The sequence below is a fragment of the Impatiens glandulifera genome, chromosome 5 (genome assembly GCF_907164915.1).
Source record: "Impatiens glandulifera chromosome 5, dImpGla2.1, whole genome shotgun sequence".
NCBI classification, from domain to species: Eukaryota; Viridiplantae; Streptophyta; class Magnoliopsida; order Ericales; family Balsaminaceae; genus Impatiens; species Impatiens glandulifera.
The window spans coordinates 11,606,473-11,750,187 of record NC_061866.1 but is presented as its reverse complement, the minus strand read 5'-3'; the positions used below and the strand labels follow the sequence as shown (position 1 = coordinate 11,750,187).

The following is a 143,715-nucleotide window of genomic DNA, read 5'->3' as shown; positions in this document are numbered from 1 at the left end:
TAACTCAGATAGATAGAGTTTATTTAAAACTAACTCATAAATAAATAAATTTATATTTTAGTTAATTCTTTTAGATATTATAATTGATAAATGTAAGATTGCATATTTTATAATAATATGAAATAATTTTTAAAAAATACCTTATATTATAATTGAGCACCAATACAAAGTTCTAAGGGCAAAAATAGATGATTTCTTCTCATTAAATAATTCCATTGATTAATAATATTATCATTTTTAACTAATTTCTATATGTATGAATTGATAATAAAATATTTCAAAATATATCAATATTTAACCAAAATGGTCCATGTTTATTAATTTTCCTTTAATTTAGGAATTATGGTCGTACCATTACATTTTCAACAGGGAATCATAGTAAGAACCAGAATGAGAGTGCTCGAATTAAATTTGATAATTACTAGTTTTTGTTACCTATTTTAAATAGCCAGATTTCTGTAAATAATTGTAATTTATTTCAAAATTATATTTTACTTTTGTACCTTTTTTTTATTACAAAGAATTTTATATTCAAATTATTTTAAAATCTTTTTAATGGTTGTGCGGAACTGATTAAATTGGAATTAAAATCATTTTTAGAATAATTATTTATTAAGAAAAAAAATATACTAAAATGGATTAAATGTGGGCCTACTAAACATAGTTACTTGTAAATGCCTTCTGCTGACTTTGCAATCCACTTAAGTTGACAAAGACAATAATTTCCCAGTTTTTAAATAATTTTGTTCGATTTAAATTATTAAAAAATATATTAGGGTATAAAGATACAGTGAGACTATTTTTTATATATATATATTTATTTGAATAATTAGAGGTAGAATTATAAGTAATTTGAAATTAATTTTTAATTATTTTTGTTAACGTTCTATACAAAATATATAGATAAGAGTCGTTTAAGCTCAACGATAAAAGTATTACAAAAATTAAAAGAAAACATTAAAAAAAAAAAGAACAACAAAAAATAGTTCATCAATGATCAAACAAAAAAGAACAAATTTTAACAAGAGCACGAAGATTTTCAAGAAGATCCGTGAATTTCACGGCTTCCTTAACTAATTTACCCAATGAAACCTCTCTGATTGTGAATTAAACGCATTGGTCAATATGAATCCTTTGTTTGACTAATGAGGAAGATGATTAAAATTATATAGGCATAATTTTTAATTTCTAATATGCATTATTTGATTTGTAAGAATGTTTATAATAGTTTGAGTAATTGTTTTAGATATTTTTATTAAAAATATTTAATTAATTATTATTTATTTAGTAAAATTTAATTTTATAATTGTGACGTAAAACTCTTATAATAAAATAAATATTTGCAAAGTTTTAAGTATTGTTAATTGAAAAATGAAAAGAGAGTAATAAATATTTTTTGAATAATAATATTAATATTGGAATAATCACATATCATATTTACTTGGTTTCACACTCTATTCTATATTTTGTTAATAAAAAAAACAAAATTAATAAGTTTTATTGCAGGGACCAACTAGTTCCTGTTCATTTGAATATTAAATAATAAAATATTAAATATGTCATCAATTATCTTTTCAACTATTTAATTACAAACAATTACTTATTGAAAATGTAATATTTTTCATAGATTTTGAAAAAAAAATTTAAGTTGAGGTTCAGTTTTTTTTTTTTCTCTCCTTTCATTTGTGATATTTTGTCACCATATTTATTGCAAACACATTACAAAATTTGTGAAATTAGAAAGTGTCATAAATGAGATGAAACTAGTACTTGGTAAGATATTTTGCTACGTTCTTATCCTTATATTATATTCAGGCTTCAAATTTGGGTTGAATTTTAAATTGTGGCATAGGCTTTAATTATTAAAATTTAAGTTATTTAAAATTTTTTCCCAAATGAACATTTGTCACTCTCATCTAACTTTAACGTAATATATTTATTTTCTGAAATAATTTGTCACATTTGTCATAAACAAAATAGCAAATTTCCTTTTTTTTCAAAATTTTCAATTATTCTCGCTCGTTACAAATTTTTTAAGGTATTCAAATCGATATATATATATATATATATATATATATATATATATATATATATATATATATATATATATATATATATATATATATATATATATATATATATATATATATATATATATATATATATATATATATATATAATGATGCTTAATTTTTAAAGTGTCATATTGTCGGTTCGAGAGTTTTGGTTAATTTGAATATATATGTGAGAGTAAATGGATACTTGAGTCGGATTGTGGGTTGACCCACTCATAAACTTAAAACGGTTAAAAAAAATGTTATATGTATGTTTCAAACTTGCAACCTAACAAAACACGTATAACACTTTAACCAAGTGTGATTGAGATGTGATTTGTCGAGGGATAATAAACCGGTATCAATTGAAAGTGGTTAAAAAAGTATGAATCAAATATTTGATGGATCAAAGTGTGAGGTCACAATGTTAAATATTAAAAAATATGAATCAAATATTTGATTGACCAAAATGAAAGTGTAAGGTCACGAGATGAATGTTTATTCGGAAAAAATATGTGATGAGATAGATATGTGATAAAATAAGTTGTTTTAACGAAGTGAATAAAATGTGAAATGAGAGCTTTCTATTTTTATTTTAATATATTATTCGTGATTTATTAAGAATTTTAAACATTAAATACATATTATTATTATTATTTTTTTATTAAATTATTTTACTTATATTTTTATACGTGTGCATCGCACGGAAATCTTCCTAGTTAAATAACCATAATTAAAAATAATAGTTTTATGATATTTCACCATATAGATTTTATTTATTTATTTATTTATATTTAAAAAATATTTCACCAAAAGAAGAGCAAAATAATTGATTTGTAATTCAAATTACCATTTATTGGATTCCTTGGATAAGTGTTTATACAAAATATGTATTTGTATTTTTAGCAAATTTACAAAATATCAAACCAAAACAATACCCTATATGAAGAATGAAATCAAATTTTACTTGAAGCCAAATTATATTCCAAATTATTGTGAGATTGTATAAATATTCTGTTCCATAAGAAAAATATAAAGTTAGATATTTAGTCATATGACAAATAGACTAGTCTTAATTTAAAATATTTTGGCTTATATATTGTAAATTTGAAAAAAATATTAACCAAATAGTCAAAATTAGTCTTTTTCTCTATCTTCCTAAAAACAAATGGTGAAAATTAATATAAGTAAAATTATCTAAAAATTTATAATCCTAACAAAGTCTACAAATTCAGAAATAAAAAGTAAAAATCTAAAAATCCAAATTCTAATTACGGCCTTTTAAATATGGATTAATGAAATGTTTATATCCTTTCAAAAATAAATTTCAACTATGTCCTTAATCTAGATTAATTAAAATTATTTTTAAATAACTCACTCTTTAAAATTTATTATCGAATCATTTACATAATTAATTCAAATATTAATTGTTCTTATTTTATTTTATAAAGTATAAAATAATAAAGATTTTTTTATTATTTTATAAAAATTACTCACTTGTAACATTTATTTAAAAAGAACTAAATAATTATTCAAATAATCCTATATCAAACAAGATCTAGAACAAAATCTCCAAACAAAGAATTATCTAACCATTCCATTACATTTCACATTCTTCCCTAAATGCATTTCATAATTTGTACTTTTCTAGGTGAGTCTATATTGATATTACTTATTAAAGTAGTAAATGTTGAGTAGAAGATATCGGTTATCACTTCATATAGCTATAGAAAAATTTGAAATCACTTTGAGACAACTTTGTAAAATTTAGCAACTTAAAATTTGAGATAGTGCGTTGTTAACTAATTGGATTTTTAATTTGAACTCCATATTATTATATTTTTTAATCTAAGAATTAATTTAAACAAAAAGAAAGAGCTAGATAGAATGCATGTAGAAGACTCAAACAATACAATCGTGGTTTAATAACATAACTAGGAGTCTTAGAGGGACTTTGAGCAATTCTAAAAAAATTGAATTGATTATCGAATCAAACTAAAACATAACTAGGAGTCTTAGAGGGACTTTGAGAGATTCTAACCAAATTGAATTAATTATCGAATCAAACTGAAATATATTAGAGAATATGAGAAAAAATCATAAACTCCAATAAGAATTTATGCAATTTATTCAACTATTTATAGTAGCACAAAAACTAATGAAATCAAGAACTCTCCCCTAATCTACTTTGGTTACGATACTCACATTTTTGTCATCGTTGCCATCATCATATCATCGTCTCCATCACTTTCATCATCTTTTCTGTCGTCAATATTTTTGGTCTGAAAACATAAGGGACTTCAGTGGTTGGGGCAACCTAGTGGTCGTCTTCTTCCTCTCATTCATCGTTGTCTTCATCATCATTAAGAATCAAGAGAGAAAGAAAATATAACAAATTTGATAAAGAGATTTTCATTCAATTTTTTTCTCAATAGCTCATTGATCTCTTCATTTTCGACTTCTTTTACCCTCATTTCGGGTAACCAACAATTTCATTTAACTATAAATATTCTTTCTTCCCTAATGAACCTCTCACTTCTGCATCCAACCATCTCAACATTATCAACATCTTTTAACCTCACTTTTGGCAAACTAACCATCTTTATCATCACCGACCTCTTTTACCCTAACTTTTTTTTGGTCAATCAACAATCTCATTCACATATCTAACTACTAGTATATTTTGTTCTCCAATGAACCTCTCATTACTAATTTTGCGACCTCACTTTAAACATTTTATACATCAACAATCTCATATCATTACCGCGACTTCTTACCCTCACTTCGGTAAACCAATCACCAATCCAATCAGACCTCTCATCTTGTGAACTCACTTTCACACTTCGGTCACTGAACCATCTCATTCATATATTTAACCATACTTATTATTTGTACCTAAATGAAATCTCATGACATCACTTTGAGTATTTTACACAACAACCATCTCATATAATATATTGATCTCTAACCCCCACTTCGACAAACGAACCACAATCCAAACGATATCTCATCTCGTGACCTCACTTTTACACTTTGGTCAATCAACATATCATATATATATATATATATATATATATATATATATATTTAACTACCAATATATCATTTTTTACCGACCTTTTATCCTAAGAAAACCAACCACCAATTCCAATAGACCTCTCATCTCGTGATCTCACTTTTATTTCGGTCAACCAACCATCTCATTCACAAATTTAACCATCAAAATATCATTTATTTCTTTAATGAATCTCTCATTTCTAATTTTATGACCACACTTCATACCCCCACTTTGACAAAATCAACCACAATCTAAATAATCTCTCATTTCGTGACATCACTTTCATACTTTGATTAATCAAAACATCTCATTCATATATTCTTACCACCAATATCTCATTTGTCACTGACCTCTTATCTCGTGACCTACTTTCACACTTCGATCAATCAATATATCATTTATATATTTTTAACCACCAACATCTCATATCATATTACCAACCTGGCCCCCACTCCGGAAAACCAGTCACAATCCAAACAACCTCATATCTTGTTACCTCACTTTCATATTTCGATCAATCAACTTCTCATTCATATAGTTTAACCACAAATATCTCATTTGTCAATGACGTCTTATCTCTTGGCAAACAAACCATCAATCTAATAATCCAATATCTCATTCATTACATAATTGCGTAACCTTACTTATTTTGTACCTCAATCATCACATATTATATAATATTACCTACATCTTACCCCACTTTAGCAAACTAACCACAATTCAAACAACCTCTCATTTTGTGACATCACTTTCACACTTTGATCAATCAAAACATTTCATTCATATATTTTTAACTACTAATATCTCATTTGTTATCGACTCTTATCTCGTGAGCTCACTTTCACACTTTGATCAATAAACATCTCATTCGTATATCCACCAACATTTTTTTTGGAAAATGATCCATTTAATAAAAATAGTTTAAGCACAACGATAAAAGCATGACATGAAAAAAATTATGTACAAATTTATTACATTAGAATAATTAATTGACTTGAAGATCTTTAAGAAGGGAAATAAGATCTCCACACGAATCCACGGATTTTCCGGATCTAATCTCCGACATCGCCATGATAATGACATTTTGAATAATCTTTAACGACCTACTTTCGTTGTTAAAAGTTCTCAAATTTCTTTCTAACCAGATAACCCACCAGAAAATTATAGGGATAGAGACCCATCTTCATAGTCTCGCATTTTTAGTCGCCCCAATTCATGCCTCCCAATAGACACTAACAGTTTCCGGCATAACCCTTTGTATTCCAGTCAAATTCCACAAAAGACTTCATTTACTTGCAACAACATGATAATGTAAAAGTAGATGAGAAACTATCTCAACCTCTTTATAACACATACGACAACGACTCACAATAATCATGCCTTTTTTCATACATCTATCGTTAGTGAGAATTCCGCCGTGAATAACACTCCAACCAAAAAATGAGATCTTAGTAGGCATCTTAGACTCCCATAAATTTTCCCAACAAAGATCAATCGGGCTAACCTTATTGAACAAAGTGTAACAATGTTTCACATAAAAGTTATTCAGATCACGCCACCGCATAGAATCCTGAGAAAACAGATTTAACCCTTTATTTCTAACCATTAACAAAAGTCTATCATTAGACATGTTTTCTTCACTATTCAATCTTCTTATATATCTGATACGATTAGCAAAACCATTAGACCAAATGTCAAACATATCTTTGACCAATGAATCTCTACAAATAGAAATAGAAGCAAGCTCGGGGAAAACCTTCGCCAAACATATATCTCCACTCCAAGTGTCGTCCTAAAAACTAATCAAACTTCCATCACCCACAATAAAAATCGAATGCTCCTGATTAACCTTCCACATGGCATAAATATCGCCCCAAATGTTGCAACCCACGGGTCTATAAGAATTTTTGGTGAACCAACCACACTTATCCTAATCATATTTACATTTAATCAATTTAGTCCAAATACTATCTTGCTCAGTTATAAATCTACTACACCATTTGGATAATAAAGCTTTATTAAAGGAAACAAGATCGCAGATTCACAGCCCCCTGGTCTTTTATTAATTTAACCTTATCCCAACTCACTAAATGAGAAAATAAAGAATTAGACGATCCCCATAAGAATTTACACATAATTCTCTCCATCTTCACGCCCACAGACTTAGGGATGACAAATAGAGACATCATATAAGTTGGCATTGAAGAAAGAGCGCTCTTAATAAGAATTAGTCGACCTCCCTTAGAAATCATCTTACTTTCCCATATGGGAAGCTTCCTCTCCATCTTACTTATGATCGGGTCCCAAAAAGCTTTAGATCTAGCTTTAACCCCTAAAGGGAGCCCGAGATACTTAGAAGGAAAAGTTCCAATTTTAAATCGCAGTATACAAGCCAATCGAATCTTTCTCCTAGACGAAACTGAATTAAATAAAAAGATATCAGACTTACCTAAATTAACACGCAGTCCCGAACACGCTCCAAATAAGTGCTTGACATTTCTCTTAGTAGCCCGAATCATGCAAAGAGTGTCATTTACAAATAATAAATGAGACACAGAGAACGAAGATCATCTCGCACCACACTCCACCCCTCGAAACAAACCCGCATCCTCAACAAACCACATCATTCTAGAAAGGCCTTCTGTTGGGAAAAATTAAGAGTTAATTAACTTAGAAGAAATTGTTTGGAAAACTAAGTAAAGAGTTAATTAATAGAAAAATATTAAATATTAATCAATTGAGTTTTGATGATGTATATGAACGAAGCTAAGTCGTCTAATTATTTCTATGTAGGTGCATCACATCTGGCTAACTTAGACGTGGTCTAAGTAGGCTAATTAGACGTGATACGTAGTTAGACGTGTCAATCTAACAAATACATAGTTAGACGTTCCAGTCTAATAGATACGTAGTTAGACGTACTAGTCTAACATACACGTAGTTAGACGTGCTAGTCTAACAAATACATAGTTAGACGTGGTAGTCTAATATATACGTATATATACATAGTTAGACGTGTCAGTCTAATAGATACGTAGTTAGACATGATAGTCTAACAGATACGTAGTTAGACGTATCAGTCTAACAAATACGTAGTTAGACGTGCTAGTCTAACAGATACGTAGTTAGGCGTGCCATTATAATATGTAGTTAGACGTGCTAGTCTAACAGATACGTAGTTAGAACATGTCAATCTAACCGATACGTAGTTAGACGTGGTAGTTTAACAGATACGTAGTTAGACGTGGTAGTCTAACAGATACGTAGTTAGACGTGTCAGTCTAACAAATACATAGTTAGACGTTGGCGTCTAACTCCTTCAGATTAGTCTGAAGTGATATGTAGTTAGACGTTGTAGTCTAACTCCATTAAACGTGGTAGTCTAATGGAACTCGTTGTTAGACGTTGGCGTCTAACTCCCTTAGACTTGAGAGTCTAATGGAGCACATCTAATGCCTCGCTTCAGCAGCCGTTTGAAGTTAGCATACGTCTACCCACGATCAACTTGTTGTACGCTATTCCTGCTCCACCTTCTCTTGCAGACCAATACGCCAGCTATTTGCATTAAATGAATGAACACCACGTACGCAAAATATCCCTCCCACTACTTGTTCAGTACATGACAGTTTCATAAGGATATACGACGCACTACCGTTCAATACGGCCACGTTCCATGAGCATAGAGTCTGCTGTACTCTGTTCTTTAGGCGACCATACTATGGGCGCGTGCCACGTTTCCATGAAGAAGATTCAACCGTTGGTGTCCTTCTACTACAAATAGATACTCAAGGACAACGGACGAATCTCTCTCTCTCTCTCTCTCTCTCTGAATCTCAATCTACCCGTTATTGAATTGAATTCTTCTTACTCATCTGCTCTTGCACTTATTGTTGTACATAATTTTTCCAAGTTCGAGAGAGAATCAAAAACTGTTTAGCTGAGAGATATTATTGATCATATTGTAAGTTGAATAGAGTTCAGTGAGCTGTATTTGATTTAAAGAAGTTTAGTGAAATCCTTTCGGTTGTTGGAAAAAAGGGTTACGTAGGAGAGTTAGCTCCGAACATTCATAAACAACTTGTTGTGTTCTTTACCTTTTGCCTGGTTCAAAGCTTCAAACTAAAACAAAAAGTTCCGCACTTGAAACTGTTTCAAGAGTTTGTGAAGGTTTGCGAAGAATAGAAAGTGATTTTAATCCCTAACAGGATTTCTATCAATCCGTTTATCCGAAGTTGTTATCAATAGCTAGACCCCGTCTCTATTGATTACATCGATCCTATCACCTTCCATGACAATTACAAATAAGAAAGGGGACAGAGGGTCCCCTTGTCATAAACCCTTGGACTTTCAAAGAAATCATGAGAACTCCCATTCACGATAACAGAGAACTTTGTCATCGATATGTAAAATCTAATCCATTTGATCCATTTCTCCCCCATACCCATTCTACCCATAATATCAAAAAGGAACTCCCAATTAACATAATCATATTCTTTCTCAATATCGAGTTTAACATAAACACATTTATCGTCTCTAGAATTAGCCAAATCAATACACTCATTTGCAATTAGTGCCACATCGAAAATCTGACGTCCTTTGATGAAAGTCTATGACTTATCACTACCACAATCCATTATTGTCGCCTCCACCCCCTCGATAGAGAAAGGAACTTCCAACATGCTCTCATTTGCATTAATAGATGTAAAACTTATGTTATTCAACTTTGGTCTAACCCGAAATGGTCCTGAAACAAATCTTTGTAAAATTGAATAATATTATTAGATATAGTTGGTTCGTTCTCATGCACGACACAAGCAATGGATATCGAGTTAATAACATTATTTCTCGCTTGTGCTTTAGAGATGCCATGAAAATACTTGATGTTTTTATCACTTTCCCGCAACCAAATCGCTCTACTGTGTTGTTTCGCCCCAGTTTCCTCCTCTTTACATAGTTCAAGAAACCACTCATTAGATGAATTCGTTTAGAAATTTCCGTACTAGAGAGATCACGAAATTTCTCTGCACTATCAAATGATAAAATTTCACGACTTAGAACCTCAACCTTGGAGCAAAACAATGCACGATCCCCCACAAACCAACTCTTTAGCATCTTCTGTAGATTTTTAAGCTTAATAAATAGTCTAGAGGATGGTGAACCAAACACGACCTCCCTTGCCCACCACCCTTCCACATTCGAGATAAAATCATCTATAATCAACCACTTGTTCTCGAATCTAAAAGTCCGACTAATTGGAACCACCTCCCTCTGCTCAATAAGGATAAGACGATGATTGGAACAACTCCACGGTAAGACCTTTTGAAATACATTAGATACACCATGGAAAATCGAGTTACTTGCAAGAAATCTATCTATGCGGGATTGCACACTCCCACTGTGTCCATTACCTTTTCTAAATGTGAATTGCCCTCCTTCCAAAGGCAAATCAACGAACTCCAAATTTTCGATTGTCTTAGAAAACTCACGCATATGCCTTATGAGTCTTTGTGCCCCTTTTTTCTCGCAAGGAACCCTAATTTCATTCATATCCCCCGCAAAAATAATTGGTAGATTCCAAATACTTGTCACCTCCACAAGCTCATTGAAAAAATCAGACTTAAGGTTAGAAAGCACAGGTCCGTACACCACCGAAAACACTCAACGAAAATTATCTTCACGGTTACGAAACTGAATACTAACAGAAAATCGACCTATATGAACGTCAATTTTCTCAAATAAATCATCATTCCATGTTTCCAAAATCTCACTTGATGCCTCGATAGAATTAAGAATCTCCCAACCATAAAATCTCCAATTACATAGGTCACGAATAATCTATTGATTCATATGCTGCATATTAGTCTTGCTGAAACAATAAATACCACAGTTCAAAGTGCCAACCAATGACTTTATCATTTTGCGTTTTGCACCATCGTTAATCCCATAGACATTCCACGCCACAATTTTTACAATCATTAAGATAATTAATTAGAATACGCCCTATTAGGCTTTGAAACACGTTTTCCATCAATAATATTACCATTAGGCGAAGTAGTCTTCTTCATTTCACTTCGAAGATAATAACATGGAAGTGGGTGAATCTCACGAATCTCTGGCCAAACCTCATTCTCACACCTCAAAACTTCTTGCACCGGAGATCTATTCTCATTCAAAATAATATTATGAGTCGAGAACTCTACGCAAACCTCCTCATCAACGTCATACTCAGGATCAGACTCAATGGATTCTTCCTCAGAAAACTCATGAATGACCACGATCGGCTCGCCAATGGGATAAAGCGATTTGCTTGTGGTGACATTAGACGTACTAGAAAAGGGGACCAAATATCATCCTCAACCCTTTCAACATGCTCTAAATTATCAATTAAATTTTAGATTGCATGTGAGACCAAATGTAAATCATTTATCATAGGGGAACTAAAGGGAGAAACATGGTTAATAGTCTCAAACACGTGTAAAAAAGGATAAAAATGCTCGATATTTGCCTCAACCGTGTGCATCTCAAACGAATACTCCATAACATTAAAATGACCCTTATATGAGGCAGGGCACTCATGAGAATGATGAGTCGAATATATTGGTGGATTGACCTCATATCCAACCTCATGACCGACCTCTTCGCCTATACACACTATGACATCCTCGATATATAAGGCATCAAGACTCAATACCCTTTTATTATCCTCCACAACAGTTAACCATTCAACATTAGCGAGCTCAACCAAACGAATCCGATCAACATAAAAAGGAGTCACCACTAATTTCTTAACACATGCTTCTAATGTCGTCGAAATCGTAGGATGAGTTGTCAATAAAGTTTTAATATTGGTATCATTGTTAGGAGCAGAACAAGAGCCAGTATTCGACGTTATTAAAATCTTAGTAGAGTGTTTTAGCCAAACCATAACCTTACAATCATGTGTTCCGTTATCCACAAAGAAGGACTTCCGGGTATCTGATGTTCGGTTCAAGAGGGGCCACAAGAATTCGGACTCATCCTTCATCGTTTATAGTTTGATAACTTTTATCACACTCAATAAACTCACCAAGATCATCCCCTGCTCCGCGGAGAAGATTAGAGTTCCATAATAATGTAGACATTCCAAACAAACAAATCTAAATACCATTATGAGTTGAACCTGGTTCAGACCTCCTAGTACCGTGTTTTGTTTCATACACTTGTCTATTCATATCCACGACATTAGAAATTTAACTCCTAACTTGTAATTTCTCAATGACGATCGGTTGACCATTAACAAGTCGAAGAAGACCATCCTCCACCAATTGAATTACAAAATTTGCAATCTGCATTATAAATATTGTTTTGAACTCACACCATAAAGCAATGTATCTTCCATGTGAATTATAGCCCGACCAAAATTCTCCATTATTAGGACCGGAACCAAGTCGTTCCTTCTTCCATAACGATAATCGAAGAGATTTACGGATCAACTTCCAGTGATGCTCATTCACTTCGATCGATCTTCTTTTGCCCATCTTATATTCTGAAATAACCACAACTCTAGGACAATCTTATAAGGTTTGAAATTCAAAACATGTTAGGATCGGTGTCGACAATAAAGACGAGGGTCTGACTATTGTTAACAGCTTATGACTTTCAATTCGATTTTAACTCTATTAGAAGTTAAAACATGTTTCTATTCTTCGCAAATCTTCACAAATCTTCACAAACTCTTGAACAAATTCAAGTGCGGAAGAGTTTGTTGGATTTGAAGCTTCAGACAGATAAATGCAATCAACAGAAAGTAAAGAACACAGGGAGTTTTATGGATGTTCAGAGATAAAACTCATACGTCACCCCTTCTTCCTCAATAAGAATGATATTCACTAGAAAACTTTGATTTGTATAGCGCCTATACAACCTAGTCAGAAACTCATGACTTAATTGACCGCATGTTCTGAACTTTTAGCACACACACTTTTGAACAGAACACCCTCTGTTCAACTTACAACACACTATTATTATCTCTCAATTTCATTTAGTGAATTATATAATACACTTGAGAATAAACTATCTAGAGAGAGAGTAAGTTGATTCAAGAAATCAAGAGTCTAGAAATCTCGTGATTCCAAGAGAGAGAAAGACCTTCATCTGTGTGATTTGTCGTTGTACTATGATTGCTGATTTGCTTCTTATACTGAATTGTAGCAACGGTCAAATCTTCTTTATGAACTCACGTGTTCTATTTCTGTTGGATGTATTGTCCATGATGTACTGGGTAGTACATCAAGAATATATTCTTAAGATCGTGGTAGTACAGTGTAGTACAATATAGGCAATTTGAATAACAGGTACGTGGTAGTCGTTCATTTTTTGAGCTCTGCTGCCAGCTGTCTAGACGTCATCTACCTAGACGCCCGCTCATCTTAGACGTCCATCTCCTTAGACATCTGCTCATCTTAGACATCCATCTGCTTAGACGTCTCATCTTAGACGTCCATCTACTTAGATACCTCATTTTAGACGTTCATCTGCTTAGACGACATCTGCTCAAGTTAAACGACGTTTATTTACGCTTAGACGCCATCAGCTCAAGTTAGACGACGTCTACTCACGCTCCTGGAAGTCGGACAACGTCTAATCGCGTGTGTTGACTTTAAGACGTCTGATCGCGCGTGTTGACTTTAAGACGTCTGATCGCACGCGTTGACTTGGAGTTGTGCCTGAAATAATAAAACTCCAATTATTAATTTGCACATGTTGAGATTAAAACTCAGGTCACCCGCGTGACATGCAGAAGTACTTACCACTACACCACTTAAGATGTTGATATATAAGTACATATTTATATTATTGATATGACTAACAATAAGTGAACTTAGTTTTATCCACTTATTATCAAAACCATTTCATCAATTATCGAAATCAAATATGATAAATTGTCATAAATCAATTAAAACCTTAATCTAACAATTTCTCTCTTTTTGATTATTTAAACTAAATTATCAAAACCTAGTGAGTTCATGATTTAAACACAATTCAACAAAACACTTACCATCGACCATTATCTTTTCTGTCTAGTCGAACCATATAATGCGCCTTCCTGAGCTAGCCTACATTGTATATGATGGTGCATTGATAGCGCGGGAATTTGGCTACGTGCAGCTAGCAACTGTGTTGGTGTGAACATGCATCTTCTCCACCTAAGTATTTTCGGATTGGATGAGTTGGACGACCCACCAAGTATTAACTCCTTCCACTCTTGCTAATAATATTTCTAAGTCTAGTCTTTGATTTCCGCATATTCGATCTAAAACCAGACCCGATAGGTTCCCTAAGAGGTGGACGAGAAAGTCGGCTGAAGACCGACGGTTTACGAGACCCTTCGACTTCTCTTGTCCCTACTAAGAGTGCATCCTTCCTTTGTTCGCTTAAGCGAACCTGAGGTTGGTCGTCCACAAGATGAACAACGCGCCCTTCCTTACCAACCAAATACAATTCATCCTCTTGAGTATGACTGTCGATGCGAACTCCACCAAAGAACGATGAATTGACAACGTCACAACTATTTCTCATAACCAATCTAGATTTATAAAACTATAGATAATATAATAGACCCAACTGAACACTGACCTTACACAAAAGGTTATAATCAACTCTTTGAACAGGATGATAACTAATATAATGAATCAAAGCAAAAACTGTAGAAGAATCACTAATTCACATCATTATAAGCCAAAAAGAAGAATATTTTACCAACCTGATAGAATCTGATCTTGTAGAGATTATACCAATAGATAATGAACTGAACTAGAACAATATGAATACCAAAGTTTACATCATGAAGAACCACAAGGAATAATCTGAAAAGAGATGGAAGAAACCAACATCTCATATCATATTACCAACCTCTTACCCCCACTTCGGTAAACCAACCACGATCCAAACAACCTCTCATCTCATGTCATCACTTTTAAATTTTAATTAATCAACATCTCATTCATATATTTTTAACTATTAATATCTCTTTTGTCACCAACTTCTTATTTCTCGTAAAACCAACCATAAATCTCAATAAACTAATATCTCATTCATTACCTAATTTCGTTACATTATTTCGAGCATTTTTTACCTCGACCATCTTATATTATATTATATTACCGGATCTCTTACCCCCATTTCGGTAAACCAACCACAATCCAAACAACCTCTTATCTCGTGATCTCACTTTTATATTTCGATCAATCAACATCTCATTTATATATTTTTAACTATCAATATGTCTTTTTTTACTAACATCTTATTTCTTGACAAACCAACATCCAATCTCAATAAACTAATATCTTATTCATTACCTAATCTCGTGACCTTAATACGAGCATTTTACACCTCAACTATCTCATATTATATCATATTATCGACCTTTTACCCCTATTTCGGCAAACCAACCTCAATCCAAACAACATCTCATCTCGTGACCTCACTTTCACAATTAGATCAATCAAACATCTCTCATTCATATATTTGTAATCACTAATATCTCATTTGTCACCGACTTGTTATCCCTTGAAAAACCAATCACCAATCTCAATAAACCAACATTTAATCTCATGAACTCACTTCAAATATTTTGCACATCAACCATCTCAAATATCATATTACTGAACTCTTACCCCCCACTTTAGAAAATCAACCACAATCCAAACAATGTCTTATCTTATGACCTCATTTTTACATTTTTATCAATCAACATCTCATTAATATATTTTTAATCATCAACATCTTCTTTGTCAATGACCTCTTATCTCTCGACAAATCAACCTCCAATCATAATAGACCTCTCTTCTCTTGATCACACTTTCTATTCGGTCAACCAACCTTCTCATTTACATATTTAACTATCAATTTGGTGACATCACTTTGAAAATTTTTTCACCCAACCATTTCATCATTATCGATATTTTACCCTCACTTCGACAAACCAACATTTTTATTTCATAAGAATTTTTATAATAGTTTAAAAGTTGCACATAGCAGGATCCAAATATTGGTCTTTATCATGTATTATGCATCTCCTTTGTCACTAATATCTTATCCATCGACAAACCAATTGTCAATCCCAATAGACCTCTCTCATCGTGATCTCACTTTCATTTCGGTCAACCAACCTTCTCATTCGCATATTTAACTATCAATCTTGTGACCTCACTTTGAGCATTTTGCACCTAACAATTTCATCATTATTAATTTTTTACCCTCACTTTGACAAACGTTCTTATTTAATAAGAATTTTTTATAATAGTTTAAAAGTTGCGTCTAACAGGATTCGAACATTGATTTGTATCATGGACACTTTAACTAGTAGACCATTTAAGATTATTTATTTATAATTTTGTGTATGAATATATAATTTATATAATTAACCATTCAAAATAAACCATGCAACTCACATTAAAAAAATTATTCTCTAACATTAAAAAAAATTTATAAGAATTAATAAAAAAAAATAGAAATATTAGTAAGTTAATTTACATGTATATATAAAAATGGGCTGATTTGAAAATATGAAAATTATGTTTGTTTTGTATGATAGGATAATTTCAACGAGCCTCCTTAACAGATACAGATTCAGAAAATTAAAGGAAAATTATTGATAAATAGAAGAATTAATGTGAATTTTATCAGTGTTTTAAGATATTAAAGAAACATATAATTAATTAAATTAAAAAATTAAAGGTAATCTCACCTTAGCCCTAACCTAGATTCGTAACTTATCCCTAGTTATATATACACATTATCGATAAAATTAACTGATATGAAATATTAACAAGTTTAATTATTTTAGTCATAGAGTGAATGATCTTCTAGAACCAATCAACACTATAACTGCAAATTTTGACGATTTTAGATATATGGCAGATCTAGCTCGGTGTAAAAAGTAATATATATAATAATTAATTTTACGAGTTTAGTATTCAACAACAATTTTAAGTACATAGTCATAGATATTTCAATTTATTGTTAGTGGAGATGCAAAACTTAATGGCATTACTTATAAAAAATATAATAATAAAATTATAACTTTTTTAATTTAGAGTTGGTTCTACACCAATTCTAGAATTAAATCCCCGAGACAAATACTCAAAATCACACTTGCTTTTTATTATTATTATTATTAATTTTGAATTAAAGAAAACTAGAATGACAAACTTAATTTACGCTTTCATACAAAAACAATTTCAATAAAAATCGAACTCGTAAATTTTTAATCTTTTAAAAAATGAATTTAATACTTTGGATTGAGTCGTAGTAAATGGCAATCCCAAAATTGGTTCAAAGATTCATTTTATTTTGGTTTAGGATGATTCGGATTGTAATTGTATGTTAAGGAATCGGTTAAGAATGAGAACATTTTGATTTAAAAAGCTCCTTGTACATTTAGGAAATTATTTAAAGATATAGTTAATTAAAATTAGCTTATTGCGGACGAGGTCGCCCCAACTGTTCGTAGATGCGGGTTAATAATCTCAAGAGTCCCGGTTCGGTCTCAAGTTCGGCTCAGGTTCCAGATCAATTCCTTGCGGGTAGGATGAGACTTGAATCGCTCATATGCGGATACTTGCAAGATGGAATGGCTAGGATCACACAGTTTGTGGCCAGGGACGAATCTATGTAGGGCTCGGATGGGCTGAAGCCCACCTCGAAAAAAAAAGAATTTTTTTTACGGTAGAAATATAATATTACCTTTAATTTTTTAAAAAAATTTAATATAATTTATTATTTTTTTTATCTAATTATTAAAAAAATGGTAAAATTTTAATTTTATATACTTGTTTTTTTCAAAATTTTCTCGTTATTATTTTAAGCCCATTTTAATTTTTTTTTAAACCACACCCTAATTTGAAATCTTGGATACGTTCCTGTTTGTGACATTTAGTTGGTCCATTCATTTGAAAATAATAATAAAAGTGAGGGAAAAGTAAGACTTATCTCCTTCTCATGTCATCACTTTTATCTTTCTCTCATTTCATTAAATTGTTATTATTATTTTGTTTAGATAGGAAGCTAATATATCTCGAGTAATTAAGTATAATCCAAGTCATTATTTCCCTTTCATTTTAGGCCTTATAAGAATCAAAATCGAACTCATTTCTTCAATTGAACTCATTTATTTAAATTTTATATCAATAATGAACTCATTTCTTCAATTGAACTCATTTCTTTAAATTATATATCAATGTTGTCTATTCTAATTTGAATTAACAATAATGGCATTGGGAATTGGTTCCTGGGAAAGAGAGTGCACACCATTAGTGCTCTCCATCAGCATTTGGTTCTCCAACTTTTGCACTTCTTTCCCTCTCAATTCATATAATATATATATATTTTTAAAATAAATTAAAAAATTGTTCCCATCATAATTAGAATTTGATTCCCTCTTTTTATCAAGAGATAGAATCCCATAAGTGGTGTCACAAGGTGGGTGTTAGATTTAGGGGCCAACAAACCAAATATTTCACCACTTTAAATATTTGGTGAATAGACTTGAAATCACTAGTGCTTAAGCTTTCCTTTAGTGTTCGATAAAAATAAATTTAAAGTCAAAGCATATTTGTGAGTGATGTTTTATAATAAATTTGTAATTGTGGTGGATCTGAATTTAATTTGAAAAACAAGTAATATATATTTAATTGTGATTTATCTAATTATTTATTTACTGAAAAGTCTAATCGTACTACAGGTTGTTTTAGTATTTGCAGTGGAATACATATTTTTTATAGAAGAATTATCGCAATTAATCTATATTCAATGTGGGGACATTATCTTCTGAAATGATGTCGGGTGCAGGATTAAGTGTCTCGTTGTGGCTTTTTTTAACTCGTCTTCATTCTCATTTGCAGGATTTAGGACCGGTCTTAGGATTAAACGTCCAATTCAAATTTAAATCTTGTGGCCTTTAAGAATGTTATAGTTTTGATTTTCCATTATTTCTACTTTGTTTATGATTCTATCTCTCAATGTTTCTTTTGTCAACTCCTACAACAAGTCCGTCATTAGGAATCCATGATTTGGAAAACATGAAAACCTCTATTCGATGTGAGGATCCGGATGAAGCAAGATGGGGATGAGGAGTACTTTCTTGAGAAGATAATTGAGGTCATTATTTTATTAAAATATGTTGTTGAGACGACACGTTTTGAGATTCTATCATCGGTAAAAATTTAAATAGAATGGCATCCAAAAATATTGATGTCCTTTGGCGTTACTATATATCTCTCGTGAAGTGCCCAAGCCTGTTATTGTGGAGAATACATGTGAGGACGAGATCGAGAAGTATTAAGAAGGGATTGGTTGGTCGGATAATCGAATAAGGGACGTTTCTTCTGAAAATTCGATGCAAATGACTTTGATCAATAAAATTGTGAAAACATAGAAAATTCTATGAGGAGTAATAAGAAGTTGAAGAAAAAAATGGGTGATGTGAATTATGCTATAAAGGAAATCAAATTTCAAGTATTAAAAATGGTAAGATTGTTGATGTTAATTTTATCACAGGTATATATTGATTCAATTTCTATTTTTCTTTGCAAACTTATTATATTTTATTTTTATTATTTTATGTTGAATTTATGACAAATAATGTCACAACTTAAGTTTGTATTTGTGAATATTTTCCCCCAGTTTTTAAGAAAATTAGGAGGCCGATAATTTTGATTAGAAGTCTGTCTTACTTTTTCAAAAACAATTAAATAAACATAATCTTCATATTAATAAAAAATTCTAATTTATTTAAAATTATTAAATAAAATATTACAATAATTTTATTTTATTTTATTTTTTATAATATATATTTTTAAAATAATACATTTTTATTAAAAATGATAAAAATAAATAAATAAATATAAAACGTTACACAATAGGTTAACGAGCTCATAAATTCTCGAAAAAAATGATAACTCCCCGACCGACTTCACCGACTTTACGGAACGAATATAAAAAATATTCATAATAATAGCACTATATATGATACGCATCGGACGACTACGATCATTGAAAATTCGATGATTTCTCTCCATCCAGATAGTCCATCAAAATTTAATTGGGATGGTAACCAAAATATTTAGGCCAATCATATCAGTCGCATCAATCCAAATTTCCCAATAGGAATGACAACTTTCGATCCGACACGAAAACACAACCCGAACCGAACACGAAAACATCAGGTTATGGTCATTTATTTTTTTGTTTGGGTCAAAATCAGGTCGAGATGTTTAACTTAATTAATAAACAGGTCAAAATTGTGTCGACCTGAAATTACCCAAAGTAGACACGATAATCCGTTTACATGTAGTTTCTTTTGTTGAGTTTTGTGTTTTTCTTTTTTACTCACTCATTCATTTTCTTTTGTAGGATTTTTTGTAAGCGAATTTGTAATTTAACTTCATTTTTTTGTGTTGATGTCATTTTTGAAGGAATTGTGTCCTTTAATTTAATGTGCAATGACTAAACTTGGATAGGACAAATTAACAGATATAATTTAATCCGATTATTTTAGGAGTCGTAGTGCTTTGCTAGAAGTCAACTACGATTAATGGGGTTAAACCTATAACTATTATAATCGGGTCCTATGAGGTCACACACTTAGAGTTGACAGACTAGATAAACGAGAAAGATGGTTAATTATTAATATATATTAGATATTATTAATAATAAGAAATATTATTTATTTGTGAAATAAAATAATATATAATTAATGGTTAATTATGGAGCTAAGACTAATTAATAAGAGAATACAAAAGGTAATAAAGCCATACGTTTTTGTTTTTTTGTTGCCTTTTGATTCGCTCTCCTTAATTAGGTAATGAATTTTATTTAAGAGATAAAGATTCACTGGTTTTGCAAGAGATACAACATACGCGATAATAGAGAGAATTGTTCCTCTTTCAAAAATGGCTTTTGCCATATTACGGTGGTAACTTGTAAGAAGAAAAGAAAGAAATCATCTTTTAAATATAGCAATTGGATTGCTTCCCCTTTGTCTTTTTCGTCCTAGCAGTCGAAAGTAAAGAGATCTAGTCGGGCTCGTGTGGACCAAGTAGAGGAGCAACACGTGGGGCTCTCGATTATTCATTACTACCAGATCTGATCCGGTTCACGCATCAAAGGTATATTACTATAATGTATATATCATGATTCTATCAATTAAGCATGGATCATATGATTAGATGTTTAGATTAGATCTATAAATTATTCCGCTGCGCACATCTAATTCACAACAGTGGTATCAGAGCGCCAGGTTGCATATATTGATAGGATCAATAAATTAACTGTTAATTTTGATGCGGATCTATATTGGTGATATAATTTTACATAGATTAAGATGTATAACTATCTTAAAACTTAAGTACCTAAAGAAAATTGGGGCAATGCCTTTCCGTGTCATGACCCATGAAGTTTATGGTTTTGGTTGGATAGGTTTCGCAAAAGCGAGGGTGTCTTTCCTCAACCTTAGGCTCCTAAGGATGAATCTATACGGGGATTCATAAACCTTGATACAGATGTACCCAACAAGAGACCAAAAGGCAAAGTTTTGGATCTTGAGGCATGGGGATGAATCCTACATTGGATGTGGATCATCAACCAAGAATTATAAGAAGTTATAATTAGTAATTGTTACTTACCTTGAATACACAAGACCTAAGGTAATGCAAAATTACATTGGGGATTGTCTATAATGGGATCTTGGAATCATTTTATTCATAAGGGACTATAAAAACTTGAATAAAATGTGCATTCACTTATTTTAAATTGTTTAATTATAAGTATTTTGCAATTTTCAAACATAAACTGATTTGTATGTCATTTATATTTTGAAGAATATGTCGAACGATAATTTGAAATTCTCTCTGCGCTCAATTGTTGAGAAAAATAAGCTAAATGAAACGAACTTCCTTGATTGGGAAAGGAATCTGAGAATTATTCTCAGGTCTAAGGGACGTGAGGACGTCCTAACTACCCCTATCCCTATTGTGACCGAAACCTCATCAAATGAGGAGAAGGCAACATCAACTCGGGTGAAAACTGAAGCATTACCTGTTACTTGCCTCATGATAGCTGCAATGGAGCCTGAATTGCAAAAGAGGTTTTTGCATTCTGATGCTTATACTATCATAACTGAACTGAATACGCTGTTTCAGGATCAGGCAAGGATAGAGCGATATGAGACTCACAAGGCTATACTTGATAGCAAGCTTGTGAAGGGAAAACTAGTGAGTCCTCATGTGATTAGCCTGACTGGGCTTTTCAAGAGGATGGAAAATCTGGGGACCCCATATGACCAAGAGTTGGCCACTGATATTGTTCTTAGATCCTTACATGATGGTTTTGCACCAATTAGAATGCAATACCATATGAATGGTCTAAAGCATGATCTGAATGAGCTCCATAACATGCTTAAAAATGCTGAAGGCAATATTATTGATGACAAGAAGAAGGAAGTTCTAAATGTCAACAATGGGAAGGAGTTTAAGAAGGTGGCTATGAAAAAAAACAATAACCAAGGGAAAGGCAAGCAAGTTGCCAAACCCAAGGGTTGTGAGAAGCCAAAGGTGGCTGCTGATCATGATTGTTTTTACTGCAAGGCCAAGGGACATTGGAAAAAAAATTGTCCCAAGTACCTAGAAGACAAGAAGAACGGGACTGTGAGTTCCACTTAATGGACTTAGAAATAAAAGACAAGTGAAGAAAGGGGAGATAGACCTGCGCGTTGGAAATGGAGCAAGTGTTGCTGCACTTACCGTATGAGATTTAAGTCTATCTTTACCTTCTGGTTTAGTATTAGAACTGAATAATTGTTATTATATTCCTTGCATTACTAAGAACCTTGTTTCGGTGGCTGTATTACATTCTGAAGGTTTTGAATTTAACATTAAAAATGGAAGTATTTCTGTTTTTAAGAATGATATTTTTTATGCGACTGTTCCAATGAGTAATGGACTCTTTGTATTGGATCTCAAATCAGAATTGTATAACATAAATAACAAAAGACAAAAATTAAATAGTTTAAGTGAGGCCTACCTATGGAATTGTCGATTGGGTCACATTAGTGCGAATCGCATGAAGAAGATCCACAAAGATGGGCTTCTAAAAGACATGGATTTTGAATCCATTGATACATGTGAATCATGTCTGATGGACAAGATGATAAGGTCACCTTTCAAAGGAACGTTTGAAAGGGCTACTGAACTACTGGGCGTAATACATACTGATGTATGTGGTCCAATGAGCACTGAAGCTAGAGGTGGCTATAGATACTTCATCACATTTACTGATGACATGAGTAGATATTGGTATATTTACCTTATGTCACATAAATCAGAGTCCTTTGAAAAGTTCAAGAAATTTCAAAACGAAGTAGAGACTCAAAGTGACAAGAAAATAAAAGCACTTCGATCTGATCGTGGTGGTGAGTACTTGAGCCACGAATTTGATCATTATTTGAAAAACTGTGGGATAGTAACACAGTTGTCTACCCCAGGAACACCTCAGCTAAATGGTGTGTCTAAAAGGAGAAACAAGACTTTGTTAGACATGGTCCGATCAATGATGAGTTTTGTTAATCTTCTGGTATCCTTCTGGGGATATGCCCTCACTACCGCTGTACTTACACTAAATAGGACTCCGTCAAGAACTGTAGACAAAACTCCATATGAGATATGGACTAGAAAGGTTCCAAAGTTGTCTTTTCTGAAAATATGGGGATGTGAAGCTTATGTAAAACGTTTACAAACAGAGAAGCTTGCCCCAAAATCAGATAAATGCATTTTTATAGGGTATCCAAAAGGAAGTTTTGGATATTACTTTTACAATCCAACTCAGCAAAAGGTGTTTGTTGCAAGGGATAGTGTCTTTTTGGAAAGAGAGTTCCTTTCCAACAAGTCAAGTGGGAGAGATATTCATCTTGAAACAGTTCAAGATGATGAAGAGCAACAAACTCAACAACAAAATGACATGGATGATGTCGATGCAGAGATGATTACTTTTGAAGGCTTAGGGCCTCAGATCATCCAAGAACCGGAACAAGAGGATCTACAAACAGTTGTAGATCATGTTCCGGATTTAGTTGTTGAACAAGTTGTACCCACTCGTAGATCGGAAAGGCCAAGGGTACAACCAAGACGTTATGATGATTTCATCTTAAATGTAAGCCTTGATGTTCTTATTCTAGAACATAGTGAGCCTTCGACCTATAAGCAAGCAGTGACGGGTTCAGACTCCAATAAATGGCTTGAGGCCATGAGGTCTGAAATGGATTCAATGTTTGAAAATCAAGTATAGGACTTGATAGATTTGCCAGATGGGGTAAAACCCATAGGAAGCAAATGGATTTTCAAACTAAAAAATGACAAGGATGGAAATGCATCTGTTTACAAGGCAAGACTAGTTGCCAAAGGTTTTAGACAGATTCATGGTATAGACTATGACGAGACATTTTCACCAATTGTCATGATTAGATCCATTAGGATAATCCTAACTATTGTTGCATATTATGACTATGAGATATGGCAAATGGATCTCAAAACCGCTTTTCTAAATAGTTTTTTGGAAGAGGATGTGTACATGACACAACCTAAAGGTTTTGAAGATCCAAATCATGTTGGAAGGTATGCAAGCTTAAGAAGTCCATTTATGGACATAAACAAGCATCCAGGAGTTGGAACTTTCGATTTGATGAAAAGATCAAAAGAGTTTGAATTCATTAGATGCGAAGAGGATCCTTGTGTTTACAAGAAGTTTAGTGGGAATAAGGCAGCCTTCTTAGTCTTGTATGTGGATGACATAGTACTCATTGGGAATGACATTCCGATGCTAGAGTCCGTAAAAGAATGGCTGAAGAAATGTTTCTCAATGAAAGACTTAGGAAAGGCCGAGTACATACTTGGAATTAAGATCTATGGAGATAGATCTAAGAGGCTTCTTGGATTAAGTCAAAGAACTTATATTGATAAGATTCTTAATAGATTCAAAATGCAAGATTCCAAAAAGGGATTTTTACCCATTCAACAAAGTGTATATCTCAGCAAGACGTTGTGTCCTAAAACATCTGCTGAGCTTGAGAAGATGAACAAGATCCCATATGCTTCTGTTATAGGATCTATCATGTATGCCATGGTATGTACACGTCCAGATGTTGCATATGCTTTGAGCATGTGTAGCAGATACCAATCAAGTCCTGGAGTGCAGCTAAGAATATCCTGAAGTACTTAAGAAGAACAAAGGATGATTTCTTAGTATATGGGGGAGATGAAAAAATTGATCGTACAAGGCTATACTGATGCGAGCTTTCAGACTGACCAAGATGGCTTTGAGTCTCAATCGGGTTATGTCTTTATCCTTAACGGAGGAGCTGTGAGCTGGAAGAGCTCCAAGCAAGGTACTATAGCAGATTCTACAATAGAGGCTGAGTACATTACTGCTAGTGAAACAGCAAAGGAGGCCGTTTGGATGAGGAAGTTCCTAGATGAACTCAGTGTTGTTCCTAGCATTTCAATGCCTATCGACATCTATTGTGACAACAATGGTGCTAAAGCTCAGGCAAAGGAACCGAGTTCGAGCTCTAAATCCAGACACGTTATGAGAAAGTATCACCTTATTCGACACATCATCACTATGGGTGACATTAGGATGTGTAAGGTGCATATTGATGACAACATTGCAGATCCATTGACCAAACCTATGCCTAGGCCCAAGCATGAGAGTCACACTAGGGCTAAGGGTCTCAAGCACATTGGAGAATGACTTTGAGTTTGCTTTTGTATTACATTATGTATTTATGAGTGTTAGACACCAGTTTTATGTTTGACTTGATGATTTTATGATATATGATATTTCATCCTTATTTATATTGTTTTATCGATATTGAATAATATGTCCAAATAATTCATTATTAACAAATGGGATCACCTTAAGTGTTCTGGTGAATGAAACCCCATTAAGTGAAATGAAGTTTTGAATTATTAAAAGTCTATAGTTTGAAATCATCAAATGGACATAGATGATTTTATAAGTTACTATATTGTAAGCTGACTGATAGCGTCAGGTTTCATGGGCTATAAGGACATGGAGATGTCTAGTCAATTACATATATGTGTATGGATGATACATGTAAGACTGACCCACCTTAAGACTCTCCAAAAGAGATTGTAGAGTTTTAAGTTAAACCATGTTTAGTAGATTCCTCAGACATGAGTATGTTGTGGCCTCACTTGATGATTGGTATTTCTTTGACACTGTTAAACGCTTTCCGTAAAAGGGAGTTATAAAGGCAGTAGTTGGGATTGCTAAAAATTGAGTGGGAGCCATAGTCCTACAAGAATGGAGAAGTCCTCCTACTTCATGTATATTGTGATACATTGAACAGGAATGGTGTCTCGGCCACTTGAAGAGCGAGAACTGAAAATGCATGGCCATGCTCGGATGGATTAATATGAATCATCCGTTTAATTGACAGTTCAAACTCAGAGTTCAAGAAACATATTTGATAAAAGGTATGAATGTCACCATATCATCAAATAAGACATTAAGAGACAAAGGTATCTTATATTGCACACTTGTTTAAGGACAAGTGGGAGATTGAAAGAATTGTGTCCTTTAATTTAATGTGCAATGACTAAACTTGGATAGGACAAATTAACAGATATAATTTAATCCGATTATTTTAGGAGTCGTAGTGCTTTGCTAGAAGTCAACTACGATTAATGGGGTTAAACCTATAACTATTATAATCGGGTCCTATGAGGTCACACACTTAGAGTTGACAGACTAGATAAACGAGAAAGATGGTTAATTATTAATACATATTAGATATTATTAATAATAAGAAATATTATTTATTTGTGAAATAAAATAATATATAATTAATGGTTAATTATGGAGCTAAGACTAATTAATAAGAGAATACAAAAGGTAATAAAGCCATACGTTTTTGTTTTTTTGTTGCCTTTTGATTCGCTCTCCTTAATTAGGTAATGAATTTTATTTAAGAGATAAAGATTCACTGGTTTTGCAAGAGATACAACATACGTGATAATAGAGAGAATTGTTCCTCTTTCAAAAATGGCTTTTGCCACATTACGGTGGTAACTTGTAAGAAGAAAAGAAAGAAATCATCTTTTAAATCTAGCAACTGGATTGCTTCCCCTTTGTCTTTTTTGTCCTAGTAGTCGAAAGTAAAGAGATCTAGTCGGGCTCGTGTGGACCAAGTAGAGGAGAAACACGTGGGGCTCTCGATTATTCATTACTACCAGATCTGATCCGGTTCACGCATCAAAGGTATATTACTATAATGTATATATCATGATTCTATCAATTATGCATGGATCATATGATTAGATGTTTAGATTAGATCTATAAATTATTCCGCTGTGCACATCTAATTCACAACAATTTTAATTTGAAACAGAGATATGTGAATTAATTACATCAGAATGGATTCGAATTGAGTTAGGTAAATCGGGTAAATCGGGTGAAGTTTGAGTCAATCACAAATAAACAGGTCATGTTCAGGTTAAAGTTTTTGACACGAATTACCAAACATGTCAAGTTCAGGTTAGTAGCGTTCAACACGTTAACCTGCCAACTCAAACTCGCCAACCTGAAATTTACTTGAATTGCCACTCCTACTTCCCAAAGACTCGGACATCACTCAATGAATCCAAGTAATATTATACAAAAGACTTTAAATACTATAATACAACATTTTTTCATGCATATATCATTCGTAAAAATTCTACCGTGAATAACACTTCATCCAAAGAATCAGATTTTTGAATGGAATATGTTACTCCCAAAATTCTTCCCAATAAAAATTATATTAAATAATCTTAACGAACAAATTGTAACAATGTCACACATGAAAGTTATTTATGTATTGTCAACAAATAACGTCTTGTTCAAACGGAAACACTTGTTTACATCCTATAAAAAATAAAACTTTATTATGGGACGAACTCTCCTTAATGTTTAATCTTCTTCTATATCTAATTCGGCTAGCGAAATTATTAGAACGATGATCAAACATGTCATTAATTGTGATATTTCTACATACAACAATATAAGCAAGTTCAAGATACGTCGTTGCTAGACATTTGACACTACACAAAATGTCGTCCTAAAAACTGATCGAAGAACCCTCTCACAATGAATCTAGACTGCTCACGAAATTTTTCCACATAAAATAATATTTTTAAATATTAAATACAAGAATTTGACATAAATAATACATTTCATTAAATATATTTTCTTCCAAGGAACAATCATTTTGAATTAAATCTAGATGAAACCACTCTCAAATTCATAGAAAATGGAATTTAAACTCTAATTTCTAATGTGAAAGTAAACATTTTAATCATTAAATCATTTATAATTTTTAATTCAATTATAATTTTGTGTATTATTATAATATTGATCAATATTATACATATACTTATTTACACTTGCATAATGATCCAAAGTAAAAATGAGTATTTAACATTATTACTAAAAACATATTAATTAAAGTATAATATTATGGAAGTGAAATAACGTGTTATTTACTTCATAAAACAAACTAAAGTATAGTTTTGAAACACGGTCCGACCCACCGGTCAGACCGGCAAACCTAGTGAACCAGTCATTAAACCGGGCTGGATTGATAAAAAAAATCAAAAATGCAATCAATCCGGCCAACCCACCGGTTGGACCGGAAATCCGGCAGCCCGGGTTTATCCTGTATTTTTTTAAATCACTTCTTTTATTTCTTACTAATCACTCTATCAGTTCTCCTTTCCACGTTTTTTTGGTTCCTATTAGGTTTACCTATTTCTAGTTCCATATGCATTAGTGGGAAAGGGTCATTAGCGATGGTAAAATCGTCGCTAATAACCATAACAACGTCGCTAAATAAAATTGTGGTCATTTGTTGTTGAAAATGTCGTCCATGATAGAAAATGACTTATAGCGACGACATAGTAAGTCAGACGGAAAGTAAATAACAAGACAGGTTTTTATGGATGTTCGGAGATAAAACTCCTACGTCACCCCTTCCTCTCGAAACCGCGAGAAGGATATTCACTAAGGAATACAAACACAATCCGATCGAGACTTATTTCCTGCTCGATAACACCCGTACAATTTACACCGAAATTGTAAATACACACTTCAACTTTAGCACTTAGGCCTTTTCTAGAGAGAGAACACAATCTTATCACTTGTAAATTAATTGTTCACTGTGTTCCCCTTAAAATCTCTTGTGTCCCGCATTTACTCTTCTTCAGCTGCTCCTTTTATAGGTGAAATATGTCAACGGTCATATTTCTCTTCCTTGAATTTGATTGGTTGAGCAGAGGTTTAGTGATTCAGACCTGATGGTCTAATCTTCCAGTGTGTAAGACAAACCTGCTAGGTTTGTCTTTTACTTAATATGGTGACTGTCGGTTAGACAATTGTCTGTACTTGGAAGATTGCCTTTCTGATTTATCCTGAAGTGGAAAGATCTTGTAGGACGGTCTTCTGCAGCCTGCAGACTGTCCTCAGACTTGTATGAATATGGAAATGTTCAGTCTGTTCCTTTGGTATCATTCTCAACAGATACCCGAAGTATCTTCTTATACTGGTTGGTCATTTGACTTAACCGAATGGCTTCCAGTTCTCAACCGGATGGCTTCCGGTTATTCCTTTGGCTTCTGGTCGGTTTATAACCGACTGTCTGATTTTTCCGGCCTTTGGTTTTGACCGATCTTGCCTTCTTTGTGCGGTCATGTTTCTGGTCGGTTTGATAACTTGACCGGTTGAGCTTCTTAACCGGTTCATTGGTTTGACCGGTCCGGTTATTTGTCTGTTCCTGCATAGGAGGTTTATTTGTGTTAAGTTCTGTTGACCGGTCTAATTTTATCTAACAAAAGATATAAGGAAAAACGTGTTATTTAACAGACTATCAAGTCGTGTGCCGTCGTTGATATTATAACTTATGAGCGACGGCGGTAGTATAATATTGTCGCTGATAAATGTTCCAAAAATGTGGTGGGAAAACCTGAATTATTATTAGGGACGGCGTTACTTTGTCGTCGTTGATATTATAACTTATTAGGGACAAAGTAAAGACGTTACTTTGTCGTCGCTGATAAAATTATCAAGGACGACGTTACTTTGTCGTCCTTGATACTATATATTATCAGCAACGACGATATCATAATGTTGTCGTTGATAATATATAGTATCAGAGACGACGTTACTTTGACGTCGCTGATAATAATTATCAGCGACGGCGATAACATAATTTCGTCGCTGATAATATATAGTATCAAGGATGGCGTTACTTTGTCATCGCTGATAATAATTATCAGGGATGACGTTACTTTTCCACCGCTGATAATAATTATCAGGGACGATGTTACTTTGTCGTCCCTAATAATTTTTATCAGCGACGGTTCTTTGGTCGCTGTCACTAATAAAAATTTCAGCGATAACGTTGTTTTGCCGTTGCTGATATTAGTCACTAATGACCATTTTCCACTAGTCGTAGGTAGATTACCAATTTCTAGTTCTTGACACTGAGAATGACAAACTCTTTCGTTCACCTCAAGCTCCACTTCCTACTTGAACCAGTTGATTCAGCTATTACCAGACTAAAAAATGACTTTATGTGGCATTGTAAATCATAACTTAAACCTAGTTTCTTCTCTAGATAAAAACATAGTTATCCAAAAATCGGAGATTGTAGTTTGATTTGAAGCCTTCTTCCTCGCATAATTCAGTTAAGTCTCTTTTATTTCAATTTCTTTTAAATTATTGTCATCATTTTCTTATCAAAAATTGGCTTATTTTAAAGTTTATACTTCATATAGTTCATGACAATAGTTTGATATTGGATTCTATTGGAAAAATACCAACAAATGCAATACCAAATTCTTCAAGTGTACAATCTCAAACTGCAAGGTCTCATTGTAGAGAAGACTTAGTAATAATTGCGAAACAATTTTTTGAATTTTGACTATTATTATAAACAATTTGATTAATTTTGTTATTTTTGAATTATTTTATTATTATATGAAATCCACTAGTTGAACCAGTAACTCAGTGACTCATTCCTTTCATCGGGTTCTTGATCGATCCGGGTTTCAAAACTATTAATTAAACGCAATGTCACAAATTTATTGACATATAGTTTTATAGTTTTTTTTTTGTTAAATGTAAATATAAAATTAACTTTATTAACTTAATTAGTTAAAGTCTTGTACTTATAATTAATAAATAAATGACTCGTGTCTTGACTTATAGTTAAACATTATTATAAATATAATTTTTAAATTTAACCGATTTAAATTTCTTGGATAGATGAACACGCAAATTAAAATTCCGACTGGTCGTTATCACAAAATGAATCGCCCTTTACAAAGCGAGAATATGATGATGGTTTGTATTTAAATCTTATTATATATTTATATATAGATTTGGAACAAAATTTTAAGAATGAAACCCAATGAAAACAAGCTAGATCGTGTGTAGTATTTTGGCCTGCTTTTGTCTTTAGTTATGTATTTTCATTCACAGTGATAAAGTCTAAATCATCATATAATTTATATTTTATTTAATTAATTTTATTTAACTTTATAAAATTTATCTTATACTTTGCACGTTGCATTCTTTCAATAAAAAAAAATACATTATGACCAAAAAAATAAAAAGTATTATAAATATTACACAATATATTTAAAAATATCATTTATAAACTAGCTTCACACACAAAAAAAAATCTTAAAAGTTAGGGACATATTATAGTAACAATAATACTCAATCTAATTAATATATATATATATATATATATTATTTTTTATATTATGTTTATAATTTCACTAAATTTGACTATAAAAACTTTAACCATCACACTACTTAAAATTATTAATTTATATTTATAATTATATATATATATATATTAATTGACATGTGAAGTGATTTTACACTATGTTGATTTACAAATTATATATACTCATTTATAGTCACATAACAAAAAAAAAGAAATTAAAAATTAAATATTATAATATATATACATTAGACAATGGTAGAACCTCACATAAAAATCTAACATGACAAATTTAATGAGATTTTTTTTTTTCATTTTTAGTAATTTGTGACAAATATTTGAATAAAGGATTGATAATTATTATTTTAATATCTGAAATTCAATTTTAAAATAAAGTGAAAGGTTAATTTTGTGTAAATATCCTATCATGGATTAATTGAATTGCTTGAAAAATTAATGATTGATAGAAGAGCATGAGACAATAAAATAAGACTTCATTAAGATTGACCTAAACATGTTAGCCATTGTGATTACAATGGATCAAAATTGCTGTTATTTAAATAAGCCCAATCAAACATGTTTCTCAAAAAGAAAATAATAATAAATAATAATAATAATAATAATAAAAAATAATAATAATAATAATAATAATTGTAATTGGACAGCAAATAAGGGCTGTGAAGTCAATGGCCTAATGTATAGAGAAATTGAAAGTGGCACTCCTTCTGCCCCCAACTTTATGATGAAGACAGTGATGATATTGATTAAGATAAATGCTCTTTATTTTCTTCTTTCATTTCCATTTTTACCCTCCAAAACATTTGATATGACATTTTCTTTGTTTGGATGTTAAAGTTATTTGAATTATAACTGAAGAATTTAATATTCTCATTTATAACTTTTAAATGGGAGTATATGAATACATAATTTATCATATATGAGAGTAAAAATTAAGGTATTAAGTATATTTATCAGAGTCAAGGTAGGGTATGACAGAATCACCTCTTTTGCACCCTCACAAAATTGTGTAATGATTAAAAGAAAAATATTATTTTACCCTTCCTTGTAAAACACACATTAGGCACGGTCACAAAGGACTTGAAGTTAGACATCATGTACATGAATTTATATGCTACATTTTTTCCAAAAATTAATAATTAACCAGAAAAATTAGTTAGTAATAGCGTTATAGACGGTTCAGTCAAATAGTTGAAGTCGGTTTGAAAAAATCTGAAACAGTCGATTTCGGTTTATTAGTCGCTTTGATTTGGTCGATTATAAAATATGTTCGGTCGGTTTAATCGACACGATCAGTTTTATCCTTCGAATAGTTAAAAACTTAATTATTAAAAAAATTATATATTAATTATAACTTTATCCAAAATATATTTATTTTTAAAATTTCAATTATGATTGGTCGGTCGACTTGTCTGTTTGACCACCATTAAACCCGACAAATCAAACCATTGGGTTGGATTGAGTTGGGTTGGGTCCGGGTTTCCATACTTGACCTAATATTATGTTTTGATTGAGTCTGGTTGTTTAGTTTAGATCGATTCGATTGATTTAGACGGTTAGATCGATTTTACTTATTTAAACCTCTTTCACATTATTTATAAAAACAAGAAAATGGTAAATATGTCATAATACAAAAAAAAAATTAAATTCAGTCCAAACAAGACCCCCACACCACCAACCCCTATCTATCTATATCTAGAGAGAAAGACAGATCAAGTCTTTTGTGGTTCAAGTGTGCAACAATACAAAAGCAACCTCAAACATAGCCTTGTTTTTCACTCATCTACTGCCAGTCTGCCACTACTACTTTTCTTTTTCTTTTCTCTCCTATACTCCTCCGCCATAACCACCCAAAAAGAGAAAAAGAGACGACCCATCTCTCTCTCTCTCTAGGTAGGGGAAGGACGGACAAACGAACGAAACCCAGCTTCGTTTTCCGTCAATGGAGATCCCCAGAAGACTAGAAGAGACTCAATCGGTCATTGATTCACCCAATAACAATGGACTAATCATGCAAATTCAAACCCCTCCTCTAACCCCAACAACTTTCGTTCAAGCCGATACTTCCTCATTCAAACAAGTCGTACAAATACTCACCGGATCTTCAGAAACCACATCTAAACAACAAGCCGCCGGACGTCCCAACAACTCAGATCCGCCTCCTTTCAGAAACTACAACATACCCCCAATCAAAAAAGACCAAAAGAAACAAGGGTTCAAGCTTTACGAGAGAAGGAACAGTCTTAAGATGATCAGTCCTCTAATTCCGAATCTGGGTCACAATTCCTCTGGATATTCACCTCGGAAACATCTTCCATTTCCGGAGATCCTTTCACCCAGTATGCTTGATTTCCCTTCGCTAGCTTTAAGCCCAGTGACGCCACTAATTGAAGATCCGTTTAATAAGTCTTCTCCTTCGTTGGGTAGTTCGTCGGAGGAAGATAGAGCTATTGCGGAAAAGGGTTTTTATCTGCACCCATCTCCGAGGACGATGACTCCAAGAGATTCTGAACCTCGACTATTGCCTCTGTTTCCGGTCACTTCTCCCCGTGTTTCTGGATCTACTTCTCGTTGATTCAGGGTTTTCATGCCCTGAGAAACAAACAGAGAAGAATCAATAGAGGGGTGTTTGATGGCTTTGAGAGATATTCGAAAGGTATCACCATTATCAATCTTTGCTTAAATCACTTCCCATGTATGTAATTGACTCAATTTGACCCATCTTCACAAATTATCAATTCAGAACCCTCTTTTTTCTTGTCTTTTTTTTGGGTTCTTGTCTGGTTTATTAGATGGGATCTGATGAAAATGAAACCATTTTCATCTCCCAGTTATATGAATTGTTGTTCTTTAGATTCTGTTTGCAAAACTTGACTAGACAATCAATCTGATTAACAAAGAATAAAAATAAAGGTCATTCAAAATCTGTGTTTATTTTTTCAAATCATAGGCATATGAACATATTAATCTGAAGATATGGTGTTGATCTAGTTTTCTATTTTTTGTTCTGATCTTTAATGGTGTCTTACACAATGTTCTCCAAATCATAAGATCCATTCATATCCCCTCAAAGAGTAGGGCAAATGAAGATACTGGTCAATAATGGAATTAGTTAAGTATTAATTTGGTCAAATTTCTTATGTTTATGCAAGTTACATTAATTGTAGGCCATCTACATTTACAACTGCCTTGATTATAAAAGGAAACAATTAATTATGCATGATTTAGCCACACCAATCTAATGATTTCTTTATTGAGTCTTACTATTTGTATTAACAAAACTGAATAGTCAATGAAATGAAGTGATTCATGTTCCTTTCTAGCCTGGATGAGCATTTCTCTTCTAATGATTTTGACTATCCATTCATTTCTTTCTATTTGATGAGTTTGGTGTAGTTTTGTGGTGCTATCATTGTCCTTTTTGTGTTCACTTTTGTGGGTATATGATTCTTTGTTTAACACAAGGATGATTCTTTGGCATGAATCATTTGTAAGTTGGTAATCAGGAGTGAGTATCTTGAACTCTTACTTCTCATAGAGGAGGTGAATCTTCAATATCGACTTACTGAGATATGGAGTATAACAATGTGAGATAGTGTTACATTACCATGTTAGAGGAAGTTTCAAGATTGAAATGTGAGACTTTGTGGAACAAAAACGCGTCCATCCAAAATGTCATTATTTGGATGGATTGTGTAGTGGGGTGGAATATTAACCGAGGATAGGCTTAGAAGAAGTATTGTGTCATATTTGTCATAGGTCTGAGATGACACCTACTTTAATGTTCTTTCGCGTTTAGAATTTATGGCTTACAATAAGTGTTCCAATCCCAATTATAGCTGTTTGGTGAACTATTTAACTTCGAGAGTAAATAACGAACTTTTGAAACGAGAAAATAAAGTTAATCTAAATCATTCTCGTTGAGATGTGAGTTGAAGTGACAAACGTGATTTTTAAGAGATCAAAATTTACGAGTTCAATTTTCATTTATACGTTTTTAAATTGGAGTTAAGGTTATTAATGCTTGTTTCATATTAAAATAAAATAGAAATAAGAAAGAATATTATTGATTTGTGATTTTCAAAGGATATGTTTCTAAAATATATTAAACCATTTTTATACTTATATGAGACAAATTAAAAAGTGGATAAAATTTGGGTGGTCAATTAAATAAAAAACATGGGACCAACTTTTTGAAAAATTAAAAGAAGATTGATCATGATTGGTTTTGGAAGCCAATGTGGTTATTTTAAAAAGAGGGGATGACCTTCCACTATCAGGTTACTGGTACTAGATTTTTTAAATATATACCCAATTGGGTGATATTTGAAATATCATTGCCAATATATATATATATATATATATTATTGATTTTATCTGAGTTTATTTTTGTGGGTAAAAACCATAGTTCTCTTTAAATTAGAGCATTTTTAGTTCAAATTGAATTCAAAAATTTTAATTTCTTACCTAACATCTTTTATTATTAGACTTACCTTGTGGGTTAAGTTGTTATGTTAATTCATATGCAATTGTAATTGAGTGACTTAAACAAATAAGGTAAATCAAATATATATATATATATATATATATATATATATATATATATATATATATATATATATATATATATTACAATTGTTTTCTTCCCTCAGATATTATCAGAATTATTAACTCAATAAATTTGTAACGAATGAAATGTGAATGTGGAATGGTATCTAACATACCAAATAAATTGAAATGAATAAATTTAATCAAACAAACACTATATGGGTCATTTTCAAGTTATAGTCGTCATGTTCTTATTTTTTAATGTTTTGGGTGGTTGTAAGTTGTAACTTTTTGACTTCCGAGCCTTGTTCAAGGGAATAAATAATTAAAATATATAAGAAAATGCAGTACCATAAATTGTATCTGCCTTGTTTGGTTTTGGAATATTTAATTAAACAAAAATTATCTCTACAATAAGTAGGGATGACAATGGGTACCTGATACCTAATGTTCGGGTTTGAGTATTTTTTATCGGGGTCAGGGTTGGGATGGAGAGCGAAAATAATTACCCGATCGGGTCAGGGATGAGAGTGTGCAAAACTCAAATCCGATCCTCGAAAAATTAATATTAGAGAAATTACTTAAGTGACCCTCAAATTACTTCGATTGCATACTTTTAACCTTTAAATTATTTTTTGAAACAAATCATCCTAAACTTTTAGAAAATGTCTCTAATGCCCTTCTGTCAATTGTTATGTTAAACCTATCTGCTTTACTTAAATATTATATATATTATCTTTATTCCTTAATTTTTATTTATATATATTTATTTAATCTCTTATATATATAATATATATTTATTTATTTATTATTATTTATTAAATGTCTTGTATATATAATATAATTATTTAATAAGTATGTAATTAGATCCAAATTTAAATGATAAATTATTAATATTTAAAAAAATAAATTATTTTGTCATATATAAATAATATGAACTTATGTTATGAAATATTATGTATTCTCCTACATAAATTTATAAATATATTACATTTTTACATTTATATTCTAATCTCTTGAGAGTAATTATATTAAGGTCATAAACAATACTGTGATCTCATTCCTATTTTCGATTATAGTTTTCCTTTGTCAGCTTTTTTATTTTTGTTTGCTATTTATTTTGTTGCTTTCGATGCTTATTTAAAAGAAAATCCATAAGCTTTTTCAATAAAATGAATTAGGTTTGTGACAAATTATTTTCAACACTAATTTCCAATGTAACTAAATCATCAAAGTCTTAATACTCATTTTATTACTTCTTTGATTAAAGATTGTAAACTCCAAAGAAAATGAAGTTGTTGTCAATTGTCAATCCGATTTATTAAATGTTTATTCTTTAACTACTTATTTTTACAAGTTGGATCTTGTTTAAGTATGAAACTAATAGAATGCAAATTTAACCCAAAATCAATTTGCAATCTAATTATGTTTAGGATATTCCTACAATTTTTATGCATCTTCTCTGAACCTTTTCTTCTTCTTTTTTTCAATAAAAAAACTCCTAATTAGCAAAAAAAAAAAAAAAAATCACAAACCTCTTGCATTCATGTCGGTTTGATTATTGATTAACATCTGTTTAAGAACGAGATCAGAGTACATGGAATTAACTAAACCGGGTTTATTTAAGATACTATTATCAAGAGGAGAATGATATTATATGATCATAGTATTCCTAATACTAGTAACATTGTGTTTGATGGCTTAAGAAACAATATTATTTAGGGTATCTAGCACAATTGGTGACGTGAATGCAAGGCCTATGGTAAGGATTGACGTGACTCCGAGTCCTCCTATCGCAACCATAGTAGGATTGGCCTGTAAAAGGGCATGGAACTTTATCCTTTGCCATTAACTTATAGCTTATGTACCTTATACGCCCACTTACAATATTCATCTCAATAGGTTCTGAACGCGTTGCTGATCCAATATCAATTATGGATTCCTCGTTATCATGCATCATTTCTTTTATCAAATCATTTGTCCCAACTCTCGATAGACTAGTCAAACCCCATCTAGCCGCGTTAAACATTAGGTCGGTTGTTGTTGCCTCCACTTTCACGACGCCTATTGCAATTGTCAAGGCCAATGATGCCATAACAAGTGTTGCATAAACATTCATGGCCATAGCTAAGAAAACAAAATGTGATAGAAAGTTGGTTGGAATATGAGGTGTGAATTATGTAGTGTGAATTTAAAGTGGCATTTAAGCCAACGTTACATTGCATATTTGAGAGTTTCTAGCAATTTATTTTTTTTTCTCTAAAAACAGTTACAGTTTGCTTAATGAACATTAATTCTTTAGTTTTATGTATTAAATGCTTTTAGGAATTTAAACTTTATTTTGGCAATTTAGACACTCAACTTGTTCAATTTGCAAGTTGGTTTGACATTAATGTGTATGACTGATTCTTAATAAAAAAAATATAAGTTTTCTATTAAATAAAAGAACTTGTAATTCATTAATTTGTTATATTGTTCTATTTTTTTTCCTACCCCTTAACTATTCTGCCAATGTTGTCAATTCCCATAATACTAATAATACTAATGTATATAGTTGACAATCTATTTCTATTTTTTCTCCGACTTCTTTAGTCGACCGTCTTTGGGGCATTCTCTCTCCCTTGGGAGATGTGATCTTTGGACAAAAAAGTCATATTGGCGGTTAGACTCGTTCTTCTTGAGTTAAAGTATTTCGGTCGTCTTCACTGAACCAACTTGAATCTGAACTACGATTAATATCTAGTCTTACCGAAATCAGATTTCTTTTTCGTGCCATATGCGCTTAAACTTGACTTTCCCCTATATTTTCCCAGTTTGTGATTCCCGATACAGGAGTAAAAGTAAGGACAAAGAGCCCTATGATTCCATAGGCCTCAGATTCTGATATAGAAAATATATTTTGAAATAACATAAATAATGAAATCGTTCATCTTGACCGTTGATATTTTTGATTGAGAAAGCGGCGCAAGTCCAAAGAGCTCCACAGTAAAAAGGTTAGTCCTCGAAAACGCCGCCGTTGGATTTTTTTTAACGAGAGTAGAGGACGTAACAAGGTAACGGGAGGGTGGAAGATTTGTGGCTGGATTGAATCCTTTCAATTTTGTTTATTTTTACTTTTCTATAAGATGGTTGAGTCATTGAGTGTGACATAAGACTTGTATAATTTGTTTTTATTGTCGAAGAGATGCCTAACTAACTGAAATGCTCAAATGATAATTTAAACAAGTCTAAGCTGATAATACAATGATGTGCAAATTGGTTTTTTAACATAAAATATGTATATCCTTCTTTGTCAAGATTACTGGAATTAAAAAATTGCTGAGGATTTTAGTAAAATAAATAAATTAGTTATGGTATACAATGTAATGATCAAGTTTCATAATATGACAAAATAAATAATTGAAACTAAAATATAAAAATATTTTAATTTATAATTTAACTTATGTGCATGTCATTGATTTTTTATTTTATTTTCTAAGATGTGGATAATTTTATTTTATTTTATTTTTTTTTGTTAATTATAAGGGAACATATTCTTCCAAACAAAATTGACACTTTCCGTTACATTTATATCTCTAGATAATTTTATTTAAATTTATATAACAAATGATATGACTAGATTAATTTATAAATTCACGAGCTTCTTAATATATTTTTAGAAAAATCACATTATCAAAAGACGATCATCCATATCAATAGACAATCCAAAAGGTGTATGATCACTTCAAACCGGAGATACCAACAAAAAAAATTCATTGAAATTGAAATCACACTAGATGGGCCTCTTCGTCTAAATTTGAATCGTTAATTGTCTCTATCCCCAATTTATCCTTTCATCTTTTTGTGATTTAAAATAAAAAGAAAATAAAAATGTTACATTCAAATAGTCAAATTATTGAAGTAGAGATTGTTTGCGAATGAACATACAAATATAGATTTCAACTATTACTGAGTATAATAACACCACCAATGGAACTTCATCCGTACTTTCACACAATTTTTTTTATGACTTTTATGAAAAAATTAAGTGTAACTCTTACACCGAAACTCTGTTTTTTAAGAATAATCCTCTAACCTAATCTTTTTTTCGATCTCAATTTGTTTCTTCTCTCACATTTTTTTTAAGACGGTAGACGAGAAGATGTTGGGCGATAATTGATTCATTAATTCTGAGATTGGTATTGTCATTCATAGTCTTTTTTTTATTTTTTATTTTTATTTTATCAATTCTGAGTCATCAATTTTGAACTATAATTGATTTTGAATTTCATAATCCATTTAAAATTCATATTTAATTGATAAAGAATTGTTATGATATTTGTGAGTAATCTAGAAATAGAGAGATCTAGAGATAGTGATAAATTTGTAAGTGAAAACCTTAAGGGATTGTAATTTTTTATTTAATATTTATAGTCAGTACTTAGTACCAAATCCAAAATTAGTACAAAATACTTCCCTCTACCTATATAAAACTATAAAACCCCCGGTGTAACTAAAACTTTAAACTTCACAATTAGAACAAATAGTTCCAAATTAACTAATCAATTTTTTTTTTGTACATGTAAATGAATTATACTAAATATGCATTGAGTTACTTAATTTTCAAATTATAGTAAACTTTTTAAAAATATTATAAAAATATGTAATCCATGAAAACATCTCACACTCTAACAAATTGACCAACAAAAACATAATTAAACACAACCCAATCTTTGCAAAACAAAATAAAGACAAGATCAAAAGAACCCAAATTTAATTCCCCCCATCAAGAACAAAACCAGCACTACCGACGAACATACTGCCGTTGCTTCAGATCTAGACGGCGGCGGCGGTGGCGGTGGCGGTGAAGTACTATTATCAACCGGAGAAGGCAATGAACCCTGAGAAGGACCCATCTCAGGGACGTTGGTTGCCGGAGCTAGAGCCGACGGAGGTGGAGCATGAACCAACGGCGAAGGCGCACTGCCGGGAAATGGAGCTGGCTGAGGGAACTTGTTTCTAACCGCCATAACAACGACTAATAATTTCTGTCCCTTTTCACAGTTATCAAAATGACCACTAATAAAATAGAAAGAACCCGACCGATCAAACATGAAGACAGAATCTCCGCCGTCTAATTTCTGTATTGGGTTCTGTTTTTTGCAATTATCGTAATCCCCTTTGTTCACAATCAAAACAGAGTCTTCTCCATTCTTATACTTAAACACTACAAAAACGAAAACCAATTACAAATCTTGAAAAAATCTTCTTTGAAATTGAAAATTGAAAACTTACAAAGAGTGTCATTGACTTGAAATCTCATTCTTTCAGCCCATTGGTTATAGTTCTCGGATGGTCTTAAAACCCATCCGTCTGTTCCTCCGACGTAAAATTTGTAGGCCGTTGAAGTTCCGATTAGAGCGGCGAATAATGAAGTAAGAACGCATAAGGAAATTGATGGTTTTGAAGCCATGGTTTTTGTAGCAATGAAATTAGAGATGTGGGTTTGTATCTATTTAGAGAAAAACAGAGATAGCTAGAGAACAAATAAGGGAAGCTTCAGAAGAAAGAGAGAAAAAGATAGGGCAATTTCATTTTGTAGATTAGATTAGGCGTTTGGAAGAGGAAGGAGCTTCTTAATTAAGTTAATGGAGGTGGCATTCCAAGTTCATACTCAAGACTGTTGGCAGTGTGATTCTGCTACACTCTATTGTCACATGGGGTCTCAACGGTATTTCTAACCTAATACGAAAACACGATCCGAATCGAATAACAAAAAAAACAGGTTATAGTCTTTCAGTTTAACTTCATTAATAAATAAGTCAAAATCGTTTAAAAGAGGCTCGTTAATTTGTTTATAGCATTTCGGGTCAAAATCAGTTAAAAAAATTCATTTATAAATTCTTTTTTGTAAGATTTTGTGTTCAATGTTATAATAAGAAAGACCAAACACAAAACTCTATCAATGTAATAATCAAAACACAACCCTACAAAACCTATTGAAGCACAAGTTTGGTAAAATTTATTTATTTTGTCGAAAGTAATATTTTATAGTTTATACTAATTTTATTTAATAATTAATTAAATATACATATAATATATATTTTAAAAAATATTTATTTAGTTAAGATTTAAAAAAATTATAAATGAAGAAATGAAGAGACCTGTCCACACTAACTATTTCTAACTTAGATATAGGTAAAACAATGTATATAATTAAAATTACTAATTAAAGAGTTTAGGCAATACAATCAAAAGAAAAAAAATATAAACAAAAAGCTACAAGAACCTAAATTGCCCTACTAGACACAAGTCACACAACTCTACTTAATAACATGACTGGGTTGGACCATCAAACGGGAAGAACAAGAACCATAAACTTGATATTCGAAAATGAAAATCTCAACCAAATTCATTCAAATCTTGAGTTGATTCTTACCATTATAATTTTACGATTTCAGATAAAATCAATGAATTTGATTTTAAATACCTCTTAAATAAGTTAAATTTGCGTTATTAATATTTTATAATTTTACAAGTTTATAAACAATTTCGATTTTACGATATTATATTATTTTACATTAAGAAAACAATTTTATAAATACATTGTTTCATAAACCAATATGTTGCTATTGAAGACAGCGATGCTCATGATTACTCGGGTGATGAAGACAACATTGGCTGTGAATTTGAAATGGTTGGGCAGCATGCTAGCCATGATGAAATCGAAGTGCAGAAATCTAACATGTATATTCATTCATGAATATAATGACGTGGAATATACGTGGGCTCAATGATTCCATCAAAAGCAAGAAAATCAGAAGGGTCATTGATAAACAAATGCCGACTGTTTTGGGAATTCTTGAGACTAAGGTGAAGAATCGAAACGTTGATAGAATCAAAAACCTTTGTATGGACAACTATTGAGATTTGGTGCACAATTCAAACAACAGAACTGGTAGAATTTGGGTTGCCTGGAATATGAAAGTGATTGATGTCAAAATTTTGCATTCTAATGATCAAGTCATTATGGTTGAAATTAAGAGCAAAATTGATGACAATATTCTTCGTTTAACAATCGTCTACGGTAGTAATTCGGGTTCGGATAGAAGACTGTTGTGGAGTTGTTTAAATGCCAGAATTGACGACAAGGACCCTTGGACTATTTTGGGCGACTTTAATGTTGCAAGGGCTGAGAATGAGAGGAACTCGGAATCTGATTTTACTCAAGACGTGCTTGATTTCAACGAATGTATTAGAGAGATTGAATGTGTTGAACTAACCAATTCCGACAACTTCTTTACATGGTCTTCGATGAGGGGTGATGCGCAAGATTGATAGGTGTCTTATTAACGTAAAGTGGGCAGCTAGGTATCCGAGAAGTCATATTCATGTCTTTTATCTGGGGATTTCCGACCATTGTCCGATCAAGCTCTTTTGGGAGAAAAAAATGAGACGTCCTTTCAAGTTCTTCAATTTCTGGATGGAGAATGAAAACTTCAAGAGTATTTTAATCGAGGTTTGGGAAAAGGAAGTTGATGGCACCAACATGTATCGGGTTTCGGAAAAATTGAGACTCCTAAAAAATCAGCTTGTTAAGTTTGATAGAAGAAAATTCGGCAACATCTCTAAAAGGGTGATGGCTGCGAGAGTTGATTTAGAGGAGGTTCAAGGTCGCTTACATGGAAATAATGTTGATGATCACCTTAGGGAAGAGGAAAAGTCTACCCTTAGTGTGAAACTCAGTTCAAGGGAAGAGAGCTTTGCGAAACAAAAGTTGAGGCAGAACTGGATCTCACTTGGTGACAAGAATACGACTTTCTTTTATCGTAAGTAGTCTTCTAGGAACCTTCAAAACAACGTCCATAGACTTAGGAATGATAAAGGGGAATTCGCATAAGGGCATGATCAGATTCAAGAGTTGGCTATCCAATTGTATCGGGGTCTTATGAGAACAAAATCGGGCAGCAGCATAGTCATCTCAACACGCTCTATCAGATCGTCGATAAGAGGACATCGACTGATGATAGTCAGGATCTTATTGAAGTGGTCACAAGGGAGGAAGTTAAGAGGGCTTTATTCAGTATTAAAGGAAACAAAAGTCCCGGTCCAGATGGCTTTAATGTAGAATTTTTTAAAGAGAACTGGGACGTTGTTGGACATGACATTACTGAGGGGTGTTAGAATTTTTTAGGAATAGGATTATGCTTAAACAATGGAATGTCATTGTCTTAAACCTTATTCCTAAAAGTTTCGTGCCAGAAAAATTCCAAGATTTTAGACCCATCTCTTGTTGTAATGTCGTTTATAAGATCATTTCAAAAATTCTTGATAAACGTTTTCAAAAAGTGATTTCTAAAATTGTGAGTCTAGTCCAATCAACTTTCATCCCCGTTAGGTCAATATCGCATAACATTCTCCTAATGCAGAATATTCTTAAGGGTTATGGGAGAAAAACATATCTCTGAGGGTTGCATTTAAAATTGATATCCGTAAGGATTTTTGACTCTGTTAAATGAGGAACTATCCACGATTTTCTTATTGTTTCTGGTTTACCTAAAACATATATTGACTGAATTATGCAATGTATCACTATCTCTCGTTTTGTAGTTTGCGTCAATGGCGTACATGGTGGCTACTTTAAGGGTGAAAATGGAGTGAGGCAGGAGAACCCTCTCTCTTACTTTATCTTCGTATTGATCATGGAGGTCTTTGAGAGTGTGTTAACGACATTCCGAAAGAATCGCCATTATAGATTTCACCCTTTCTGCGAGGAGGATAGAATTACACATCTATATTTCACGGATGACTTTCTTCTACTTACGCACGCTAATGTTTATACCATTAACACTATTAAAGATGTAATTCATTTCTTATATGATATTACAAGTTTAATGATTAACGAGGATAAGAGTTTGGCATTTTATGGTGGTGTTGATGATGATACAAATGCGCAAATTCAAAGCATTATGGGCATTATCGAGGGTTCATTTCCGATTCGGTATTTGGGGATTCTACTATCGGCTAGACAAATTCAGATTGTTTATTATAGAACGTTCATTGAGAACGTCAAGAACATTATCATGGGATGGGCAGTGAAGAAGCTTTCTAATGCGGGCATAATCGAATTGGTGGGGAACGTTTTTATGGGATTGATTGGCTATTGGTCTCAAAAGATTGTCCTCCCGAAGAAGGTTATGAAAGAGCTTGACACCTTGATACATAATTTTATTTGGGGCAGCCAAGGCCGCGGGGGTGAGAAGGTTAAGTGGACCGATGTGTGCAAGCCTAAAAGCGAAGGGGGAATCGGTTTGAGGAATTGCTTGGAGTGGAACAAAGATGTCACATATAAGTACTTATGGGCGATCCAAGGAAAGAAAGATTCGTTGTGGGTTAAGTGGGTTCACTCGAGGTTAATAAAAAACGAACCTAATATATGGACAAGCAAAGTGAATGATGACATGGCATAGTCTTTAAAGAAGATTCTGAAATTGAAAAATAATGTTGCTTCAATCTTTGACATTCGACTCGGGAATGGATGATGTACTCTCTTTTGGCATGATCCGTGGTTTGAGAGCCGACCATTTATTGATAGAGAGGAGTTCCGAGGGATGAGGATTAGGAGAGACTGTGTGTCTGCCATGGTTAAAGATATACACAATGGGATTTGGAATTCTATTATTAGGCGGCTCCGGAGGGAAGAAGAGTACTTGATCATTTGAGTGGTATCCAATTGAACGATAGGGCTTATGTTCATTTGTAGAATGCCGAAGAGGATGGAAAGTTAAAGTCTAATAAAATTTGGAATGTCATAAGGGAAAGAGGTCAAGTTGTTAATTGGGAAGCTCTTGTTTGGTCTTCTAAAGTCATATCCAGGCATCGTTTCATTATATGGTTGGCTTTCCGTAGAAGAATTAGCACAGGGATCAAATTCAAGCTTACATGGACATTTCGGATGCTAGTTTCTTACTTTGTGATGGAAATGTGGAGACGATTGACCACTTACTCGGGGACTGTCTGTTTACAAGACATGTGTGTAATAAGTTCACTTCGGTGATGTCTATTTCGAGCTTTCCGGAGGCATGGGAGGAGATTATAGATGCTGCCTAAGATAGAATTAAGACAAACAAATTTCCAACAAACGTTTTTAAGTGTGGTTTTGTCTCTATCGTGTATCATGTTTGGGTGAAAGAAACGCACGGGTATTCGGAAGAGTGCGTCGAAGTGTTAACATAAGTTATGAGAACATGGAGGAGGATCCCCAAAGGCGAACGCGAATGAAATCTTTGTCGGGATTGGAAGATATCATACGAGGAAGTCACTTCATTTAAAAAAAAATTAAAACAAGATAAGAGTTTAATGTGTTTGTTTTTATAATTCACTTGGATTGTATGTTTTTTTTTTTTGAACTTTGGTCCTATCTTTCTAGGTGGTTAGAAAGATAGACGAAACTATGTCTGTTTTTTTTTTCTTTTTTGAGGTTTTTTAATAAAATAACGATAAGTCGTTTTCCAAAACAAAATAAAAAACAAATTTATATTTATAATTAAAAAAATATATTATTTATTCATATAAATAAATTAATTAATTAATATAATTTTTTTAGTGTTATTACTTATTATTAATTTTTAATTAATTATATAAAATTTTAAAATTGACAAGGTATAAAATACTTAATTATATATATATATATAAATAATAATAATAATAATAATATATAACTAATATTTTTAATTAAACTCTTAACATTATAAATCAACATTAATTTTACGAGTTTACATTCTCGATTTTGACAGTATTAACCTTAACCATATTTGGGCCATGAACACCTTCACATTCTCTAGGGATCTTTTGACATGTTCAAATTGTTGATAGTTCATCTCCTCAATGGATTCCTCCCATTATCTTTGTTCATGTCCAGCGTGCAAAGCTTGATCCATCGCCTCTCTACGTCGTTTCTCAACCTCCAATGACTCTTAAACCTCCATAAACTGAGCATTCACTTCATTGGTGTTGCACAACTGGTGAGCCTCCACCAAACATTGGGTCTCATGGGAAAGGCCCATCGAGGAAGATGAGCCATGAATACCCAAGAATCGATCAACCGACTCATCCACACTCGATGACCGAAAGAGAACACCTTCTCTCACGGAGAGAAAACAAGTAGTAATTTCTCGGTCCCACAAAGTGTCGTAAGTTCATTGGATTTATTGTTCTGATCTCATTTTTTATTTTGGCCAAGGAGATTTTTTGACGCCCTTTACTTATCCTGCCCATGAGAGATTCAACGCATGAGATGGACTATACAATGGGGAGATAAAGAATTTGTTGTGTATGTAGATTGGAAATAGTCTATTTATATATTTAAGTATCGAGCATTGACGCGCTCTCTATTAGAGCTGAATATTGTCAAATTTCATTGGATTGAAAAAATATTTTTTGTCCAAATTTTGTTTATTTTTTACTAAATTGATGAACTAGATTTTTTACTATATATTACAAAATATTTAATTAGATGTCTATTTTTGTTATAAATCTAATGAAAATCTATATATGTATAATAATAATAATATTTTGTCTATTTATAACTTTACGATGCCACGTCAAGGATAGAGCGATAAAGAGAAGAGGGTAATTTTGTAATAATATTTTAAAATAATAGAACAATTTCATTAACCCATTTTTGAAAAGATATCATAATTATAAAGAAACACTAAAAAAATATATAGTTCAAATTATGATATTTTTTACATAAGTTAATAGAAAATACCAGTAAGTAAATCAAAACAACAATTTTCTTACAACTCTCTTTCTAAAAAATGATGATTGTTAGACATAATCAAAACAAATGATAGGTTGCATTTGTGGTTTATGGGCCATGTCTTCCTACATTATTGGCTGAGCCAAGATCAAACAAAATCGTTGTGGGTCATGACTCATTAGCCAAAGCTGTCTTCCTTTTCAATGTCCAAGATCAAAAGAAATTGTTTCCGCCTTGTACTATGAGATTTAACACTTTCTTTATTTTTATTTTCACTTCATTGGTTCAAATTTTTATTATTATATCAGGTTGACTTAGATCAATTTTATTCATTATCATCCCCACTTTGAGAGGAGTCTTTCTTCATGCGGTTGATCCATTATATATGTTTTTTTTTCAAATAAGTAAAGGAAGGTTCAACGTTGTTAATTGTGACCCTCCTCGCAATAGCACTAGTGTTAAATACATCATTAGTAACGACATAATTTGTCGCTAAAAGCCTTAATGTCGTCGTTAATAACTATTAGCGTCGACGGATAAAATCGTCAATCGTCGTTGCTAAAAAGTTGGTTGTTAAAAGATAATGGTTTTTATCGACGACGATATATTCCTAACACCGACATTGATAATCCTTGCTCTTGGGTTTTTTCAATATTTATGATCTATTATTAATGTCGGCTTCCCCCTAACGTCGATGTTAATATCGTTCTTTATCAATGTCAGTGCTCCCCTAACGTGACAATATTATCGTTCTTTAATAACGTCGGCGCTCCTTTAACGCCGACATTGATATTGATTGCTCTCGGGTTTTTGAAACATTTTTGGTTCTCTTATTAACATCGGCTTTCACCTAATGTCGGCGTTAATATTGTTTTTTTATCAACATCAGTGCTCTCCTAACGTCGATGTTGATAATGCTTACTCTCGAATTTTTGGTATTTTTTTGAATTTTATTAAACTTATTTCATATGTTGTTGTAATACTATTAGAAAAAAGACCATTCATAAATAAAAATCAATTACAAGTTTTCAATAAAAATCTTAAATCGTATTAATACAGAAATTGCAAATCGTAGGTCAATCACTACTAATTAGTGGGGAAGAGGGGCATCCTAGACATAAGTGTCGGTATAGGCTCATGTTGTGCACACATTATCGTGCTCATCTCTTCCGTTTCTCGTCCCTACTGTGCCATGTCACGTGCCTACTACGCCATACGTTCTTGCATGTTGTTGTTCTCCTCGACCAGCGCTTCCATCTGTTAACGTTGTGACATGTGTGAGTTGTTGACGCTCGAGGGAGAACTTCCCCGTTGATCGGGTCTAAAGTACGTTGGACGTATTCCCGATCCCATCCTGGTCACCCTCCTATGTCCCTATGGTCCCAAAGCAGCCTCATACATGTCAAACGTCGACATACCAAGGTTTGCTTCTAGCTGTTTGCGCATCATAGTCGATAATCATTTACAACATTTTTAGTAATTTGAATTTATACATGTAAACTAAAATGATATAAAGGATTACAACTTATGACGACCTTCTAAACATGCGGAGAAGGCACGGGAATCAGATCATCGACGATCGCTTTCCTAGTATGTGTATGTAGGAAGAAGTCTGCATAACTAGGAGCGTTTCCACGGAAATCTGCATATCCCATGCTTTCTTCACTTGTGGCATCAACCTATCTCTGTAGGAGTCAATGAGATTGACTGTTGTAGACTTGAAAGGATCTTGAAAAATAACAAAAAAAGGATTATGAAAGATTCAAATTCTAAGATAACACATTAACAAATATCAAACCCATAGAGATGGACTACCATATATGGTTTAATTGGGAATGTGACAGACCAGACTAATTTTTTAGACGATGTGGCACCACCCTAGGATTCCAGACAATGCTGCCAATATGCCGAGACTAGTAGCAAACATTATCGCATGTGGGCTTTCCATTGATCTCCATAAACTCCAAGTCCATCTTGTCTCTAGTTGCTAGTTTCTCGAGAATCATGTTTTTGTTCTTCTCCTGTCCCTTCCTCGATAAATACCCTACAAAATAACAGTAAAACACATTTGTTAAAAATTTTATAATCATTTGAATATCACGTATAAGTTGTAATTAACTACCTACAGTCTTGGGAAAGGAGGAATCATCCTCTAGGGTGATAAACACCGTGGGAATGGTGGAATTATCCAGTCCCTCAATGTCTGGAAGTGATTTCATATAGCTCATATTCTCTTCGGACTGTACATCATCTGTACGAGCTTGGAGATCGTCTAAATGTCTCGATAATACTCGTTTTGTAGCCCGTTTAGGTGACATTATATATGCAAAAAAAAGTTAAAATTTTAAAGAAGTTATCATATTTGACACACACAAATAAAACATGTCTAGATGTTCGAATAACGGAGATTTATCTTTGTGACAATTTTCCATCCATGTCTAGATGTCATATCTGTAGCATAAAAAACCTTGTGTGCTTGATTTTCCATTACAAACGGATCATGACTCTGAGTTCTCAATATCCTATTCACATTAACACTTACAAACTCATATTTATCTACTTTTATACAATGGTCTTTGGATTGTACATCAAACCATCAACACTTGAAAAGAATTACTCGGTTGCCACCAAAATATTAAACTTTTATGATATTTGTGAGTACTTTGTAGTAATTTATCGTTTTCCCATTGTTGTCAATTACATAGACACCACTATTTTGCATGGCTAACCCTCATGTTTCTCGGTGTTGAACTTGTACCTGTTTATTTTACAAGAGTTATACATCTTAGCATAAATTGTCGGGTCACTCCCAAGAATTATTAGACTCAAAGTTCGATCTGATTCATCATTCAGTTGCCCCACTTCCGTCTTGAAAAAACTTATGTAAAATTTATCGCGTTCAAGATTAGAAACATTAAGTTGTCCAGTATCGGTCAACTCTTGCATGAATTCGTTACATATAATAAAATTTAATTGTAATTAATTAATTACAAAATTCACACTTAGTTACTATTCTATTTATGAACTCTAATTGTAATATTGTTCGACTTCGATACAATTTCTCAAAATGTATACGTGAGCACGCTCTTGATCACCTAGTTCGTATATATAAAGTGTTGTAATCGATAAATCTTCAATGACCAAGAATATAGAAAGTGTTGAAGTTGGTTGTATCGATGTCTTTATTGACTCGTGATATTATAAATATCGAGCACATAAACTCATACTCTTGTGCATAAGCTAACTCAAACTAATTGACCCTTCAGGAAAGTTATTGTTCCGAATGTACTTTTTGAAGGTACCCATATATTGTTCAATTGGATACATCCATCGATACTAGACATCCCCCCTAGAAAAGCCTAAAAGGCCAGGTGTACAGGAAAATGTACCATTATATTAAAGAATGAAGGTGTAAATATATTTTTCAATTTACAAAGGGTCAAAACAATTTCATCTTGCAACTCTTCCAATTCATCTCGATTTAAGGATTTTTTACACAACAATCGAAAGAACCTATACAAGTGCACTAGAGCATCGTACACATCAACCGGAAGTAAAACATGTGTGGCAAGTGAAATCAAATACTGTAATAGGATGTGACTATCGTGACACTTCAATCTGAATATTTTCTTATCAATTATGTTTATACACCCTCCAATATTGGTGTAGAACCCTTCTGGCATTACATATTTAAGAAACATACATAATCGTTTCTTCTGATTTGAGGAAAGTGAGTATGTGACTGTCAGACATTGAAGAACATCATTGACCTCAATGGGATGCAATGAATGCTTTATGTTCAATAATTCCAAATCTTTATGAGCTCTGAGTCCATACTTTATTTTTCTTTAAAATCCATTATAGTGCCCAATACGCTATCACAAATGTTTTTCTCAATATGCATCACATCCAATTTATGCCTCAATAACAACGTTTTCCAGTATGGTAGTTCAAAAAATATGTTGAGTTTATTCCAATTATCACCCCGAGATTCATGGAAAAACTTTCTCTTTTTGGACGGTATTTAGTCAAACATATGTCTTTCAAATCTCTTGCCCTCATTAATAATTCGGTTCCAGAAAAAAGATTATGTGTCGGTCTTAACTTTGTATTGTCGTCAAAATAATCTCTTTCCTCGTGCCAACGAAGAGTAAGTGGAAGAAATTTTCGATGACTCATGTAACACTCTTTCTAGCAATGTACCAATCTCAACAAAGATGTACCCTTATTACAATACAGAAATACAAGTTTACCCCTCGTATTCCTTCCGGATTTTGCATATGCCGAAAAATCATTAATAGTCCACAACATAGTTGCCCGCATATTGAAATATTCTTTATGATTCGCGTCATAAGTCATCACACCGGTATACCACAACTACTCGTCAATCAATGGCTAGAGAAATACGCCAATCGAATCCCTGGAATTTTTTGGCCCAGGGATTAACATAGAATGAAGAAGTTATTTTTATCCATACAAATTATAGGAGAGACGTTACAAGGGATAATAATTATAATAACAGGCCAAATTCTATAAGAAGTCTTTCCATTTACAAATGGTTGGAACCCGTCATTTGCGAAAGAAAGTCTTACATTCAGAGGTTCGAAGGAGAAATCTTTGAACTTTTCATCGAAGGACATCCATGTCATTGAATTAGCTGGATGCCTTAATAAATCCTCATCAACATTAATATTATTTTTATGTCAAGTCATCCGAGGAGAGGTTTTGGAGCACATGTACAACCTTTGTAACCTCGGTGCAAGTGGAAAAATTGTAAAAATTTATCTGGAATGAACTTCCCCTTCACCTTTTTTCTGAAGTGTACCACTTGATTAGTTGATCTTCCATCTTGACACACCACAAACTTCACACTCGTCCAAGTCTTTATCTTACTTACGGAAGAGCATATAATCATTCTTACGATCATCAATTTTATCATACGTTAAACCGATGTCTGTAATAAATTTCTTACACTCATAGTATGAACTTGGTAACTCAAAATTAGCTGGTAATATTTTCTCTTTGATCAATTTTAATAATAAATCAAATGACATTTTTTATGTGAAGTAATTTAATTAAGGTGGAGGTTTTTTTAATTTGGAATCCTTCGTACAAGAAAGTTTTGAATCATACAATAACCGGTAGAATGCCTTAGCATCGTCAACAAAACGTTCATTATTTGAGGCTTTAGCGGTTGGATACAAATTATTGATAATGTCTTCCATAAATTGATCATTTTGATTAATTTCTTCGTTCCTTTTATCATTAACGACATTATCTCCCACTCCACCCTGATTTTCATCTCTAAGGTCATCTAATTCATCATCATCATCCTCGTCATCCTTTTCATTCGAAGATCTCGTTTCTCCATGACAATACAAAAATTGTAATTTTGACGGATTTCAAACGCAATTAGATGATCTTTCACCATTGTTCTAATCTCATAAGTTTGATTTGCACACTTTACACATGGACAAGCAATCAAATTTCTATTAGTAGACATAATCGCGTAGTCTATGAACATTTCAACCCCTTGAATCTAATTTGGACCATATCGGCGTAGAGTCATCCAACTTTTATCGGGGAGTTCTATTTTAACTAAGAATTAAAACCAATAATGAAATTAACATCTACCTATTTAATTACTAGCAACATATAATCAATTAATCAACCTAATAACAAATTAATGAAATCAATACCTATGATACATATCAACTAACACCAAAACACAATGAAAAAACCTAACATATTAATCCAAGTAAGTCATTTCTCTAAATTTGCAACCCTAATAATCCAAGTATGTCATTTCTCTAAACTTGCAATCCTAATAATCCAAGTAAGTCATTTCTCTAAACATGCAACCCTAATAATAAAAAACATAGGCAAATTTTAGAACTTACCAAATGGAGAATGCAAACGAAGAGTAAATCTCGAATACTTATTTGATTCTGATCGGTGAAAGTGAAAATAAAGAACAACGACAATCTATCAACAAATTTTATTTGGAAATACATCGAACAATCTATCAAATAAAACATAAATCAAACATTATCAATAATATCTCTAAACCAAAATCAAACATAAATCTATCAATAATACATATCAAACAACCAAAATCAAACAACATAAATTAAACATCCTAAATCAACCAAAATTAAACAACTTATCAAATATATCAAACATTATTTGGAAATAGATTAAACAATCTATCAAATAAAACCTAAATCAAACCTAAACTTTCAACATAAATCTATCAATAATATCAACCTAAATCTATCAATAATATCAATCTAAATTTATCAATAAATCAATCATAAATAAAATCTAAATCAAACACAAATCAAACTTAAATCAAACATAAAATCTATCAATCTATCAACCTAAATCAAACTTTATTTGAAAAAATGTTACCTGGAGAGGAGAAGAGATGAGCGGCGACACAATCCTCAATTATTAAACACTTAATTAAAATATTGTTGCATCATATAATTTTTATTATTTGAAAATGGTTACACAATCCTACACCAGATCATATCTTATGAATCAACAAAAGAATCATTTAATCCTACACCAAATCATATCATTTTTATTATTATCTTGTTATGTGCTTAACAAAAGAATCAACCTCGAAATGTGTAACACCACCTTCTTCAACATATTTCCTCAAAATCAAACCACGAATACGAATGTGATGACTTATAAAGAGCCACTAGAAACTCTTTAAGTTCATGCATGTAGTGAAGAAGAATGATCAAAAGAAACGGTGGTGATCTAAGTAGTGAATGAAGAACTTAATATGTCGATAATATATAATCAAGTAATTAAATAAACCATATTTATGGACAACTTGAATAGACAATCAAGCTCTCCTGGAAAATCTCTATCTTTAATTTCCTTCTAACCAATTGAAGATAGAGATTTCCCTAACGAGATTGATGATCATTGATAAAAATCATTTAGGTGTAGGAGAAAGGAGTATGCTAAGTGATTGCAAAATTTGGTTTCTCCTTGTGATCTTCAACCAACGTGCTTCTAACCAATAGACAAGCAGGCTCTTCTGAGAAATTTTCATCTTCAATTTCCTTTTAACTAGTTGAAGATGGAGATATCTCAGAAGAGATCGATTAATGATCATTGAGAATAGCTCGATTGAATATTAGTTAGAATGAAATCAGTAGTTTCACTTTTTACCAATAAATGAATCTCAAATTCCTTAAGGAGAAGCGAGAGAGGAGCGTGCTATTTAAAGGTCATGAAACTTATTTGGCAAATAATGTCAGCGTCGGAATTTGTCCGTAGGTCGTTGATAGTCTAAATTCTATTAGGGACGACGATAACCTAATTTTGTTGCTGATATTATAGGTTATCAGCCACGACAGTATGATATCGTCGTCTCTAGTAGTTTTAGAATATCAGTAACGACGATAACATAATGATGTAGTTGATATTATATATTATTAGCCACAACATTATGCTATCGCCGTGTCTGATATTCTTTTTTTAAAATGACGGAGAAACCTGAATATTATTCAAGGCGTTCACATCGAAAACTGTCGTTGATAATAATGGTGGGAGAGGGGAGGGAAAGCCAAGCTATTAGTGACGACGCCGACAACAAAAGTTGTGGCTAGTACTTTTTATTAATCACGATTTAACTTCGTCGTCGCTGATATTTTTATTAACTACGGCGGTTTAGTCGTCGACGCTAATATTATTTATTAACCACGCGTAATTTTTCCGTTGCCAGTGTTTGTTGCTAAAAACCTTAATTTTACTAGTACAAGGAGGGGACACGATTTTACAATTTGAGTTAAATTATAATCCAATCACTAATTATTACTTCTTTGATAATGTTTATAATAATAACTTAGTTAAATTTAGTTATATATATTGTTAATATTAAATGTCTATAATATATTTAGCAAAATTTAATTATTTAGTTAATGTTAATTAAATTAAAATAATAGTTATATATGTTTTTTTTAAGTTATATTTTAATATATAATTATACATCAATTACAAATTTAAAAAAGATCTTGACCAGCAATCTAGTTTTCAATTGCAAAGTCATTTGTAGATAAAATAATAATTAATTTTTCATCTAATTATAACCTTTTCACGGTATTTTGCTTTGTTGGGGGTAACAATATATATATATATATATATATATATATATATATATATATATATATATATATATATATATATATATATATATATATATATATATATATATATATATATATTTATTTATTTGTTTTACATGATTTTTATTATGATTTGTCATGAAAAAAAAACTTTTATACATGTTTATTTCAGAAATTCAAATATATAATTCTAATAAAAGAGTGTTTTCTTCTCATTACCTATACATCTATCTCTACATCTACATCTACCTACTCTTATTATTCGGAATTTTAAGAAGTGTTATGACTAACATTGAGAGAATTATATGCAACTTTATATGAGGTATGTTTGAGTCTCATATCACATATTTGGTTCGGTGTAGTAAGATTAAGAAAAACATCAAGGAGGGAGGGTTAAAAATTAGAGACATCTCTCGTCTCTTAATAACACTCTCCTTTCGAAATAATGTTGACGATATTTGACTAAAAGAGAAAGTCTTTGGACTAAGGTGATCAGAAAAAAGTATGATGATAATTGGTCTAGTTGATTCACAAAAAAATTCCAAAGGACATATTGTTGACTTTGGAAAGGCATTAATCATAATTGGAGTGACTTTAAAGAGAAATCAATCTTCAAAGTTGATAGTGGAAAATCAGTCAGCTTCTAGCATGATTCATGGTGTGGTGATAAATTTTTAGGAGACTTGTTCACAGTAAGCCAATGTTACTCAGGGTTCTACTCAATCAAATTCATGATAAATGTTTGAATGCCGATATTGATAACACTATGGTCTGGAACAATCAATATTCGGTTCCGCTTTTTCCTTCAGAGTGCAACTAATTCCCGCAAGTTAAGTACATAGCTCACAAACACACTTAATAAATTAACTAGGCGAGCAGATTTTTCCTCCTAACGGGATCGAACCTAGAACATCGGGGTGGTTATGGATATTCATCTTTTGTTGCCGCTAGGCTAGAAGAGGGGATAACTTTGTTATGACTTAAAAGATACTAAGTCATGAATTTATTATCCTTGGCATGCATTGTGGAGTGTCGGAACACCATCTAAAATATCATTCTTTGGACGATGTGTTATTCATTGGTGCATATTTACCGATGATTGACTTCGTACTAGAGGATTATTTCGGTTAGCTGATGCGACTTGTGTTTAAAGCGCAAGGAAAATGCGCCACACATTCTCCTCCACTATGATTACGTGAGACCTATTTTGATTGTCTCTTTTGTTCTTTGAAAGTTGTTTGGGTTATGTCAAAGATATTTGTGCGCTTCTAAGAGGCTTGTACAAATTTGTAGCTCGTTGACTTTTAATAAGAAGTGATTTTTTTAATCATTACTTGGTGGATTGAGAGAAATAAAAGAATATTCAACAACAAAACTTGTTCGATGAGATTTCTTCATAGTTCATTGATCATCACCTTGACGGAGATTCATAATGGAAAATTGACTATTTTAATGGGGTGCATCGTTGATCTCTTGGACGATTTTCAGAGAGAATAGTGTGTCAACATTGGCCAAAGAGTTAGTATTGGTGTTATTTATTTTTGATGCCTTTATTTCTCTTTGTTGTCATGTTTTTTCAAGTTTCTTCATTGATGTCTTATTTGTGTTGATGCTTTGTTTATTTTTCTTTGTCAATTTTGTCGTTTTATTTAAACGACAAATAAAACTTTATTTGAATGAAATAAAATTTCTTAAAAAAAATATAATAATGGTAATATATTATAATGCTCCTATCGAGTCACACACCCCTCAAAATATAATAATGGTAATATATTATAATGCTCCTATCGAGTCACACACCCCTCTTTGAGGGGTGTTTGAATTTTTATGAGTATAAATTAGTAGTGGGTCAATATACATATTTAGGTCAAAAGATACTTCAAATATATATTCATTACAAAATTTTAAATATTTAAATGGGTATCTAACATAGTAAGTATATGTGAATTAAATAAGGTTATATGTGAGGCTATTTTCGAATAGGAAGAATTTGAGAAAATGATATGCAAGAGTTATTAGGAAAATTTCTGTGTGATGCACACGGATAATGATAAAAATAAAATAAATAAAATAAATTATAATAATATTTACTCAATGTTTAAAATTATTAAAATAAAAAATATAACGCTCTCATTCCACATTTTATTATCTTCGATAAAACAACTTATTTTCTCACATGTTTCATCGCTTATTTTTTTCCGAATGAATCTCTCATTTCGTGACTTTACACTTTCATTTTGTCAATCAAATATTTGATTCATATTTTTTAATAATTAGCATCGTGACCTCACACTTTGGTCAATTAAATATTTGATTCATATTTCTTTAACCACTTTCAAATGATACCGGTGTATTATCTCTCGACAAACCACATCTCAATCACATTTGGTTAAAGGTTGTACTTGTTTTGTTAGGTTGCAAGTTCGAAACCTACAAATAACATTTTTAAATTTATTTTTAACCGTTTTATGTTTATGGGCGGGTCAACCCACAATTCGACCAAAATATCCAATTATTCTCACATAAATATCCAAATTAACCACAGTTCTCGACCCAGCAATCCGGAAACTTTGAAAATTAATCATCATTATATATATATATAGACGAGTTAGTTAAAATTTTGAACTTTAATTGTTAAAATGTCTCGCGTTCATCAAATTTGGTGTTGAATTTTAAATATAAAGTGTTGTTAGCCTAGTTGGTTAAAGGGTTGTACTTGTTTTGTTAGGTTGCAAGTTCGAAACCTACAAATAATATTTTTAAATTTATTTTTAACCGTTTTATGTTTACGGGCGGGTCAACCCACAATTCGACCCAAGTATCCATTTACTCTCACATAAATATCCAAATTAACCACAGCTCTCGACCCGACAATCCGGACACTTTAAAAATTAAGCATCATTATATATATATAGATTAATTAGTTAAAAATTTGAACTTTTATTGTTAAAATGTCTCACGTTCATCAAATTTGATATTTAATCTTAAATGTAAAGTGTTGTTAGCCTAGTTGGTTAAAGGGATGTACTTGTTTTTGTTAGGTTGCCAGTTCGAAACCTACAAATAACATTTTTAAATTTATTTTTAACCGTTTTAAGTTTATGGGCGGGTCAACCGGCAATCCGGACACTTTAAAAATTAAGCATTATATATATATATATATATATATATATATATATATATATATATATGAGTTTTTTTATATTTGAAGACAAATATGTTGATATACAATGAAATGTTATTATCAAATTTAATTTAATTTTTTAAATTTTAATATTTTATATAGGGGACAATATGTACTTCATCTATATCTAATTAAGTTTGAAATATTTCTCTGATTTTTTTTTTAATTGTTATTTTATACATTTATTTATTTTTGTTTGAATTTACATCAAATATAAAAAATCATTTTTGTTACAAATAGACACAAATATATTATCTATTTTTTAAGTCCTACAAGGAGTAAAACTTTTACATTCATCTTAAGATTAAGATGACTTTTTTTTAACTTAAATGACAGTGCATCTTATCTGTTCCATTTATAGATAATGGTAAAATAAAAAATTGTTATTCATTTATCTCCTTCATATTTAAATATTATGTGTTTATATTATGTTCTCAAAATCATTTTTAAAATAATAAAATAATATTTATGATGAAGGAGAAGAAAATGTGTGATAATCATAATATGATAGAGATTATGAAATGTAAAATATAATATCATAATACAAAACTCGCAATATATTTAATCGGTCTATGAGAATTTGATGTGGAGACAAACTAAGTTTATTAAAATAAACTCTAATCTAAATTTAAGAAAGATAACTTAGTTAAAATTTATTTATTTTTGTGAGAGTAATATTTTGGAGTTAATTTAATTTAATATTTTTAGTAATTAATTAAATATATAATATATAATTTTAAAAATATTTTTCTGATTAGATTTTAAAACATTATAAATTAATAGATTAAGAGTCTATCCACACTAACTATTTCTAAACTTTTTTTTAGAACGTTGGGTTTCGCTGCTCCTTTGGAGTGCGACTAATTCCCGTAGGTTAAGCACATAGCCCACAAATACACTTAATCATTTAACCAAGCGCATAACTTTTTGTCTGACGGGCTCGAACCCAAGACCTCAAAGAGACCTTGGGGATATTCACCTTTTGTTGTCACTAGGATAGAAGAGAGGATCACTATTTCTAACTTAGATGTAGGTAAAACAATATATCTATAATAGAAATACTAATTAAAGAGTTTAGGCAATGCAATTAAAAGAAAAAAACAAAAATAAATATTTTAATAAAAGCTACCAAGTACCCTAAATTGGTCTACTTCTTGACACAACCAATATAGAAGGATGGTATCTACCAAAAACATAATTAATAGTTTGACCTAATAACATGATGAGGGCCATTGGGCTTTTACCATCAAAATTAGGCCCAATTAGGTGGGCTGACTGGAAGCCATCTTTTGGGCCACAATCAGCTTCACATTCTTATTATATTTTTAATTTTTTTAAATCTTAACTAAAACATGTCAACTGATTTTAAATTTATAAGGCTTTTTTTTGTTTAAAAAAACGACTTAGCGTCATTTATTAAAAAATTTTAAAAACGGGAAAAAACACGAGTTTAAGAGATCATTCTAGACAGATCTAGAATGATTTTGAAGTCGTAACATTCTGAATAAAAGCTAAAAAGTTAAAAACGTAAATGAATTATCCGTTTATAATGCTTTCAATTCTAGTGAGTTTAAAAAACGGTAAACTCCAGTTCCTGCAGATATTCTAGTTCTGCTCCGTGCTTGGAATTCCTCTCCACGTTCTTGCGAGGGCGCTGCAATCCGATACAATATCTTTCCATAACTCGTCAACGCTCCTGTGGGTTCTGCCATATACCCTTGCATTTCGTTCTTGCCAAATGTTATACACCACTACTCCAAAGCCGCACTGGAACACGCTTGTTGCAAATCTATTTCCCTTGGCTTTGAGTAGTACCGCTTCTTTGATTTCATTCCATTCGCTCGGGAAACTAATCAACTCTAGGCTTTTATAGAATCTGTCCCAAAGCTCTAAAGCAATACAGCAGCTCCCGAATAGGTGATCTATGGTTTCTTCATTTTCTATGCATAGAAGACAACTCGCATCCGGGATGCTCATATACTTGCTGATACGATCACAAGTGCTGAGTCTTTCTTAGAAGGCGAGCCATATGATGAACTGGTGTCGAGGGATAATCTTCGTTGACCATATAAGGGCGTGTTTGATGAGGGGGAATTGGAATTGGAATTGGAATTGGCATTGGAATTCTAATTCTAATTCCATGAGAATTGGCAATGAATTACAATTCAATTCTTATGTTTAGAAACATTATAGAATTGTAATTCAATTTCAATTCCTATGTTTGGGAAAATGATAGAATTATAATTTAATTATAATTTCTATGTTTGTAAAATAAAATATCGGTTCAAAATATTAACTTCTTAAATATGTTTTTGACTTGTTTAACACATTTAACACGTTTTTGACACGTTTAACACGTTTTTGAAATGTTTAACATGTTTAACACATTTTTACACGTTTAATACGTTTTTGACACGTTTAAACACGCTTTTTACATGTTTAACACATTTTCACACGTTTAACATGTTTTCACGTTTTTTATATGTTTAACACGTTTTTGACATTTGTAATACGTTTAACATGCTTTTCACATGTTTTGACAAGTTTAACACGTTTTTTTACGTTTTTGACATGTTTAACACGTTTTTCACACATATAACATGTTTTCACGTTTTTGCACGTTAAATACGTTTTTGGCATGTTTAACACGTTTTACACATTTTTGTCACGTTTTGCACGTTCAACACGTTTTTCATTTTTTTTTGGCATGTTTAACACATTTTAAATATGTCACAAGTGTGTTAAACGGACCAAAATGTATTAAACATATCAAAATGTGGTAAATGTACCAAAATTTATCAAACGTGATAAACGTGCCAAAAATGTATTAAAAATACCAAAACGTGTTAAACGTGCCAAAAACGTGAAAACATGTTAAACGTATCAAAAACGTATTTAACGTGCCAAAAACATGAAAAATGTGTTTAATGTGTTAAAAACGTGCTAAACATGTCAAAAACTTAAAAACGTGTTAAACATATCAAAAATGTATTAAACGTGCCAAATAAGCGAAAAACTTGTTAAGCGTGCACAAACGTGAAAAATATGTCAAACGTGTCAAAATGTGTTAAACGTGTCAAAAACATAAAAAAAAACATGTGAAACGTGTCAACAACGTGTTAAACGTGTTTAATGTGTTAATAACGTTTTAAACGTGTCAAAAACGTGTTAAACATGCCAAATATGTGAAAAACTTGTTAAACGTGTCAAAAACGTGTTAAACGTGTCAAAAATGTGGTAAACGTGTCAAAAACGTGTTAAACGTGTCAAAACGTGTTAAACTTGCCAAAAACATGATAAACGTGTTTAATGTGTTAAAAACGTGTTAAATGTATCAAAAACGTGAAAAAGTGTTAAACGTATCAAAAACGTGTTAAAGACGTGTTAAACGTGCTAAATATTTGAAAAACTTGTTAAACGTGCCAAAACGTGCAAAATGTGTTAAATGTGAAAAACGTGTTAAACATGTTTAAAACGTGAAAATCGTGTTAAACGTGTCAAAAACGTGTTAAACGTGTCAAAAACGTGTTAAACGTGTCAAAAACGTGTTAAACTTGCCAAAAATATGATAAATGTATTTAATGTGTTAAAAACGTGTTAAATGTGTCAAAACGTGAAAATATGTTAAACGTGTCAAAAACGTGTTAAAAACGTGTTAAACGTACCAAATGTGTGAAAAACTTGTTAATCGTGTCAAATCGTGCAAAATGTGAAAAACGTGTTAAACGTGTCAAAAATGTGTTAAACGTGTTAAAAACGTGAAAATCGTGTTAAACGTGTTAAAAACGTGAAAATTGTGTTAAACGTGTCAAAAACGTGTTAAACGTGTCAAGGACGTGAAAAACATGTCAAATGTGCTAAAACGCATTAAACGTGCCAAAAACGTGTTAAGCGTGCCAAAAACGTGTTAAACGTGCCAAAAACATGAAAACATGGTAAACGTGTAAAAAAAAGTGTTAAACGTGTTTAATGTGTGAAAAACGTGTTAAACATGTCAAAAACGTAAAAAACGTGTTAATTTAGAATTACACTTCCAACCTAAAAAGATTGGAATTGAGAACTATCAAATTACACTATATTAAATTTTATTGGAATTCTAATTCCAATTTCAATTATTAATATTAAAGTGTCTAACAAACATAAGAATTGAAATTGGACCCTCCAATTCCAATTTCAATGTCAATTTCAGGGTTATCAAACACACCCTAAGAGATCTTAAGGTCGCTCTTATTTTCCATTTTGGTCCTTGAGATTCTTTGACGTCCTTCCTCACAAGATATTCAACATATGGGATGGAGTATGCAAAGGTGAGACAATGATTTTGTTGTGTGTATTGATCGAAAAGAGTCTATTTATAGATTTAAATATATAACATTGATGTTTTCTCGTAGAGTTGAAATTGTCAAATTCCGTCTCGATGGAAAAAAATTGGACAACTTTGATTTATTTTTTTTACTAAATTCATAAACTATATTTTTTACTAAATACTACAAAAATCTTTAATCAATCTATATATAATAATAATATTTTTTAGATTTGGTCTATCTACAACTTTTTTGGGGGGGGGACGACTTAACGTCATTTCATTAAAAATTCCCAAAAATGGGAAAAAAATACGAGTTTAAGAGATCATTCTAGACAGGCCTAGAATGATTTTGAAGTCGTAACATTCTGAATAAAAACTAAAAAGCTAAAAACGTAAATGAATTATCTAATTACAATGCTTTCAATTCTAGTGAGTTTAAAAAACGGTAAATTCCAGTTCCTACAGATATTCCAATTCTGCTCCGTGCTTGAAATTCATGTCCACGTTCCCGCGAGGGCGCTGCAATCCGATACAATATTTTTCCATAACTCTTCAACGCTCCTGCGGGTTCTGCCATATACCCTTGCATTCCGTTCTTACCAAATGTTATACACCACTGCTCCAAAGTCGCACTTGAACATGCTTGTTGCAAATCTATTTCCCTTGGCTTTGAGTAGTGTTGCATCTTTGATTTATTCCATTTTCTCGGGAAACTGATCAACTCCAGGCTTTTATAGAATCTGTCCCAAAGCTTTGAAGTAATACAGCAGCTCCAGAATAGGTGATCTATGGTTTCTTCATTTCCACTACATAGAAGACAGTTTGTGTCCGGGATGCTCATATACTTGCTGATACGATCACGAGTGCTGAGTCTTTCCAGAAGGCGAGCCATAGGATGAACTAGTGTCTAGGTATAATCTTCGTTGACCATACAAGAGGAGCCCATTCTACTTTCTGTGCTTTTTCCCGTGTTACCTCCCATATTTTCTTCAATACTAGCTTCCCATTGTCCTCAGTTTCCATTCATGAATATCCGGTCTGTCGTGTAGTTGTATGTTACTTATATGATCAAGTATCCTATGTCCTTCTGGATTTCTTCTCAGGAGTGAGTCTCAATTCTCGTCTTTAATGTCTCTAATTTTCACTTCTGTGCAGTCCCTTCTGATGCGGGTATTTTGAAACTCCTCCTTGTGGATGATAGGTTGGTTTTCGAACCAGGGGTCGTGTCAGAATAGAGTGTCTTTCCCGTCCCCTAGTCGGATGTCATAAAGATCTGCAATATCGCTTCTTAGTTTAAGAATTTTTTTTAGAGACCAGCTCATACCTTCATGAATTTTGCAGGTCCAGATGCTGGTTTCGTATTTCATAAACCTTGTATGCACCCATTTGATCCATAGTGACTCTTGATTGCGCGTCAAAGCCCACAAATGCTTGAAGGTGAGAGCCTTGTTCCACTCGATACAGTTCTTCAAGCCGATGTCTCCCTCGTCCTTCGGTTTGCAGAGAGCGGTCCATTTGACTTTTTTTCCTCCTCTTCCGCTACTGCCCCAGATAAAGTTCTTCATCAGTGTATCGAGCTCCTTCATTACCTTCTTCGGAATGACCATTTGTTGCGCCCAATAGCCAACTATGCCAATGACCACGGTTTTGATAAGTTCGATCCTCCCTGCATAAGAAAGTTTTTTCGCTGCCCAGCCAGATATCGTATTTTTTACCTTTTCAATCAGCGGCTTGCAGTGTGAGATCTCGATCTGCTTCGCGGTTAACGGAATTCCTAAGTACCTTACGGGAAAACTGTCTTCCTTGATGCCCATGATGTTGAAGATGTCCAGCTTCGTTTCGTCATTCACGCCTCCATAAAATGTCAAACTTTTGCTTTCATTAATAGTTAAATTTATAACCTCTGAAAAGAATGCCTATTTACAACTTTTAAGACTAGGGTAATGTTGTATAATATTTTGAAAGAATAGAACAATTTCATTGAACCAAATTTTGAAATGATATCAAAATCACGAAGAAACCCTAAAAAAATTATAATTTAAATTATGATATTTTTTTGACATAAGTTATCAAAAATACCGATAAGTAAATCAATTAAACAACAACATAAAATCTTCACAATCGTCTTGCAAGAAAAATTATTGATAGTTAGACATAATCAAAACAATTTGTTGCTTGCCTTATCTTATGGGAATGTCTTCCTACTATGATAGTTGATTTTATGCCAGATTTACGTAGGAGTTGTACTTTGTTTAAACTTAGTTCAAAAATAAATGTATTACCTATCATTTTTTTTGTATGTATTTAATTTTTTTAAATAATAGAAATATATTAATTGTTTTTAATGGTTAGTAAAATATTTGTCATACTTCTCCCTATATTAAATATTTTGAAAATGTATTTAAGAAAACCTATATTAAGATAAGCTCCTAACTTTAACTGTTGACTACTTCCCCTAATTTCAATATGGAGTTTGTTAGTCTTTATCTCAACATGAAGTTCACATCTTTTCTTTAATTTTTATCACCTCTTTAGTTCACCTTTTTTATTATTTGAGTTCAACCTCATTCGTGTTCATTCCCACTTCATGAAGAGTGATATTACATTCTTGATGCCCTGTTATTTTCTCGTGCAACAATCTATATTATACATTCGTTATTAAAAGTCGAGGAAAGTCCGTTGTTGATAGGTGCAACCTCGCAATCGCTCACAAGAATGGACAAGATTTGGTGTCCTCAACCACCATGGTTTCTACAATTTGAGCTCAATGATAAATTATTTGCTTGTTATTCATTTTATAATGTTTGGAATAATAAATCTAACTAAATTTAAGTATTGTACATTAATTTTGACAATTATTCCTAAAAGAAAGTCAATACAATTAATATGGTAATAAAAATGTGATGAGTTAAAATGATAAAAAAAAAATATATCATTAAATAAATTTTTACTCATCATTTTATTTTCATGTCATTTTAATCTGAAATAAAAAAAATGTAATATTAATTATATCGCATTAAATCGGGATGGGTTCGAGTTGAGTCAAACCAATCGGGACGGGTTCAAATTAATTATAAATTACCTAATTGGGGATGCCCGTGAAAAAAAACTACTTCCATATATGAATACAACTCTTTTAACGATCAAACTCAACTACAAATCAGATTTGCGAATGTTTTATATTTTTGAAAAAGACTGAGTTCTTCAAAATGATCAAACTAAACTAGGGTTTTGTTTATACTCATTCTCAGTCAGTTCCACTCTTGTCCATTTTGCCCGGGATGTAAGCAACATTAGAGCCGCAGCCTCACATAAAAGTCCACAGATTAAGCCCATCCACAATCCCTAAAAAAGAAAATGCATAGATAAATAAAGATTAAAAAATATTCACTAAACAAGTTTAGTTTCCAATTTCTAATTTTAATTAGAAACTAAGAGAAAAACCTTAGCATATAGTTCTAGCTTGAATCCAAGAACCGCGGAGATTGGCATTCCAACTAAATAGAATGTGCCCAAGTTAATGTACACAGCCATATGCTGCCACCCGCAGCCTCTCGCAACCCCTACATATCATGTAAATACAAATAGAAGAAGAAAAAAAGTTCATTATATGTATTCATTTTGTGTCCTAACAATTGTTTTGAGTTCCGAGATCGTGTTGAAATAAAGTAATTAACCTGATAAAACGCCTTGGATGGAATCGAGAATCAATGATACAAGTAGAAGTGGAGTCAACTTTGTGAAGTTGTGTATAACTAAGGTACTATTTGTGAAGAAGCCAGCCCAAATATCGTCGAAGAAAGCTAAAAGTGTAGCTACAACTAAACCAAGCATGACTGAGAGTTTGATGGTGCAAGACATGGACCGTTTTGCTTGAGAAATGTTTCCAGCCCCGAGTTCATTCGATACCCTTGTACTGTTTTTATGTAGATAGCATATTAGCCAACACAAATTAGTAGTTATTTTTTTGTTCTTTATTTATATTGAAAATGAAGATGAACCAACCTTGCAACCGCACTCAGACCATAAGTTATCATAAAGGCAATGGCTTGTGTGTTCACACTGCATGCATGCATTAAACAAGGATTAAAAACTTTGTTCAGATTAGATTTTTAAAATAATCTTAATCATTATAGAGTTTCTTTGGATTTTGGTTAAAATTATAATTTGAATTATTTTAAAATAATGATTAGTGATGATTTTGAACAAATTATAGAATATTTTTGATAAAAACACTTCAAATGTATTAATATCTAAGGATAAAATTAAATAAATAATATTTTAATATTTTATTTAATTAATTCAGTGATGTAACTGAAGAGAGGGAGTGGAAAATGTTTTTTAAATTTGGGTTATTTAAATAACTCAAACCGAACAAAGCCTTGTAAATCACTCTGGCCTTAATGGGTTTGAGTTATTTGCATACCAAAAAACATCGTTTCACTCTCTCTCTCAATCAATTCATTAAGAAAATATTAAAATATTAAAATTATTATTTTTTATTTTATCATTATATATTAATTTTTTTTTATTTTTTTATATAAAAAAAAATCACACATTTATAAAATCATTATCAATCATTATTATTTTTTAAATAATTTAATTATTTAAATAATCTCAATATTCCAACCTAGTCTAGGTCACTTAATTAATTAATTAAAATATTATTTATTTCTTTTTTTAAAATATTATTTTATTATTACATAATAATAATAATAATAATAATAATAATAATAATAATAATTTTAGTCTTTACAAAAAAAAAAACTAACTTTTTAAATTTTATATAAAAATTATTCAAATCAACAAGTTCTAAAATATTAAAGTATTATCAAATCACAATGACTGTCAGATTGGCTCGATCAGAGTGACTTTCACTATTTGTATATTAAAGTCATTTAGGCAATGATAAAAGATATTAAAATAATAATTATTATTTTATTTGATAATAATATAATATTTTAATATATAAAAAATAAAATAGAAGGAATCAAGTTATTTGATGTATGTAGGTTATAAAAATTCAAATTTATTAAGTTATTTGGATGAAAAAATATTTAAGTCTTGTTTGATGAAGTGCTATTGAGATTTAAATTAAATTAATAAATATTTTATCATATCAATAGTTACTTCATCTCAATTATGAATCAAAATATCAATTATCTTTTTATAATAATATAATATTTTAAAATATAAAAAACAAAAATATTTTAATTATTTTCTAAAAAACAAAACACTTTTACAACAAATAATTTTTTTAAATAACTTTATATAAAAGGGTAGTAGTAGTTTAAATTTATAAATATAAATATTTAAAAAATAAATATATTTTAATGAATGAATGTGTACTTCTATTAAAATAGATATTATTGAATAGTAAATTATTTGAAAATACCCTAAGTCATAATTCATTTTTGATTTATATGGAACTAATCTCAAAGTAATTATTTATTATTTAATATAACTTAATACAATTTTATTTGATTTTGGCTATATTAAAAAAAAAAAAAAAAAAAAAAAAACCTCAACCAACGGACTTCTCCTAGGTTATTTAGAAATGATCTAAAAAAACCCACATCAAACAATTCCTAATTTAAGGTTTGATAAGGTCAGAAAAACTTACCACATTGCAATCAAAGAAGTAGTCATTTTGGAATTTGGCATCCATCCAGCAAAAATCACAAGCAACTCAAAAGCCCAATCTTCCAAACTATCAAATGATGAAAACTAATTGAGAAAGTTGAAAATATCAAAATCAAAATCACAAAAACAAATTGATAATCCCTTACCAAACCATAGCAGCAGAAGAAAGTGAAATCTTAAGAGTAGGTACAACATGTCTCCAAGCATGAACAGAAATCCCATTCCATGTTTTCTCAAAATGTTTAGAAGACAAAACATAAACCCCAAGCATTATAGCCGCCACCCAAAGCGAAATCGAAACCGCCACCGCCGCCCCTTTGAATCCAAGAGGCGTGAGATGAACCAAAGTATATGCGATTGCGATATGGGCAATGAATGGGACAAGAGAACATAGAACAAGAGGGAAAACTATGCTCTGTGTTTGAAGAAACCTAAGAAGATTTTGAAGGAATCCATATGCGAATAAACCCGGAGAAAGGAATTTGATAAAGATTGCAGCTTGTTTAGCTATTTGAGGATCTTGATGAAGAAGAATCAAAATTGGTTCTGAATAGAACCAAAGGATGGAAACTAAGAATGAAAAGAAGATTGATATTATACATGAAGATTGTAGATAAATTCCCAACATTTTGTACAATTTGGCACCAAAACATTGCCCACATAGTGTTTCAAGCGCCCCACTTAACCCAACCTTCAAAAAAAAAAAAAAAATCATAATCAACACAAAATCTTGTCTAGAAATCATAACAAAATGAAACCCACAACAACAACAAGAAAAGAGTCGAACTAAGAGACCAAAATGTCGTGGTTTTAAAAAAATGGTTACCATGAAAGCGAAGCCGGTGACGGTGGCCCAAGAGTTTGCAAGATTAGCAGCGGCGAGTTCAAGCTGACCGAGGTGACCGGCGAACATGACAGAGACAAGAGGAATCAAATAATAAGAAACATTTGTAATGATCATAGGCAAAGCAAATTTGAGTTGATTCTTGCTTTCCTCAAATTCAAACAACTTGAAGATGGAATCAATAGAACAACAACAAGATCCATCGCCGGCGCCGGCGACGGCACCGTCTTGTTCATGAGGATCACGGCCTTTGGATTGGTCTAACAACAATCTTTGATCTTCTAAGAGAGGATTAATTCTGGTTCCAATCTTAGAATCAGAAATACCCATTATGTTCTTATTGTTTCTATCTCTTTCTGATGATGATGATCTCTCCCGTTCTTTATCTCTCCTTATGGAAAGAGGTGTGTGGGCAGATGTAGATCTGCCACCTTTTGATGGATCCTGTTTTGGCATTTTGTCTTATTGATATTTTATTATCATTGAATAAAAATATTCTTAATCGGAAAGAAATTTGTGTTCAATTCGCCGCATCCAAATCTCCATTTAAGATTTTTGGATTTCTGGCATTATGATGAAATCTTCAACTTCTACATTTTCTCCATATTTTCTTCCTATTAAAACATCTGAACCAGATCGAGAGAGAAATGTTGGAAGATATTGAGATAATTCCTTGTTTATAGGAATTAATTGTCTTTATTAAGATTTTTTTAATTTTAGTGTGAAATATAATTAGTTCATTCTTTATTTATTGAAATACGATAAAAAAAAAAAAAAAACTATTATCCTAATATTAGTTGGTGCTCATTTTTTGAAAGTAAATCATATAACTGAATATAAAAAAAAAAAAAAATAATAATAAATTATATTATGTAAAAAAAAACATCAAATATTAATATTAATTCAAGATATAAACAATTTTTTGTTATAAACACACCTACTTTCATAAATTTTTATATATACATATATAAACAAATTTTTTTTTTTATAAATAACCTACATTCATAATTTTATATTTATTTGTTACCTTATATATATATATATTATTATTTTTCATCATTAATTTTATATAAATACATTTTATCTTTTATCATACATTTTTTCTCTCATATATATATATATATAATTTTTTTTATGAATATAAATAACTTTTATGTTTATATAAAAATTAACTAATTGGTAATAAATATTAAATACAAAATATATATACATACACAAAATAATGAAATTATTTCAACAATCATAAGTGGTTTAGCGGTTTAATACATACACAAAATAATGAAATTATTTCAACAATCATAAGTGGTCTAGCGGTTTAAGTGTTCACATTTCATGCTGAAGACCAAAGTTTGAATCCCAAAACACGCAAATTTATATTTTCAAGGTCTCGAGATGGAGGTCAGAATTAATGGTTGGTTTGGCGAACATTGGGTGAGTGGTTTGTCGAGCATTTAAAAGTGTGAGGTCACGAGATGGAGGTCGGGTGGTGGGTGATTTGTCGAGTGTGAGGTCGAAATTAGTGGTTAGTATGACGAGCATTTGAGAATGTGAGGTCACGAGATGGAGGTCAGGTGGTGGAGGTTTGTCGAGTGTGAGGTCGGAATTAATGGTTGGTTTGGCGAGCATTTGAAAGTGTGAGGTTACGAGATAGATGTCATGTGGTGGGTGGTTTGTCGAGTGTGAGGTTGGAATTAGTGGTTGGTTTGGCGGGTATTTAAAAGTGTGAGATTACGAGATGGATGTCATGTGGTGGGTGGTTTGTCGAGTGTGAGGTCGAAATTAGTGGTTGGTATGACGAACATTTGAAAATGTGAGGTCACGAGATGGAGGTTGGGTGTTGAGTGGTTTGTCGAGTGTGAGGTCGGAATTAGTGGTTGTTTTGGCGAGCATTTGAAAGTGTGAGGCCACGAGATGGAAGTCGGGTGGTGGGTGGTTTGTCGAGCGTGAAGTTGGAAGTGGTTGGTTTGACGTTGAATAAGAGGTTTGTAATCAATTGGGTTTGGTTGTTGAGTGGATTGTCGAGGGATAGAGACATATGAAAAAGTGTGTCACAAGATTAAGGTTAGTGGGTGATTTGCTGAGAGAATAAAGAGGCATGTGAAAAAGTGAGTCACAAGATGATGGTCAATTGGAGGGTTAGTGGTTGAGTTTGAGGTGTGTCATCAATTGAGGTCGACTAAGATTGGTGATGGTTTGCTGAAGGGATACAAAATGCATATGAAAAAGTGTGAGTCACAAGATAAGGGTCAATTGAGGGGTTAAGTGGATACCGAAGGGATACTATATATGTTAATATTAAGTTTAAGATTAAACTTAATTTTATCTAAAATATTTATAAATAAATAATATTTTATATATATATTCTTATCCGTGAAATCATGCTAGTTTTATTAAAAAAAATGATAGATTTAAGCTCACATAAATCATAATGTAGATCCATCTACTCACCGTTACAAGATACTTTTGAAAAAACAAATATTTATTGAGTTTTCTTACCAAGTTGGGAAATAACTTATTAGAACATGCTTATGTAATAACAATATTATGTCTTAATAGTAAACAATACAAATGTAATATAACTGAAATTAATCGTAAAAATCTTTAAACAATCTTTGTATGTCAATATAATTTCAAATCATTATCAAAACGTAAACACTTTATTGGTTTTTATGTTTGTTTCATTTCAATTTTTTAACTTAGAACAAATCATTATTTTTACAAACAAATGCTCAAATTGTTTTTTTTTTTTTTTGAGAAATTATGAATAATTTTCAACATATTAGAGACACTTCTCATATAAAACACTTTAGTCAGCCTCTAAATATCACGATGAATAAAGTCACGTGTCCCTCTTGTAAATGCTTATTGCAACTTCATTTTTACATTTTTTTAGATTAATTAGGCCTAGAATAAAATAGTTTAAAAAATGATTGATATAATTGAAAGTAAAAAGATATATTAATATTTTATGATTGAAAATATATGAACATGAATTTAAAGATATTATGTAGTTTATTTGAAACCAGACTCGTTCTAAAGAGAGCTATTACAATTATTAAAAAATGGACGGTATCAATAAACCTAATATTATTAGCTTATGTTAATTTATATGAAAAATACATATAATATAACAAATCTCATATTTTGTCTTCATAGATAGAGAGACAAACCAACAAAAATGACAGCTTGTACACTATAAAAGATAAGGGTGATAAATTGTCAAATACAATTTGATTACTTCGACTTCGACCGTTCAATTGGAAAAGTTTGTGAAATTTAATGATGGATAGATCTCATTTTTTAAGCCAAAAATTTTAATATATATATATATATAAATTTTTTAAAATTCAGTTCAACAGGTTCTTTTAATCCTAACTTAAATCAATACAAAAATATAAGTGTTATAATATCACCAAACATAAAACGATCTCGAATAGAGTGAGTATTGAGTAATCCCCAAATATCTAAAACAATCAGTGTTCAAACTTCATATTGAATTTTAACGGATAATTTACACCTTTGGCGAAAGAGAAATATTTGAGAAATAATAAAATTTATGAGGGAAGTAACTGGTTGAAGAGCTCTAATAAACTATAATTGTCCCTTCAAAATGTAAGCTTCACAATTCACATGTAATAATAATGTTTAGAATATTGGTTTCCGAGATGAGAGATGAGAGATGAGAGATGAGAGATGAGAGATGAGAGATGAGAGATGAGAGATGAGGAGGTGCAAATGCAAATCCAAATTTGATACCTAAAATTTTAATATTAAAATTTTAATATTAAAATACATATATACGGAGGAGTGATGGATGGAGGAATAACGTTGCATCACGTTATTAAAAAAAAAATGTAAAAGTATAAGGAGAGAGTGGAGTGATAAATTTTTGTTATTTTTCAACCAATTAGATTGCTCCACGTTATTCTCTTGTCTATTCTTTTTTCAAATTCTCTTTTGTTAAATTTTTTAAAATAACTTTTTAAATTCTAAATTATTAGAAATTTATAATAAATATAAGTTAAAAGGTTTATCTTTCTTGGTACCTTTATAAATTTTTTTTTAGCATTGGAGGGTATAGTGTTTTTATTTTTATCGCTCAAATTTGAGTTGATCTTGTATTTTATTCGGTGCGACATCTTATTTAACCGGATTAGTTTTTTGTCTCGGGTTTTTATAGCATGAATAATACTTTCAATCGTTAGTGGGTCGTTGGTGACCCTTTCTCGGGTATGTGTCCGCCCCTTTCTTACCAGCAAAGGAGACGAAATAATCGGATCTAGAGTTATTTTTTTATTTTTTTCAATAAAAAGTTACTCGATTTGATCTTTAATATGGATGACCTCTTAGAAGTATCTTCCTATTATTTGTATGGATTCTCACTATTTTGAACATATTTGTAAATGATCCATTTTCATTTGGTAAGACTTTTTCTGATGTTGTTTACCAACCCCGATTAAGGATAATTTTAACTGTCGCTCAAAATCTTTTGTAGAGATTTTTCCGACACCATTTCATTGGTTTATTGAGCTTACTTTAGTTTAACCGCCATCGTTCAAGAACTCAAATAAGTTTGTCTATATAGGAATTCTCAACAAATCGCTTGATGGTTGCATCTTTTTCACTCATAGTTTAATTTTTTTAAAATTATTTATACAATTTGATATTTTGATCATCCATTATTAATTATTAATTAATTTTTAATATGTAACCCAAAATTTTTATTTTAATGTGAATTAACATTTTATCACCCAAAAAAATCTTCATACATGCATTTCATTTCTTGTATGATTCTCAATTTCAAGTTAGAAAAATGTTACTGTTACTCATGTATTAATTTAAATATATTACAATTTTAGTCCAAAACTAATATTATTTTAAAATTTGTAAAATGAAAGTGATGTGTGAACTAATATTATTTTAACTAACATGAAATCAATTAATTAATTAAGAAATTGTTTTTTTTTTAAATATTATAAAATGAAAGTGATGTGTGAACTTGTTTTCGATTGGAAATGTGAACATTTGACTTTTTATGAATACTTTACTTTTATTATCATAATTATTCAGTTATATATACTTTATTTTTTTATGAGAAAATATTTTTTTATGAATAATTGATGACATTGTTAAAGGAAATATGGGCTATTAATATACATTTATTTTTATTTGAGTTTGAATTTGGATTTGGATTTTTCTTTAAAACTATTTAGTTGTAAAGTATCTTATTGATCAAGATAAAATATCATTTTGATACAAAATTTATTTACACACAGATTCATTATTGTTTTTTATTTTTTTATCTTTTCTCATGGTAGACACAAACCTATTGACAAAAATTATTTTGTATACATTAGGTTAGAAGAGGATAAACATAAATAGGTAGATGAAAAGTCTAATATCTACAAATTTTATTTTATCTCCTCAAATTCATTCTATTAAAGGAACTAGCACGTATCCCGTGCATTTGCACGAGTAATAATATAAAAAATCGTGAAAAAAATATTACGGTAAAAAATTTATGGGCGGGTCTACCCAAATCCGACCCAAGTATCCATTTACTCTCACATATATCCAAATTAACCATAACTCTCGACCCGGCAATCTGGACACTTTAAAAATTAAGCATCATTATATATATATAGATTAGTTAGTTAAAAAGTTGAACTTATATTGTTAAAATGTCACGCGTTTATCAAATTTTGGGTTGAACTTAAAATATAAAGTGTTATTATCCTAGTTGGTTAAAACGTTGTACTTGTTTTGTTAGGTTGCAAGTCCGAATCATAACTATAGCATTTTTAATTTTATTTTTAACCGTTTTAAGTTTATGGGCGGGTCAACCCACAATCCGACCCAAGTATCCATTTACTCTCACATATATCCAAATAAACCACAGCTCTCGACCCAGCAATCTGGACATTTTAAAAATTAAGCATCATTATATATATATATATATATATATATATTAGTTAGTTAAAAAGTTGAACTTATATTGTTAAAATGTCACGCGTTTATTAAAATTTGGGTTGAATGTAAGATATAAAGTGTTATTAGCTTAGTTGGTTGAAAGGTTATATTTGTTTTTTTAGGTTGCAAGTTCGAACTATACCTATAGCATTTTTAATTTTATATTTAACCGTTTTAAGTTTATGGGCGGGTCAACCCACAATCCGACCCAAGTATCCATTTACTCTCACATATATCCAAATTAACCATAGTTCTCGACCCGGCAATCCGGACACTTTAAAAATTAAGCATCATTATATATATATATAGATTAGTTAGTTAAAATGTTGAACTTATATTGTTAAAATGTCACGCGTTTATCAAAATTTGGATTAAATTTAAAATATAAAGTGTTATTAGCCTAGTTGGTTAAAAGGTTATACTTGTTTTGTTAGGTTGCAAGTTCGAACCATACCAATAACATTATTAATTTTATTTTTAACCGTTTTAAGTTCATGGGCGGGTCAACCCACAATCTGACCCAAGTATCAATTTATTCTCACATATATCCAAATTAACCATAGCTCTCGACCCGGTAATCCGAACACTTTAAAAATAAACATCAATATATATATAGATGACACCATTAGGAAGTGGTTTCAGTTCGGTAAAATTTTCGTTCATTTTGCTAAGAAATGCAAACCTGAGGTTGGTATTGATCAATGTCGACCAGATAATAATGCAATTGGCGTTACACCGTTACCACAATATATTTGGTCCTTAACCGTTTTAAAATTGAAATATATTGTTTGAATTATAACTGTGATGATTAAATAAACAATATTAAAAGACAAGTTAGTTTGAAATTTATACAATATGTTTCACTATTTAACATCTTACAAAATGTTTACAAGTCTTCAAAATCTAAGAAATATTTAAAATACATCAAAACTACATAATTATTACTTAAACCTAACAATATTTTCTAGACTTGTTTCATTCCGCAATTTGGTCCCTCAACTTTTATTTTTTTCCTTTTTTCCCTTTTTCCCTAGACATGTTTCATTCTGCATTATTGTCTACTAGACTTGAGTTGTAGTTTGGGGTAAAGTTAACTCCTCTTACAAGACAAACAAAAATAAATAAAAACCTATTTTCAAAAATTTTATTTTGTTAATTTATTCAAATGTAAAAACACTACAAATTTTATTTACTCCGTAATTTTAATAAATAATTAGATATCCAATTAATTATTAATTTTTTTAAATAAGGAGAACTATAGCATGACACCCCACGGTCATGGTCATCTTTTCATATTTAATGAACTTTTTATATAAATATTTTAAAAATCAATGTTTAAAAAGTAATAAATGAAAGAAAGGTTAAAATGAAATTTTATACACCTTTTACTTACACTTCTTTGTGTGTAGAAATTCTAAAAAGTCACTTAAAAAGTATCCTTCACATGTAATTGGTTTCAATGAAATGTCATATTTATAGGATTGAGGAATAGAGTTTATGAAGATCCAATGAATTAAAGTTAAGCTCAATATGAGGTAGAGATACTCATGAATAAAAGACAAGAGGAAAAGCCCAAGACTCCAAGAGAAAGGTCTGATGCTCTGCAATATTGGAGAAGCAATAATCATGATTCATGTGACCACCCACTTTAATAAGTGTACCAAATTAAAGAAAATTAATTGATATAGAAGAGATGTAAGGGACATTGAGTCAGTCCTATATTTGAAAAAGCAATGTATGATGCTTGAGTAGGACTCCTTATAAGAGAGAACCAAAATTCTAGTACCATCCATAAGACTTAAAAGGCCTCGTTTTACACGGGTTTGTCTTGGTTTTTTAAAATTTAAAAATCATTTTTTCTGTATTTTCAATTTCTTAATTCATACGTTCTTTCAACCATTTAATCACTCCTTTTATATATTTAAATATCGAATTAGTTATAATTAATGATATAAAATTAATTTATTTTTAGAAAATAAAAAATATTTTAACTTTAACAATAAAAAATCATGATATTCTAAGAAAATAACCAAATAAAACTCCAATAACCACTGGATCAAACGAGTCATTTATATATATATATATATATATTTTTTTTTTTTGTGTGTAGTACACCCACGTTAGTGATTTTTATTTCAACTTATTTTTCTAATTTGAAACCGTTTGGTTATACTTCTCCTTCATAGTGTTACTAATTTTCGTGAATTAATTATATTATATAACCCGCAAACACACTTAATCAATTAATTAGGCGAGCGGAATTTGTCGTCTGACGGGCTTAAACCCAGAATCTCAAGTCGACTGAAGATATTCATCTAAGACTTCTACTTCAATTTAAGGTGTTTTAAATGAGAATCAAACACGTAACTCTTACTTTTTTTTTTTCTTTTTTTTTTATAAAAATAAATAAAACACTCATGACATTTATGATAGTATTGAAGTCTAAAAAGTTACTGTGGGTATGAACTGAAAAAAATATGAACAAGTTATTATTTGGTGTCATTTACCTTTGTTCACTTTATTTATCTATGTTGTATGTTTGTTGTTGTCTGTTTTCTATCTTTAAATATTAAAATTATTTTTTATTAACTCTACAAAACAGAAGAGAGAAAAAATTATAATATAAAATATTTTTGGTAATTCAACCCAAAAAACTATTTTTTTTAAATATTAATCAAACGCATTTTTTTTTTAGGAAAAAACCTAAAAATAAAAACTATTTTCTCAGACAAGTCCTTAGTTGTAAAGTATCTTATTATTTATCAGGATAAAATGACATTTTGAAACAAAATATGACATAGATTCACTATGGTTTTTTTTATTATCTCTTCTCATAAAGACTCAAACTTATAGACAAAAATTCATATTATATTATGTTAGAAGAGGATAAACATAAATAGGTAATACAAATATAATTTTTTTTTTTTTAACAAAGAATTCTATATTGAAAAGTTTTTTTTCTTATAAATCATTTTGATTGTTTTTCATCAAAGGACACATTCTTTCTCACTTTAAGACACAAATTTGATTTTTTTTTTGTTAGTATTAGTTCATTGAGGATCTTGTTTAGTCGGATCAAATTTTAGTAATTCGAATAATATTTGTATCTGTTGGTGAGTGAGTCGTTTGCTGCTCATACCATCTGATTGTGTTGATCATATGTCGAGTGTATATGTCCCCTTGTTAAAACAAATGAGACTAAATTATCGAAAATAAAGTTTCTTTTCATATTTTAAATAAAAATTTCTACATGTATGCTCTCATTATTTGTTTTTATTTGAATTTCTCATTGTTTCGGTCATAATAATATTTAAACTGTGGATCATAATATTTGGTAGATATTTTTCCATGAATTGTTTCATTCCTAATTCATCTCTGTATAATAGTTAATTTGATTATGTACTTCTTTCCGTTGGCATAAGTATAAATGGAAAAGGCGTGTACAATTGAATGCCTCCAAAGATCAATTTTCCCGTTGAAAGAAGAAATTGTTGGGCCTTTGAGTCCAGCCCAATCACACATTTAATTAAACAAGTAAAATTTAAGAATGCTGATCATTTTATCACTGCTAGTGAGAGAGAACATTCTGCAAAGAAGAGAAGAAACAGAAGAAGAAGAAGAAGAAGAAGAGAAGGAGGCAGTAAATCTCTTATATTTTCACATTCATGTTCCAATTTCTTGTTGTCTTATATCTAGACTAGCTTGAGTCTAAATGAAATTTGTTTTCTCTGTTTGTATACCTCAACTTTGGGTTTAAAGTTGAGAATAACATTTGTATCCGTTTCTTGTTTATAGTGAAATTTGCCGGTTGGCCCGAGGTTTTTTAACCCTCCAGGTTGAGAGAGTTTTCCACATAAATTTGGTTTTGTTTTGTTGTGTGCTTGATCTCCTATTTTAGATTTAGATAACATGTGCATTTACCCATCTCACATCGCTTGATTACAGTATAAAAGTATTATTTGTTTCAAAATTCCCAACAAATGGTATCAGAGCTGTTAGGTATATTTTTGAAGAGTGCTTTTGTAGGTTGAGATGGAAGGCAATAGTACAATGATCAGGTTGACAAATAATAACTGGCAGATTTAAAAATTCAAAAAGGAAGATATCATTTACTGTAAAGACTTGTATGAGCCGGTTGAAGGAGATAGTGCGAAGCCAAAAGATATGTCTAATAGTGATTGGACAAAATTGAACCGGAAAGCAGTCGACACAATCATATAGTGGCTTGATGATAGCGTGTACCACTGTGTAGCAAGTGAGAAGAGTGCACATGACTTGTAGAAGAAGCTGGAGTCATTGTATGAGAACAAAATAACAAGTAACAAAGTGTTTTTGATTCGAAAGTTAGTAAATCTGAAATTCAGAGAAGGTGCAGGTGTTGCTGAGCATTTAAATGAGTTCTAGAGCTTGATTAATCAATTGTCGGTGATGGAGATGACCTTAGAAGATGAGCTTCAAGACTTATTGCTCTTGGGATCATTGCCCGGCAGTTGGGAGACATTGGTTGTGACAGTCAGTAACGCAGCTCTGAATGGTGTTCTTACTATGAGTATAGTTACTAGCAACTTGTTCAATGAGAAGACAAGAAAGAAGTCAACTAATACAAATAGTGCATAAGCCCTTGTCACAAAAAACATGGGAAGAGATGAATACCGACAACAATCAAGAGGCCATAGCAAGTCTAGAGGCAGATCAAAATCTAAGGGAAGACAATGTTATCACTATGGGAAAGAAGGTCACATTAAGAAAAATTGCAGAGCTTGGAAAAGACTACAGAATGAAGATAAAAATCAGAAGAAAGATGATGAAAACAGAAATACCACAACCACAGTAACTACAGATGATGTAGTGATTCTTTCTTGTGAAAAAGAACAATATCTACATTTAGAAGGTCACCAAGGAGTTGAGTGGATAGTTGATACAGGTGTTTGTTATAATGCTACACCAAATAGAGAGTTCTTCACAACTTACAAGGATGAAGATCTTGGTACAGTGAAGATGGGTAATACTAGTCACTCAAGCATTGTGGGTATTGGTGATATTTGTTTGCAGACAGAGTTGGGATATCACTTAACACTTAAAGATGTGCGACATATTCTTGTTTTGCGTCTAAACTTGATATTAGGTTATACATTGGACAAAGATGGATTCAAGCATTACCTTGATAGTGGAGAATGAAAACTCAACAAGGGATCAATGATTGTAACAAACGGGAAGTCGTGGCACTCCTTATACTAAACCCATGTGAAGATACTCAAGAATGGGTTAAATGCAGTACAAGCTGAAAACTCTCTAAATCTGTAGCATCAACGTCTCGGCCACATGAGTGAGAAAAGGTTACGAATTCTGGTGAGGAAGCTTCATATCCACTCAACCAAAGACGAGGTTCTGGATCTATGCGATTACTGCTAATTTGGTAAGCAACATAGAGTCTATTTTAGTCAAACATCAGAAAGGAAACATAATGTGTTGGACTTGGTTTATTCTGATGTGTGTGGTCCTTTTGAAGAGGAGTCATTGAGTGACAATCGATATTTTCTAACATTTATTGATGATGCATCTATAAAGGTGTGAATTTATTTCATGAGAATGAAAGACTAGGTATTTAATTACTTTCAAGAGTTTCATGTCATGGTAGAAAGAGAGACATACAATAAGCTGAAATGTCTTCGCTCTAATAACGGGGGAAGTATACCTCCAAGGATTTTAAAGCATATTGTGTAAAATATGGAATTCGACATGAGAAAACAGAGCATGTAACTCCACAACACAATAGTGTGGCTGAGAAAATGAATCGCACCATTGTAGAAAAGGTGAGATGCATGTTGAAGATGACAAAGTTGCCAAAACAATTTTGGGCAGAAGCAGTTCGCACAACTTGCTATCTCATAAATAGGTCACTCTCTCTTCCTTTGAAGTTTGAAATACCAGAAAGAGTATGGTCTAAGAAGAATATTTCATACTCGCATCTAAGGTTGTTTGGATGAAAAGCATATGTGCATATTTCAAAGGAACAAAGATCCAAGTTGGATGATAAAGCAGTTCCATGTATTTTCCTTGGATATAGAAATGAGGAATTTGGGTACAAATTATGGAACCCAGAAAAGAAAAGAATTGTTAGATGTACAGATGTTGTGTTCTTCGAGGGTCAGAATGGGATAAATCTCGAAATCAACGATAAATGAGAGAGAGTTGATGAGTCCATAGAACTCATACAAATTCCTTCACATGTACATTCAACAATAACAAATGAAGATGAACATAATGAAGAAGCCACTAAGGAAACATCTGACATTAATGGTAGTAATGATGATGAGACTATTTATGATGTTCCTAAGTAGGGGGAGCAATATCATCAAGGGGAGCCGGAACAACCCCCATTAAGAAGGTCTGAAAGATAGCATCAACCTTCTAAAATGTACCCTTCTTTAGAGTATATTATATTGACAGAAGAAGGAGGGCCAAAATGTTTTCAGGAGGCAGAAGTTCATAAAGACAAAACTAAGTGAAAGAATGCAATGAAAGATGAGATGAAGTCATTGCAATAAATGGGCACATATGAGCTGGTGGAACTTCCTAAGGACCAAAAGGCATTGAGAAACAAATGGGTGTTCAAGCTAAAGAGAGATGAAAATGGAGAAATTATGAAGTACAAAACTCGACTTGTTGTAAAGGGTTTTGGACAGAAACATGGAATCGACTTTGAGGAGATTTTCTCACCAGTGGTAAAGATGACTTCCATTCGTACAGTGTTAGGTCTAGTAGCTAACTTAGACCTTGAGCTTGAGCAACTTGATATAAAAACTGCATTTCTTCATGGTAATTTGGAAGAAGAGATCTACATGGTACAACTAGAGGAATTTGAAGTGAAAGAAAAGGAGAACATGGTTTGTAAATTGAAGAATAGTCTATACAGGTTGAAACAAACTCTGAGATAGTGGTACAAGAAATTTGACTCTTTTATGATGAGTCATGAGTACCATAGAACCAAGGCAGATTCGTGTGTTTACTTCAAAATATTTTCTAATGGAAGGTTTCTAATCCTTTTACTTTGTGTTGATTGTAGGATATGATGCTCAGATAATAGCCATATTGAAGAAGGAGATGTCCAAGACATTTGACATGAAGGACATGAGCCAAGCACGTCAGAAATTGGGAATGTAGATTACTCGTGACAGAAAGGCTAAGAGACTTTGGTTGTCACAAGAGAAGTACATTGAAAGGGTGCTTCAAAGATTCAACATGCAAGGAGCAAAGGAAGTAAGTTTTCCACTTCCTAGCCATTTTAAATTGAGCAAGAAGATGTGTCCATCAACAGAGAAAGAAAATTGAAATGATCGGTGACATCAATAGAGACATGGGTCTAACTATTGATGACAACTTCTGGAAAACGGTTTGATAGAAATCATGTTAAGTATTAATATCACTTTCTATTCTCCACAAACCTTTACAAACTCTTGAAGCGATTCAAGTGCGGAAATGTTTACTTGGGTTTGAAGCTAAGAACGAATGAAAGAATGAAGAACAGAATGTAAAAGACACAAAGAGTTGTTTATGGATGTTCGGAGCAAAACTCTCCTACGTCACCACTTCTTCTAACCACCGGAAGGATTCACTATACTTTTCTTTGAATCAAATACAATTTCAATGTTAGCTCACTGTTGAACAGAACAGACTATGTTCAACTTATAGTATATTGAAGAATATCACTCAGCTAGACGATACTTTGATTATATTTCTCTCTTGATGTACAAAACACAGTAAGTAAACAAGTCAGCAATTCATAAGATCGATTGTAAGTTCGGCAGACTGGCAGCTCGTCCGTTGTCCTTGAGGATCTTTAAATAGAGAACATGTACCAATGGTCAAATCTTATTTATTGACACGTAACAAGCACCCATTGGATAACCTCCATAGTACACAGGTACAACAGACATTGTGCACAAATATCGTGGCCGTACCAATCTAGTAGTGCGTCGAATATTCTTCTAGAATTGTCCTGCAAGAAACAAGTAGTGGAAAGAATATTTACTTACGTTACATTAATTCGTTGGATGCAACTGACTGTCGTACTGATCTGCACGGATTAGTGGAGCAGGAGTAGCGTACAACTAGTTGATCGTGGGTAGACGAGTGTTAACTTCAAGCAACTGCTGAAACGAGGCATTACACATGCTCTATTAGACTACCAAGTCTAATGAAGTTAGACGCCCCCGTCTAATATCAAGATCCATTAGACCACCAAGTCTAATGGAGTTAGACGGCACGTCTAAATACGTGTCCCTTCAGACTAGTCTGAAGGAGTTAGACTCCTTGTGTCTAACTTTCATCTATTAGACTACACGTCTAACTACGTATCTGTTAAACTACACATCTAACTACGTATCTGTTAGACTGTACGTCTATCTATGTCTATTAGACTGCACGTCTAACTACGTATCCATTAGACTGCACGTCTAACTACGTCTATTAGATTGCACGTCTAACTACATATGTTAGACTGCACGACTAACTACGTATCTGTTAGACTGCATGTCTAACTACGTCTGTTAGACTACACGTCTAACTACGTATTTGTTAGACTACACGTCTAACTGTGTATCTATTAGACTTCACGTCTAACTACGTTTGTTAGACTACATGTCTAACTACGTATCCGTTAGACTCACGTCTAACTACGTCTGTTAGACTGTACATCTAACTACGCCTGTTAGACTGCACGTCTAACTATGTATCTGTTAGACTGCACGTCTAACTACGTATCCGTTAGACTGCACGTCTAACTACGTATCCGTTAGACTGCACGTCTAACTACGTATCTGTTAGACTGCACGTCTAACTACGTATCCGTTAGACTGCACGTCTAACTGCATACGTCTAATAATCAACACGTCTAATGAACCTGATTCAAGCTAAGTCTAACTTAGCATGTTTTGATGCACCTACATAAAAATAATTAGACGGCTTAGTTTCATTCTTATTTAAGTTTTACACAAGTTCATCATCAAAATACCGTTAGTCAAAATAATTTGACCCTCAGTAAAAATAATTTGACCCAACAAAAATGATGAAATGTCAAGTGTTCCATACTCCTCATTTGTAGGGACTTTTATGTATGCAATGGTTTGCACTAGGCCAGATATAGCGCATGCAGTCGGGGTGGTAAGTAGGTTCCTCTCTAATCCAGGAAAACAACATTGGGAAGTAGTGAAATGGATTCTTATATATCTAAGAGACACTTCCAATTTGTGTTTGAGTTTTGGAATTGGTGAAACTGTGTTAGAAGGTTACACAGACGCTGATATGGTTGGAGATCTAGATCACAGAAAATCCACTTCAGGTTATGTGTTACTTTTGTAGGGGGAGCCGTGTCATGGCAATCCAAGTTGCAGAAATGTGTGGTTTTGTCAACAACAGAAGCATAATACATTGCAACAACTGAAGCTAGTAAGGATTTATTGTGGATGATTATATTACTCCTAGAGTTTGGTATGCAACAAGAAGATGCAATTATTTTCTATGATAGCTAGAGTGCCATAAATTTGAGCAACAAATGCTACATATCATTCTAGAACTAAGCATATTGATGTGAGGTTTCATTGGTTAAGAGATGTAATAGAAAACCAACAGATGAAGCTGAAGAAAATCCACATGGATAAGAACTCGTCAGACATGTTTACGAAGATTGTTCCAAAAGACAAGCTCGAGCTCTATTGTCAGCTTGTCGGCATGAATACCAAATGATGACTTGAAGATCGGTGTGCCTGATCTCTCTGTGGGATGGAGGGGGAGATTATTGGGCTTTTAGGTCCAGCCCAATCAGGCATTTAATTAAACAAGCAGAACCTAAGAATGTTGCTCATTCTATCACTACTAGAGAGAGAACATTCTGCAAAGAATAAAAGAAATAGAGAAGAAGAAAATAGATGAAGAAGAAGAGAAGGAGACAGTAGATCTCTTACATTTTCACATTCGGGTTCCAATTTCTTATTGTCTTATATCTAGACTAACTTGAGTTTGAATGAAATTGGTTTTCTCTGTTTTTATACATCAACTTTAAGTTTAAAGTTGAGAAGAACATTTATATCAGTTTCTTGTTTATAGTGAAATTTGTCGGTTGACCCGTGATTTTTTACCCTACAGGTTGAGAGGTTTTTCCACGTAAATTTGGTGTTGTTTTGTTGTGTGCTTGATCTCCTATTTTAGATTTGGATAACTTGTGTATTTACCCATCTCACATCGCTCGATTACAGTATAAAAGTATTATTCGTTTCAAAATTCCTACCATAAATGGGCAAATCTGCGTGAGTGCCCTCATTTAAAGGTTCATTTGTTTTCAATTGATTCAATGAAAAAACGGTCGAAATGTTATATTGAGGCTCGTTATTGAGAAATGAAATTTAGAATCTCTTTTTTTAACTTTAAAATTTAAGACTCTTTATTATTGAAGTTATAAAAACGAATTTCAAACGATGTTAACTTATTATTATATATATATATATATATATATATATAAATAAAATATTATTATGACTAATTTAACTAATTGAAAATTAAATACTATCACGTTAAATTCACTCTCCTACCGTCCATAACTTCTAAAATTCATTAACTTCTAAAATTGTCAAGTTTTATTGATGCCTTAAAAAAAAAATTCAATCGCTTTTAAAGACTTGCCAGAATGAAAAGATATTTCATTGTTCCAATTAAGTTTAATTAGTTTAGTTTTATAATTGTTACTTAATTTTTGTTTAAATCTTGAATTTAAAAAATAATAAAATAAACAAATTTTAAGAAAATAAATATTGTTTGCCAAACTATTTATTTCTAATAAGTGTTTGTTAGGATATTTTAACTTGTTGTCTTTATTTATCTTATATTAAAGATTAACCCACTAAAATAATTTAAGTGATAAAGTTGATTATAAGAGTCTAAAAGTCAACTATTCGATTTTAATTTAAAATGTTTTAAATTGAAGTAAAAATGATAGAGGTAAGAGTTACGATAGTTTTAACATTCAAAAATTAAAACTAAAAATTAAAGAGGTGGACAAAACAAATGTGTTACTTGCATTCCCCTATAATTTTTGTTTCTTTTAAATTAGAAAACTAGCATACCCTCATTGTTATGACTCTATTTAAATTAAAGATTTTTTTTAATTATTTAGATAAAACTCTAATTTGTTGTTTTGATTATTATTAAATTACCTTCTTTATTAAAGAATAAGAGTGAACAATTTTTCAATGTGAGTCATGACCATTTGTTTTTATTATTGGAAGGGAACATTACCCTCTATAATCGTGTCATTTCTTGTAATTTAAGTTGTTAAAAGTGAGATTTGATGTGTAATCTTTTGTCTTTTAAAAATGATTATTATGACTTGAAATCATAATAAGTTCAATGTGATTTAAGCTATTTTAATATTTAAAATTTTGTAAGATGGTTAAATTTTATTAATCTTATTAATATGACTTGAGTGGTTTTAATGATAGGGTATGAACCATAAACTAAGGGTGAATGAGTTTAAATTATTGATTTAGTAAATAGAATTTTGATTTTAATTAAAATAAATAAAATATGATAAGTTTGTAATATTTTTACTTATTATTAACCTTATATAATAAGCATAATATATATATAATATAATATAATATAATATAATATAATATAATATATATATAAAAGAACAAGAAAGAGTTTTAAATATAGTAGTGACTCCATCTCCACACAAGGTTAATATTTACAAACAAATGAAGTTGATAAAAAATTAAATTTTTATTAATATAAGAAGCTAGTCCCATATCTAAGAAATTTTAAGATAGGTATAATCTTGTGACAAAAGTGGTTCATGATTAAAGGTCGAATCCTAAATTTTTTATTTAGGAAGTCACATTTAAGACGTTAAAATCTCGAGTTGACTTTTAAAATTATACGATTTCAGATAAAATTAACGAGTCTGTTTTTAAGTAAACTCTTAAATATGTAAATTTTTACGATTTTAAATTTACGATAATAAGATTTTACGAGTTTATAAATAATTTGATTTTACGAATTTATACTATTTTACATTAAAAACAAATTTATATTTATAAATTAAAATATAATATAATTACTTTTATAAATATAAATTTTTTTATAGTATTGTTTACTTATTATTATTTTATATTTAAATATATAATTTTTTAATTGGATAAGTATAAAATATTAAATTATATATAAATAATAATAATAATAATATATGACTAATATTTTTAAAATAAAATTTTTATGATTTTGAGTGTATTCTATATTTTATAGTTTTTAAACTATGAACAATTTTAGTTAATGTCTCAATTTTGATATCGTTTAATAATATAGGGATTTAGTTTGGTCTTTCTCTTAGCCTGGAAGAAAGTATTAAAAGAGGAAGTGTAGCCAAAGCCCATTAGCTATATTTTTTTATTATGGCTTGCACCCAATTAGGCCCAATCAATTTTATTAAAAATAATAACTAATCATGTGCGGGCTTCTTTCATTGTTTTCAAAATTGAGGTTAAATTAATAGACATTAAAAAAACACCAACAAAATTACAAGAACTCATCTAAAATAGATAAGTGAGGGGATTTGAGAGAAGGAATGAGAGAATGATTTGACATCACCTCATTGATTGGAAAAGGATAAAGTAGGAGGAAAGAGAGAAGATAGAGAAATTATTTAATTTTTTCAGCCAATCATATTACCGCCACGTCATTCCTCTCTTATTCCCTCACAAATTCTCTCCCCCAATCATTTCTCAAAATAAAATAAACAATCAAATCCTAATTGGTATAGTTAGTATACAGGACAACATATTTTTTTATATATACTATATCAAAAGTATAAGAAAAATTATATTGTTACTTAACCATTATTTCAGTATACCGAAATCTCTGTACGATATAAGTAGGGGTGAGCATTGAGTGGATTAATCCGAAATCCAATCCAATCCGAATTCTAAATACTAATTCGGATTGAATTGTGATCGGATTGAATTAAATCGGATTGAATTAGGATTATCCAAATTATCCAAACTATCTAAATAAAAATATATTTTTTAATTTATTTTTTTAAAATTAAATTTAATCTCAATATAATATATATTTTACTCATCATCACTTTGACAATGATATTTATTTTATTTTTTTTATTATTATTTTTTTTAGATTCAAATTTAATAATAATAAAAAATTCGAATTTAAAAAAAAAAAAGAAAATTGTTGACTAATTTCAAGTTGATATATATAAATATTTTTTAGTTTGGATTATCTAAACCATTTTTAATCCAATCCGTATTGATTAATAAAATAAAACTCTTACATTTTGTTTGGAATGGTAGTTTATTTTGTTTAATCATAGCAATCAGACACTTTCAAATATCTTATTCGGGACAGAATAAGAGAAATGAAACTTTGGTAGAATGTTTATCACAATTCACAAATAAAGTTTATATTTATTTTGAGTGTTTTAATAATTTCATTTTGCTACGATAGAGTCATTATATCAATAATATAAAAGTTTCTAAAAATCATGAACCCTTTTCTATCTTAGAGAAACTAGCAATCTAAAGTATGAGGGCCCTAAGTGCGAAAATGCAGTCAAAGACAATTTGTTGAATTTCAAATTCCATTCATTTAAAGTTATAATATAATTAAGACTTGTTTTTAGGCTCAATTCGTGATCAATTTGAACCTTCGACCCACATTTATCCTTTCACATGTTTATCCCTCCATTCTTTAAATTTTATTTGCAAAAAGAAAATGCAAATATTAAATTTTAAATGTCAATTTTCTTCGTGACTTATGACGTCCTATAATAGGTCTCTTCTGATTATGTCAACTAAAATATATTTTAAAAGAAATAGTTTATCATTATATCCAAAATTCAGCTTGAATAACTATAAACTTATGTTACTTGTATGTCACTCGATCACGTAGCCTTTTGTGGCGCATTCGACGTGGATGATGATATATTTTTTTTATTCTTTTATATTTATTTAAAAATGTGTATTTGTTTAAGACCGATACTTAGGGATGTGTAGGTAATTAAAAAGTATAAAACATAGTATTCACCAATATCTTTTATAAAATTATTTTAAACTAATGTTTATCTAATCGTCTTTTCATGATTTCATTAAAAAAAAATCATAACTAATCAAATCAATTTTCAATATTTGTAGGTGTTAAAAATGAGTGTCTAAAAACCAAATTTATCTATTAAAATTAAGCTCAATTTAACTCTAATACCACTTTTGCAATATTAGGCTAACACATCTCATGCATATTGAAAAAAAATATTTTTTCAACCAATTTAATGTCTTTAAGATCATATCAACCACCTTTAATTAACATAGGAAAGTGGTTACAAAGAATACCTCATAATCCTGTTATTGTCTTGGATGCCCATGTATTGCAGTTCACGACGCTTGCTGAGTATTAAGTTGGTTGATCTCCTTCTAGGTAATGATAAATATCAATTCAATTCGATTTTGTTACCTTAACTCTAATAACGATCAATTTAAACCCTTTAAAGACACACTTTTAGAGGCATAATAGAATGCGTTTAACCATTTATAACATGTATTAGAAACAAAAAAAAAAAAAAAAAATCACCCATCCATCCTTGTAGCATTTGTTGAGGTTTTATCCCTATTTATTAAGTTTACCCTTTCTTTTGAAGAAACCGAAGTGTGGGCTTTATAATTAAGGTATATGGAATTTATTATCATGTTTGAGCTTAATATTAATTTATCTACAAGTTCGATATTTTCCAACGTTTTTAGTTCACTAAAGCTATTGAATAACTCACACAAATTTCAGGGAAAATGTTGGTCTTTTGCCAATAATCCAATAATTTTTTCTTTTACGAAAATCACAAAACTGTATTAAGAGCCATGCATAAACAAGTGTGAAAATCCGATACGCGATCTTTTGCTTTACACTGAGCTATGAGTTTTCACTTTGCGTTTAAATAATAACTAACAAGCATTGTAATACATAATCAAACTCAAAAATACGAAACAGGTTGGCTGGTGGTTTGAATCCAAAACCTCGCAACATAAATAAGAAATAGAGATAAACCAATTTCACTGGTTCCTCGTTTCCTCCATGAAGAGCACACCACTCAAAGAAGGATATCTCGGATGGAACCAAATATGGCTGATATGAAAATAAAAATAACCACATGCTCAACTAGTCTAGATCCCTCCACAAATGTTAAGCTCAGATATGATAACATAAAGTTAAAGTAGCTTGTTTGGAAGTAGGCTGTTATTGAATTTTAATAAGTAAAATCAAAAGCATAAGCAAGTAAATGATAGTATAATAGTTCAATTTGGAAATGTTTTTGTTTTTTAATCTGGATTTGACAAAGAAATTCAATGAACCTAAGTGACACTAAGTTGATACAACCTGTTTTTAGATATGATCCATATATTATATGCATCACATCTAAATGAGAAATATGATAGAAATAGTGCAATGGATGTTAACGAAAACACCTCACAGATCATGCAAATTATTTGATTGAGGAGAGGAATGGTTTGGAGATCGAGCAAGTTATAACTGAAGATTTGGAGAAAAGAACCTTATCCCATATTAAAGTTTTGTCACAACTATCGGTATAGAGATTTGTGGGGGTGGACAAAACTGTTAAACGTAATCAAGATTATGGATAACAATTATAATCCGCCTATGCATAAATATGAACATTCACAAGAATTCGAAATCCAATTCATGAGAGGAACAACAAATGATTGGTTTAACAAAGAATAAGTGATCACTTTAAATGTTACCAAGAATAGTATACATGAATTTATTTTCAAGTTAGACTATAATATTGTAAGGTTTTTAGTTTTATTTTCTCTTTAAGTGTGAATACAACACATCTGAGAAATCTAATAGAAATAGCATTTGATCTGATAATTTATCAATAAAAACTTCATTAAAGAATGCATACTTTCCATTAATATATAACATAGATTAAACACCAAACACATCAAACAAATTCTTGACAGTCTAAGAAACAGAGTTAGACAACTTGAATATAATAGAAGATTTCATCTCCTTCATATTATGCCAATAAATTAGTTCTTAAAAACTCATCATTTTCAAACAAAGCATTCACTTTTATTAACTCTGCATCATAAAATACACATACTTAGAATGCCTTACTAGAAGTGGAACTTCAATTTCCATTATTTTCATATGAAATCACTCTGCTTTCTCTACCTTCTTCTCCTCCTCCTTTGGTTTGGAAGCCTCTTTAGGTTTGGAAGCCTCTTTAGGCTTGGATGCCTCCTTTGGCTTACCCTTTTTCGGCTTCAAGAAACAGAAACAAGAACAACAGGGACACTGAAACAAAAACTTCATTGTTTCTTTTCCCTCAATTAGAGAAAATTGAACCGATGAATGTATATAAAATGAAACTTTTGCTTTTGTGACTTTTTTTTCTACAGATTGGATTCCATTTCAGTCATTTTCAAGGTAGCAGTATTAGCAATAAAGATAGGCAGGCTCATGAGGAGGAGGGGTCCAATATGATGCAATTCATTTAACTGACCATTTACTTGTGGGGTATATTTGTCGGCTACCATTGAAAAAAGAGGCTGCTTTTTGATTTCTTGGACAGGCTGGATACTAATAAAGAATTAGAAGAAAAGAATTTTGATCATAATAGCTGGATGGAATATACATGCTATTGTACAAAAAGTGTTTTAGTGGGTTATTTGAATAACATTTGATTAGTTATTTAAAAGTTATTATTAGGGGAGATTTTGAGAAAATGAATTTTTTATAAAAAGATTTACAGAAAATTTATATATAATAATAAAATAAAAATAGAACGTAAATAATGGAGAAATTTGACGAGATGACCCTAATAATGACCATTTTTTTGGGAAATGACCCATGCCTAATAAATTTTACAAAAAATGATGTTCATGAAGCGAAGAAATATCCTAATAATGTTTGCAAAAATAACCTCGTGTGCGTGACGCCAAAGGGTATTTTGAATTTTGTACATATCGAAAATGTCATTTTTTGCAAACATTATCAGGCCATCTCTTCGCGTCACGAACATAATGCATCGCGCGTCCAAAAATGTCATTTTTACCAACTTTATCAGGACTGGGTCATTTCCCAAAATGGTGTTATTATTAGGGTTTCGTCAAATTTTCGAAATAATGTAATAGATGAGATCGTAGAACTAATTTAAAGGATATTTATATATACTAGTTTATGGTTAAAAATAAGTTATTGATTTTAATTATTATATATACTTATTTATGAGATTTTTAATTAAGAAAAACTAGTATTACACTTCACTAGGGATGGCAATGAGAACTCTACTCATCGGGTAGTGAAGTACTCATTACCAAATCTGATTTACATTTTACTACCCGACTCTGAACTCGACGAATATTTTTTTACTTATATCCCTATCCCCGATTGATCGGGTACCCAATGTCTGGCGGGTATCCTATTACCCAATTAAAAAAATAATTATAAGATTATAAAGATTTAAGAAAAAAAATAATTATAATAAATAATTTTATAATTAGTAATATAAAAATGTTAAAAATACAAATAAAAATATTACTTACCTATTTACTTATTTGGTAAATTTTAAAGAAGATAAACTAGAGTAAAAATATAAAATGAAAGTTGAAAAAAAAAAAATAAAAGATTGAATATGAAAATTGATAGAGAAAGTAATATTTTGTTATTAAAGTAGAGTTGATGATCAAGATTTATGTAGAGAAATATGATTTTGAGAATATAAAAATTTTAAAATTGGAGTGGAGTGTATTTATGATGATATTTGAAGTGGAGGGTGGATAAAACCAAATTAAATGATGTAATTATAATGATATTTGTAACTATGAAACATTTGAAAAGTAACATTAAATTTTAATAAAAAAAATATTTTTAATATTAATATAGTCGGGTATCAGATTTAAGTTTCGCACACTCCCTATTCCCGACCTTGTACCCGATCGAGTACCTTCTCCGATCCTCATGCCCAAATCCTATTTAAAATACTAAAATATCTGAACTTAACTATAATATATCCACGAGTATTGAACATACGGATACACATTATCATCCTATCCCATATGTGAAAATCAAACACATAACATTTTGATATCTTAAATACATTATTTTCACTTGGCCATATTGGTGCGGTATAATTAATGCGATATTACTCTTACTGTAACTAAATTATTTATTCAATAATATAATAAAAGACAAAAATGTGTTTATCTCTTAAATAATAAGAAAAATATATATAACAATGAGCTTTTTCAAATAATATCATTTTATTCATTTGGATAATTTAAAAGATAATGAATTTTCTACATAAAAATTTATTGATCTTTTTTTAAACTTTAGAAACTTAACACCACTCACTCACAATAATGCCCTTATTTGAATGTGTTTTTTGAATTAAAAAATATTTGATCTCGCATATAAAGTTCTAATCATTTGAACAATATAATACAGTAAGTTAATTTTTTTTTTAAATTAGTTGAGTACTTAAGTCTGATAATGATAAAGATAAACTCATAATGAATGTTAATTTAGTTAAGTTAATTTATACTAATTATTTGGATGTTTTTAATAAAATTAACTTTACTTATTTAAAGAATAAAAAATAATGTTTGATTCAACATTTTTTTCACAAATTTATTGACTACAATTACTGTAACGGCCAGAATAGGACCTTACAACTACCGACACGTGCCTGTCAACAACCATCAATAATTTCTTCCAGATTTCTCAATAAATATTATTTCTCTTTTTTTATTTTTTATTTTATACCTTGTTTTTACTCTACTTTGGGGAGAAACAAATGGTCATATTCTGTCAGCAAAATTATAAAAATATAAATGCCCATACTGTTATTATTTCAAACCTTTTATTTTATTTTATTTTATTTTACTGTGGTTGTATTTCAAATCTGAGGTTGTATTAATGCTATTGAAATTATAATGTTTTCCAGCTACTCCTATTTAAAATTATTTCAAACCTTTTATTTTATTTTTGGTTGGACATATAAGTTCTAATTAAATGAGGAGTTACTGTATAATCGTTGGGTCCTTTGTAGAGTGGTATAAATAGGCAAGGGCGAAGCCTATATTTGAAACATACATGGGAATTTTTTATTTATTTGAAATCTACCTAGGTTAAAATTAATAGAATAGTTGGCGTAGACAAAAATGGTTCAACCGTTTAGCAATGTCACATATTCAACTTCAATGGAGAAAAATATAATCACGAATGTTGAAGATTGAATGGAAAAAGAACTGACGTTTATATAAGAAAGAACGGGCACGATGTTGAAGATGACAAGGGTATTACTAAGCTGTTATTGTTTGGGCTAGTGGGCTACAACCATGTAAGCCTAATACGTAGAAGTCTCGTTCTACTTATATATACTCCCATAAACTCTAGATATCATACTATCGACGAATTTCACTTCCATTAAAAATAAGTTGATCATATCTTCTTCTTAACTTATTATATATCAAACTTAGAAAACTCGATAATCACACTTTTTTCAAAATTATTTATTTCACCAACAACAATTTTACTTTATTACAAATTTTGAAATATAAAACAACTTTGATATAATATTAATAAAAATGCAATTTAAGAGACTAGATTCAGCAATTCTCAATCGGAGATCTAAACAATTTCGAACCATTAAATCACAAAATCAAAATGTTATCTTTTACCCAATTGTTCAAAGTGATCTAAACGTTCCCAAGCCAATAAACAATTAAAAAAAATCTCAGATCTATTAAGAGATAGATGAGTCTCAAACCAACTATCTCCACATTCATATATATTTATATATATCATATCATATCAATAAAAACTAGTTCAATAAAATTAAAATAAACTATATAGATATTGAGTCAATTATTTTTACAATAAAATATTTTTATTTTATACAGACTTATTAAATTACACTGAATTAAAATCTAATATTTTTTTATATTAATGTTTGTATCACAAAAAACAAAATTTTAAAAAATATTAGATAATCAAATAAATTTAATATTGTGTTTTAAATATCCCAAAAATATCAATACTTTAAATCAATAGAGATAGACCATAAACCACTTTATTGGTCGGGTCGGGCAACCCTAAAGTAAGCCCAACTAACCCTTAGACTAGGGTAAGCACAATTATCCTTATCCCTAAGGCGACCACTTTGTTGGTAGGTCGCACTTAGGATAAGCCCATCTAACCTTTGGCAGCCCCATTCCATGACAGCCAATTTGAGATTTTACAAAAAAATAAAAATGTTATGGCAAAGAGACGATGAATAAACCACTTTCTTGGTTGGGTCAGACAGCCTAAGGTAAGTCCAACTAACCATTGTACAACCCAGCTATGTCGGAAGGCCCTATCCTAGGATAAGCCCAATTATCCTTAAGAGTTCGTTTAATAAAAAAATTTTGAGATAAAATCTCGTTTTTATCCCAAAATCAAACATCTTATCAACCATTAAATCAAATAATTTTATCATTTAAATACCAAAACTACCCACTAATTTTATTATCTATCTAAATTATCATTCTTTCACCAGCACCATATCCTTTAAAGTCAAAAAGGTAAATTAGTCTTCAAATTTTAAAAACCAATTTTTTCATCCAATTTTTTCATAGTTTTTACTAAACAAAGGTTTTTAAGATAAAACTCACGTAAAATCCAAAAAACTATTTCCTCAAACAAACCCTAAGACAATCACTTTGCCTTTCCTATCCTAGGGTAAGCCCAACTACCCCTAAACAAGCCCTAAGACAATCCCTTTGCCTTCCTATCCTAAGGTAAGCCCAACTATCCCTAAGACAAGCCCTAAGACAATCCCTTTGCCTTCCTATCCTAAGGTAAGCCCAACTACCCCTAAGACAATCAGGACAAGCCAACTAGCCTTTTCTCATGACAGCCCATTTGAGATTTTTTTTAAAAAAAATTATAAAAGGATGAATAAACCCTTTGAAGTTTGAACAAACAAGTATCATGTGAAGTAGACATGGTACATGATACTTCCTAGGTCCTAAGAGAAAGAGAGAGAGAGGTTGTATAGTTGTGGTCCTAATGAATGAGTGTGAGAGCTCACGCTCTACTCACCTTCCCTTTTGCACTACCTTTTCTATTCCTTCTCTTTTCCTATCCTCCCTTCTTCTTCTTCTTCTTCTCCAATATAACTTCAACTCTTCACTCCCTCTGAATCATAGAACCGTCAATGGATCACCCAAGCTCAAACCCAGATCACGATGAAGAAGAAGACGAAGATGAATCCACTGATGAAGATGATGGCAAAAAGATGTCAATTTCTCAAGCCTCTAGACCAACAAAGAAGAAGATTCCTAGCCTAAGTGTAAAAGACCATCCCCTGCCTAAATGTCAAGTCCAGAAATGCACCGAGAACTTAATCGGATTGAAACAATACCATCAACGCCATAGGATCTGTGGATCCCATGCTAAAGCTCCATTCGCCATTGTCGCCGGAATCCGACAAAGATTCTGTCAGCAATGCAGCAGGTCTATAAAACCCAAGTTATATTTCTCAATTCCCCAATTATTTGTTTTGAAAATTGACTTCATTTTAGGTTTCATGAACTTCATGAATTTGATGATAAGAAAAGAAGCTGCCGGAGACGTCTTGCCGGACATAACGAACGACGTCGGAAAATCTCTTCCAATTCAAGTATCAAGTTGAAGGAGAATCAGTTTATACACAACAGGGGATTATAAAAATCCATACTTTATTATTATTATTCTCATATGCTTACTCTCTTCTGTCATTAAAACCATCTTATCATATTTAGAACTTGACAATTATACAAGAAATATCATCTCTGCTCATCCTATTAAGAGCTTCTTGAGTCAACTGTTTCGCCCCTGTTTTTGCATCTTTCATCTCCTTTATACAATCAACCGCCTCTTGATTCGTCATTACCTGAAAACCCATCATTTTTACCAACTGAAACAGTGAAAAGATCATCTGAAAAAAACCCACAAACCTTCCAGATTCCATCACTAGCAAGAATGATGAACTCAGCTTCATCATCTATAATCTCAACGGCTATGTCAGGTTCAGAGCTTAAATGTTCCTTTAATGTCTTATCTCCAAACGCCCTCGCCACAGCCAGTTTTCCATCGACACGAGGAACATCACCTGTATGAATGAATGAATGAATTCACAGAGATTTATATCATCATCTTTTTGTTTTTGGCTTGATTTGATTGATTGATTACCTGGATAAGTTAAAACAAATCCACCCCTGTTTTGAATGTCTTCTTTTTCCTTGATGGGTTCATGATCCACAGACAATTGTTTGGCGACACCATTTTTGCAGAGGACAGCTCGAGAATCTCCGACATTGGCGACTAAAAGCTTGCGACCGTTGATTAATATAGCTGTTACAGCTGTTGATCCACCTTTACCCAATTCCGAAGCTTTATCTAGGATTGTATTGTCGGTAATACGATAAGCTCTTTTCATTGATATCTCTGGTTCGGTCCAGAAATTAGGCTATACAAAAATAATGAGATTGTTGAAACTGGTATCTCCCTATTATTCATGATATTATAAGTACATTTAATGTTGGTCATTGTTATAAACATGTCTAGTTTTTGTGAGGACCCTGACCAAGATTCAATGGGTTTCTTTGGACTTAATCCTGGCTCAATGGGTTATGCCAAAGTATTGGCAATTGATCCGATAAAATGACGGAGTTAGGATTTAAAATCTACACGGGTTAAATTTATCACTTGTTCTCGACGAAAAACTATCAATAACGACAATATTTTCCCATTATAGGCATTTAGCCCGGGTAGGTTGTACATAGATCCGTCCTTGCTCATCAGGTTAGATGCCAAATTCTTTTTTATGAAGAAATTTTGAAAAAAACAATAGAGATAATTAGAACAGTAACACCTACCTCGTTGAGAATGTTTTGAAAAAGATGAGATCGAAGATAGTTAGGAACTTGTTGACTCATATGACCATCATAAATGGCGAATAAACCGAGTTCATTATCTTCAACTTGCTTGAATTCAGCTACAAAATAATCCTCCATTGGGTGATTTGATTTTCCCTTCACCAAATGATAGCCGTGTGTTATTTTGCTTTTTCCTTTAGCAGTCTCACTATCATCAGATGATCCTAAACATACTTTTTCCTGCAAAATTGATCATCATGTTTATGTTCAAAACTAATTAACAAAAGATGATATTATGAAATAAGATGTCTAATAAAACCCAACTGGAATTACAAAATTAAGAATTAAAAGTGATATCTTGATTTGAATTATCGTACCTTCATCTTATGCAGGATAGCTGCCATGGTGGAGTTAAGGATATATTTGAAGTAATTAAGGAAGATGAGATATATATAGATGGATAGATAAGAACAGGTGTTGAGTTAAGAAAGTGACTCGTATTGTGTACAGGTGTCGACATAGTCTTAGATTAAGATCACCGACCTATGCATTTTCTTTGTTTATTTATTGTACCCTTTTATTATAATGATTAACTAATTATTTAAAAAATATTGATTTATCGTGATTTTGGTGTGGAACAAATTTGGTATGAACTTTGTTTTTGAGTCTTCGTTTTCACCTCTAATCAGCTCTTACAAAGTGAGAATGTCTAAATATCAGGGTGTGTTTTGGTGGCCTATGTTCTTGTAGTAAGGATTTTTATTTTATTTTTATCAAAATGATACGAATTTGCAATGAATCTGGACCTAGCAAAAAAAAGAATAATGGAAAAAAAATATGAGACTCTAGATATTATGAAATTAATCTTGCAATCACAGTTTCATACAATATCCGAAAAAGTTAGTAGTTGTCCTAGTCTTTAGGACTAGTTGGAATAAATTCCTATTTTGTAGAATTGTTAGTCTACTTTGATTAAGTCTTATTCGTTTTTAATCTTTCAGCCTGAGTTTTTTTTGTTAAGAGTATGTTTTTAATCTTTCAGCCTGAGTTTTCTTTGTTAAGAGTATGATGTAACTCACTAGCCTAGTTCTTATTGAATAAGAGTTAAACATTTTCTCTATTATTTATATTTGGTATTAGAGTCAAGTTTGAGAGTGAGAGTTTTGGGGAGGTAGTAACCTAAGATCTCAAACACAACAAAATGAGTGAAGATAAAACACTTACCAAAATTCCACATTTTGATGATCACTATAATCATTGGAGCGAACTAATGGAAAACTTGTTGCGGGCAAAGGGTCTATGGAGTCCAGTGGAATACGGTTTTGAAGAACCAACAGAAAGAACTCTACTCACAGATGCACGACAGGGACTATTGGACAATGCCAGAACCAAAGATCACAAAGTAAAACATTATCTTTTTCAAGTAAAATTCTGGATCGGCGCACGTCCAAGGTGGTGTGGGACTCACTAAAGAAGAAATTTGGAGGAAATGAAAAAGTGAAAAAGTCATTGAGAAATTCTCTAAGAAGAGATTTTAAAATTCTAAAGATGAAGAAAGGAGAAAGCATCAGTGATTACTTTGTAAGAGTAATGGTAATTACAAATAAGTTGCGCAGCAACGGGGAGGACATGCTGGATTCTAAGATCGTGGAGAAAATCTTGCGCACCTTGACTGAGCAATTCACATGTGTGGTAGTGTCCATCAAAGAATCCAAGGACACAGATAACATATCCATTGAAGAATTACAAATTCACTGGTGATGCACGAGCAGAAGTTCAATCGCGTTCACAAGGAAGATGACGACCAAACTCTCAAGGTGGAAGAAAGAGCAAGGTATGGAAGAGGCAGAGGCAGAGGCAGAGGACCATCTCGAGTCCGTGGACGAGGCAGAGAAAAATATAATGTGGATAAAGCCATTATTGAGTGTTTTAAGTGTCAAAATTTGGGACACTATCAATTTGAGTGTCCTAAGTGGAACAAAGAAGCAAATTATGCTGAATTGGAAGAGGATGAACTTCTATTGATGGCCTATATGGATGATTCTGAGATAAAAAGGAGAGACGTTTGGTTCATTGATTCACGGGGCTCAAACCAATGTGCAGTGACAAAGATATGTTTTCAAGCTTGGACTTGACATTCTCCCATTCAGTCAAACTTGAAAACAACAACAGAATGAAAGTAAGTGGCAAAGGAGATGTTAAACTAGAGCTAGGAGGCGTTGTATATGGCATAGGAGATGTCTACTTCGTACTAGATCTCAAGAACAATCTGTTGAACGTTAGTCAATTGCAAGAAAAGGGATTAACAGTGTTGTTTCAAGGAAAACTATGCAATATTTATCACCCACAAAGAGGTTTGATTGCACAAACTGAGAAGAGTGTAAACAGGATGTTCACCATTGTGTCAGAATCACTAAGGGTTAATAATGTGCAGCAAGAAAGAAGCAAATAAATGAATTGTTTTCACACAAATGGAGATGATCTATCTAAGATTTGGCAAAAACGATATGGACACCTCAGTTACAAATGTCTGTGCACACTTCAGTACAAAGAGATGGTACATGGTCTTCCAAAATTCTCGGCTTCAACTATAACGTGTGTGGATTTCCTAAATGAAAAATAGAAAAGAAGTGTAATCCTGAAGCATGTCTCTTGGAGAGCAACTCAGCCTTTGGAGCTCGTTTACTCAAACATTTCTGGTCCTATAACTCCTACATCCAACAGTGGAAAGAGGTATTTTCTAAACTTTATCGACGATTTCAGTAGAAAAGGATGGTGTAGAAATATCTTCAAATATGGAAAGTTAGTAACAAATCAATCAATTAGACTAATTGATTTGCTAATTGACCGAGAATGGAATGTTATCAGAAACAAATCAATTAGACTAATTGATTTGCTAATTGATTGAAGATTTGATGTGAAATCAATTATATGATCTTATTGTTTAAATCATTTCATTTTCTGCAAATGTAATGTTCACTATTTAAACACTGGAGTACTTATGTAAGAAACACAAGCAATAAAATTTATCTTTTTTCTTAAATTTTATACATGATATTAGAGCGGGTTTTTTCATCTTGAAGAAAGCGACTCACAATTTTCCGCTACCTCCTCCAATGGTGGAAATAGCCATTAGAGGAGAACTCAAATGATTCTATAATCTCATATTTCTCTAAAATTATTTATCAAAAATCCCAGTGCGTTTTTTTTATAGTTTAGTCGAATCTGTATCGAGCATCGTCTCTGTGTCTCGACATATTTAACTTTTCTCATTTTTTTTGGCAAACATCGTCTTCATGTCTCGATAGATTTTTCCAACATTTCATCTGTTCAAAAATTATCACTTTTCACTTCAAGAGCTGAACCAAGTGCCAAGAGTCAAGAGTCACTCCTTTAACTAAGTGAATCATTAATTTAAATCTGTCAAATTAAAGAAAAAAAATGTCATCAATATTTCCATCTCCTCGACAAAATCCTCTCCACTCTCATAGTTGCCCAATGCATTTCCTATTAGGTGTCTAACATTCTAATCAAAGTTCTTCCAAGTCGATTTGAGAAAGTATGTGGCAAGTTGGGCAATCTCAACATCTATTACCCAACTTGAGGGGGAGTATAGAAATATCTTCAAATATGGAAATTCAGTAACAAATCAATCAATTAGACTAATTGATTTGCTAATTGACCGAGAATGGAATGTTATCAATAACAAATCAATTAGACTAATTGATTTGCTAGTTGATTGAAGATTTGATGTGAAATCAATTATATGATCTTATTGTTTAAATCATTTCCTTTTCTGCAAATGTAATGTTCACTATTTAAGCATTGGAGTACTTATGTAAGAAACACAAGCAATAAGCTAGCAATAAAATTTCTCTCTTTTCTTAAATTTTCTACAAATGAGTTTATTTTTTAGAAAAAAATTAGAAGCCCTATAACGTTTCAAAATGTTCAAGATTTTGGTTGAAAAGGAAGTAGGGAAGCCACTCAAGTCTCTAAGAATTGATAGGGGCGGTGAATACACTTCCATTGTTTTTGATGATTTTTGCAATGAGAACGGGATTCGTAGGCAACTAACAAATGTATACACACCTCAACAAAATGGCGTCGCAAAGAGGAAGACCCGAACAGTAATGAATATGGCGCGAGCATTATTTTCAGCAAAGAAAATTCCAAAATCTTTCTGTCTAGAAGCAGTCAACTGGACTTTTCATTTACTAAACTGATGTCCCACTTTAGCAGTAAAAGACGTCACCCCTCACGAAGCTTGGAGTGGAGTCAAGCCTCACCTGGAGCACTTCAAAGTCTCAGGATGTATAGCTCATGCTCACGTTCCCAAAGTCAACAGAGGTAAACTGAATAATAAAAGTTCAGTTTGTGTTTTCTTAGGAGTAAGTGAGAATACTAAAGCCTATAAACTTATAAATGTTGAAACTAAAAAAATTATTCTGAGTCGAGATGTGGTGTTTGAAGAAAGTGAGCAGTGGGAGTGAGGAAAAGAATTCGACACACTTGTGGCTGTTGATCTAGAATGGGGTGATAAAACACAAAATGAGGGAGGCGATGATAACATGGGAAGTGAAGATAAGCTTGAGGGAGGTAATGAAGCGGTAGAAAATGCAGAAGAGGATAATGAGGAAGAGCCACAAGTTCAAGAGGAAGAGTCGGATAATGAGGAAGAGCCACAAGTTCAAGAGGAAGAATCACAAGTTCTAGGGAGACTAAGAAGACCTCCTACTTGGATGAATGATTTTGTAAGTGGAGACACTTTTTCAGATGATGACAACATTAATATGGTGCAAAATATGGGTCCTGAAGATCCAACTCATTTTCAAGATGCAGTGAAAAATGAAGGCAAGCAATGGATAGTGATGCAGCGTGCGTGGCTAGGATGAACCTTTATCAAGATTCGTTGATTCTTACGAATACCGAAAGTCGATAGATATTGAGGAAACCTCGTTTTCTGATTAATAATCTTCCTTAACAAAGTGTTTTAAGATTCTTTTAAATACTCAAACCCTAGCTTGCAAAAGAAATAAACAACTTTTAATAAATTGCAAAAAAACACCCAAAACTAATAAAAATGCGATTTTGAGCCCCTAAACGTTTCCGCCCGAAAAACACTAGGCAATCGTCGAAATCTGACACTTGCGAGATATTTTCGGATGCTGCAACTTTCGCATAAACGCCTCTTCGACTCGCACCGCATCATTCCCCCCAGGGTAGAAAAGATTCGTCCTCGAATCTGGAACCGCATCATCCTCATCAGAAGAAGACTCACCCACAAAAGGAACAAGATGCTTCACATTGAACACATCAGAGGTACGCACATGGCTGGGAAGGCGTAAACGATAAGCATTGGGGTTGATCTTCTCCACAATCTCAACAGGACCAATCTTTTTAGCAGCAAGCTTGCTATATTCATGAGCTGGAAAACGATCCTTAGTCAGAATAGCCCACACAAAGTCACCAACTTCAAAATCAACAGCACGCCTTCTCGAATCAGCCTTCTCCTTGTACTTGGCAGTAGCAGCAACCAAGCGGTCATGAGTGGTCTGATGAACCTGAGCCAACTGACCAACAAAATCCGCAGCAGTGGAATGAGGACGCACCTTGCTGGGCAGCGCTAACAAATCAAGAGGAGCACGCGGAGACAGCCCGTAAATCACATGGAAAGGACTGAAACCAGTGGAGCGATTAACAGCATGATTGTGAGCAAACTCGGCCTGAGGCAGCTTCAGATCCCAAGCCTTAGGATGATCCCCAATTAAACTGCGCAGAAGGTTCCCCAAAGACCTATTAACAACTTCAGTTTGGCCATCAGTTTGCGGGTGATAGGCACTGCTAAAATTCAGCTGAGTATTAACCAAACGCCAAAGACTCCTCCAAAAGTGACTCACAAAGCGAGTGTCCCGATCAGAAACTATGGAGGCAGGAAGTCCATGAAGGCGATACACATCCCTGAAATAAAGCTGTGCAACAGCCACAGCATCAGAGGTTTTCTTGCAGGGAATGAAATGAACCATCTTCGAGAATCGGTCAACCACCACAAAAATCGAATCAGAACCACGCTGGGTACGTGGCAGCCCAAGGACAAAATCCATACTGACATCAGACCATGGTTGAGTGGGAATAGGCAGAGGCAAGTATAACCCGGCATTAGTCGAAGCGCCCTTAGCCAACTGACAAACACGACAACGAGCAACAAAACGCCCCACCTCTTTGCGCATCGAAGGCCAGAAATAAGAAGCTGCAAGAAGCTTGAAGGTACGATCACGCCCAACATGGCCTTCTTTGTGGAGTTCCTGAATCATCCTCAAACGCAGGCTGCAATCTGGAATGCACAGCTGCACACCGCGGAAAAGGAACCCATCCTCCAAGACAAAGTCCCTCGAATCCCCCTGTTGGATGCGAATGAGGACCTGAGAAAAGAAAGGATCATCACGATAGAGGTCCACAAACGAATCAAAGCCGGGTACATGGACACGCATCTCCGCCAACAGCCCATGACGACGACTCAAAGCATCAGCCACGCGATTAGACACACCAGCCTTGTGTTTAATCACAAAAGTAAACTGCTGTAAATAAGAGACCCACGAAGCATGACGATGAGAAATCTTGTCCTGACCACCAAGATGCTTGAGGGAATCATGATCCGTATATAAGACAAACTCCCGCTGAAATAAATAATGACGCCAGTGTTTGACTGCCTGGACAATAGCATAGAACTCAATATCATAGGTACTGAAACGAAGTTTAGCGCTAGACAGTTTCTCACTAAAATAAGCAACAGGACGCCCAGATTGGCTAAGTACAGCCCCAATACCCAATTTCGAAGCATCACAATGTAGTTTAAATGGCTGGGAAAAATCAGGAAGAACCAAAATAGGGGCTGAAGTGAGTCGGTGCTTGATCTCAACAAAGGCAGCCTCGGCATCATCCGTCCAGAAGAACTTAACCCCCTTCATACAATCAGTGATAGGAGCCGTAACACTACTGAAGTGAGGAATAAAACGCCGATAGAAGGAAGCCAAGCCATGAAAACTGCGAACTTCAGTGATCGAAGAGGGGCGGGGCCACTGATTGACAGCTAGTACCTTACTCGGGTCCACTTTCAGGCCCTCCCGAGACACCACATAACCGAGGAACTGGGTAGAATCAATAATAAATGTGCACTTCGAGGAAGCAGCATAGAACTTGTCACGCCGGAGAACAGATAACACCTCACGAAGATGGGAGAGGTGTGCTACCTCGCTGTCACTGTAAATCAAGATGTCGTCGAAGTAAACGACTACAAACTTCCCAATGAAAGGGCGAAGAGCCTGGTTCATCACACGCATAAAGGTGCTAGGAGCATTCGACAGACCAAACGGCATAACCAGCCACTCATATAAGCCCTCACGAGTCTTAAAGGCAGTCTTCCACTCATCACCCATGCGAATACGAATCTGATGGTATCCACTCTTGAGATCCAGTTTGCTAAACACAGAAGCACCACCCAACTGATCCAACAAGTCATCCAACCGGGGAATAGGAAACCGATAACGCACTGTAATCTTGTTGATAGCACGACTATCAATGCACATACGCCAAGACCCATCCTTTTTTGGGGTAAGAAGGGCCGGGACAGCACAGGGACTAAGGCTCTCTCGAATGTGTCCCTTAGCCATCAAGTCCTCCACCTGTCTACGCAACTCTTCATGTTCTTTGGGACTCATGCGGTAATGAGGACGGTTGGGTAGGGCAGCACCTGGAACCAAGTCAATGTGATGCTGGATATCACGCAAAGGAGGCAAGGCACAAGGCAGATTCTCAGGAAAAACATCTGCAAACTCCTGTAACAGCGGCTGCACTGGAATAGGCACCTCGGAACTAGCACCACAGGTAATCAGCGAACAAAATAGAGCAAACACTATGCCCGATTCGACCATGGCGGTCTGAAAAGGACCCCGAGACAACAAGGTGGTAGGGGGGACGCATGATGAGTGGGGGCAGCACCCTTCTTGGGCTGATTTGGCATCAACACAATCTTGGTACCATGAAATAAGAACGTGTAGGTATTAGCACGCCCATCATGTATAACAGAATGATCAAACTGCCAAGGGCGACCAAGTAAAAGGTGACAAGCATCCATAGGAACCACATCACAATATACAGCATCACGATAATGGGAACCAATGGAAAAATTAACAAGTACGCGCTTGGAAACTGTAACATCCGTACCTTGACTCAGCCAGGACAGACGATAAGGCTTGGGGTGAGGTTCAGTGGACAGACCCAGCTTCGAAACTGCAACCTCAGAAATCACATTCTCACAACTCCCAGCATCAATGATGAAGGTGCAAACTTTGCCACCGATGGTACAAGTGGAATGGAACAGATTATTACGTAACCACTCGTTGTCAGGAGCACGAGGGGTTAAACATGATCGACGAATCACCAAAAGGGGGCCAACATCACCAGAAACATACTCCTCCGCTGCCTCATCATCATAAATATCATACACTGGCGCTGAATCTGAAGGAAGAGCAGAGTCAGGATCATCTACCTCAGTAAAAAGACCACGATTGGTGGACTTTGGATTGCGACACTCTGCTTGGCGATGGCCAACTTCACCACAATTGAAACAACGCAAGCCACCGGGACGTCCCTGCGGGGGGGCTGTAGTGCCGCGAGGGGGGGCTGGGGTGGGATGGGCCGGCTGGGAAGAAGAACCAATGCCACTAGTGGGGACAACCTGTTTTCCAAAGCTACCCGAACCGCGCCTGGCTAGCTGTTTCTCAGCCTGTGAAGCACGCTGATGTGCCTCAGAAACAGTCAAGGGATCAAACATATTCAAAATATCTTGCAACTGGAGGCGAAGGCCACCAATATAGCGAGAAACCAACTGGAGAGGGGACTCAGACAGGTCAACACGAGCCACAAAGGTGTAAAACTCAGTGGAATAGTCATCCACGGAACGAGAACCCTGACGAAGATTCTGGAACCGCTGGTACAGGTTACATTCGTAATTATATGGTAGAAACGCAGCCCCAATATGCTTCCTGAATTTGTCCCAATTCGTGAGCTTTGCCTTACCATGACGAACACGTGTCTGTTTCAACTGCTGCCACCATGCTTGTGCACGACCATGTAAGCGGATCGTAACAAGGGGTACACGACGATCTGCAGGAACTTCCTTGAAATCCAGAATCTCTTCAACCTGAGAAAGCCAATCAATAAACTCTTCCGGTGATAGACTACCATCGAACTTAGGGATGTCCACCCTGAAAGCCTGCTCCCAGCGATGATTGGGGCGTTCAGGGGATCGATTCCGAAGACCACCGAGAGGGTTTTCATCTGTCATCGTAACATCATCTTCAGGGTGGTGCATGTGCATAGATGCATCCATCCGTTGCGTCAACCATTCAACCTGCCGCCGCAAATCGTCGTTATCACGGCGAAACTCAGCGTTTTCACGTCGCAACTCAGCAAGGTCACCATCATCAGCACCAGGGGTAGGGTTGCGCGGCTGTCTTCGGGGCGGCATACCTCAGGGTCGACTGGAAACTGATACCAACTGATGCAGCGTGCGTGGCTAGGATGAACCTTTATCAAGATTCGTTGATTCTTACGAATACCGAAAGTCGATAGATATTGAGGAAACCTCGTTTTCTGATTAATAATCTTCCTTAACAAAGTGTTTTAAGATTCTTTTAAATACTCAAACCCTAGCTTGCAAAAGAAATAAACAACTTTTAATAAATTGCAAAAAAAACACCCAAAACTAATAAAAATGCGATTTTGAGCCCCTAAACGTTTCCGCCCGAAAAACACTAGACAATCGTCGAAATCTGACACTTGCGAGATATTTTCGGATGCTGCAACTTTCGCATAAACGCCTCTTCGACTCGCACCGCATCAGATAGTGAAATCAGTTCCATAGAGAAGAACAACACCTGGACTCTCACAAAGTTACCAAAAGGCGCCGAGAATATTGAAATCAAATGGGTTTTTAAGACAAAACGAGAAAAAAAAATGGGAAGATCACAAAGCACAAAACTTGCCTAGTAGCTAAGGGTTACTCTTAGAAACAGGGCATCGACTACTCCGAGGTTTTTGCTCCGGTGGCTCGGTTAGATATAGTCAGAATGGTAATAGCATCATCAACTCATAAATGATGGAAAATTTACCAGCTTGATGTAAAGTCAGTGTTTCTGCACGACGACCTGACCGAACAAGTGTTTGTTGATCAACCTAGAGGCTATGAGAAGAAGGGAAGTGAAGAACTGGTGTATCAACTACACAAGGCACTGTACGGACTAAAACAAGCTCCTAGAGCTTGGTTTAGTCGAATCAAAACTCATTTCATTAAGGAGGGATTTCAGGGATGCCAAAGTGAACAAACCCTCTTCACCAAAAGAAGAAAAGAAGGTAAAGTTATCATCATCAGAATTTATGTCGATGATTTAATTTTCACTAGTGATGATGAGTCCTTGATGATGGAGTTTAAAGCATAAATGATGAGGGAATTCGACATGAAAGATTTAGGATGTATGACTTATTTCTTGGGTATTGAAGTTTTACAAAACAAAGAAGGTATATTTATCTGTTAATGAAGGTATGTAGAAGAAGTTTTGAAAAGATTTGGGATGTTGGAGAGAAATTCAGTAAGCAATCCTATTGCACCAGGGTTGAAGATTCACAATGATGTAGAGGGAGTACCTGTGGATGAGACTTACTACAAACAAATAGTATGAAGTCTTATGTACCTCACCTCCACGAGGCCTGATCTAATGTATGCTATAAGTCTGTTAAGCAGGTACATGGCTAAGCCCACTATGCTTCATCTGCAAATTGCAAAAAGGGTTCTTAGTTACCTAAAAGGAACGATGAATCTGGGATTTTTCTACAATAAAGGGAGTCAACCGGAGGAACTTTAAGCCTACACTGACAACGATTATGACGGTGACAATGCCGATCGGAAAAGTACTATAGGATATGTATTTCTACTCAGTTTAGGAGTTGTAGCTTAGAGTTCGAAGAAACAACATATTGTGACACTATCTACTACTGAAGCAGAATTTGTGGCAGCGGCTGTATGTGTTTGTCAAGCCATTTGGATGAAGAGGATACTCAAGGTGATGACCTATGAAGGGAAGAGTTGTACAAACATAAAATGTGACAACAGTTCCACAATCAAGTTATCCGGAAATCCAGTTATGCATGGTCGCATCAAGCATATCGTTGTTCGTTTTCACTCATTAAGGGATTTATCAGAAGAAGGAACTATTTCCTTAGTTCATTGTGCAAGTGTTGATCAAATTGCAGATATCATGACCAAGCCATTGAGGGTAGATGCATTTCAGAAACTTCGAGCCTCGCTTGGTATGTGTGATTTTGTAGAAGTAAGCTAATGGTTCTTCATGACATTAGCTTAAGGGAGATATTGAAAGAGTCTTAAGACTAGTTGGAATAAAAGAGTTAGTAGTTTTCCTAGTCTTTAAAACTAGTTGGAATAAATTCATATTTTGTAAGATTGTTAGTCTACTTTGATTAAGTCTTATTCGTTTGTAATCGTGGCTATTTTTCAGTCTTAGTTTCCTTTGTTAAGAGTCCGATGTAACTCACTAGTGCTATATATATAGCCTAGTTCTTATTGAATAACAGTTAAGCATTTTCTCTATTCTTTATAATATCATATTTAACAGGAAAACATTGTCGTCTTTCAAACCTACAAGAGAAATCAAACAAGGAGACCCTTTTACCCCTTTATTTTTTCTTTAGCCACAGAAGGTTTATGAAACATATTTCCAACTCGATTCACTGTGGTGAAATTACAAGAATTGAAGTGGGAAGAAATATACCAAAAATATCACATCTTCTTTTTTCAGACGATGCATTAATCTTTGGACAATGAAACAGAAAGGTAATTAAAAAATTGTCAAGCATCGGGCCTGCTCCTTAATTTGAATAAATCATATATTAAATTTAGCACTAATACACCCAATGAAATCAAACAAAATGTAACACATACTTTTGAGTACATATGTTGGGATTTTTCTTGGAGTTCCACTTAAATGGAAATGATCCAAGAAAGAGATGTTTAATAATCTGCTATGAAAAATTGAAAGGTGTTTGAGAGGATGGAAATCAAAACTTTTGTCTTAAACAGAAAAAAAAAGTTCTAATCAAAAGTATTATTCAAAATTTACCAAATTATCTAATGAATATCTTCAAATTCTCAGTTTCAATTACTAAAAGAATTACAACATTGACTAATCAATTTTAGTGACTAATCAATTTTAGTGGAAAACTAAAAGTGAAACTAAGTGTATTCATTGGGTTATATGAGAAAACATGATTAAAGTAAAATGTAATGGGAGAATGGGTTTTAAGGATATACATAGTATGAACAAGGCGATGCTTGCAAAGCAAGCTTGGAGATTGACAAACATGAATCACTTTGGGATAAAACACTTATAACCATTTATTTTTCAAACAAAACTTTTTGGAACTCAAATAACATGACAAACTATTTGTGGACATGGAAAAGTTTGATGTGGGGCAATATAGTTCTTACTAGAAATACAAAATGACAAATCATTTGAGGTAAGAATATCAAAATTTAAGCGTTAATTAACATTTATTTAAGGTGTATGATAAGTAGTAGTTTCCGAAACTTTCTTCTCACATGTTCTACTGGTAGCGGTGGATGTTTGGCTTAAGCCAATAATCATCAGCCGAGGGAACTTATAACACTTATGTGTTATTAAACGAAACTACCTCGACCGAATCAAAGTAAACAACAATGTCAAATCAGGCCGCCTTGAAAGAATTCAAACGTGGCCACTTACACCTATGTTATAAGTGGTATTAGTCGACCCGGTCGTAGGAACAATTAGTCACTTTTAGAATCATAATCGGGAAGACTAAGACTATGATAACCCGACGTATAAGAGTGACACTAATAAATTACGTTTTCCTGAATACTTTTTAAGTTTTAAGTTGTGTTGACTCAATTGTTTAAGATATTTATAATTTATTTTCCTCACGGATAATGTTGCTCCCGGTTCGGAGCATTACAAATATCAAACTTATTTTGTAATGACTTATATTTTTTTTAGGAGTAAATTATTGTTTATTGATTCATTAAGAAGAAAGACTCCGAAACTATTAGCTTAATTCATCATGTTATGGACTTGAATAAATATGATACTTGTGATGATAATTTCCAAAAGTTGATATATATATATTGATGGTGTCTAGAGATAATCAATTTTGGATTTAGTTGGCTGATTTTTTTAGTTTATTGATGGTGTTTATCATGGTTTGATCTACAAACCAAAATGTTTGGCACTGAAATATTTTGGTGAAATATGAGTATTTATATTTATTCAATTAATCATTCTTTATATAAATAAAAAATGTACTCTTTTCTTTGAATAGCTAAAATTTATATAATATATTTATTATGTCGAACAAAAACACAATTTAGTGATGAAAACAAAACAAAAAATATGTCCTCCAAAATGGAAAAAATACAAACTAAAATAAAATAAGCAAGTCGCCCGACAAAATAAATTTCCTAGATTACCATGAGCGACATCAAAAATCTCATTAAAATTAAAAATAATTAATTGTTCTCAGATTACTCCTCATGCCTTGGCCTAAGTTAAAACTAGGACAACAAATGACTCAAGCCTAGCTCGAGCTCAAGTTAACTTGAACTCGAGCTCAACTCGATTAAGTATCTATTAGCTCGACTCGAACTCAAGTTTGAACGAGTTAAAAATTTGAGCTCGAGCTCGACTCGATTATTTATTTTGTTTCTAAGAATATATTTTGTTGCTTTAATTTTACTTGTCTTGTTAACTATATATTAGGTTTTATAAATATCTAATTTATTAATCCAATAATAATTTTGTAAAGATGGTCAAAGAAATATTTATTTATACAACCAATTTGGGCGCGGAAAGAGAGCCTACTGCCTAGTGGTTTGATTTAATGACACGTTTGGATGGCTAGAAAGTAACATAGCTAGAATGAAAATCAAGTGCAAGTGATGGTCCCCTAAGACATGATGAGATGGAAATAGGGTTTCATGGGTCCTATTCATAATCTCCAAAGGAGACAACAAAGTTTTCTAATTAAATCCTATGTCTCCATGTTATCTCTAATTTATTAATAAAATGAAAAATTAAATATCCACTGAGACTGAGATAGTTAAAATTACAAGAATGGTTCGTAAGAACCCAAATATCGCGGGTTCGATTCTAAAAAAACGTCTTAAGTTAGAGTAAAAGTCATAATTATAAGGTTCAAGGTTTAAAAATGACAAATTAAGTTAATACTTAATACATTGTGAAATTGAGTATTACCGGATTATTATAGGTTTGGTTAGTGAGATTCCACAGTAATGACCCCAATTTCATTTAAAATGTTTTAATGAATATAAAACGCGTGACATTTGATCTTTTAGGCACAGACTCTTATCACATATACTCTATTGAGTGATGTTCGAACATTAATTCTTATTCGAAAGATACACATGGGAAATGTTACTTTAATTTGGTCGTCTTCATTACTCAATGACAATTGGCTTCTTCCTTTTGCCTGGTCTTTGAAGGCTAAGAAGTGGGAAACCAAAAGCAAATATGTGGGGACTTAAGAGCAACAAGTGTTCCTAAGACATTATTACTACAACATTACATGAACGTGTTATTGTTTGAATATTGAGTTGGCAAGCTTGTGCACATGATTAACTTCCACTTAACTACATCAACACACCCTCATACTCTCCATTAGCTTATTTCTTCTTAATGTAATTATGGGTTTAATTCTTGCAATATTTGTATTAAAATATGCAATTCAATCTTGTTATATAAATGTACACTTATTTTAATAGCAATCTCATTACTTTTGTGTATTTCTTTTTGTAGGAAAAACTTTTCATTATTGACTCAATCTTGCATTTTATGAATGAAATAATAACACATAATAATCCTCAATTAAAATAAAATAGAAAACTGAATAAGAATAGGTTATGAGAATTTGAATTGTATCCTTCTTGATTGTATCTTTTAGCAACCGAAAGTTTTTTTTTTTTTTGTAATTCTGTGATTTACCGTGTTATATTGGTTTGTAAAGTGTAATTTCATTATTTATTTTCATAATCTCATTGATGTTGTCTACTACTTTCTAAATAAAATAAAATAAAGAAGAACAACAATAATTTTGCAATAGAGTGGTTTTCAAATGAAAAATTATGTAATAAATCAAAATTTTATTACTTGTTGAACTTTGAACTTTGAAAATTGATAATTTCTTATATTTTATAATTTGAAGTAAAATAATTATATCTTCCTTAGTGGACTAATAACTGTTTGAATCTATAAATATTGCTTTTTATTTGAATATTTCATTAATTTATTGTGAATTGTATTCTTATATTTAAATTTTGATATAATTGTTATTTGTGATTTAAACTTACCCTTTGTCATAGGCTCGAATTATCTTCTAATTATATTTTAATTAAGAGACATTTTACTTTTTAAATATAACATTTTTTTAATTTATTTATCATATTTGTAAGCAAAAATACTAATTATATTTTTTAAAATTTTTCTCACAAATCTTACATTTTTAAGTCACTAAAAGTAATGCACTCAACAATTTAAAATATGTAAATTCAAAAAAAAAACTAATTTAAAATAGAAGTCTAAAATATGTAAATTCAAAAAAAACTAATTTAAAATAGAAGTCTAAAATGGACGTATAATAGTAGACATATACAAAATTATGTTGGTATGAAATTCTGAAAAATCAAATCAATCTCTTTTTCAATTTTTCTCAAAACTTTTTTCACATATCATACCTTATTTTAGCTGTCCAAACCATTTTTACTAATTTAAAATGGGTAGATCATGTAAAAAAAACACTTGATTTAAATATAAAAAAAAAATACGTTCAAAATATATGTAAATATCTTTTTATTTACCAACTTAATTAGGAAAAAAAATATATGTCAAAATGAGATAATAATTTTTTTTTTTTTAAATCTTAAATTATTAAATTTGTGATATTTCAAATCTAATATAACCCAATTCAAATTCGAGTATTAATCTTAAATTATATTTCTTTAAATTAGAGATTACAGCAATATATATTAAGATCACAAATATATTATTGCTTTTATATTTTTTCAACTTTTGTTAAGAGTTTGTTTGATATAAAAAATTGAGCATTTTTTTCACTTAATTTATCTTATCACTTATTTTATTTATTATTTATCATATTTCTATCTCATCTAAGGTACAATGATCATTAAACTTTCAAAAAAAAAATTAAGTTAAATAAGTATTTTATCCAAAATTCAGATAAAACTAATAAAATAAAAAATCAAACCCCCCTCTTTGATAGTGCAATCTAAATTATATTATGTATTTATGTCAAATGCATGTTATTTTAAGATATAATTTTTTTTCAATCCATTTTAATAAAAAAATAAAACCCCAAAATCCGTAAAAATTAGTCCCCACAAAAATGTGCAAAGACAAATATATCCCTTGTTTATATATATAGACAAGAGACTGTAGACTCTCTGACACAATCTACAAATTAAAGAACCATTTTCTAATGGAGTACCAACGGCGAGATAACAACATTTCCGGCGACAATTTCTCCTTCCCGATCATACAAATCCACGCCGGCGGCAACCGATCAGAACCCGAATTCGAATTTGGAAACGCCGGCAACACGCCGCATTCTCCGAAATCTCCGGCGGATCACTTGTTCTCCAACGGCAAACTCTTGCCACACTCCTTCCCGGCTTTCCAACCTTCGGTTGGAACCCAATTCGCCGGAATATACGGTCGGAATAGCAGTGTCAGTAGTAGGGATTCAATGACGTCATCCCGGAGTAATAGTACGAGTAGTAACCGGAGCAGTACTAGCGTCAGCGCTAGGAATAGTGTCAGCAGTACTGATTCGACTGAAATTAGGAGGAGTTTGAGGAATGATCGGAAGAAGATGATGATGATGAGAAATGATTTAGATCTTTTTCATAATAATAATAATAATAGGTGTTCACAATCACAAAGGTGGCAATTTATTGCTCCGATGCCGGCGGTGGGCCGGCAAGGTTCGGGGAGGAGGAAGGAGGATGTTGCGGCGGCGACGAAGGCCACGACGAAGGCAGCGGCGGCGACGGCGACGGAGAAGCAGAAGGTGGGTATGGGGAAGAGAATTTTAAAGTCGATTGTAAATGCATGTAAAGATTGCCATGCGATGCCATGAAATTTACTATACTGCCATCAAGATGGAATCTTGAATCTTTTCATCTTTTAATTGATCCTGACTCATGATCATGAGAGAGATAATCTCTTTCTATTGAAACAAATTCACTTTTTTTTTTCTTTTTTTCTTTTTTTTTTTCAAAACTAAGGATTGGTGAGTGAGTCCATGTGTCATGAAATAGACCATGTAAATTTTCTTTATACATGTATGTCCATTTGTTACTTTATCTTATATAAGTGATTATTATTATTTAATTGTGTCAATTGACGGTTACCTTTTATTCTAAAATATACAACTTTTAAGTCTTTAACCACTACTTTAAACTATATACCTTACTTAAAATTCAGTTTGTGATTCATATAAAATTTATCTAGTTTAAATTGTATATAGAATTTCTTGTCCCACACGAAAATATGACTCGAACGAACACCAAAAAATCAGGTTAGGAACATGTATTTTGGGTTCAATTTCAACCCGTTTAACCGGATTAATAAATAAGTCAAAATTGGTCGACCTGAAATAACCTAAAGATGACTCGACAACCTGAAATAAATTTTTTTTTTCAAAGCTAAAGATTCTTTAGTGAGAGAGAAATTGACCATGTAAATTTCTTTATACAATATCCTTCTGTTACTTTATCTTATATAAGTAATCTTATTATTATTTAATTGTTTGAATTGACAATTACATTTTATTAGAAAATACAACTTTAACCACTACTTTTGACTCTATACCTTGCTTAAAATTTAATTTGTGATCAAAAAATTTATCTACTTGAAACTGGAACAACAATTTCTGATTTGACATGAACACGTACCTGAAACGAATACAAAAAATTTATTGTTATGGAATGTAATATTAGGTTCGGGTCGAAATCAGGTTGACCCATTTAACTTAATTAATAAATAGTCGACCTGAAATTACCCAAAGTAGATCCGTCAATCTGTTTATAATTTTCTTTTGTATACTTTGTATTTTTTTTTTACTCAATTATTATAGAATATTTTGCAAGCGGAGTTTAGATTTAGTTTCATTTTTTGTGTTGATTTAATTTTAATCGAAAATAGAGATGTATTATTAATTATATTAGGTTAAATCATGTTGAGTTCAAGTTAAGTTAGGCCAATCAAGTTGAGTTCGGGTCAATTACAAATAAAATTACAAATAAAACAAGTTAGGTTTATGTTAGAGATTTTGACTTGAATTATTAAAATGTAAAGTTCAGATTAGTATCACTCAACCCACTAACATGTCAACCCGAATTCACCTGAACTGCACCCTATATAAAACAATATTATTTGACGTTTGAAAAGATAAAATTTTCTTTAAATACCTCAATTATGAAAAATAAATTGACATTTATAGCCTTATTCATTTTAAGTTATTTGAATAATTTGAATAATTTAAATAATTCAACAGAATTCACTTTCCAATCCAATAATTTAATTTATTAAAATATTAAATATTATTTATTTTTTTATTATAAATATATATTTAAATACTAAGAAAAAATCAATTTTCGTAATATATCTAAAAACGTTATTTAAATGATTTATCGAGTTCTTCCAATCATTTTAATACAAATTTATATTATTTTATATAACTTTATTTTACCATTTTTATTTTCTAGTCTAATTATTTTAGGTTCAATTCTTAGTTAAGAAAAAATATTATGATATAAAAAGTATCATGACTATGAGAAGTTATACTAACAATTCGAATAATAAATCCAAATAAAATGAGGTAAAAACTCACCCACCTTACCATCTTATTTTAATATGAAACTTCAATAAAAATTAAATATAAAATTTTCAAAGAAAATTAAACATGAAATTATAGTATAGTAAATATTTGCTTCATGATTACTTTCATAGACAACTAATTTTTGGAATGCCTTATGTCTAAGTATATAAATAATTTATAAAAAAATAAAATATTATCAAAGGGTTAGGTTAGAATAATTTTCGGATACTTTTGAGGATCGGCTGTAAAAATTCAGTAATTTTAAAGTATTTATAATACTTCTCTCACTGATAATTAAACATAAATTTAGTGGGTTAAAAAAATTGTCATTTGAGCTAACAAGTGCAAGTTTAAACAAATCCTGTAAAATTCGATTTAAATGGGTTTTAACTAATTCAAGTCCTAATTTAATATGTGGTAGTAGTTGCTTTATAATTAACTAATAATTAAGCTAAAAAGTAACAAATCTGACACACCGAGACCATATATACTTGAGTGGATTTGATCAAATTTTACATGTTTACTTTGAACAAAACACAATTTAATTTGTAATTAATTTATTTTATTACGATTCATTCATGTGACTTTCATGCTTCCCATTAACAAAATTTTAAAATATGTTTAATTTGAATTATATATGTATTGTAAAGTTGAGTGACACAAATTTCAAAATATTCTTTACTGTTCTGTCACGTTTCTTCCACTAGTTTCACAAACATCCACATCTTATGTTTTGTGTACTATAAATATTACATTTAAATTTAGTTTAAAAAATGTTTTTTATTTTTACTTTTGTATGAGAGCTTGTTGTTTTATTTTTACTTTTGTATGAGAGCTTGTTGATATTGCTTTTTAGGTTTTATTAAGAATTTTATTTGGATTGAGGTTTTTAAAAAATTTGGAGAGTGAAAAGTAATAATTATTTGTGATGATTTTGAATAACTAAATAATTTTTTTTAAAGGATATTAATAAAATTATAAATAATAATTTAAAAAATAAAGTATTTTAATATTTTTGTTAATGAATACAGTCATGTTATTCTTGAGAAGATAAATGAAATAATATTTGATTAGATTGAGTTATTTAAATAACTTAAACAAAATAAGCCCTTTTAACCTAACTATCACTACATAATTACTTTTTTTATCCATTAAAATACCAAAAATACCCAAATCAATTCAAGAATAAAAAAAATAAAAGTACTTTTGGTCTTTACAAAAAAAAAAACGTTTTTCTAAAAAATTTAATCAAACAGTTTTTTTTTAAAGAAAATACACCATAAAAAAACAAAGATCAAACTATTTGATGCCTTGTAATTACTTAGATTCCCAAGGGCTTTTAGGTAATTGGAATTAACATTGTCTTTATTGTTTGTTTGATGCCATGCAGGACAGGACATGTCCGATTGTTGGATATCGATGAGTCTGTGTTATGTAAATTATAATTTTTAACTTTCTAACACTTTTTAAAATAATATCTAGATATATAATACTATAAATTTAGCTACGAAAAATCTTAATTTTTAAATTTTGTTTTTACCTGGCTATTTGAAATCGAATGGCATGCAGGCCCCCTTCACATATGCATTCAAAATCAGAAAAATTAAAAATAATAGCACAAACAAAGTTTAATCTCTAATACAAACTTCTTAACTAAAAAATAATTAATTATTTTTTTGCTTAGGGTACCCAATCTTTGGAGCCGCACAGCTACTGATGTCATGGGATGATGAGAATCATCCAAAGATTCTAGTATTATTTTGGAAAAAATAATCATTCTACCATGCTAATAGCAAGGTCTTTTGGAAAAAAAATTATTTTAAGTTTATATATTATTTAAATACCTTTATCATTGGTAAATATTATTTATTAATAAAATTATAAACAAATTAAATAAAAGGTAAATTTGGTATTTTGTTGAATGAAATAATGATTTGTTTGATGAAAATAAAAGAGACACGAATAGTTAAGAGTTTTTAAATAAAACCGGGGCTTCCATTTCTTCTATTCCTCTGTTTTCTCTCCAGGGTAGGGGTAAAATCGTAATAAAGAATTTAATTACGGTTTTGCCCCTCTCAGGTGAGCAACCATAGAACCCGCTCTAAGATATAAGATCATATCCAAATCATTCTATGATGTTATATTTCTATCTAATTTTTGTTGTCTTTGAATAAGATGATTATAAGAAACATACTAATTACTAAGCATGTGCAATATTCATTGATTAGACAAACAATACTTCTTAATAAAATCACGGATAGGTACATGTTTAGAATATTTATAGCAAGAAATCCTTATATATAGTAAACCTAATTAGAGTAGAGGATTTTGATCATTTAATGGCATTAAATTCCTTTAAAATTAGAGTAGGTCTTCCAAGTGCACATATACAAAATGTTTCAATAAATACCATGACTCCAATACTAAATCAAATTCACATAGAGTTTCATAACTATTATAACAACAAATTTTATAAGAGCTAAATCAATGATAAAAACGCTTCACATGGAGCTAGTGCTACGATTGAGGGAGAATGCTCAATATTGCCCTGATGTAACTAGTGACGTAAGGAAAGGAAAGCATGCAGTCCAGACTCCATAACATGACACCTATTATAGCTTTTAAATATCGTTGGTATAATTTTTTATTTTTCGCCCACTTGTGACTATAGCTACCAAAATGAATAAGAAAAAAATGTTTAAAATATCAGTTGACATCCGATCTATATGAGAAAAGCAATCTAGACAACGCTATTTTTCTTCTTTGATTTGATTTCATGCAAGGAAAGACAAATGATAAACAAACGATTGTGAGAAGAACAGTAGCTCATAAACTCGATATTCAAACTCATAGCAACTCATACTTTGCTACTGAACATCTGGATTTTACTTGATAAAATAATAATTCATTTTTTGAGTCTCCATTAAACACTCTAACTGCTATTCTCAATTATTACTTCTCCAATGATTCAAAAGGTGGTCAATTATGAAATTATCGTGTGATTTTCACTTCAATTTAAGGCATTTTAAGTAAGAATCGAATTCGTAACTTTTAGTCTCTTAGAAATCACTTAAAATATGAGGCAAAGATTGCAGAAAGGATCTGGATCTGAAAATGGTAGCTACTACAAGAATGTGATATTTTAAAGCATTCGTTCCCGAAAGAATTTGAATTAATTGTGCCACGGTTGAGGCATTTTTTTTCCAATCACTATAGCTGGACTATGGCATCAGTTTACACCTACTTGACTCAATTGATATAGATTTTTGCCAAATTATCATCTTTGAACTATCTTAGTGGGTTTTATATTTATGAAAAAATAATTATAATAAAAAAATAAATAATAATGACAAGAATAAAATAGTCAAAATATAATAAAAAGGTTAAATATTAAATAAATTTTCATCTAATTCAATTATATTTCACAAAAATAAAAATAAAAACATATATTAAATAATGCTAGATTAAAATGATAAAATGCCTTAATTTTATTCTTTATAAAATATTAAGAACAAAATTATTTCTTAAGCAAACCCAATAATGTAACAAGTCCTAATAGAATTCAAATCATTCCTTGATGTTATTATTATTATTATTCTATTCTAAAAAAGGATCCATAAAATCAGCAGCCTGATGTTGATTCATTCCACCATTAAACTGTTCCGCCATTGAAGACGAAATCATTCTCGCCGGCAAAGTGAAACTCCTCTTGAACTTATTCTCCCATTGGCTATCCTGATCATGTTCTCCGATCATGTGGGTTTCCGACGAATGAAGATTTAAGAACCCTACGCCGCCGGGAGATGGAATTGGAAACTGATCGGACGCCATTAATGAATTTGATCCCCAATTAAAAGCAGACTGTTGTGGGTTTATTTGTAATAAGGAAGAAGGAGATGAAGATGAGAATAGATGGGAAAGATAGAATCCAGATTGGTAACCAAGTGATTCAAATGTGTGTCTCATTTTCAACACGAAATGCAAGTCTTCTGCTATCTGATGATCATTATTAGTTAAATTAATTTATGAAGTAAGATTTTTTAAATCTAAATTTAATTAATGAACTCACAATCTTGCAAGAACCCAGTTGAAGAAGGCCATGGCCAGCTTGAATTACAGCAACTGTCTGATAAATAATATAAACAAAAAAAAAACAATGGGTTAGCTTACTGCTTAATGACTAAAAAGAGTTGCTAGTCTATCTCAGATTTTAGGTTTGACATCGGTAAAAAAAAAAAAGTATCTCGTTAAATAGGTTGAGTATGTTTAGATATACGAGTTTAACTCGCAAGTATTAGTCGAACTTCGAAAGAGTTGCAAAACCCACCATGTTCTCGTAACAAAAACAAAGTTTGATTATCTTAATTATTTGCTAATAGTTGTGGGGTTAAGAGTAATTTTTTTATACATATTCAACTTATTAGTTAAAACGAAAATATATCTTATTCACAATTTCATAATAAAAACATGGGTTAAAGTTATTTAAAAAAAAGGAATGTAATTGAATAGTTGAGAAAAGATGATTTTTTTTTTTTGGTTTTTTAATTTTTTTTTGTAAACTCTATATTTATTGCATTAATTTTATTATAATTTTTAAATTACTTAATTTATTAATTAAAATATTTTATTATTTTTATTTAAAATTTTATCTTTAAATACAAAATATTTTAATAATTTATCTTAATAAATTTCAAATAACTAATTTTGATGGAATAATATTTTTTAAAACAAAACTTGTAAAAAAATCCAATATGAAACAAGCCCAAATGAGGGGTTTTATTTATTTATTTTTGTAATAACTCATATAAATTGAATTATTTTAAATGATTAGAATTAATAACTAAAATATATTTATATTTAATATATTAGCTCTTATCTTCTATGATTAATCAAATTAGTTCTACATTTTGTTTTTATTTATCAAAATCAAATTATTTGAAAAACAAAATCCTCCATGATGTGGTCCCATATGAGAGGAGATTTTTTCATAGAAGGACAATTTGATTTTTCTTTTCTAACATCAATTCTAATTGAAGATAAGGACATGTATACATATACTACTTACCTGAATACCAGACTCAAATTGATCAGTCCATTCAGTGGGAATCTTCAAAATAAAAATAAAATAAATTAATTTTTTTTTATTAACAATAATTATTTTAATTAATGATTTTACTCACAGCATCAAAAGAACTCTGCCAGTAATTAGAAGTTTCACACTGATTCATAGGCTCCTTAAATACCCATTTGTGACATTTATCTGAAGCAATTTTACCCATCAATCTGATGATATCAAAATCAAATCAAATCAAATCAAATTTCAAAATTATAATGTTTAAAATCCCTAATTATACCATTAATGACCTAACAATTTTACTTACCCTTCTCCATAATTATACAACTGAATAGACATTTTGGCAAAGGATTTTCTAATGGCATCATCATCTTCTTCCCCTGATCTTATTCTTCCTCCTCTACAATACCCATCTTCCCACATCAACATCCTGCAATTATTTCATGGATAAAAATACAAACTTTTTCATGATAAACAAAAATCCAAGAAAACCCAACTCACAGGCTGCCGTTGTCTTCTCCTAATTTGCTACCATTTCCACCTCTGACTCTTCTGGATCATCAATCATCATCATAATCATCCATGGCAGAAACAGAGTTTTTCTTAGGGAGAGAGAGAATGAAAGAAGGAGAGAAAGAAAGAAAGAAACATACGGGCGTTGACGAATTGTCCAAAAGATGGAGTAAATCCATTCTGAATTGAGACAGACATTTGTGAGGGCCTCGTGAAGGGCCATCATCCCAACTGCTTCCTTGCTTCTGTCTACTGACCCTCCTGCTGCTACTGATGATGATGATCCTGAGCCCACCATTTTTGTTATTCTTCTTCTCTCTTTCTACTTTTTCTGTTTTTTTTTCTTTCTTTTGTTTTCTTTTAACTTGAACAATAATTAACCCCCACACTCTCTTTTCTATCCTTGTATATTGGGTTGGTTGGAGGCTTGTTCCATATTCGTTATTTGTGAGGATTTTTTTAAAAAAAAAATTATTTATATATTATAAAGATAATGTAAGGGTATTTTAAAAATAAATAAATAAAATAAAAAAAATCATCAAACGAGATCTAGGAGTTGGGTTGAGAAGTGGGCTTATTTTAGTTTTATTTTAAAAAATAATAATTACAAGGATAAAGTTATAAACAAAATTTTGTTATAAAAATATATATTTAATATTTAAAATTTTTAATAAATTATGAATAATATATTAAAATAAAAAATAAAAATAAAAAAATTTTATTCCATATTTTATTCATTTTGGTAAACTAACTCATTTTCTCACGTATCACATAATTTTTTCTAATAAACTTCTCATCTCATTACTTTACATTTTCATTTTGGTTAATTAAATATTTTATTCATATTTTTTTAACATTTAGTATCGCGACCTCACATTTTGATCAATCAAATATTTGATTCATATTTTTTAACCACTTTCAATTGTTACCGGCCTATTTTCCCTCGACAAACCACATCTCAATCACATTTGGTTAAAGGTTGTACTTATTTTGTTAGGTTGCAAGTTCGAAATATACATATAACATTTTTAATTTTATTTTTAACCGTTTTAAGTTTATGAGCGGGTCAAAACACGATCCGACTCAAGTATCCATTTACTCTCACGTATATATCCAAATTAACCATAGATCTCGACTCGACAATCCGAACACTTTAAAATTAAGCATCATTTTATATATATATAAAAGTTAGTTAGTTAAAAAATTGAACTTAAATTGTTAAAATTATCCCGCGTACATCAAATTTTGTGTTGAATTTAAAATATAAAAGTCTTATTAGCCTAGTTTGTTAAAGGGTTATACTTGTTTTGTTAGGTTGCAAGTTCGAAAGATACATAGAGCATTTTTTATTTTATTTTTAACCATTTTAAGTTTATAGGCGGGTCAACCCACAATCCGGCCCAAATATCTATTTACTCTCACATATATACATATATATCCAAATTAATCACAGTTCTCGACCCGGCAATCCGAACCCTTTGAAATTAAACATCATTATATATATATATATATATATATATATATATATATATATATATATATATATTAGTTAGTTAAAAATGTCCCGCGATCATCAAATTTGTTGTTTAATTTAAAATATAAAGTCTAATTAGCCTAGTTTATAAAAGGGTGTACTTATTTTGTTAGGTTGCAAGTTTGAAACATACAAATAGCATTATTAATTTTATTTTTACCGTTTTAAGTTTATGGGCAGGTCAACCCACAATCCGACCCAATTATTCATTTAATCTCACATATATATAAAAATTAACCACAATTCTCGATCCGACAATTCAGACACTTTGAAATTAAACATCATTATATATATAATAGTTAGTTAAAAAGTTAAACTTAAATGGTTAAGAATGTCTGCGTTAATCAAATTTGGTGTTGAATTTAAAATATAAAATTTTATTAGTTTAGTTGGTTAAATGATTGTACTTATTTTGTTATGTTGCAAATTTTTAACATACATATATCATTTTTATTTTATTTTTAACCATTTTAAGTTTATGGGCAGGTCAACCCACAATCCGATCTAAATATTCATTTACTCTCACATACATATTCAAATTAACCACAATTCTCGACTCGGCAATTCGGACACTTTGAAATTAAACATCATTATATATATATATATAAACATGTTTGATAAAAAAAATTATAATTTTTTTAATAAACCAAAATACCTTAATATATTTTATTTTTATTTTTTTTAGGTTAATAAAGGGTAATTTTTGTATTTTAATAAATAAAAATAGTGATTAAATGAACCAATGAATAGGTAGGTTTTAAGTAGAGCTGTCAATTTGGGTTAAGCCCGTTGGGTTGGTCTGCCCCGCCAAACAATTTAGACGGGTTGGGTTGAATTATTAGCAACCCATTTAGAAGTGGGCCTACACGGGCCAGCCTGCTCGGGTCGCGGGCCGAGGCAGGTCAGGATTGGGTTGGCCTACGAGTTGGCAAAATACAATTTAATCTGATTTATAGCCTTATAAGCATATGTTGCATAACCCTAGTTTTTTTCTCTCTCAAGCAGAACTGTAACAGTCAATAATCAATACTCCGTCAATCGGTCGCTGACTACTTATTTGTTCCACATTTCTTCTCTTCGTTCTCGCCTTCAAGGGTTCGTTGATTCAAACTTGGTTCCAGACTATAACAGTCAATACTCAATACTTCGTCCATTGACCGCCGGCTACTTATTTGTTCCGCCTTTCTTCTTTTCGTTCTCGCATTCAAGGGTTTTTGGATTCAAACTTAGTTCCAGTTCTAGAAGCTTCACACTGAAAGTCTGAAACTTAATATTTTGTTAAATAACATATTCAATTTCGAAATGGACTCCTCTCAAAATCAAGATATTAATTTGAATGCTGATGAATTTGAAAGTGCTAAGCATTATGAAAAGTCATCTAAAAAGTCTAAGAAATATTATGATATTTGAATGTATTTTAAGAAAATGAAAGGTATTGATAATATAGAAAAAACTTAATGTTATTTTATGAATTGAAAACATTGAAGAGAAAGACGATGAAGAAGAAGGATTTGACATGAATTATATCTCGATTGATGATATTTAAATAATGTTGACTTTACTGAAAATTTTATTTTATGAAATTTTCAAATTTTAGTTACTTTATTGAACTATTTGGTCAATTAAAGTGTAACCATAGACAATATTCTTATTGGGTGTGTATTATGACTATTTGATCATATTTTTGAACTCTGATTTTCTAAAACTATTAATAATTTTTATTTGTAGTGAGACAACTCACGGGCTGGCCCGCCTAACCCGTAACCCACCTTGGGCTGGGGATTTTCAGTCCGCATGGATGGTGAGCCGGCCTGTCGTCGACCCTTCAAACGATGGGCTTTTGTGGGTAACTTATTTGAACTTGGGTTTTTTTGATTTAATGTGAGTTTTGGATAAAAAAAATTATTTAAAAAATTATTTTTTAAAATTTAATAATTATTTTATTCATGAGACTAGATACAAAGATAGAATAAAAATATAAAATATGATATTTAGCTATTTGAGTTGATAGATAGAGTAACTACTAGATACATTAAGTGAAATGATTGAAAATAAAAATTTTAAAAATTCCAATATCAAACAAGCTATTGGAACTCTGATTTGTTTTTTTTATTATACTATTACTATTCTAAATATAAATTTTTTATTTTAATTAATATACTAAAATAAATTTATTTTATTTTTAATAATTAAATCAATTAAAAACACAAATAAGCTATCTTCTTTATCAAATAATACTTTGTTGGACATAAACTTAAAAAAAAATCAATAATTCATTTGATATGAATGTTTTAAGAATTTATCCATTTTTTTAAAAAAAATTCTCCTTAATCATTATACATATACCAATAATTCATTTAATTAAATAATTACTTGTTGGGTTGTGATTTTTTAATAATTTCAACATAATCAAACATTATTCGTTATTTCACTCTATCTCTATTTAATTGTATCACCTAATTCGTTAATCAAAAATTAAAATACCTTATATTTTTTAAAATTATCATTATATATTAAGGTTTAATTCTCATACCAAAAATAATCAATTCTTCCAAATCACAATCATTAAGATATTTTATACAATTCATAAATTAAATAATCTTACTTTATTTTATTAAATTTTAAATGAAAGTAATTATTTTAGTAATTAAAAAACTCAATACCTTACTCATTTTTAATAAACAATATTTTCTGATAAAATTTAAAAATAAAAACCAAAAAGACCAAGATCAAACAAACTCTTAAAAAAAATTATATTGGTTATTTAAATATTTTTAATAAAAAATATTGTTCTATAATATTTTTTATTTAAATTCCTCCCCCATCTAAAAAAAATAAAAGAAAAAAGGAAATCAAAGACTGGCAGCTTATTTATTATTATTTTTTTTCAATCTCTACTTTTGCTGAAATATTATCTTCTTTCTAACCACAGCTAAAGGAGGTTGCCGCCTCTCCTCTATTAGGATTTTTTCCCTTTTAAATAATATTTTTATTTCATATAGTCAATTAGTTTATAAATTAAACAATTAATATACTAAATTACATATTATTTCTACTATATTTTTTTTTTATAAAATATGAGAATGTTGTATGTGTGCTTTATTTTTATTTTTTTCAAAGTCCATTTGAATGGATTCATGTCTTCTTCATTTTTCCTTTTTTCTAACTATCATAACTTATTTAGACCACTTAATGCCATGAGAGGAGGCTATCAAATTTTAGTAATTTAACCTAAATATAGTAAACAGTCCATTTTTTATTTAGTAATAATCCTTTAATTTGCTTTTCAAATAATCATCCACTAAAGGGAAGGAATACTCTTTTTTAACATTTCCCTTCTTTTGATATACTTTATTCAATTTATACATGTGAACTTTGCTTCGTTAATTTATTCGTTAAATGCTTAAATAAATTTGATAAGATTCAATTTATTAAATTGTTCATACTAAGTATGTTTGATCCTCTTAATTAATTTCATCTTTATCATTATTGTGTATGTTTTTTATATGCGATAACTTATTCACAAAATTACTATATCAATGTATTACGTAATTGATTATTTGTGTGCTTATAAGCCGAATCAAACTAAATCTGTCTTGATTTGAAATTAAATTGAGCTTTGCCTATTTAGTTAAAACAACATATTTTGGATCTTTGTTTTGGTCTTTGCTTATTAGTGTTTCTTTGATACTTAATAATAATTGTGATTGAAAATAATTATACGCTGGTAACATGAATAAGACATGATTGAATTATAAATCGATAAGATAGACGAGTAGTTGTAATGTATAAAGGTACCACGTATAAATAAATCAAATATATTTGATCGTTTTATAAATAAACATATATTATTCAACTTATTTAAAATGTCAACGTTATGTATGTATGATAAACTTAATCTTTAATTTATCCTTTTTATTTATATATTTCAGATTATCTATTTATTTGTGATTTGCTAAACGTATTATATTTAATTTTCTTTATAAATTTAACTTATTCACTAAAATTAATATAAAATTTATTACTAATGGACAAATATATAAGTTTATAAGCCAAATAAAATAATAAATAGCGTTACATAAAATCTAAATAATAAAAAATGGGGGTAAAATTGATAGAATCTTTATTGGTCAAATGAGTAGATATGGATTATTATTTAAAGGAATATTTTATAACCCCACACAGGCAAAGCAGACATTGTTGTTCTATACAATTTCATGCTAACTATTAATTATTATTATTCCGTACACTAGAAAGAATTATTAATATTATTATAGTTTTTTTAATTTACATATACTAATCTTCAACTTAAGTTGTGATTTGTAGTGAAAATTAAATTTAATAATTTTTATATTTTAGGCAAATAAATTATCATGAGCTATCCTAATTAATTAAATAATTTCATTTTAAAATTCAATCAAATAATTTAAACTATAAATATAAATATTAAATTAATCTTATTTTTTATTAAATTTAAATATAAATTAAATTAATTTAAATAATTCACTATTTATCTAACAATTTTTTTAAACCATAACTTTAATTTTCTTTCGATAACCCCTATATGATCAAACAAGCTTTATATAATACTAGTATTTTCCTGACTCTTTAATAAAGGCTTAAAGTAGCTTCAGAAAAAAGAAAAGAAAAGAAAAGAAAAAGGAAGAAAGAAAGAAAGTACTAACTTTAATTTTAAATTTCATTATTATTTAAATATTAAAGTTACTGTCATCAGTAAAAGTAATTAATAAATTATAAAATAGTTTGACAATTGTAAGTAATTTATTTTTATTACTTGTTTTTGTTGACAATATGTTTTACATATATGTAATTCTAAAAATAAGAAACAAAAGAAACAAAAACTACTGTAAATTTGACAAAGGGATAAATTATTATAGTGTTGTTTTTACTCAAGCTGACAATTGAGCTATCTTCGAAAGTAAGTAAACAAAATATTTAGGGTCAATTTGATTTGACTTATTGGTGCGAATAAATTGAATATGTAATAAATTTATACAATATTTTTAATTGGGATAAACATTCAAACTTATTTAAACCGCTCAACATTTATATCAACTTAATCCAAACATAAAAATAATTGTCGAAAATAGAGCTTTGATACGATAAAATCAAATATATTTAAATTAATATATATATATATATATATATATATATATATATATATATATATATATATATATATATATATATATATATATCAACTTAATATTTTCATTTCATTTTGTTTGTCTAATATTAAAGTTAAATTGAATTATTGGATCAAACAATTATAAAACTAACTCAAAATCTCCTACAGTTCAAATATCTTGATAGAGTATAACCAACAATCGGATTTAAAGATTAAGGGTGGATCAAAGAAAATTATGGGTGATAGTGGATCGAATTTGAACAAATTATTTTTTATAATTTAGTTAAACTTAGTTTTAGCGATCAAGCTGGCACATATAAATATAATCAAAGATATTTTACCCGTTTGACAAATAAACTTGATAATTTAAAATAAATAAGTACGTGACTGTTAAACGAATAAACTTGATAAATAGAATAAATAAATAATAAATTAGAGCAATTAAAAATTAAAGGTGGTAAACATATTTTATTTTAGTCACTCAAATAAATAAAATATTATAAAAAATGTATACAATCGTTTAACAATATTATTAAATCTATGAATAAACTAAATCCAAACTAGGCCTTGGGGGTCACGTGAGCACGTGAGGATGACAAATGAATCGGGTGCATCGATTGTCACAAAATTGAAAAGAAAAAAAAAGAAATAATAAAAAAAAATATATATAAAAGAAGTAGAAGTAATCGCACGACTTGTCTGGAAAGCACTGATTCCAATCACAATCTTGATATTCTAATTATAAACGCTCCTTATTAAAATTAAACATCATTTTATTTCTATCTAATAAATTAATTTGATTTTATTAACAAAAATACTATATATTTTTAAAATATATTATTTTATTTATATATATATTAATATTTTTAAATTTTTTACTAAAAAAAGTTATTACCTCCTTAAAATCTCCACTCATTATACATTTTTTTCTCTCTTGGTTAAATAACTCACTCCCAAACAAGCCTAAATATATACTTAGTGAAAATAAATATAAACTAATAAATTTTGATAAAAGATTATAATTTTATTACTTATTTCAAATTAAACATATTTGATGTTTTTTTGGGGGTTGATTAAGAATGTGTTTGGTAATCTTGAAATTGACATTATAATTGGTTTGGAGGGTTCAATTCCAATTCTTAGGTTTTGTAAACCCTTTTGAAATTAGAATTCCAATGAAATTAGACATAGTGTAATTTTATAATTCTTAATTCCACTCTTTTTAAGTCAGATTTATAATTCTAAATTTTATTTTATTTTTATATTTTTTCACATTTAAAACACAATTCAAGTTTTCAATTGATAATTTTTTTTTTCTGAAATTTAAGATATTAAAATATCGAATTAAGATTTTTTTTTTAATTTAGTAAGTTCACATTTAATATATATATATATATATATATATATATATATATATAAAAGAAGTTAACATTAAACTAAAATTTTGTTTTTTAATTAAAATATTGAATCAATATATATATTTTTTTAATTTATGAAGTTAACTGTTGAACAAATATTTTTTTTATAATGAAAATCGAAACATAAAAAAAATTCTTGACCCTTAAGCTATCCTAAATGGTTGTGTCAAACTAATATTTTAATAAAATAGATAATATATTAATACAAATATAGAAATTGAAATTGAATTACATTTCTATAGTTTTCCAAATTATAAGAACTGAATTGTAATTAAATATCAATTTTCATGAAATTGAAATTCTAATTCCAACCCACTTAACCAAACGTGCTTTAATTAAATATATTCTTTGTTTTCAGTAATTCAATTATTAAACTTATTAATCAAAATATTTATATTTTAATTTTATAAAATTTAAATAAAAATATTATAATAATTTAACAAATTAAAAACTCAAATAACTTATTTTCTATTTTTTTTAAATAAAATTCTAAATAACTTAAGATCAAACAAGCTCTTAATGGTTATTTATGGTTAGTTATTTGTAAGTTTTTACAAAAAGAAAATAAAAATAAATAAATTATGTAAATTTTAAATATATATGTATTTTATAAATCACGTGTGCCTTCAGTTGTGAAAGTCGTGCAGTGAAATTAGGAAATGGCACGGTTCGTGGCCTCGGCCCTCGTATCGTGTTGTTGACACGCTCAGGGACGAATCTCTGTAAAGGTCTCGGTTGGGCTGAAGCCATCCCGAAAAAAAAAAACAAAAAAATTATGGTAGAAATGTGACATCATCCATATCTAATTATTAAAAAATAGTAAAAAAAAATTTATACACTTACTTTATTCAAAATTTTCTCATTTTTTTTTAAAGTTAATCCTACATTTTTTTTCAAGCCCACACCAATTATAAATCTTGGATCCGTCCTACACACTATCGTGTCATAGCGTGTCGTGTCATGTTGAATTTATTGTAAGAAACAATTATGCATATATTGTGTTTAGTTTCTCATTTAGAACGTATAGTCAACCCTAAAGTTTGCAAATCCGTCACGTTTAAGATTGAGGTAGACCACTCATTGTTGACGCTATGTGATAGCGATTCTTCGGAGGTTAGGGTTCATTTGCAGTGAGGGGTCTCGACTCTAAAAGATAGTACTTCGAGAAAGAGCTTTGAAACAATATCTTGATTAAAATCGTTGCATGTTAGGACTTGTGTCTAACCGAAAACAAGACCAAGTGTCCAACTCTATGGACCTGACCCCCCAATTGTATCCACCGGCATATTTAATCTTCTTCATTTTTTTATTATTCTTAGGTGATTGTTGAGGCTTTTGATTAATTCAACATTTGGGATGTTTTCAAAATATGCTTAACGCTTTCCTCATTTTACAATGAATGCACTGTGGTTAATTGTTTGCTTGAAATACTAGCTCTGCTATTGATGAAATTCCTGGATATAAAAAAATTGAAATTAGACATTGAAGGAAATAAGTATAAAAGTGAATTGGCTAAATAGAATTGTTTTGAGATGAGTTTAAGAAGTCATGATAGTTAAGTAATTTGACCATCCTGATCCCTGTCAAGTAGGGTTCATAGGCAACATTATAAAATATAGAAATCTCCACAACATCGAGTCCCTTTCTTATGGATAATAGAACATGTCTTGTGCTTTCATTTTATTTCCTGATTTCTCTAGTAAGCCTTGATAACGACTCTAAACATTTAAGTTGTCTATTCGACGTTTCTTACCTTATCTTGTTGCAATTCATTATTATGCATCTGATAGTTCTTAAATATGCACATGTGAGCAATTTGGTGCATGCAATGTATCTTCAGTTTTATATTAATGACAATGGTGACAAGGTCTACACCACTAAGGTATTCATTCTTGATCTATCTTTGGCTTTAAGCCATTTCAAGACCATGACATGCATGCAAAAAACTGCAAGTTGATTACTAGTTTTTTTTTTGTATTCAGTGACTGACATCTCTTAAGGTTTAGGGTTTACAATATAGTTTGATTCGAATTTTAATACAGTATAGTATTTGTCAATGTAATAATGCTTGAGATATTTTTTTTTGTTATTGCAGAAAGAGTTGCCAGTTGGACTAGCCACACAATCTGCCCATCTAGGTACTATTTAATTTAGGATTTTACAGTTCACGATCATTCCTAAACAACTTGTCTTAATATTGTAAAGTGGGATTTCTTTAGCACCATATAAATTGGTTTGTATTGACTATATAACTCAAACACACTTAATATGTTTTTGATTTAATTGTTTAACCACTTAGAGATCAAACATAACTTCAATATTTCTCATGGTTTGTTTGGTGCAGCTCGGTTTTCTCCCGACGACAAGTTTTCAAGGCAAATCGAAGCGTTTTTCTTTGCTCCCAACCCAAAACCCGCCTCCTAATTCCTAAATACTGAGGTAGCAAAACGCATCTCTTGCCAATTGATGTTCATGTTTCTTCTTTTTTTTTCCTTTCTTGTTTTCTTAGATTTGAATGTTTTGATTTCTTTAATGATATTTTTATACAAATGAAACATATTTTTGTTGTATCTAGTAGAAAATTTTAAATAATGGTAAATTTTAGAGTTTATAAAATAATTTTAATTTTACAGTTTTCTAAAGAAAAAGAAGGGAATTAAAAAAATATCATTATCCACTTGTAATTAATTATCTAAATATATATTTTAGTGTTATTTATTTATTATTCATTTTATACTTAATTATATATATAAATACTAATACTAATAATATATATTAATTTTAAAGTAAAATTTTACTATTTGAAAAAAAGTGTAATTTTATGAGTTTATAATTGTCTAACTATTTAAAACAAAATTTTGATTTTAAATGCTTTAATATAAATTTGCATTTGTAATATAAAAAAATAGTTTAATTAACTTAATAATTGATATTTAGATCACTAATTCATGACCTTTAGAAATTCTCCTCGGTAGCTTAGCACGTGTAGATGCGTAGATGACATGTGGTAATACGGGGATTGCGGGTGACTTGAGGTTCGATGCGTTTAAACATTGTTTGCCGACATCTTTTAAAAGAAAATAATATTTTAAAAGATTTAAGAATACATGGGAGCTTTTGAAATTAATCATATAAAATAATTAATTTTATTCAAATTTTAACAATTTGGGAACCAAATAACAATTTGGTTAAAACCCGGTTTAAATTATCAAACATAATTAATTTAAAAGATTATTTATTTGAAAACAGAGTCGCCAAATGATTTTAGAAAAATTAGTAAAAGGTACGTGTATAAACATACTTTATACCAAAGTCTCTATGAAGGGTTCAGTTTTTAGTTACGCTCCGGAAAAGGCTTCCGTGCTATGTCCTCCGCGCCGGTCAAATGACGGTTTTATTTTTAAAGCAAAGTCTGGCTATTACAAGATTTAATTATAACATTTATTTATTTTAATTAGTAGTGTGAGGGCTCTAAACAAGGATATGTTTTGATTACGTAAATAATTGTACAAAATTATTTAAAAGGGTGTACTTGCGATTGCATTTATATATCTGAGTAAAAACCTTGAAAAATATTAGAAAAATGTTAGAATTTAAAAAATAAATTCCACATGGGGCCTTAGCCAAAATATTTGTTTAGGAAATATCCTGAAAATATTTAAATATCAATTTTTAACCTTTTGGGATTATTTGAAAATGGATTGAGGTTCCAAAATTACAAAAACAATTTTGGATTTTGAAAAGTAGAACCAAACCGGCCTTAGGACTAGAGTCCTAGGTTCTAGGTCTGATTTTGCTAATTTAGGCTCGAACGAGCTCGGTCTAAACCGAGGTGGTCTGGATCAGGGCTTAGGAGCATGGGTCCATGGATCCGGGGGCTCGGTCTCGAACTCGGACTGTTCGGTCGAGGGACCGGAGGGGTCGGTTCTAGGGTTTAGAAGGCTCGTTACTGAACTCGGGTTGTTCGGTCCTAGGCCTAAGAGGCTTGGTCCCAACTCTAATTTTCTCGGTCGTGGACTTGGGAGGCTCGGTTCCATATCATACCTCTCGATCCGAGGTTACAAATCTCAGTCAGATTCCTCAGTCCCTGCTCAAGAACATCAATCTTAGGTCTCGGTCCTAACTCAAGAACATCAGTCATTGGTCTTGGTCTCAGTCCTATAGGACTCGGTCGTCGGGGACCGAGTGTTATTGAATTGCTCAAGAATTACATATCTTGTATATTTTGATACAGATCATGGAATCATGATTTATAAATTACAATCAACTCATATGATTGTAGGGAACCAAAGCCATAACCCTAATCACGATCATTCGATCTCTACAAAGATCAATTTCTCAATAACATTTTTAGGTCAAAATTTGGGATCTTTTGAATTAGGTCATCTCAAGGCCTAATTATTGAGCTTTGAAATGATGAACATAATCGGACACAACCAAAACAAGAACATCATTCAAGCTCTATAAAAACTTTTGAAGATGAAATTCAAATCTATTTTTTCAAAATTTCAGTTTGATCAAACATGATCGGGATGTTGTTTTTATGATATGAAAATCATTCTAACATGTTTACAAACATGTTTAGCAACTATTTGAATAAAAAATTCAAACTTAAATCTCAAGAACATAGATTTCAAAAATCTAGAATTTCAATCCATTTTTTTTTTTTGTTTTTTCGTTTTAAGTTGATTTGATCAAAACTCTTTCAACATAAAATCCATATAACATCTAGGGAATGATTTTAAATAAATAAATTACACAATTAAATCCTATAACAAATCAAACCTATCAAACTTGAAAAAAATCCAATTTCAATCACAAATCGAAATAAAATGGTTCTGGATGCTTATAAACATGTGGAGAATACTCCTAGGATGTATGTGAAGCTTTCTCGAAGCCTAGATCAAAGCTTTGACCGCTGGAGGGATGATTTTCACAAAAATCAACTTGGCTGGAATCTTTGATTCTGTATGTAATGGGATGTGTGTGGAAGGAGGGACCGAGACTGAACGATCAAGTAATTGTAGGACATAGACTGAACAACCGAGTATAATTGTAGGAACATGTAGTGAACGACCGAATTTTTGTAGCATCACTTGTCTATTAATGATAAAAGGTACCCTTTTGCTTCCGCATATGTGACTGATTTCTGTTTATATATGTTTATGTTTCACCATCTCTAGCATAGTATAGAAAATAGGATTAATGATTTTTCATTTAGAGCAATGGTCCCGATTCTTAGCACTTCACACCGATGCTTCTACAATTGCACCTCCAGAATCTCACCTTCAAATATGTAAGTTGTTTTAATAATGTTTAGCATGAAACTGTTTTCATTATGACTATAGTAGTACTATAAATAAGTTAAATTTCGAGGTCAAAATTCTTTATTATTGGGGGTAGATTGTGACACCCTGAAATTTCATTTTTCAAACCGAACATCTTCGGTACAGGCCGAGACGTAGGACCGAGGAAAGTCGAACTCATGACCGATAGGTCCGACCGATGTTCTTGAGTTAGGACCGAGGATCATATATATGCATATACTTAGCCCATTCTTTAGTCAGATCATGCTTAACCCAACTTATGCTTAACCCAGCTCATGGTATGACCTTCCCATACCTTAGCCAGCTATCTTAATTAGTAAGTTTTAAGAAAGACACATGTCCTCTAAATTAGACATCCAACAACTCTCCACCTATCATGACTCAAATTATCTATTCTTCATCATTGAATTAAATATATATTTCCCTCTCCACCAAGAAACATAAGCCACATATTAGAAGCCATTGAAGAACAAACAACCTTTAGAAGCCATTGAAGAACAGACATCCTTAGTAGCTTCGAAATATAAGGCAAGCAATCTTTTCTTAAAGAATCTTTATAAACCCACACAGTGCTATATAGTTCATGTATTTTCTATAAATGATGCATACTTTTTTTAAAGAAAGATTTTATTGCATATCCATGTTTTATTGATGAACAAAATTGATAACCATGTTTTTCAAAGTATGATATATTTTCTAAAGTATGATATGTTTTTATAAAACTGTATTGTTAAGAGTTATGGAATCATAGTGAATATTGATGTATGAAAACTGACGAATGAATACGGGAGGAGAGCTAAACAAGATGAGCTTTGGTAGTCTGATTTCAAAATACTAGTTGTGTTCTATGAGACTTGACTTCTGAGGATGAACTCTAGAATATCTATCCAAACTATATAATGGTCTAAACCAGTTGTGGACTTTGGGGATAAACTCTGAAAAGTACCCTTGCAAATACTGGCTCAAAAGGATTCCTTACCTTCAGGATCAACTTTGAAGGTCTAGTGTCAAAATATGTGCTCAAGATGTAATTGTACCTTCACTATTGATGAAATACTCTAAAAACCATATAGGAAAACAATGAAGTTTTTAATGTCATTTTATATAAACTTTTAATGCTTAAGTAAATCATCAAATCATTGTTTTGAAATCTTAAATGATTGTTGAGTCTTTAGACTCACTATGCTTGTGTGGTGTAGGTACCCAACCATAGTTTTTATGTGACAAGTGAAGGGAGACTTAGAGTGGGACAAGGTGCAGAGGATGCGTGTGGAAGGAGGGATCGAGACTGAACGGTTGAGTAATTGTAGGGACATAGACTAAACGACCGAGTACAATTGTAGGAACATGTAGTGAACGACCAAATTTTTGTAGCATCACTTGTCTATTAATGATAAAATACACCCTTTTGCTTCCGCATATGTGACTGATTTATGTTTATATATGTTTCTGTTTCACCATCTCTAGTATATTATAGAAAATAGGATTAGGGATGTTTCAATATGGATGGTTGACGAATGAACTGAAGCTTCTGGAAGAATCACTAGCGATCAATCCCGTTTTCGGCGATCGATCCCGTTTCTGGCGATCACCCTATTCGATCGGGAAAGACGAACAAAATGACGTTGTTTTGTTTAAAAACAAAATGCGTCGTTGCGTTCCGTTGGAGATGCGTCCGCGTTTGGGCGTTTCAACTAACAGACTTAATGTCCCGTTAGTTGCTTCCGTAAGGACCGGGCGCGCACGTGCCTCCTTTACAACGGGGTACATAGCGTCTTCTTGGGAGTCGAATGATGCTCATGTGCTCATCTGATGGACCAAAATTCTGCTGCAAATTAATTTCTTATTTTCAGCTACACCAGATTATCAGTTTGATTTTATATAAAAAGGGTTATTTGAAATTGAACTTTAATCCCTTTGTTGCATTTTTCTTCACCAAAAATTCCACAAAAATTATTTCTGGAAACATAATAAAAATTATGTTCATTATTTTTATTTTTGGATATTTTGGGAATTTTGGGGTATTTATTTAATTATTTAAAACCACACATTATACAAAATTTATGTTTAAAATCATAATTAAATAATTTCAACCCCTTCTTGAGTTTAATTTGGATAAAATAAATACAATATTTTAACCTCAAATTATTTTTATATTTATATTTAATTTTCCTAATTAGGATTTAATTATCACAATAATTAACCATAATTTGACCTTTAATAACTTTTTGGGTTATTTTGAATATAAAAATTCGAAATATTATTTTAATATTATTATAATTTAATAATATTATTTGTAATTTAGGGTAGGTCAAAATTTCATGTTTACAATGACGGATTTATTTCTCTTGTGAATTTATTTATTCTTTAGTGTTATGTTTTGGGCATTTCCTTAATAATCATCCATGTTTTTCCTATTATTGGAAGACACGTGTAAAATGCGCTTCACATTAGACCTGATGTATAATAGTTATCGTGTAAATTGTTTCATTAGAACTGTTGTAATGTGAATGACACTTTCCACGATAAATGAAATACATTACCTCCTATCATTATCATTGACGTCATTATTTGTTTCCTGAATATTAACAAAACAAAATCTTGTTAGTTCATCAAATAAAACATAACATTTCAAATGAACAAAATAGAACCTTGTTAGTTTTCAAAAGCATCAAGCATACCATTTTCATGAGCAACAAAGCTTGTTTCCGATAAAAATTCATTAAATTTCAGCAATCTACTAATCTTGTTTTCGGCAAAAAAATCGTAAATGGTCTAGAAAGAAAATTCGTAAATCATAATAAGATGGTGAAATTGGAAGAGATAAGGATTGATGATATGAAACGATTATGGTGGATGAAATGACATAGCGAGAAAAGTAAATTTGGGTTATAACAAAACGACGAACGACAAGGAGAAATGAACGGGTCGAGCTTGGGTTTTGATTTTTTTTAAATCAACTCTGTTTTAATAATATAATATTCAGAAACATTTTGATTGGTTGACAACATGGGAACATGGGGGTTTGAGCCACAGAAGATCGGATTGAAAATTTATATCATATTGTATACTTTTTTAAATAATAAAAAAATCTTGCCAAATCGAAATTCTCTAACTATGAATTCAATTGAGAGTGTTTTCCTCTCCAAATTCATAGAGGATTGAACCTAAAAATTGTAAAGTTCTTTGTCTATAATCTTCAACCACCCATTACCTAAAACTTTCGGAATTTTTTTTTTCAAACTATCAAATTGGTCGTTTGTTTACTATCGACTATAAACGGCCACTACCTAGTCATTCCAAATTATCTAACACATCTAGGAAGTTTTCTAGATCTTTAATTGATCTCCACTAAATCTCTTAAACAACAAATTATGGATTCTTGAAAGTTTAGAAAATTTCAAAAGTCGAGTTTGATCATACCCTCACTCTTGTTGGCTCTAGTTAGGGGTGTTCAATATTTGGTCTGAACCAAATATCTGACCGAATTCGAATTCATCGAATTCGAATTTCATTTTTGGTTTACGAATCGAATTTTAAACCAATTCGAATTCAAATACGGTTTTCAAGTTTGAGTTTCAACTCGAAAACCAAACTGAAAACCGAATTTAATTTTTATTATTTATTCTTCCAAACTTAACTTAAGAAAAAATTCAAAATAATCAAATTAGAATATTTTGAATTCAAAATTTAATAATAAAAGTAAAAGGAAACTAAAACACTAGTGGTCTAGTGGTAGAATATTACCTTGCCATAGTATATACCTGAATTCAATTTCTGGCTGGTGCAATTGATTTTGAGTTATGCTAGTTCTCATTTATTCCAAAATAAATAAATTCAAATAACCCGAAAACTAAACCGATGAACACCCCTACCTCTAGTTGTCACTCTCATATTTTAAATCACACTATAAAACTTTTTGGACAGATTTGAAACTCCAATTCTTCACGAATACAAAGATAATATTCTAAACAATCTATTACGATCCCCAAATAGACCCAACACCCTCCAAGGTCCAATTGAGCACTTGGGCTAGATATTGTTGTGGTGGATTTTTGTTTCAAGTTCTAAAATTCTGTTTTGATTCACTTTTCTGTTAGAGAAATGATATGTTCAACGAAGTATTAGCGAAAGCTAACACATGAATCCTACGTGACAGGCCACGTAGGGAGGAAAGAGGAGAGAAGAGAGAGGAAAAAAATATAAAAGGATAAAACGTTTCATTTCCCTCTCTTTCTTCATTTAACTTTCCGGCGAAACTAGCGAAAGCTCTCGGCGATCTCTCTCTGTTCATTTAACTTCCAACGATCTCTCTTTGTTCATTTCTTCCTCTCCAACTTCAGAACTACAACGTCGTCCGATCGAAAATGGTAAAACTTTATGGGTTTAAGGTTTAAAGTTTCATTCGTTTATCTTCTCCGGTAATGCTTCATACTTCTCTTCTTCTCAGGCTGGTGCTGGTTCTGGTCTAGGTTCATCCTCTGGCAATACTCTAAGGTAAGATAATAAGAAATCTTATATTTTAGCGTTAGGGTTTAGAACGAATATGTTTAACGATTAGGGTTTAGAAACGATCTATGTTTAGCGTAGAAACGATTAAGATTCTTATATATTCTATTTTGTTTATCGATCAAGGTTGTGTTTAGATGAAATTTGTGTTTGGAACATTTCAGGTTCGTTTCAGGAACTAATCAGATCCTGAAACGAACATTTCGGGAACTAATCATGCCCTAAAACGAACATTTTAGGAACATTTCATATAGTTCTCTTTAGTGATTTGCTAACCTCCTACTTTAGTTCTCTTTGAGAATTTCTAAGGGATTTTACTTCCTTAATGAGAACTTTAAATTCTGCTTTTGATTTCATATGAAGTCTTCATGTCTCATTAGCAAATCCTCTAGCTGATTTTTTGTTGTTAAGTCAAGCTCTTTAAGTACCACATCATCTTCTTCATGAGCAAATGATTATGGTTCCTTGTCTTGTTCTTGTGATAATATTTTTCCCTCCCGTTGGGATTTTATATTTGATTCTAATTCAAAGGATTTCTGCATAAGTTCTTCCATGTCTCATTGCATTTGTGTGACTCTTTCCCTTTCAATTTGAATTGTTTGTTGAAGACTTTCTTTACTTTTCTGTTTGGTGGCCTCTAGTTCCACTTCCAAATCATTCACTTGTATGGATCAATCAATCAATATCAACAAAGTATCAAGAACAAAAACTTTTTTAGGAAATCAATGAAAATGTGATATAAATGGATCTTGGTATAATTTATAAATTGTGATATATGTTATAAGATAATCATTCACAAGATAATAAAATTTAATTACATTAGTCACAAGATAATCATTCACTATTATTTCTTGATTTAGCCGGGTTATAAGATCTTCTATATCAGTTTTAGCTGTTAACAACCTTCTCTGCATGCTTAAAAGAATCATGTCCATTTTTTGGCAGTGGTCTATTGGAAGAACTTATTCAATACTATTGAATAGACCATTGTCATTGAAACGAACATTTCAGGGACTAATTATGTCCCGAAATGAACATTTCGGGGACTAATTAGGTCCCAAAACGAACATTTCGGGGACTAATAATGTCCCGAAACGAACATTTCAGGGACTAATGAGGTCCCAAAACGAACATTTCTTTATGGTGATTTCTTTTTTTGTTCACTTGCTTCTTTTGTTTTGTTTTTGTAGAGCAAATAAAAGAAAAAGGAAGGCGGTCCAAGAAGAGAATTTACCTGAAATCTCGCAAAAAAAACAAATCAGCCCCTACAACATTTTTGTAACTAGGACCTCTTATTTTGGTCTATTCAATCTTATTCAACTAGTATCTGGAAAAAAAAGCTACTATGAAGGCCATCGGCTTTGGATCTCTTTTGTCACTATCCATTTCTAAATGCCCTGGCCATATCTCACGTTATCTCGTCAAAAAGTTTGACTGTACTAAATGCTCGTTCAGCCTAGAGATCGGCGAGGAAGTAAAAATCAAAGAAGATGATGTCCAAATCGTATTGGGCATCCCTAGAGGGGAGTTGGAGATTGTTGAATATGATGGAAACGAGATCGATAAGAAGTTGATGGCCTTTAGGACTCGATGGGGTAAACCCGCATGTGGAGGTCCTATAGTGACCAATATATCCAAAAAAATCTTGGAAAACATTGCAGATGACAATAATATCAAGATTGACTTCATACTATATGTTGTCAGCAACTTTCTCTTGTGTGATCACTAAGGTCAACTATTCAGGTATGTCCTAAAATTACATATAGGTATGCTATATTCAATTAGAGATCTCATGTTCTTAATAATCTTCAATTATATTTTTTACTTGCAGGTTTAGAATTCTGAAATCTATTTCAGATGTT

The 143,715-nt window shown here is 31.4% G+C and overlaps 11 protein-coding genes across 11 annotated transcripts; 5 read left to right on the top strand and 6 right to left on the bottom strand.

Annotated features, from left to right (window-relative positions):
* Window positions 1-33,656: 33,656 nt before the first annotated feature.
* On the top strand, window positions 33,657-34,720 carry LOC124940343 (VQ motif-containing protein 4-like). The gene has a single exon (XM_047480856.1). It carries the CDS (start codon window positions 33,894-33,896, stop codon window positions 34,524-34,526), a length of 633 nt encoding a protein of 210 aa, XP_047336812.1. The 5' UTR covers window positions 33,657-33,893; the 3' UTR covers window positions 34,527-34,720.
* Window positions 34,721-38,213: 3,493 nt separating this feature from the next.
* Window positions 38,214-38,624, bottom strand: LOC124939013 (protein RALF-like 4). Its single transcript, XM_047479531.1, has one exon. It carries the CDS (start codon window positions 38,622-38,624, stop codon window positions 38,214-38,216), a length of 411 nt encoding a protein of 136 aa, XP_047335487.1.
* Window positions 38,625-41,083: 2,459 nt separating this feature from the next.
* On the bottom strand, window positions 41,084-41,987 carry LOC124940546 (early nodulin-like protein 1). Its single transcript, XM_047481073.1, has 2 exons — window positions 41,774-41,987; window positions 41,084-41,705 (listed from the first exon to the last, which is right to left on the bottom strand). Exons 1-2 carry the CDS (start codon window positions 41,949-41,951, stop codon window positions 41,236-41,238), a joined length of 648 nt encoding a protein of 215 aa, XP_047337029.1. The 5' UTR covers window positions 41,952-41,987; the 3' UTR covers window positions 41,084-41,235.
* Window positions 41,988-66,994: 25,007 nt separating this feature from the next.
* LOC124940174 (protein DETOXIFICATION 18-like) lies at window positions 66,995-70,823 on the bottom strand. Its single transcript, XM_047480659.1, has 7 exons — window positions 70,346-70,823; window positions 69,666-70,210; window positions 69,500-69,586; window positions 67,882-67,938; window positions 67,554-67,792; window positions 67,321-67,439; window positions 66,995-67,221 (listed from the first exon to the last, which is right to left on the bottom strand). The coding sequence occupies exons 1-7, from the start codon at window positions 70,817-70,819 to the stop codon at window positions 67,090-67,092; spliced, it is 1,653 nt and encodes a 550-aa protein (XP_047336615.1). The 5' UTR covers window positions 70,820-70,823; the 3' UTR covers window positions 66,995-67,089.
* Window positions 70,824-92,272: 21,449 nt separating this feature from the next.
* Window positions 92,273-92,789, bottom strand: LOC124940091 (histone H1-II). Its single transcript, XM_047480572.1, has one exon. It carries the CDS (start codon window positions 92,717-92,719, stop codon window positions 92,561-92,563), a length of 159 nt encoding a protein of 52 aa, XP_047336528.1. The 5' UTR covers window positions 92,720-92,789; the 3' UTR covers window positions 92,273-92,560.
* A 4,598-nt stretch (window positions 92,790-97,387) lies between these two features.
* On the top strand, window positions 97,388-98,250 carry LOC124938580 (squamosa promoter-binding-like protein 3). The gene is made up of 2 exons (XM_047479047.1): window positions 97,388-97,906; window positions 97,975-98,250. The coding sequence occupies exons 1-2, from the start codon at window positions 97,608-97,610 to the stop codon at window positions 98,117-98,119; spliced, it is 444 nt and encodes a 147-aa protein (XP_047335003.1). The 5' UTR covers window positions 97,388-97,607; the 3' UTR covers window positions 98,120-98,250.
* On the bottom strand, window positions 98,098-99,717 carry LOC124938579 (probable protein phosphatase 2C 39). Its single transcript, XM_047479046.1, has 5 exons — window positions 99,687-99,717; window positions 99,310-99,549; window positions 98,624-98,900; window positions 98,389-98,543; window positions 98,098-98,324 (listed from the first exon to the last, which is right to left on the bottom strand). Exons 1-5 carry the CDS (start codon window positions 99,711-99,713, stop codon window positions 98,190-98,192), a joined length of 834 nt encoding a protein of 277 aa, XP_047335002.1. The 5' UTR covers window positions 99,714-99,717; the 3' UTR covers window positions 98,098-98,189.
* A 1,352-nt stretch (window positions 99,718-101,069) lies between these two features.
* On the top strand, window positions 101,070-101,761 carry LOC124939012. Its single transcript, XM_047479530.1, has 2 exons — window positions 101,070-101,406; window positions 101,460-101,761. Exons 1-2 carry the CDS (start codon window positions 101,070-101,072, stop codon window positions 101,759-101,761), a joined length of 639 nt encoding a protein of 212 aa, XP_047335486.1.
* A 1,495-nt stretch (window positions 101,762-103,256) lies between these two features.
* Window positions 103,257-104,204, top strand: LOC124939011. Its single transcript, XM_047479529.1, has 3 exons — window positions 103,257-103,494; window positions 103,552-103,659; window positions 103,840-104,204. The coding sequence occupies exons 1-3, from the start codon at window positions 103,257-103,259 to the stop codon at window positions 104,202-104,204; spliced, it is 711 nt and encodes a 236-aa protein (XP_047335485.1).
* Window positions 104,205-115,926: 11,722 nt separating this feature from the next.
* On the top strand, window positions 115,927-116,586 carry LOC124939010. The gene has a single exon (XM_047479528.1). It carries the CDS (start codon window positions 115,927-115,929, stop codon window positions 116,584-116,586), a length of 660 nt encoding a protein of 219 aa, XP_047335484.1.
* Window positions 116,587-121,776: 5,190 nt separating this feature from the next.
* Window positions 121,777-124,298, bottom strand: LOC124940378 (protein RICE SALT SENSITIVE 3). Its single transcript, XM_047480892.1, has 7 exons — window positions 124,057-124,298; window positions 123,905-123,955; window positions 123,711-123,833; window positions 123,510-123,612; window positions 123,395-123,436; window positions 122,399-122,455; window positions 121,777-122,325 (listed from the first exon to the last, which is right to left on the bottom strand). Exons 1-7 carry the CDS (start codon window positions 124,212-124,214, stop codon window positions 121,927-121,929), a joined length of 933 nt encoding a protein of 310 aa, XP_047336848.1. The 5' UTR covers window positions 124,215-124,298; the 3' UTR covers window positions 121,777-121,926.
* Between the last annotated feature and the right edge of the window lie 19,417 nt (window positions 124,299-143,715).

Excerpts from the sequence above, each read along its gene's own strand:
- LOC124940091 (XM_047480572.1), bottom strand. The coding sequence starts at position 92,719 with ATGAAGTTTTTGTTTCAGTGTCCCTGTTGTTCTTGTTTCTGTTTCTTG.
- LOC124939013 (XM_047479531.1), bottom strand. The coding sequence starts at position 38,624 with ATGGCCATGAATGTTTATGCAACACTTGTTATGGCATCATTGGCCTTG.
- LOC124940343 (XM_047480856.1), top strand. The coding sequence starts at position 33,894 with ATGGAGATCCCCAGAAGACTAGAAGAGACTCAATCGGTCATTGATTCA.
- LOC124939012 (XM_047479530.1), top strand. The coding sequence starts at position 101,070 with ATGCACGAGCAGAAGTTCAATCGCGTTCACAAGGAAGATGACGACCAA. Across the intron at positions 101,407-101,459 it reads TTCACGGGGCTCAAACCAAT|TCAAACTTGAAAACAACAAC; the intron begins GTGCAGTGACAA and ends TCTCCCATTCAG.
- LOC124939011 (XM_047479529.1), top strand. The coding sequence starts at position 103,257 with ATGTTCAAGATTTTGGTTGAAAAGGAAGTAGGGAAGCCACTCAAGTCT. Across the intron at positions 103,495-103,551 it reads GAAAATTCCAAAATCTTTCT|TAAAAGACGTCACCCCTCAC; the intron begins GTCTAGAAGCAG and ends CCACTTTAGCAG. Across the intron at positions 103,660-103,839 it reads CGTTCCCAAAGTCAACAGAG|AATGGGGTGATAAAACACAA; the intron begins GTAAACTGAATA and ends CTGTTGATCTAG.
- LOC124939010 (XM_047479528.1), top strand. The coding sequence starts at position 115,927 with ATGGAGTACCAACGGCGAGATAACAACATTTCCGGCGACAATTTCTCC.
- LOC124940546 (XM_047481073.1), bottom strand. The coding sequence starts at position 41,951 with ATGGCTTCAAAACCATCAATTTCCTTATGCGTTCTTACTTCATTATTC. Across the intron at positions 41,706-41,773 it reads TCAAGTCAATGACACTCTTT|TGTTTAAGTATAAGAATGGA; the intron begins GTAAGTTTTCAA and ends TCGTTTTTGTAG.
- LOC124940378 (XM_047480892.1), bottom strand. The coding sequence starts at position 124,214 with ATGGTGGGCTCAGGATCATCATCATCAGTAGCAGCAGGAGGGTCAGTA. Across the intron at positions 123,956-124,056 it reads TGGACAATTCGTCAACGCCC|AAGAGTCAGAGGTGGAAATG; the intron begins GTATGTTTCTTT and ends TTGATGATCCAG. Across the intron at positions 123,834-123,904 it reads GGAGAAGACAACGGCAGCCT|GATGTTGATGTGGGAAGATG; the intron begins GTGAGTTGGGTT and ends AAATAATTGCAG.
- LOC124938579 (XM_047479046.1), bottom strand. The coding sequence starts at position 99,713 with ATGGCAGCTATCCTGCATAAGATGAAG. Across the intron at positions 98,901-99,309 it reads TTCAAAACATTCTCAACGAG|CCTAATTTCTGGACCGAACC; the intron begins GTAGGTGTTACT and ends ATTTTTGTATAG. Across the intron at positions 98,325-98,388 it reads CTAGTGATGGAATCTGGAAG|GTAATGACGAATCAAGAGGC; the intron begins GTTTGTGGGTTT and ends ATGGGTTTTCAG.
- LOC124940174 (XM_047480659.1), bottom strand. The coding sequence starts at position 70,819 with ATGCCAAAACAGGATCCATCAAAAGGTGGCAGATCTACATCTGCCCAC. Across the intron at positions 70,211-70,345 it reads TCACCGGCTTCGCTTTCATG|GTTGGGTTAAGTGGGGCGCT; the intron begins GTAACCATTTTT and ends TTTTTTTTGAAG. Across the intron at positions 67,440-67,553 it reads CATCCAAGGCGTTTTATCAG|GGGTTGCGAGAGGCTGCGGG; the intron begins GTTAATTACTTT and ends CATGATATGTAG.
- LOC124938580 (XM_047479047.1), top strand. The coding sequence starts at position 97,608 with ATGGATCACCCAAGCTCAAACCCAGATCACGATGAAGAAGAAGACGAA. Across the intron at positions 97,907-97,974 it reads TTCTGTCAGCAATGCAGCAG|GTTTCATGAACTTCATGAAT; the intron begins GTCTATAAAACC and ends ACTTCATTTTAG.